This window comes from Lynx rufus, unplaced genomic scaffold (assembly GCF_022079265.1).
Source record: "Lynx rufus isolate CCGP_SWC_20201006 ecotype Redwood Valley unplaced genomic scaffold, mLynRuf1.p SCAF_2, whole genome shotgun sequence".
NCBI lineage: Eukaryota > Metazoa > Chordata > Mammalia > Carnivora > Felidae > Lynx > Lynx rufus.
Genome location: NW_025814834.1, coordinates 34,676,930 through 34,785,909, shown reverse-complemented (window position 1 = coordinate 34,785,909; position 108,980 = coordinate 34,676,930). Strand labels below are relative to the sequence as shown.

Below are 108,980 nucleotides of genomic sequence, written 5' to 3'. Positions count from 1 at the left end.
TTTATTGAATCACGTGGCGGAAGTATCTAAAGGACAGAAGTCCGGAACAATTTCCTTGGAGGAAGAGATGTTTAGACTGAGGGTTAAGTAGTTTTAGGCCAGGGAAAGAGGAGGGGCAAAATTTTACAGCTAGAAAGCCCAAGTCAATATAGCAGGTACCTAAAGGGGTAAGAGGCAAGCACCAAAGTTGGGTCTGTTGTTTTGCGCGCTAGTTTGGCTCTTGGTACACTAGTCAGAGTTGTACTGAAAGATCACTGGGTAAGGAGTAAGAGTGGGAGCAGAAAGAAGGGATGGAGTCACACCTTTTGGAAGCTGTTTAAGAAATCCATGTGAGAAAGAAATGATGGTAGCCTGGATACCTTAATATTCCATTTTGGTTGGCAAAGTTTAAGAAAACAAAGGATAAAGGCAATTTTCTCTATATTGGAAATTAAAAAGGAGTCTGGGGAAGGGTGAGTAGGGAGGAGAGGAAAGAACATAGCTGACAATTAATGAAGTGATTGAAAAATTCATAAAAATATGAGGAATACTAAGTAGACATTCAATGTTCTAATATGTTCTTTACGTTTCTATGATGTAAACTCTCTTCCATCTCTTCTTCAAATCTACACTAAAGTCTAGACTCAGAGGCCTTGGTTTGAGTGGTGGGTTTTGATTGTTTTTGTGGTGTATTTGTGGAAAAGAGGGAAGGAGCTGAGTGTCCTTCATTTCTCTCAGTCTTTTTCTTTGAATAGTTCAGTTTGTTCAGTTAACTTTGAGCACCTACCTATACCAGGGACACAGTGCCCAGATATGTCCCTTACCATTAAGGAACTTAAGATTCTTACTGGGTAGAAAGAATCAGGTAATTTCAATGCAATAATGTGTAAGTGCAAGGATAGAATTTGCTGAGAACTACCAGGACAACTACCACTTAGCTTAGGTAAACAGAGGAAAAGTAGCAGAGGAAAGGCCTATCCAACCACAGATGATAGAGAATCAGGATGGAAAAGGGATTTCAGGAGGAGCGTATGCTATTAAAAAATGGGTGTGGTAGGGGTGTTTAGGTAGTGCAGTCGGTTAAGCGTCTGACTCTTGGTTTCAACTCAGGTCATGATCTCACAGTTTGTGAGTTCCAGCCCCACACTGGGGTCTGCACTGACAGCACAAAGCCTGCTTGGGATTCTCTCTCTCCCTCTCTCTCTGCCTTTCCCCCACTCGCACTGTCTGTCTCTCAAAAATAAATAAAAAAATGGGTGTGGTAGTACAAAGCAGTTTGGTGTTAAACCTTAAGTAAAAGTATGAATGATAGGAGATGGAGTGGGAGAAATCTCAGGCTAAAGAACAGAATTTATCCTCTATGATGGAACCATTGAATAACTGTAATCAGGGGACTGATAGGTGTTTTTTATTAATCACTAATGAAGTTAAATTTGAGAGGGGCAGGGGACTAGTTAAGAGGTTATCAAAGCAGTCTAGATATGAAGATGAACACAGAAGTTTGAACTGTAGTAGTAAAACTGGAAAGGAAAGAATGAATTTGAAAAAAAAAAAAAGGCAAAGTCAGCAGGATTTGGAAACTGGATATAGAAGTGAGGGAGAAGGAAGACATAATTCCCAGGTTTCTGGCATTGTTGCCTGGGTATTAGTTCCCAGTGTGCTGTGTAAGATTACAGGTAAGAGGGAAAGAGTTTAGCTTGAGGAATCTTGACTGTGAAACTACTTTGAAAGACGGATATCCAATTATCCTGCAAACAGTGGATATAAGAGTTTGAAAATCGGTCAAGAGATCAAGAGAGAGATCTAGGGGTCATCAGTGTATAGATTAGAGCCAAAGGGAGAAAAAAAGAATTGCCTTAGGATGCTGAGTAAAATAAGAAATGAAGTGAGTACCTCATCTGAGACAGGCAGCATGGAGATGAGGATAGCTGTAGATAGCATTGTTCTTTGAAGTGGTGGCCTCCATTTGAAGAAGAGTTGAGGCTCCTGAGAAAGTGGTACTTCAAAGTGATGAAGCTTTGGAACATAAATTGAAGGGCATGAAAAAGTGGGCAGGCCCAAGAAGTACAAGAACCTCAAAGTGTCAGGGGCTTAAGGTTAGGGCCAATGAAATTGTATTCATGCCTATAGCGTCCAGTGGTCTGAGTAAAGGAAGAGAAAAGGCAGAGTGTAGCATTGATGAGTCTACACACACACACACACACACACACACACACACAGTGGATTAATCTCTTAAATTGGTATTTACTGTTTTATATATTTCTCTAGGAAAAAAAAATCTTGAGTCAGTGGTTCTGGGTGAAAGAAGGAAAGCTTAGCTATGAATGCCAAAGATTGTTATAAGATTAAAGAGAGTTTTCAATGTTGATTGCACATGAGAATTACCTGGGAAGCTGTTAAAATTACTAATGCTAGATCCCAATCCCAGAGAGTCTGAATGTGGCCTGGTAATCAAAATTTAAGAAAAATTTTCCCCAGATGATTTTAACATAAAGCTGGTGTTGAGAACCACTGAGTTAGGGAGTATGAAAATTTTTATCATATGAAATGATCTAGATGCTATGCATTAAACACACACTTTCTAAGGGTATAATAGGACTAGAGTGTCAGTGACAGATGCCTCAGCACATAATTTCTACCCAGTTTTTAAATTATTTTTAACGTTTATTTTTCAACGTTTATTTATTTTTGGGACAGAGAGAGACAGAGCATGAACGGGGGAGGGGCAGAGAGAGAGGGAGACACAGAATCGGAAACAGGCTCCAGGCTCTGAGCCATCAGCCCAGAGCCTGACGCGGGGCTCGAACTCATGGACTGCGAGATCGTGACCTGGCTGAAGTCGGACGCTCAACCGACTGCGCCACCCAGGCGCCCCTAACGTTTATTTTTGAGAGACAGAGACAGAGCGTGAGCGGGGTGGGACAGAGAGAGAGGTAGACATGGAATTTGAAGCAGGCTCCAGGCTCTGAGCTGTCAGCACAGAGCCTGATGCAGGGCTCAAACCCACAAACCATGAGATCATGACCTCAGCTGAAGTTGGACGCTTAACCGACTGAGCCACTTACTCAAGTTAAAAAAATTTTTTTTGTTAACGTTTATTTATTATTGAGAGACAGAGAGAGGCAGAGCGTGAGCATGGGACGGACAGAGAGGAGGAGACACAGAATCTGAAGCAGGCTCCAGGCTCCGAGCGGTCAGCACAGAGCCCGACGCGGGGCTGGAACTCACAAATTGAGAGATCATGACATAAGCCAAGTCGGATGCTCAACTGACTGAGCCACCCAGGCGCCTCTCAAGATTTTTTTTTTTTTTTTAAGATATCAGTTTGATTTAGGGGCGCCTGGGTGGCGCAGTCGGTTAATCGTCCGACTTCAGCCAGGTCATGATCTCGCGGTCCGTGAGTTCGAGCCCCGCGTCAGGCTCTGGGCTGATGGCTCAGAGCCTGGAGCCTGTTTCCAATTCTGTGTCTCCCTCTCTCTCTGCCCCTCGCCCGTTCATGCTCTGTCTCTCTCTGTCCCAAAAATAAATAAACGTTGAAAAAAAAATTTAATAAAAAAAAAAAGATATCAGTTTGATTTCAGTCCTGCTCAGGAGAACATCATTACTTCTATCTGAACATCTAGGAATAAAAAAATTCTCACTAGGAATACAGTAGTGAGATCCTATTTTGTCTCCAGGATTTTTTTTTAATTTTTAAAAATTAAAAAAAACATTTTTTAATGTTTATTTTTGAGAGAAAGAGAGAGCATGAGGAGGGAAAGGGCGGGGCAGAGAGAGAGGGAGACCCAGAATCTGAAGCAGGCTCCAGGCTCTGAGTTGGCAACACAAAGCCCAACCTGGGGCTTGAACCCACAAACCATGAAATCATGACCTGGGCCCAAGTGGGATGCTCAACCAACTGAGCCACCCAAACGCCCCTATCTCCAAGGTTTTTTTACACCAGGGATGATAAAACCCTCATAAAGCACAAATTGGTAATGAAAGATTTGGCAGATTAATCCTTAAAAAATATGCACATAATTATTCAGACTCTGGGAAATGAGTTTTAGAATAAAGAGTTTTACAGTGTACATAACAGAGTTTTATAATGTGCATAAAGCCATTATTTATAAGTTGTTTATAAGTATCTATAGAATTTAAAATTCTGATTATTTTCTTTGAGGAAATGGGGATATTTCTCACTGAGTGTTGATTGGAGAGAATAAAAAATATTTTTGAATTGTGTTTAAATTATACAATGATTCAGATTTTAAGTTTGTATTGGTCAGCATGACCTGGCCAGAAAAAATGTTTTCATTCCTATGCATTAAACATTGTTCCCTAAGTGCCAAAAGTGACTGGTCCTTCAAATGAGTTTTAGAAGCAGTCAGTCCCACCCGTTTCTCATATAACATCTTGAGGAAAACCAGAGTTGTTATTACGGATTATATTGATCCTATTTGGATGAGGACCCAGGGGTCAGATTTAGAGCTTTAGAAACTCTAAACGTAAAACTTTATTTGTACCCTTTCTGATGGTGTTTAAAACATTAAATCCTGGGGCGCCTGGGTGGCTCAGTCGGTTAAGTGTCTGACTTCAGCTCAGGTCACGATCTCGCGGTCCGTGAGTTCGAGCCCCGCATCGGGCTCTGGGCTGATGGCTCAGAGCCTGGAGCCTGCTTCCGATTCTGTGTCTCCCTCTCTCTCTGCCCCTCCCCCGTTCATGCTCTGTCTCTCTCTGTCTCAAAAATAAATAAAACGTTAAAAACAAACAAACATTAAATCCTAAAATAATTGTAAGTCAGTCCAAAAAAGTTCTAATTTCTTCTTAAGCTACCTGGCAGGTTTTTTTGTTTTTTTGCAGGGGAGGGATGAGGATAAAAACAGATAAAATATTTCTAAGTTTTTTGAGAGCTTCCTCTGCTTCATTATACTCTTAAGTCAGCTTTTCTCAACTTAGGCCCCTCACACAAACCACACAAAGACTACTTTCTCCTCTCTAGAATGGTACACAATTATGGATGGTACATAATTGGAACCACGCATAGGACAGAATTTATAATTATGTATGCCTAGGGTTTTAGGGCTTGATTCTTTCCTGGACTTAGTTTGCCTATTAGTAATCTAGCTCTACTAAGATCCAATCCCCCCCCCCCCCCCCCGCTTAGGGGTCTTGACTTTGTGGGGGATAGGACAAGTATACTAATAATTGAGAATAATCAATACTGTATGAAGCAGCATCTTATGTTAAGTGCACAAGTCCATGAGCCTGAGTGTCTAGTTCAATTCCAGCTGTACCACTTACTAGCTCTGTGACCTTGGACAGATGAACGTTCCTTTTCTTACAAAAGGAGAATAACAGTACTTATCAGACACTGTTGTATTATTGAATTTTTAAAGTTGTTAAAGTTGTTAGAATGGTGCTTGGGATGTCCTAGAGCCCAATGAATGTTGTGATTGTTTAATTCACATGGGAAGAATCTCTGGAATGTAAATTATTGTGATGTGGACCACAGTTGTATATGTATTAGGGCAGTGTTGCTGCTATCTTGTTAATATTCACTATTTTATTACAGTAACTTAGTTTTTCCCTTTGTATTTTCTCAAGTTTTCAACATGAGCAAATAGGACATTTTTAATAAAAGGAAAAAATTGAAACTGTCAAACTGGTGAATCTCACCCACCCTAACTACTGCAGATGCAGAATCAAGGCAAAAACAACAAACCAGACTTTGTGAGTTGCCTTAAACCATTCTCTTCTGAAACTGATCATCTGTATCAGCAAATTTGAATTAAGGCATAATAAACAAGGTATTTTTAAAAAGTATTTTATATTGCTTGGATCTGAAGTAAAAGAATAAAGCCTTGGTCCATAAGCAAGGAACAGTAGCTATGAGGAAAGAGGGGGGTTGGAAAAAAAGGCCCGAGACCTTTCTAGAAAATGCATATATAAAAAAAGGAAAAGAGGGCCTGGAGCTCAGCCCTTCATTCAACCCATGTACCAAGAGAAGGCTAAAGTATATCTTTAGAAAACACAATGTGGGAAAGACCAAAAAGTTGAGTGACTAGAAAACTAATTACTGATAAGTGTACAGGGAAACAGGCACTTTCACACCTTGCTGAAGAGAATGTAAATGACTAGTAATGTTGGATCTTCTTTATAAGGACCTTAGGAGAAAATTTTCAGTTTTTTCATCTCAGTTCTAGAAACAATTGTGCTTTACCTAAGAAACTGATTTGTCTTATCTTAAGGATCTCTAAAATTCATAGAATTAATCTCTCTTTACATGTGGCTGTTTTAAAGTTCAGATAGATAAATTTGTATCTCAACAATAACATAAATGTACGGCATGTATTTTATGTATTAAGTTCATTCCTGCCTTCATGTTATTTATTTTATGGTGCTGTATGTAACTTTATTTATTGCCTTAATTAGTTTTATAAATTGCCTTAATAGTGTGTCATATAAATAAAAAGTTCAGACATACATGAATAAAATGGCATGCTTTGAAAAAAATACAATGAAGGACCATTTTAGGGTGTAAAATTTAGGTAAGATATAAAATTAACTCAGGGGAATCCAGTCAAAAGCCAAATAAAGCTGTATTTTTATACTGTACAAAAGAAAATTTACAGTCTTAATGTAACTAGATACATCTAGGGGAAAATTACACATCTCTCAAGAAACACAATATTTAACATCTTAGATATGTTTCTGCATTGCAGACTGATAATGAATTTTATACATCTTTATTTACAATAACTTAAAATATTTTTTCATCTCTGGCAGATATTTACAAGGTCAACAGTGACTATGTTTCACATTTCAACAATCAACAGCATTAACCAATTCAGTAAGACAGTTAAGATAATGGCTTACATGCACCAATAAATGATTTTAAATGTGCGTTTTTTTTCTTCAGCTCTGAAAAAATGAAAGTTTTCACTAGTCCTAGGTTGAAAGGACATCAGTCAATAGAAATCATATTTTCTTCATGCCTATCCTATTTAAATTTTCACCGGCACGAGTCTCTGAATACTTGGGAAATTTATACCAAGCTGTAGGTTGATGCTGGTTTAAAAAAAAACAAGAAGAGCTGATCTATACATTCCATATCATTTTATGAAGCAAACATGTGGGATATCTGTTTACTTGTCCATTGTGACAGAGACCAGACTATACATTACTATAATAAAACTCTTGAGAAATTGTAGCTCAGGAGAGCTCAGGAGACAAAATAGTGCGAAAATAATTTTTGCACCATAAAAACGGTTTCTCTTAACCAGTTAAAATGAATGTAAAGTCAGCATAATTTTTAGAATGAGAATCAAAAAGATTCACTGGAAAGCAGTTAAGCTTATTACAAATATTTATTTATCCATTTTTTCATAGACTTTAATAACCTGTATACCCAACGTGGGGCTTGAACTTACAACCTTGAGATCAAGAGTCACATGCTCGACTGAGCCAACCAGGCACCCCACAAATATTTTAAAACAATACATGGAGCATTGAACTTATCTCTCAATTCATTGTGGATGATAAAGCTTAAAAAAAAAATCCAAAACCTACATTAGGAATTATTGGAAAGCCAATCTTCTGTTTCCAAGATAGTCTATCAATACGTTACTTTTAAACTACCACCTGATATGAAAAAAAACCACATATATAGAATCTGTTTGCAACATTAGTTAATATATAATTACATTTTGTGTCCCGCCCCCCCGAAAATCATTACTTAATAGTTTAAGTAAATCCATTAGTTCTTATTGGTCCATGCATTTAAAAAATGAGTATTTTAGCTTTTATTAATGATGTTTTCTGCAAAGGAAAAAAAAAAAACACCCAGAGTGATCATGTACATAAATTATGTAAAAACATACCATTTTGGCCAGTATCATACTTACTGGAAATAACTGCCATTACCCATTTTAAAAGATGCATTTCCATAACTCCCCCCTCAATTTTATTATTAAAAAGCCATCATATCATACAATATACCAATTTTAGGAATTTCAATACTGATGAGCAGAATCCTTAATTTAAGGAGACATGAAAATGTGCCATAATGAATAATATTTGGACTTCTTAACTGGTACTTTTGCTGGAAGTGTAAAACGTTGACATAAGAAAGCCTGAAATGGAATCTTGTAGGTACTGTATACCTATGTTGCAGATCAAAGAATCATTTAGTATTTATTTCCCCCAGGGCTAGAGAGTAATCCTTTATGTTAAAGGGGCCTCATTCCTTAACAGTTAGGTACTTTAAAAAAATTATATTTGGTTGATACATTTTCTTTGGTAAATTTTGTGATCAATGAAGAATTTCCTCTGATACAATTAACACTGAGCTGTTGACACATAAATACAGCAAACCAGTTTGATACCAATTCTGCAGTTGGGGATGGATGGTCCAATTAAGTTCCTTTCTCTTTGAAAATAAAAGGATTTCCTTATTGAGCCTACCTCCAGATACACAAAGACTCATATATACTGTAAGCTATACTTAATTCTGATTTTTTGTAAAATCTATATTAAGCCTAGTATCATAAAATCAGTCATCTGAATGTGCCTTAATTTGTAAACATTTTCTCAAAATCCAAAGTAAAACATAGAACCTACATTTCTGTACTGTGCTGCCAGTTATTTCACATCATTTCCAGCTTTCGGCTAACTTCTATTCTGAACTGTTTGCTCTCATGTATATTACTCATGTGACTAATAGTTAAGAGTACAAAAATACTGAAGCAATTGAAGTTACCAAAAGTTTATGATTGTGTGGTCAGGTTTAGAAGGAATGTGTCTATGGAATAGGGGAAGGCTGGGTGATGAGGACTCCTCTAATTCTAATGGCAGGATCACCATACAAATTTCTGGCAATGCCAAAAACCTAATATAATTTAAGTGCACATTGGTTGACTTTATGAATATTATTTCCTATGTATATTCAGTGCCAATATGATATACCCATTAGGTACACAATGCAGATAATACTAAAATTTATGCCTTATATTATCAACATGACCACCCTGGAAATGGAAAATTGTACCAATCTGGTGACTCATGATTTTATTAGCACTGTTTACAATTTCACACTGCATTCCATCTTATAATCTGGCAAATATTCTAATTTTTGAGAATTTAAGTTTTCAATAATTTCTAGTTGGTTTTCAAATAACTTGTTTCTAGAAAGCACTTTAAAAAAATTAAAGTATTACAAATAAGTGTCTCAACCGACTTAGTGGTTTGAAACATGACAATAATCATTCAACTTGAAAGGTAAAAAGTCTTATATTCAGACTGTTTAACATAGCCATAGTATAGAAAAGTTGCTCTAAAATTCTTACAGATTTTCTGACCACTGGCATGACCTATTAAACATTTTTAACTTGAAAAACAAATACATAACTGAAATACTGATTAAAAAAAACCCAAAAACTTAGTTTGTAATCCAAGATTAGAAATGGAGAGCTCTTCCTTGCCAGTGTTTATATAAATAGCATACTACCCCCTAAAGACAGATACTAGTTTTTTAAATTTATAAATGAACATGCAGAGAATTAAATGAGACAACTGATTGTTATTAACTAAAGTATTCAAAAATGGACCCATACAAACCTCACAAAGTGAGGTAGCAGAAACACCCCACTTCATTAAAATATTCACAAAAATAGTGCAAACAAAAAAATCTGAAAAGTTATTCTCAGTATTCCAGTGTCTAATAAATAGTTTAATTTAAAGCTACTAAGTGGAATTTGAGAATATACATTGGAAATATTGAGCTTATATAGCTGAGACTACTGCATTTAAGACATTTTATATGGTATATACATTTTAAATGACATTATGGTCACCATTCCATTATGGAATCATAAACTTCACACTATAAACCTTTTTCAATTACATAAGGAAATATTGCTTGTATCTATTCTAAAGCACATGTAAGGTTCTATTTTTTCAACATTAGAAATTAATGGAATGAAATTTATTTAATCTTTTCTTTGCAATACTCCATTGTGCAATACAATTAATTTGCCACCTAGGTGACTGTGAAAGCTGGCTGGCTGATTCAAAAGTTATTTTAAAATAGCTAGAAACACTGATTAAAGCCATTTCTTTGGGTTTATTTTTGCATTTAAATAAATCCCCAGAAATATAATCAACTATAAAATGGCAGCATACAACTGGCATGGGGCAGAAAATAGTAAGGCATAAATTAGAATTAAAAAAATGTATCTATCCTTACATCTGTGGTATAGATACCTACATTTCCAACACTTCCCATCTAGGTTTATTACTCTGCATATTTTCTGGATTTCATACTTTTCTTAATGTGCTATATTCACTAACTACTAGACCAGAAATATAAAGAAACTGCAAAAATGGAGACAGTTACATACCACATTTACCATAGTAGGAGTACAGGGAGGCAGTGGGTGTTAATATGCATTTGATGGGAGACAGGAGTTATATTCTGGCTCTGCTTCTTAGTTATGTGAACTTAATCATGTCACAACCGTTTTGAGTCTCAGTTTCCTGAGGATGATATTTGGGGAGCTGGGCTACTAGCTAGATTATTTCTAGGGTCTCGTCTAGCACAAAAATTCTGACTATAATAAACAGGCACAGAAGAGTAACTGGGAGCATAAGAGTGGTGGTAGGGGTCAGTACTTCAAACTATAACCATTTTCCCCCTTCCAGCTTCTCTAACCTGACACAGATGGCATCAATCAGATTGTTTTATTATAGAAAACAAGTATTTTCTCTGTAATGAGCTTTTCCATAGAGAGAAGGACTTTTTCTTATGAAAGGTAAGAAGTATAAAACAACAGGCTGTTAAATAATAAAGTATGCATATTGCTGGTATATATTTGTAACAGCTGTTGTATATCTGAAAACTATTTTGAATTAAATGCCAATAAATAATGCAAATGAATATAAAAAATCTCTTAGAAAATTTGACTTATGGTTTATTAAAACTCATTCCATTTTAGTTATATCTTGCACAGGAAATCTGTTCTAAGACCCTGAATGCACAGTTTGAACTAAATGAAATGTTTCTTCATTAAAGCCAAATCACATAACTTAAAAGAATGGAAAAAATGTTACAGGGTCATGAAACATTAATGGGTATATATACATACAAAATATGCATGTATATGCATACAGATAAATGAATTCTTAGAAGTTGAAAGTTTTTCAAAACCAACTTTTCAAGTATAAGATTTTTAACAAAATAAAAGCAAGATTTATATGTATTACAGCTTTTGCTGTAATTTGTTATTGTTTTGTGTGTGTGTGTGTGTGTGTGTGCGCGCGCGCGCGTGCACGCGCTTTAACTAAACCATGCTAGATTTAGATGCCAACATATGTACAACTTGTTGAAATCAAAACAACCCATCAGCCTCCTAAATCAACCGCTGATGGCCAAGATCTTACCCCTTGGTAAGAACAATGCTCTTTTCCTTTCATACCTGAAACTTTGCTTTCCTCAGGATGTTACAGATCTTTACACCTCATTTTTTTTGGCTGCTTTCAAACTCACTTATCTGACATCCCTTAAATTAAAAAAGAGGGACATCTAAAATATGTCTTTGTGATACATACACATACACACACACACACACACACTCACTCACTCACTCATACACACATCAATACATTTCTATTTATAAACTTTTAACTTTATCTCAGACTTTGGCAATGTTGTAGTAGTAGTATTGGTTGTGTTAGTTCAGTTCAGGTTTTAGGTTTCCATTTTCATATGAGCTGAAAAATGTTACAGACCACCAAATTCAAACAAGCATCTCATCGTTCTTATAAAGACTCTAACAAAGTCCCCTATAAAACAAAACAAACCCTCTTAAAATAAGAAGAGGAGAGGGGAGATTTTCAGATGTGGAAAAAAACAAGAGGCATTTTTCTGATTATTTTATCAAAATCTACTGTAATTTTAATTGGTAGAGATAAAAATTAAACTTTGTTAATTAAATACTTGCTTTCTATAAATTCAGTATATTTTTCTTTCACAATAAAATAAAAATGTCTAAATGTATAAAGCACTAATAGCTCTGATGTATTTTGTGGAAGGATAATGTATATCAGTTCAAGTCCCAATACACTGATTTTTAAAAAACCAATATATTCTCTTCTTTTTCAATCAAGCATTAGAGCCTGAGACCCAAAAGAACTTATCCTGAAATCTTACCCAACCAAATCAGAACTAAAAACATTTTTTTTTCACTAATAATGTTTTTTGTAGCCTCTTAGCACAATTACCAAAATGATACTTACATACATTCAACATCTAGCTTACTGGCATGATTTCCAAGTTTTATAAAAATGAGAAACTTTTGCAGATATATGATCAGAAGGTACACAAATTGCATTACACTAAACACAAAGGCAGTGTGGTCCTTGTTGGAGAAATCAAGTCAGTACCCCCTGGTAGAAATGTTCTATAAAAATGTGTCACGTTGAAGCATCAGTGTTTTCAGCCAATTATCTGTCCCTGATGTATTTCCTTAAAGTATATGATCTATCAGGACTTCAGGTTTCTTAATCCAAAATATCTGACTGAATTTAGGTACATCTAGAAAGCAGCTGAAAGGGCTTCTCCAATAGTCTGACATCACAGAAAGCAAGTTGAGAAATCCCTCTCTTTACCTGAAGACGTACTTGTTCTACTTCAGTCATCATCAGCTCACAAAGGAAAAGAAAAAAAACCTATCAAAACTTCCCCTCACACACACAGCCCCACACGAGCTAAACAAAAACCACCCCTCCCCCTCCCCCAACAAACCCCAGCACCAAAGTGTCAATCATTCCTGGGAAATAGAACATGCCCCTTGGATTCTCTGATTTGTTAGTTGTTCAAACTTTAAGGACAGAAATGACCTATGTCCTTGTGGGGAGGAGGGAAGACATGTTAATAATGACTATAGAGCCATTGAGAAAGTGCATTATCAATTAAACAAACAATTTTGAGCCCTGCCCTCCAAAGGAGGGGGCCATAACTTGATTTAAATGCCTCAGTAACTGAACATTGTGTCCTGGAGATAAAGGAGATGGGGGGAAAAAGAGCCACCCACATTTTAATGAAAAAGTGCAGCAGTCTACCACCTTTCCCCATGCTTCTCAAGAAAATGATTGCACAGACTCAGAGAAGTCCAAAGTCATAGCAGAATCTCTGAGGCACTCCTGGTTAAAAGAGAAAAAATATGATCCAGTAATCTCCACAGTTCTATAAATTATGAGAACAAACCCGTTTTGTTTTTTTTTTAAACAAAAGCCAAAGAATCAATTCATAGGGATCATATACACCATTTCCTCTAACGTACCCTCAGTCTCACAGTGCTGAAATGGGACCGATCAGCCTACGATGGATTGCACATCACCCACAGAGAAAGGAAGGTATGGAAGATGCATACATTTTATACTGCTTCACAAACACATTTACAAGGAATAAGGTGAAGAGAAGATATAGGAAGGAGGAAAAAAGAAAACCTTATTGCTGTTTCCATACAAAATACAGTATGAAGATACCTAAACTAAATCAAATCTGATTACGATGACCAATTTTTTCACAATGTGGGATGAAGTGTCTTCATGTACAATGAAATGTTCAGTTTAAAAGGTAAGCAAAAAGATGAGAGAGGATGTCAGAACTACACCTGGGATATTAGCTGCATATTGAAACTTGGGGATCGAGACTGCTTGGTTAAGGGAGCTCCTGGGCTAAGGAGCTCTTTACCTTCTCCAGCTTGACCTAGCCGGTCTTCCTGTAGACTGATAGTTGAGTATCGATTAACATTGTTAGCTGCTAGATTAGTAACTCCCTCAGTGCCAACCCCAATGCTGGTACTTGCTTGACTGCCATTTACATAGTCAAATGATTTACTTGAGGAAGCACTGGCTGTCCGGATTAGACTTAAACTATTGGCTTTTGGCACCACCTGGCCAGCAGGCAGGCTCAGGTGTTTCTTCATCGGTGTCAGCTCGATTGAATCTACACTAAGATCAGTTGGTTGCTGTACATACTGCCTGCGAATGACTGAATCTCGAGGGCTCTCACTGGATTTGATGACAGAAGCTGTTTCTTTATCCTTAGCTGAACGCCCAGCTGCTACTTTCCTTAAGCTTCCCCTCTGAGAAGAGGAGGATGGTTTGGTCCCAATTGGCTGACTGCTGAGGGAGGCCCCTGATGAAAAGCCTTCATCTGCATCATTTAGGTTTACCGACTCTTCTCCTCCATTTACACCCTCAGCACCTAAAAAACAAATCAGACAGACTCAGCAATAGCTAAGTTAAAAAAGAAGGAATTGTGAATAAAAACTCAACTGACCTTATCTCTTGGGTAATGTTTGCTATAGGTTGGAAATGACCCTGTTATCAAATCAACACTTACCCTAAATAATTTAGGGGAAGAAATCTTAATCTGCACAGAATTCTAATATGCTATCCATTGTGTTTATTCAGTTTTAATTAGTCCAGCTTTAGTAAGACTATCCACAAACTTAGTATCTCAGTATTTAGGCATATAAAACAACTTCAGGTGAAATACATTTTGTTACTAATTTTTATAATACACCCTTGTCAATTTGAGGTGATGATATCTATCTGGTTTAAAAAAATCAAAAGGTTTTCTTCATATCTTCCTTAACCCACCATAAAACAGACCATTCAAGAGTCACCCTTCTAATTTCAGTCACCCAGAATAATGTCAAACTCATTATTCCTACAGGCAAACCCTTTTTAAAAAGGGCAGTAAGATTTTACATTTACTCAACAACTAAGTGCTTCTACATGGCTTTAAAGCTTTTAACATGGAACTAGTAGATTTTCTAACTCTAAAAAACTGTATATTGTTTCCAGTAACATCGTAATTATATTTTGTCTTATGGGCATATCTACTCACTGGTTTCCATATTTTCTTGACAAATTAATGTGAAGGAAATATTTGATTATCAGTAACTAGCAGAGATAGCTATAAGGATTTTTACTTTCTATAGTATGTACATCTGTAATAATTTAGATTTTTAGTCTTGAGATGTATTATTGTTATAATCACAAGATAATGTGTGTCCCATTATGTTTCGTGCAGAAACTGCAGTTAACAAAAGAATCCTTACCTTGGGATTTTGTTAGAAGGGAAGAAGCGTATCTAATATATTTAATTTGGGTTTTCCAGAAAGCCCAATTCTCTTACTGAAAGTATGATCAACAATCTCTTAACGGATAGCAGTTTGCTACATCATTACATATGTTTGCCAGACTGCAAGAAAGGTTTAATCTGAATCCACATATAGATATAAATATTACAGTTAAGGTATTAGGAAAAAATTCTAAACAAATACTACTTTGAGATATAGGTTATCTAAGTAAAATACACATAAAATATTTAAACACAATCTTTATTTAACATAGTACCTGGAAAAATAAAAAATAGTTTCTTAAATATATTTTCTTATATGGATTAGTTATTTCCTTCCTTCAAAAGAAGAACAAAATAGACTATCCTTAAAGCAGAAGGCATGTTGTTATTATATCCAGCAGTTTAATAATTAACCATCATGCAAAGCCATATGAAAATGCAGCTGACACCACTTCTCTCAACCCCTTCTTCAAAAGAGTATATAATGTACCTCAAAATGAAACTTTATATTATATTCACATGGTATCATCTTAACAATTTACTTACAGTTAGTATAAAGAAATCCAAAATACCCAAGAAAAGGTATTTACTGGTTCACAATTGATATCAGTAACATAAAACTGTAGTGAACAAAAATGTATCATCAGATATATATCTATTTATACTGAGGAAAGGAGACTGAGAGACTTAGTGGTAGCATCTAAATTTTGCCTCATGCAGATCTGATGCCCAAGCAATATGGCCATAAAAGAGATGATGATAACATAAAAGCCACCATGCAAGAGAATCTACAGATATTGCATATACCAAGAAATGCTGTTTCAATACAATTGAATACTAATATACTTTAATTATAGGCATTGTCCTCAGTTTAGTAAGAATTTTAAATCCAACTTTAATTTTTTATTAATGTTTATTTGTTTTTGAGAGAGATAGAGCACAAGCAGGGCAGGGGCAGAGAGAGTGGGACAGAGGATCCAAAGTGGGCTGTGCGCTGACAGCAGAGAGCTCAATGTGGGAATGGAACTCACAAACTGTGAGATCATGACCTAAGCCAAAGTTGGATGCTGAACCGACTAAGCCACCCAGGCGCCCCTAAATCCAACTTTAAAAGTTACAAATAAAATGTTACTTGACAATCAGGGTAAGGGAAGGCGATGGGTTTATAGTCTCCCTTCAATTTCAATACATAACAAATATAATTTTTTTTTTTTAATTTTTTTTTTTTCAACGTTTATTTATTTTTGGGACAGAGAGAGACAGAGCATGAACGGGGGAGGGGCAGAGAGAGAGGGAGACACAGAATCAGAAACAGGCTCCAGGCTCCGAGCCATCAGCCCAGAGCCCGACGCGGGGCTCGAACTCACGGACCGTGAGATCGTGACCTGGCTGAAGTCGGACGCTTAACCGACTGCGCCACCCAGGTGCCCCAACAAATATAATTTTAATTGTAAAATGATTTAAAACCATCATACTAGAAAATTCTTTTAAAAGGCCAAATATTGATGTTAATACAAAAGCTCCAGCAGACTTCAGAATTACCAAAACTTTACATAGGTTTTAGTAATTTCCTTCCTTCTATTTAAAAAACCTCAAGGAATAAAAAGGCAGTTATGTCTCACAACTTTTTTTCCTTTCTATTTTTTTCCCTGGATGATGATAACTCTACTCATGATCTGCAGGGAAGATAACCAAAAAGGATCTTTAATGAAATTTTCCATTCATGTCTGCCTTTTCTTATAAATTTACCTCCTTCTGAAATTGATGTAAAGATATAATTAATCTAGATTAAAAGGCAAAATAATTTTTGAGAAATTTCAAACACATTGAAGGAACTTATTCCTCTTTCCTTGTGGCAATACCCCACTCTCACAAACTTAAATTTTACCAGTGATAGTAAATATTAAAAGAGGCCATTTTAAAAGAACTACTATTTCGGTTCCTTTTTCAAAGTATATGACTTTTGATGAACTGGAAGAAATGTTCCAACCTAATCCCACACTCTCTAGAATTTCATCAAGCATTAATTAACATAGTACTACATTTAGCACAAATAATCAACATTCTAAGAATGGTAGTATATATATCAAGTGGCTCATTTAGTCATCAGGAATGTTGAGAAACAGGCTGTTCAATTTAGGCCTACTATGGGTTCAACATCAATTCATATACTTATTTTTATGCCTTTTTTACTATCTCAGGGATAACAGAGATACAGAGAAACTGAAAAGGGAAGGCTGCATCTTTCACAGGATCTCTGTGAAACAGCACCAACTTTTTGGGGTCCTTAGATCATGCACATGCAACACTGTTAAATGAAGTCAGGTCAATGTGGGCAAATGGGCAAAGGAACAGAGGACAGATTTAAATTCTTACTGAGCATGCTCAAACGCTAATGCACCAAAGAGCAAGAGACTTCCCTAAGGTGGAAGGTAACTGCTCCATATATGTTTGGTCTTAAGTAAAAATATATAACTTATTTTAAAACTATTTGCTATATTTTATTAATTAGTGTAAAGGTTCCAGAGTAGCAATACATTAAATAATGAAAAACTTAGGCTACAGTTCCCTCTTTCACAAAGCCAACTCCTATGAGCATCACATGTAAAACGGCAAATAAATAGTTTCCTATTGGAGAAAAGTGTTCTTTTACAGATGGTGGCGGTGGCGGTGGTGGTGGTGGTGGGTGGTGATGGTGGTGGTGGTGGTGGTGGTGGTGGTGGTGGTGGTGGTGGTGGTGATTTGGGGGTAAAAATAAATTCTCATTTTGAGATACCGACATTGTGGAAACAAGATCTACTAGGATACCTGAACTCTAAATAACACATTTGAATTCTGTTTGGAAGCTATCCAAGACAACCATCAATATTTACAATAAATGATAAAATGCAGTGTCCACCAGGATAGCACATTTATAGAGGAAAGAGGCCAGTAGTTTACTAGTTAGACCCAGGTGACTTGACCCACAGACTGTAAAAAGTGATCAATACTGGTTTACTCTGTCAAAGAGATAAGAAATTCTTGTTAACTGACCAACCTGGACTTAGAGATAAATCGGCCAGCTCCACTTTAGTCCAATTTCCCAAAGATAATGTATGAATGTTTTAAAACTCTCTTCATATATTAAGGAATAAATTATTATATACAGGAAATCAATTCATATTGTCATGTCCATTGGGTGCATTTTTCCTTTCCCAATGTTAGAATAAACATGCTCAGTAATAAAAAAATCCCAAGCATTTTGGAGATAGGCCTCTGCCTTGTTAGTAGCCATGCCAAGCTGTTCTTTGATTACACAGAATGCAGATTCCAGGCCAGCACAAATGGTAACTAAAGATTGTACCTGACCTGGTGCTAGGCATATGGGGAGGTGTGCTTTGCAAGGAGGAGCTAATACACCCTGGGATAGTGGAAACACACACTAGAATGGAAAGATGTTCTGCTTGGGGATAGAGAGCCAGGATCCTTCTCCAGCAACTGCCTCACTGACTTCTGCCTCCTCATCTCTGTCCTACCCTCTGTTGTGGCTGCTGCTGAGTTGGGCTCCGGTGAGCCGTGCTCAGGGGTCCTGCGCACCAGCACCTCCCCCTCTTGCACACGTTTGATCCCTAGGTCAGTGGAGCCGTGTTGGACCGGGGAGCCAGGAATACTCGAGTCAGCCTCGTTTGAGAAGTCAAAGCCATCTGGGATTCAACATATAAAATTTTAGTGCTTTTGTGCTGTTCTATTCTTTTCTGAGCATTTTGCCCCAGGCAGATAAGAGAATGTATATATGGATATGATAAAAACACAAACGCTATTTATATAGTTACATGTGTGTGCACAGCATGCACACACATAAGGAGGCAGATGAACAATATGAGGTTTGCAAATGAATAGGACAGGAAAATAGGGATCATTAAAATGGCAATTAATATCTCTTAGGCAAGACAGCTGGACCATTTAAGTACCATATGCCTATGAAATACTGCTGGATTCAGCACTTACAAAAAAAGGAAAAGCAAAGATAAAAATCTAAAATACAATAACCAACTCTCTATAGATAGCTTGTATTTCACCATTGGTTTGGTCAGTTACACAATTTTCTCCCACAATGCTCATACATGCACCTTTTTTCCCATTATAACAGGTTTAAAGTAACTTCTTTCCAATTGTTATTACTAGTTCAAAAATAAGACAAAAATTAACTTGATCTTATTTTCTGTTTTAATGTTCAAAGAGCAGTCTAAATAACATCTTTCTAAAAAATATATATCTATATCAAAATAAATTCAGGCACTTAAACTGCATTTCCAGTGCTATATTAAAAAACAAAACAATTTTACTTTAATTATATACAGTACTATAATATCATGTGTTAACCTAGTCTATAAAAAGTGATAAATTTGCTACAATCCATGAATGGGCTACAGGAATTTTGTACTCACCTTCTCTTCTCCATCTATGACGACGGATTGAAGCTGTTGTAATTGCAGTCCGAGAAATCCTCGGCACTGTTGGAGTGACTTCCACTTTAAGTACTTTCTGGCCTTCTTGTGAAGAATCAGGAGCATCAAATGGTAATGAGTTTTTCATGGCATTGGCAACCTAAAATGATAATATAAAGCCTATGTATATTTACACTCAATATATAATTTATGATTATTTTTTACTTCATGTTTCCATAATTTTATTATGTTTCCATAATTTTTTAAAATTTATTTTATTTAGGGGTGCCTGGGTGGCTCAGTCGGTTGAGTGTCCAACTTTGGCTCAGGTCATGATCTCGCAGTTCATGAGTTCGAGCCCCACATCGGGCTCTGTGCTGACAGCTCAGAGCCTGGAGCCTGCTTCAGATTCTGTGTCCCCTTTTCTCTCCGCCCCACCCCTGCTTGTGCTCTGTCTCTCTCTGTCTTTCAAAAATTAATAAAATTTATTTTATTTAAAAAATGTTTTTAAGTAGGCTCCATGCCCGGCGTGGAGCTCAATGCAGGGCTTGAACTCAATAACCCTGAGATTAAGACATTAGCTGAGATCTAGAGTTGGAAACTTAACCAACTGAGCCACACAGGCACCCCTCTATAATTTTTTGAATATGTATTTAAAACTGGTACTATAAAATATAAAAGTACAATATGTCAAAAGAGTTTGTACCTCCATTGTTCTGTATTGTTTTAGGGAAGCTTTTAAAATGAGAATTTATTTTTAAAAATGTGAGTCATACACTCCACAGATTCCTTAAAGTTGTTCACTTGCAAAGAGAAAAGGCATTCCAAAGAAAGAAAATTGTTTAACATTTGAACCCTGATAAAGAAAATTTAGAGTAGGTTTTTGATTATTCAGATGATAAATAACATGCAAAATTTAATCTCTGATAAAAAAAAAATTAGCCTTTTCTCCACTCTATTTCCATAAGGAGAAATTTTGCCTAAACATGGCTGGCATTTTGTTTCACCACTGTGTGTGTGTGTGTGTGTGTGTGTGTGTGTGTGTGTGTGTGTGTGAGAGAGAGAGAGAGAGAGAGAGAGAGAGAGACAGAGACAGAGAGAGACAGAGACAGAGAGGGAGAGGGACAAAGGAGCGAAAGCGAGTGCAAGCAAGAGGAGGGGCAGATAGGAGACAGAGAATGACAGCGCGGAGCCTGACACACGTGGCTTGAACCCACGAACCGTAACATCATGCCCTGAGCCAAAATCAAGAGTCAGGTGATTAACCAAATGAGTCCCCAGGCTGCCCCAACTGGTGCATGTTTCTTAACTGGGAAGTACTAATTTAGCAAAGATCTTGAGCTAGAGAATTGTTTTTCTCCCTTCCTCTATACTTGGAAAGGACAAGTAAAATGCAGCCTCCTGGACAAGTGTGACAGTTCTGCTAATTCAAACTTCTCCAGGAGGCTATTCCAACATCCAGACTGAGGGGTGGGGAGTTAAGTCTTTAAATTTAGCTTTTATCAGGAATAAAGATGAGGCTTGTTTCTCTGCCAACTATTTTACCTATCTGGCTCTAAATTTTAATAGAGAAAAGGAGTGCTGTTTGTTGGGTCCCTCAAAGGTCCCCCACAACAAAGGATTGCTCTAAGATTAGAGATTACTAATCTCTTTACTTATATTGCCTTGGAAATGCCACCTCTACTTAATTTATAAGACTGATACAAGGAGAAAAGTATGAATTTAAAGAGTATCACAAATGCAGGGTATTATTATTATGAAGTAATTATTTTATCTTCTTATCCATTTATTTTAATGTGACCCTTAGGGTAAAATTAGGCATGTTGACCTGAGAGAAAAAAAATAAATTCAAATAGTAAATAATTATTATAAATGCTACCTCAATAAATTTATATTTGTATTAAGATATTAAAAAATGGTACAAAGAAAACAGCTTTAGAAATTGTGCTCTTGGGGCACCTGGGTGGCTCAGTCGGTTAAGCGTCCGACTTCGGTTTAGGTCATGATCTGTGAGTCAATCCCCGCGTCAGGCTCTGTGCTGACAGCTCAGAGCCTGGAGCCTGTTTCAGATTCTGTGACTCCCTCTCTCTCTGACCCTACCCCGCTCGTGCTCTGTCTCTCTTGCTCTCAAAAATAAATAAAACATAAAAAAAATTTTTAATTGTGCTCTTAAAGTGTTACAAGTAAAAAACCACAAATAATACTTTAAAAAAATTTTTTTTAACATTTATTTTATTTTTGAGAGGCAGAGAGAGAGCATGAGCATGGGAGAAGCAGAGAGAGAGGAAGATACAGAATCCCAAGCAGGCCTCAGGCCCTGAGCTGTCAGCACAGACGCAGGGCTCAAACTCATGAACCACAAGACCATGACCTGAGCCAAAGTCGGACGCTTAACTGACTGAGCCACCAAGGCGCCTCCACAAGTAATATTCTTAAAATACCATCATAATACTACAAAAAGCCCAGAAAACACAGAAATTTGCAAAGAAAAACCATCCACAGTTGAATCACGTGATGACCATTAGATTTGTATGTTGCCTCTGTCTTGTCTAGATTTAAAAAACAGTTGTACACTGCCTGACTGACCACTTACACAAGCTAGCATTTTCTTTAGCATAAATTTTTGAATATAAAATTTTTTTTTCAGTGTTTATTTTTGAGAGAGGGGAAACAGCACGAGCAGGGGAGGGGCAGAGAGAGAGGGAGACAGAAAATCCCAAGCAGGCTCTGTGCTATCAGTGCAAAGCCCGATGTTGGGCTCGAACCTATGAAATGTGAGATCAAGACCTGAGCCAAAGTCGGATGCTCAACTGACTGAGCCACCCAGGTGCCCCTTGCATATATAAAAACTTAATCATACTCTGCTGTGAAACATCTTTTTTAATTAAGAATTTTTTAAGTTTATTTAATTTGAAAGAGAGAGCAAGCATGCACACACATGTACATGTACAAGCAGGGAGTGGCAGAGAGAGAACCCCAAGCAGCCTCCGCATTTTCAGCACAGAGTCCAAAGCAGGGCTCGATCTCACAACCATGAGATCATGACCTGAGCCGAAATCAAGAATCAGACGCTTATTAACCGACTGAGCCACCCAGGTGCCCCAAAACATTTATTGTTTTGATTCCTCTGAGATTAAAAATAACACTAATGTTTGGATATTATACATTTTATAATACATTAAAAAAATTCAAAGTAGTTCTGGGATGTTTTGCTAAATATGAGGTAGTGGGTTAAAGAAAACACACGTGACTGAACTACTTCTATAAAGGGAGGTTCGGAATTGCGTTATACTGCTACTGGTAAAGGGAAGAATGCCTTCCTTACTCCACTACTACATGTTCACATTTGCTTTTTGATAGACCATTTACCTTTTGGAAATATATTTATTTTGTGGGAGAGTATGAAATCTTTTTATAGAGAACAAAATATTAATTGGCTTTCTTGTCATGCTTGTTGAGAATCTTTTTCTCAGTTTGTACAATACATATTAACTTTGTTTTTAAAAAACTGGTGGTTTAGAATTTAGATGCTTATGTGGTCAAAAACTAAAACAAAACCCAACCTATTTTGAGTGACTTGTCCCATCTCTTAAGCTTAGAAAATCCTTCTAACTCTAGAAATTTTAGTATTTCTAACCTTTTCCTCTTTCTTTTCTTAAAGGATTTCAAAACATTTGATTCTTAATTTATCTGAACTTTATTTTGATATGTGGTAGAAGAGGATCCAAATAAATTTTGTTTTCTCTCCAAAAGTTAACCAAATGTTACAGAATAAACCTTTTCCCCTCTATGATTTAGATTGCCTCATATCTTATATACTGAATATCTTTATTCACTAGTGCCCCTTTCAGGCATAGGTATGTTTAATAAAAAGTAAATATAATAACTTACCAATAGTGGTTGAGAAAAAAGTTCTAGCTGAGCTCTATAAATGATGTCATCAAGGACTTCTTGGCCAAGGTCCCACTGCCCATTATACCTGTGGAGAAGCAGATTGTTTACTATCTTCAGCAAGTATCTCTAATCTTCAACAACATTTTTATTGTTCCAAGTCCTACTATTTTGGTTCTAACACAAGTTTTCACATTAATATTTGTATCATCTCATTTCCAAACTGTCTTACTTTTGGTTACAAGTACAAAATGAAGATTTTTGAAATCTAATGTTTATCTACTAATGTTTAAAATAGTTTACAGATGTCTTTTCACATAATTGGCTTTTATCATGCGTTGATATTTAGGGTAATCTACTGAAATGCATTTATGAAAACTTAGGTTATGAACTATGTAGATAGACATAGTTTTCCAGAAAGAAAGCCTGACCTACTTCCAGACTCTAATTTAATGACTAGTTATATTTTGGCTATTTAAAAAGTACTAAAAGGACTACTATGAACAATTATACACCAACAAACTGGACAACCTAGAAGAAGGATAAATTCCTAAAAACACACAGACTACAAGGACTGAATCATGAAGAAACAGAAAATTTGAACAGACCAATTACTGGTAAGGAAATCGAAGCACTAATCAAAACCCTGCTAACAAACAGAAGTCCAGGACCAGGTGGCTTCACAGGTGAATTCTACCAAACATTTAAAGAAAAATTAATACCAATTCTTCTCAAACTCTTCTGAACAACAGGAGAGAATACTTCCATATTCATTTTAGAAGGCCAGCATTACTCTAATACCAAAACCAGACAAGAACACTACCAGAAAAGAAAATTACAGGCCAATATCCCTGATGAACATAGATGAACAAAAAAATTCTCAACAAAATATTAGCAAACCAAATTCAACAATATATTAAAAGGATCATATATCATGATCAAGTGGGATTCATCCCTTGGTGCAAATATGGCTCAAAATCTGCAATTCAATCAATATGATACACCATACTAACAAAATGAAGGATAAAAATCATATGATCATTTCAATAGGTGCAAAAAAAAACATTTGACAAAATTCAACATCCATTCATGATAAAAACTCAACAACGTGAGTGTACAGGGGACACACCTTGACAATAACAAAAGGCATATATGACAAGCCTACAGCTAACATCATACTCAATGGTGAAAAACTCAAGGCTTTTTCTCTAAGATCAGGAACAAGACAAGGATCCTACTCTTGCCACTTTTATTCAACATAGTACTAGAAATTCTAGCCATAGCAATTGGGCAAGAAAAAGAAATTAAAGGATCCAAACTCAGAAAAGAGTAAAACTGTCTCTATTTGCAGATAACATGGTATTTATACAAAACTCTAACAATGTCACTAAAAACATTATTAGAATAAGTGAATTCAATAAAGTTGTAGGATACAAAAATCAGTATTTAAAATCTGTTGCACTTATATTCACTAATAATGGACTATCAGAACGTGAAATTGAGAAAAAAATTCCATTTATAATTGCATTAAAATAGTACCTAGGAATAAATTTAACAAGAAAATGAAAGACCTATATACTGTACACTTAAATTTTTATATAAGACACAGATGAAAGAAATAGAAAAACACAAATGGAAAGATATTGTATGCTCATGGATTAGAAGAATTAATATTGTTAAAATGTCCATACAATCCAAAGCAATCTACAGATTCAGGGTAATCCCCATCAAAACTTCAATGATATTTTTCACAGAAATAGAAATAATCCTAAAATTTGTATGGAAACACAAAAGACCCCGAATAGCCAAAACAATCTTGAAAGAAAAAAAAGACCACAGCTGGAGGCATCACACTTCCTGATTTCTAACTAGACTGCAAAACTACAGTAATTATAACAGTGTGGGTACTGGCATATATAACATACATAGATCAATGGAAACAGAAGAGAGCCACGAAATAAACTTGGGCATGTGTTGTCAATTAATTTATAACAAAGAGCCAAGATTATACAACAGGGAAAGGAAAGTCTCTTCAATAAATGGTGTTGGCAAAACTGAGCAATGACATGCAAAACAATGAAACTGGACCCCCATCTTACATCAACACAAAAATCAAATCAAAATGGATTAAAACCTAAATGTGAGACCTGAAACCATAAAAACTCCTAGAAGAAAACATAGGCAGCAATTTCTTTGACATCTGCCTTGGCAACATTTTTTTTCTTTAGATATGTCCACATAGGCAAGGGAGACAAAAGCAAAAACAAACTATTGAAACTACACCAAAATAAAAAGCTTTTGCAAAGGAAACCACCAAGAAAATGAAAAGGCAATCTACTAAATGGGAAAAGGTATTTGCAATGATATATCCAATAATGGGTTAATATCCAAACTATATAAAGAACTTAACAATTCACCATTAAAAAAAACAAATAATCTGGTTAAAAAATGGGCAGAGGAAGCAGTCAGTTAAGCATCTGACTTCAGCTCCGGTCATGATCTTGCAGTCTGTGAGTTCGAGCCCCGCGTCGGGCTCTGTGTTGACAGCTAAGTGCCTGGAGCCTGCCTGCTTCGGATTCTTTGTCTCCCTCTCTCTCCACCCGTCCCCCACTCATGCTTTGTCCCTCCATGAAAAATGAATAAACCTTAAAAAAAAATTTTTTTTTTAAATGGGCAGAGGACCTGAATAGATATTTTTCCAAAGAACATATACAGATGGCCAACAGGTACATGAAAAGTACTTAACATCACCAATCATCAGGGAAATGCAAATCAAAACCATTAGATATCACCTTGTACCTGCAAGAATGGCTATTACCAAAAAGACAATATTGAAATAAGTGTTGCCAAGGATGTGGAGAGAGGAAATCCTGTGCATTATTGATGAAAATGTAAACTGGTGCAGCAACAGTATGGCAATCAGTATGGAGGTTCATCAAAAAATTAAAAATAAGGGGCGCCTGGGTGGCGCAGTCGGTTAAGCGTCCGACTTCAGCCAGGTCACGATCTCGTGGTCCGTGAGTTCGAGCCCCGCGTCAGGCTCTGGGCTGATGGCTCGGAGCCTGGAGCCTGTTTCCAAATCTGTGTCTCCCTCTCTCTCTGCCCCTCCCCCGTTCATGCTCATGCTCTGTCTCTCTCTGTCCCAAAAATAAATAAACGTTGAAAAAAAAAAAAATTAAAAAAAAAAAATTAAAAATAAAACTACCATATGATCTAGCAGTTCCACTTCTGGTACATATCTAAAGGAAACAAAATCACTGAACTCGAAAAGACATCTCCACTCCCATTCACTGCAGCATTATTTACAAAAGCAAGACATGGAAACAATCTAGTGTTCACTGACAGATGAGTGGGTAAAGAAAATAGAAAATATGGTGTACACACACACACATGGGGCGGGGGCAATAAATATTATTCAACCATAAAAAAGCAAAAAAATCCTGCTATTTGCAACAACATGGACAGATCTTGAGGGCAAATCTGTAACTAGGTGTAGTGACGGATGTTAACTAAACTTACTGAGGTAATCATTTCACAATATAAAATATATTGAATCATTGGGTTGTGCATCTAAAATTAATAAATCTTATATTTCAATCGCATCTCAATTAAAAATTGTCTTTGATCATTATTATTAATCATTGTTATTTAAATAACAAGTGTACAATTCATTTTTAAAAAGTACTATAGGGGCGCCTGGGTGGCGCAGTCGGTTAAGCGTCCGACTTCAGCCAGGTCACGATCTCGCGGTCCGTGAGTTCGAGCCCCGCGTCAGGCTCTGGGCTGATGGCTCAGAGCCTGGAGCCTGTTTCCGATTCTGTGTCTCCCTCTCTCTCTGCCCCTCCCCCGTTCATGCTCTGTCTCTCTCTGTCAAAAATAAATAAACATTGAAAAAAAAATATATAAAAAAAAAAATAAAAAGTACTATAAGGAATTCATATTAGAAAGAGAAGATAATGGGTCCTTCATGGAATAAGAGGCAGTGTTGTACAACTGATAAGGACAAAAGAGAAATATTAAGCTTCCAAACATTAGGAACAATTCACTGAGTTTTATAGTCTATCTACTTACATGGCATAATAAACCCCTGTGAGGAGTTGCACCATGAATTCGGGATCCAATACTATTCGACCACAGAGTTCTTTCCAGTGTTTTTCATGTTGCCGTGGAAACCCACTCACACAAACCCTAGGAAAAGATGGAATTTGCCATGTATGATTTCCTGATTCATTAAACATTTTTCCTTCCATAAATTCACTTATTCAATTATTCATCCCTCTTATATTTACTGAGTACCTGCTATGTGCCAGTCACTGTCCTGGGCCTACGCATACAGTTATGAAAAGACAAAAAGATAAAAACAAAATCTGTGCCCTCATGAAACATACATTCTAGAGAACCTTCTCAATAAAAGCAACAAGTTTTCTCAAATAGCTAACTATCTCTGTCGTCCTTCTCCTTCTTTACAAAACAAATGTATAATTCTTACATGTCCCAAATTGTATCAGGATGAATTAGTGGGAGATACAGAAATTTCAAAACAAATTAAGGGACATTTCAAAATACTGATGTTTGTGAGGGCTTTTTATTTTTTGTTTTTACATAATCTCTACACCCAACATGGGGCTAGAACTCACAACCCTGAGATCAAGAGTCGCACGCTGTACCCACTACGTCAGCCAGGTGCTCTATGAGGCCATTTTTTAATTAAAGTGCCATAAATAAGCTTCTGTCTTCATCTCATTAAGAAATGCTTCCAGAAAAGTTATGCTGAATAATTATCAAAGTTGTAATGTACTTATATTATTTTAATCAATTAGTTTGTTAGAATAATTGTAATGGTGAGTCCAGAAGAAATTTTTCAGTGTTTAGTGCATTACAGTCTCGGGAAATTTTTTTTAAATCTCAATTTACACATATATTTTTGTAGCAGAGATATACAATTAAGAGATCAATTAAAGACTTATAAGCATAGGGATGCCTGGCTGGCTCAGCTGGTGGAGCATGTGACTCTTGATCTTAGGGTTCTGAGTTCAAACCCCATGCTGGGTGTGGAGCCTGCTTAAAAAAAAAAGTACAAAACAAAACCTACAATGGTTAAATTAAAAAAAAAAAAAAAAGACTTGTAAACATAGTATGGCATTATATTAGTATAAAATTATGTGGGCAAAGTAGTAGGGAAGATCAATTTCAAGGAGGAAAAGAAATAATGTTAGATTATTAAAAGCTTGTTCATCTATTCCTCAAACGGATTATGGTGGGTATTTACACTATAAACATTTAAAATACTGACCTAACAATTATTTGGTTTATTTTGTGAATATGTACATGCCAGAAATCATACCATTTGCAACTATTTAAGATAAAATGAAAAATTTTAATGTTAACTTAAAACGTGTAACAGCTACACAGTGTGTCAAAATTTTTTAGGGGATATATGAGCAAAAGTGTGAGGACCACTAAATTCCGCCATCATTTTTGCTCTTAAGAAACTCTGTTAATAAAGTGCCACAAAAATTACAGATTTGGCAGAATTGTTTTCATGAATCAATGTTAGGTCGCTTATAAATATTTTAAAAAATGTTTTTTTAATGTTTATTTATTTTTGAGAGAGAGAGAGAGAGAGAGACAGAGCACGAGTGGGGGAGAAGAAGACAGAGAGGGAGACACAGGATCCGAAGCAGGCTCCAGGCTCTGAGCTGTCAGCACAGAGCCCGACGTGGGGCTCAAGCCCACAAACCACAAAATCATGACCAGAGCCAAAGTCAGATGCTTAACCGACTGAGCCACCTAGGCACCCCTATAAATAAATTTATCTGTAGATAGGCAATAAGTACTTAAACAGTATACTCTCTTGATAACAGTATCTAGGTTAGAGACAAGAATTTTGTTAGTCATTAATCATATTACAGGCAAGTGAAAATAATACAGCTATTTTAAGAGAATCTATAAAATCAAACTTGTAGCTAATTAGATTGACTTTTCCCCAATTAGCAAAACAATTTTGTTGTAAATAGGACCACACTCTCTTCCCACTAACACAACAGTATGAACTTGAGCAAAACATTTGGGAGTGGACAGTCTCTTGTAGGGCCATGAATCCCTGTATGATCCCTCCCTTGCTGGTATTCACACCCTATATATCACCTACTATTGAGTGTGGGTGGGATCTGTGATTTGCTTCCAACCAATAGGATATGGCAAAGGTGATGGGATTTCTGTAACTACATGTATGTGATTATTTTATATAACAAGGCTGCAGTGTAGGTCTCGCTGGAGTCTCTCTCCACTTTGAAGAAGCAAGCTACCATTTTGTAGGCTGCCTATGTAGAGAAGACTACATGGCAAAGAACTAGGCTGGCCTTTAGCAGTCAGCCAACAAGAAGCTGAAGCCCTCAGTCCTACAACTATAAGAACAGAATTCTGCCAATAAAAGTGTACAATACCTCAGTTGAGCCTCAGATAAAACTGTACCTTCAGCTGACATATTAAACACAGCTTTCTAAGACCCTAAGCAGAGGACCCAGCTAATGCATGCCTAGACTCCTGACTTACAGAAACTGTGAAATAATAAATGTGTGCTATTTTAGCTGTTACGTTCATAGTACATGGCAATTTGTTACGAGGCAATAGAAAACCAATAGAGTAAAACCTTGGATTGCGAGTAACATGTTCTGCAAGTGTTCCACAAGACAAGCAAACATTTCTAATAAAATCTTAACTTGAGAAATGAGTGATGTCTTGCAATACGAGTAGTACGTGATACCAGATGTCACATGATCACAACTGAGCCAAGGGTTCTTCTCTCTCTCTTGCTGTGGAATCGTGGGCGGGTGACTGTCTTGATGCTCAGATGCTTGGTCTCAGGCTGCAGTGTTTGGCAGAAATTAGTGATTTTTCAGAACGCTGGAAGGTGCCCACAACTGGCACTAGTGTGTTTTTTGTCACTTCAAAACACCTGTGGACAGTCCTTTGCTTTTCCACACAAGAGTAAGCTTACGAATGCTTTGCTTCCTTCTAGGTCAGGCCGTCTATAGATATAGACCCTCTCCTCTGCTGCCCTACTGCCAGTTACATTAAATACAGTATATGACAAGAGTTTATTAATACTGTACTGTAGTCAACATGTATACAACACAACATGTAGAAAAAGATTCCACTGAGTCAATAGACAGCAGCGATTCCATTAGTGATAGTGAAAGTCATCCTCTCTTCTCTTGTCTCACTCACATCAGCCACAAAGGTTTTCAAAGGTAAGTGCAGGTTAATTTACTTTTCTTTATATTTTGTATTTTCTTTATTATTTTGTATTATATTACAGTACTGTAATCACTTTTATCTGAATATTTTTGGGTTGTGGAATGAATCATCTGAGTTTTCATTATTTCTCATGGGGAAATTTGCTTTGATATGCAAGTGCTTTGGATTACAAGCATGTTTCTGGAATGAATTATGCTCCCAAACCAAGGTTTTACTGTAGAGCATTTAACCTTTTTCAGGGGACTCAGTTTCCTCAAGTAAAAATCAGTTGGACAGAGAGATACCTGGGTGGCTCAGTTGGCTGAGTGTCTGACTTCAGCTCAGGTCATGATCTCACAGTTTGTGGGTTCAGGCCCCACATGAGGCTCTGTGCTGACAGCTCAGAGCCTAGAGGCTACCTTGGATTCTGCGTCTCCCTCCCCTATTCTCTGCCCTCCCCTATTCTCTGCCCCTCCCCTATTCACATTCTCTCAAAAATAAATAAACATTTTTTAAAAATTTAAAAAATCAGTTGGACAGAATGAACTCAGGGTTCTTTTTATAATTGAAATTCTGTGACTCAAAAGGTACTCTGACTCTAAACTAACTTATATTAAATTTTTTTTTCTATACTGGACATTTAAATTTCAGCTCAGCTGAACTCAAATTATTAGAAATTCTGAATTAGTGAAGACTGGAGCACACAAATACAAATGAGACATATAAATGATTAATGCTATTGCTAATTTTATTCAAAGCACAGTTATTGTGAAATATATAAATGAAAAACTTCACATTCCTTCAGACTTTCTCCACATATAGGACTATTATTTAAAGCTCTCAAAGGGATTTATAAAACTGGGCATCCAGGCAGTGATTAGGTGTATTACTAAGCCAAACTAAATTTAAGACATCTTGGCTTGACTTGATGTTCAGCTAGAAACTACTTCTTTAATGCTAAAATACTTTTAAGAAGTCATGATACGTGAGGGATGATAAGAATTCCTACAGGAATGTAAGCTCCTTGAGTTTTGTTTACTGCTGTATTACCAAAAATTAGAACAGCACCTACTACAGAAAATGCGCTCAATAAATATTTGTCAAATAAATGAATATGAAGGCTAATGATAACTATTCTTCTCACCTGGAGCCCATCCGACAAAGAGACTGGTAAGATGAAGCAGGCATATACACAATAGCAGAATTATAACACAACATGAGAAAACTCAGGACTTCAAACCTAGAAAAAATAAACAAAGGAAAAGGATTACAAACAATTATTTCTACCAGAGACTACAGTAAGTCATTTCTTTGGTGGGTGTTTATAACAAGAATGTGTTAATATTGACCGTCATGATTTTTCAATCAGATTGCTGTGATATCCTCCTCAATGATTTCCCTGTTTTCATCTTCCTTATTAATTGCTACCATCTATATTTTCCTCCTCCAAAAATAAGCCATCATGCTTAAACAGATGACTCCCCTATCACATTAACCCACTGTTCCTATTGACTGCATGATAAAATCCAAACCAATCATGACATAAAAGGCCTTTATTTTTTTTTTAATTTTTTTTTAACGTTTATTTATTTTTGAGACAGAGAGAGACAGAGCATGAATGGGGGAGGGTCAGAGAGAGAGGGAGACACAGAATCCGAAACAGGCTCCAGGCTCTGTGCGGTCAGCACAGAGCCTGACGTGGGGCTTGAACTCACGGACCGCGAGATCATGACCTGAGCCGAAGTCGGACGCTTAACCGACTGAGCCACCCAGGCGCCCCCATAAAAGGCCTTTAAAATCCACCCTCAAAACCTACCTCTCCAACCTTACTTCCCTCCACTGCTTACTTCGTATACCACACTACATCAATCTTCTTACCACTCCATGAATACATCATAACTTTTTGTAACTCCATGCTTTTCTAGAGGTTGCTCTTTCTTACTAGAACATACTTTTTCACTGGGGTAATTACTGCTTAAGTTTCAAATGTTGGTTCAAATTTTTACCTTAGATATAAAGCCATTCTTAATTCTCCCAGCTAAAGGAAACAGTTCTCTTTGTTTTGTAGCTCTAATACAGCACAGTGAATCTTAATTGCTGGTGTTTAGCTACGTAGTACCTATTTACTAATAAGCAACTTTAGTTTACTCATTTAGTTTATCATTCCTAGGTCTAGTATCCAACATTGTCTAATATGTTATAATTGCTCAAAAACGTTTATTTTAAATTTATAAAGAATTTTATTGAATGAATAAATATTTCTTAATTTTTAAAGTCTCTAAGAAAGTGGCTCCTTAATCTGGATGCACACTACTGTTATTTAAGGACATTCTGGAATGATATATTCTGGTGCCTCAACCCAGACTGACCCAATTAGAATCTATGAGGGCATGATCCAAGAAAGTTGTACTTCTAAAAAGCTTCTTATAGGTGGTAAAGAGTATATAGAAACTCTTTGTACTATTTTTGAGATATTTTCTGTAAAAAAAAAAAAAGTCTGAAATTATTTCAAAAGAAAAAGTTAAAAACTGAGTTGAAAGTCTGACTTGGAAGCAGTCATATCTTCAGATTCCTTCTCCATCTCAATACTGTTAGGCTTATTGAAGACTTACTTTTTTAAAGGATTAAAGAAAATTCTATGTGGGCGCCACATGGGTGGTTCAGTGGGTTAGGCATCTCACTCTTGATTTCAGCTCAAGTCATGACCTCACGGGTGGGATTGAGCCCTGCAACGGGCTCTATGCTGACAGTGCAGAGCCTGCTTGGGATTCTCTTTCTCCCTCTCTCTCTCAAAATAAATAAATAAACTTAAAAAAAAAAAGAAAAGAAAAAAAGAAGAGAGGGAAGGAAGGAAGGAAGGAAGGAAGGAAGGGAAAGAGAGAAAGAGAGAAAGAGAGAAAGAGAGAAAGAGAGAAAGAAAGAAAGAAAGAAAGAAAGAAAGAAAGAAAGAAAAAGAAATTTCTACCTGGGAACCACCAAGCAATTAATAATTGTGGTTTGGAGTGGGCATTGGAGTGGGGCAGATACCATACTGAAAAAAGGAAAATAAAATATTTCATACTGGATACTGAAACCTCAAGTTCTCCTTCCCTCCTTGGTCACTAGAATGCTAGCAACCAGCCCTCTAGTGAAGAGACTGAAAGAGTTTCTCTAGGGAATTAGACCACTCTAAGAGGAAAGACATAGAGGTATATAGACTTGGGAAGTTATCCAACTGAATGGCTCAGTGAAGTTCACAATCAACTAGCCCTATTCACAAAGTCAGAGCTGCTCATTTTTTATTTCCTTTCCTTAGTCTTCCATAGTATAAGGAGTGGGGAGGATTACCAGACATCTGAAGAACTCCACTAACATGAAATGAAATCAAAATAAAGAAATACAAAAAGGATAGGGGCATAATTTGGAGGAAACATAGAATATACAAGGAGAAAAAAAAAACTTTGAATAAATACATTATCATTAATATTCCCCCAAATTAAGAGAAGATGTTGTTTCTAGGAAAAATTAAGGATCTCTTTAAAAAGACTACTTAGAAAACTAACTGCCAAAATTAAGAACTCAAGAAAAAGACTGGTGGATGAAGTTGAGGAAATATCACAGAAAGTAAAGCTAAAGGAAAAAGATATGGCAGATGGCAGGGAAAAGAGGACCATTCCAATAGTTGCAACATCCAAATAATAAAACCACCAAAGTGGTTTTATTGACCTCGGCCACAGCAACATCTTACTAGATACGTCGCCAAAGGCAACGGAAACAAAAGCAAACATACACTATTGAGAATTCAACAAGATAAAAAGTTTCTGCCCAGCAGAGGAAACAATAAAACTAAAAGGCAACCTTCGCAATGGAGAAGATATTTTCAAATGACATATCTGATAAAGGGTTAGTATGTAAAATCTATAAAGAACTTATCAAATTCAACACCCAAAAAACAAATAATCCACTGAAGAAATGAATAGACAGAATTTATGAATAGACACTTTTCCAAAGACATCCATCCAGATGGCTAACAGATACGTGAAAAGATGCTCAATATCACTCATCATCAAGGGAAATAGAAATCAAAACCACAAGGTATCACCTCACACCTGTCAGAAGGGCTAAAATTAACAACACAAGAAACAACAGGTGTTGGTGAGGATGCAGAGTAAGGGAACCCTCTTGCACTGTTGGTGGGAATGCAAACTTGCACAGACACTCTGGAGAACAGTATAAAGGTTCCTCAAAAAACTAAAAACAGAACTACCCTGTGATCCAGCAATTGCACTATTAGGTATTTACCCAAACGATACAAAAATGCAGATTCAAAGGGATACATGCACCCTCATGTTTATAGCAACATTATCAACAATAGTCAAACTATGGAGAAAGCCTAAATGTCCACTGACTAATGAACGGCTAAGAAGGTGTGGTATACATATATATAATTGAATATTAACTCAGCCATCAAAAAGAATGGAATTTTGCCATTTGCAACCATGTGGATGGAGCTAAGCAAAATAAGTAAATCAGAGAAAGAAAAATACCATATGATTTCACTCCTATACGGAATCCAAGTCAGACTTTCAACTCAGTTTTTAACTTTTTCTTTTGAAATAATTTCAGACTTTTTTTTTTTTACAGAAAATATCTCAAAAATAGTACAAAGAGTTTCTATATACTCTTTACCACCTATAAGAAGCTTTTTAGAAGTACAACTTTCTTGGATCATGCCCTCATAGATTCTAATTGGGTCAGTCTGGGTTGAGGCACCAGAATATATCATTCCAGAATGTCCTTAAATAACAGTAGTGTGCATCCAGATACGGAATTTGTTTCCTAAGAAACAAAACAGATAAACACATGGGAAGGGGAGGGAGGGAGAGAAGAGAGGAAAACAAACCACAAGAGACTCTTTTTTTTTTTTTATATTTATTTATTTTTGAGAGAGACAGAGACAGGATGCAAGTGGGTTAGGGGCAGAGAGAGAGGGAGACACAGAATCTGAAGCAGGCTCCAGGCTCCGAGGTGTCAGCCCAGAACCCGACGTGGGGCTCAAACTCATGAGCTGTGAGATCATGACCTGAGCCGAAGTCGGATGCTCAACCAACTGAGCCACCCAGGCGCCCCACAAGAGATTCTTGGCGACAGAGAACAAACTGAGGGTTGATGGAGGGAGGTGGGTGGGAGATGGGCTAGATGGGTGATGGGTATTAAAAAGGGAACTTGTGATGAGCAGTGTTATATGTAAGTGATGAATCACTGAATTCTACTCCAGAAATCAATATTGCACTGTATGTTAACTAAAATTAAAAAAAAAAAAAAAAAGAGTGAAGGGAGATCCCAAGATAATAAATGTATACCAGGCAGAGAGGGCAACACAGCCCAGATTAAAGTAAGTGAAAGGCTCCAGGAACCCCTTTCACAGGAAAATGAAATTGGGAGAATAATTGATATGAATGAAAATTTAAAAGGAGATTTAGACAACTGATAGAGAATTTATAGGAGCTGAATTATAAAGCAGATAATAAAGAAAAAAAGGACAATTATGAACTCCAAGTAAAACAAAAAGGTCCACAGGAAAGGAAAAGTAATCAATTAATTACAAACCTCAGTCATACAAAGCAAGGAAGCTTAAAATGAACCGTGGTCACTGATAATAATAAATTTGAAAAATGAGTTCCCCACAGTTAAACAGAACTATATCAAGAGGACAGGAGGAAGAGAGAGAAAATGAGTTAAATCTTTATCTTTCATAGAGATAGTTATTAGATAATATCCCAAACTCAAAAATTAAGAAGCAGCAAGTTACTTAAAGAGTAAGTATTAAGAAAATCAGTTAAAAGCAAGATTTCTCAAGCTTTGCACCACTGGCATTTTGGGCTAGATAAGTGTTTGTTGTGGGAGGCTGGCCCAAGCATCACAGGATGGTTGAGCAGCAACATCTACACATCAGATGCCTACAGCAGCCCTCCCTCCTACCTAGCTGTGACAATCAAACAAATATCCAGGTATTACCGTATGTTTGCTGGGAGGCAGAAATGCTCTGGTTGAGAACCACTGGTTAAAAGTTGTTATAATACCTCGGAAAGGAGAAGTGGAAGAGGGGGTAGGGAGGAGCTGGAGACTGTAGTTTTTCTTCATAAACTGTATAGAGTGAATGCATGTTTAAATATGAAAAAAATACGTATCTGCATGTGTATATGTGAGTATTCTTGATATAGTAGACTGTACAAAAACTAAATAACAAAAAACTAAAACCTACAGCAAAAAACAAAGAAAACAGTAGCACAAGTGAGATAACAGATTTCATAACCACTTCAATGGCTACACTTCAAGAGATGGATGCTTGCTTGTGGGAATATAAAATGGTTCACTTACTCTAGAAAACATCATGAGAGTTTCTTAAAAAGTTAAGCATTAAATTATCATATGACCTAACCATCTGCTCTTAGGTATATACCCAAAAGAAATGAAAATGTATGTTCATATAAAAACTTATAAACAAATGTTCATAGCAGTATTATTCAGAAATAGCCCCAAAGTGGAAATAACCCAAATGTCCATCAACTGATGAATGGATAAATAAAATGTATATCAAAATGATGGAAAATTATGCAGTTACACAAAGGAAGGTAGTACTAAATACACAATACCACATAAATGAATCTTAAAAACATGCTACAAAGTCAGACACAAAAGGCCACATATTGCATAATTCCATTTACACTAAATGTCTAGAATAGACAGAAATCTACAGATAGAAAAGTAAGTTTTGTGGTGGCCAGGGACTGGAGGGAAGGAAAGGGGAATTTCTTTTTGGTGTGATAAAAATGTCCTGGAATTATTAATTTATTTCTTTTTAAATATTTTATTATTTATTTTTGAGAGAGAGACAAAGCATGAGCAGGGGAGGGGCAGAGAGAGAGGGAGACACAGAATCCAAAGCAGGCTCCAGGCCCAGGCTCTGAGGTATCAGCACAGAGCCTGACGTGGGGCTCGAACTCACAAACTGTGAGATAATGACCTAAGCCCAAGTCGGATGCCCAACAGACTGAGCCACCCAGGTGCCCCAAAATGTCCTGGAATTAAACAGTGTTAGTAGTTACACAATCTTGTAAATATACTAAAAATCAATGAATTGTACACTTTTAAGGGGGTGAATTTAATGTATATGAAGTATACCTTAATTAAAAATAATGTAAAAATTAATAATTAACTGAAAATGTGCAAGGTGTAAAACAGTGCAGTTTTCTCAATATTAAAAAAACTCTTTCAAATCACTAGGGGAAAAAATATCCAGTTCAATATGAAAAATGGAGACAGAACATGAATAGGCATTTCATAAGTCAGGAAAAATAATTGATGAATATATTAAAAGTGTTTATGCCCAGTCATAATTAAGGGAATGACAAATAAAACAATGTAACATCAATTTTTAATGATCAATTGGCAAAGATTAAAAATTTTTTAAATACCCACTATTGGGGGTCAGTATGAGGAAATAGGCCTTCTCAAACTACTGGTAGGATATTGCTGGTGTAGTTGTTCAGGGGGAGGGTAATTTGGAAATACCTACTCAAAGTGAAAAAGGAGACAATCTTTAGCTTAGCAATTTCATCACTAGGAATTTATCTTACAGATAACTTTGGTGCTCCTATGCACCAAATATATATATATACAAAAAACAAAACAAAACTAGGTTCCCTGCAATATTGTTTACAGTAGCAAAAAAGTAAAACAACCTAAATTTTAGTCAATGTAAGACTGGCTAAAAAACCGACAGGGTATGTACATATGTGTGTGTGTGTGTGTGTGTGTGTGTGTGTGTGTGTGTATGTATATATGTATGTGTATATATATATGTGTGTGTGTATATATATATATGAATGTATATACATATATATATATATAATGAAATACTAAGTAGTCATTAAAAAAGAATATGGAGATCTCTATATGCTGTTATAGAAGTAAGTCTAAGATTTATTCCCCCTTGCCCCCCGCCTTTTTTTAAAGGAGGCTCCAGGCACAGCACGGAGCCCAATTCAGGGCTTGAACTCACGACCCTGAGATCAAGACCTGAGCTGAGATCAAGAGTTGAACACTTAACCGACTTAGCTACCCAGGCACCCCTAAGATTTATTCTTATGGAAAAAAGTTGCAGAACAATATGTATAATGGAGCCCAGTGTGTATGGGCCTGCATGTGTTTAAAGTTGAATATGTGCTTTTGCATGCATTAAAATATTCTGAAAGGACACACAACAAAATGACTAACATTTTAACTACTGAGGGTAGAAATGGAGGGAAGAGGGAAGAGGACACATACTATTCTCTTTGTATTCCCATTTATTCTCATCTATTTATATTCTCTTCTATTTAAAATTTACCACAAGTATATAATGTTATACTTTTAAAAATTAGAGTTAGAAAACAAAAAAGGAACCAGGTAACCAGATGATTTTTATGCAAATCAATCTGCAGACTACACTATGAACCACTCTTTTAATGTAAATTTAATATTGTGAAATTATTTAAGTAAACCAATATAACTAGAAAAAAAAAATTAAGCTGTTACTTTAAGTTGGGATAAAGCCTTCCCCAAGTGTTATACAGCACTCTGCTGGCTAATAAAGGATGATCACTAAAGCTGAATTCCAAAACAATGTGTTAGGATGCAAGGAAAGCCAACGCATTTTCTATCATATATGTAATATTGGAAAGACCCAAAGGAAGAACCAGAATTCCAGACTGAAGCACCAATCAGAGGTAAATGACTGTGGAAATTTGTCTAATTTTACATTCCTTCCATAACTCAAATGTTATAACCAACAAGAGTACTGTTTTACTACAAACATAAAATATTATACAACAAATGACAGTATGACTAACATTCACTATGTGCCAGGCACATGTGGTAAGCATGCCAGGCACTATGCCAAGCATCAGCTCACTTATTCCTCACAACAATCATGTATGTTAATATGAGGTTAAGGATGTGGAAAGCAGTGGGTAGGATAATGCTGGTAAGACTACATACTTCTTCAGAACATGGTGGTATAACTATACTTCTTTCTTCCCCACATCACTTCAACTTTTCTTTTTTCTACCTAAAGCATTGGTCTAAGAGCAGGGCTGCAAGTGCAGGTGCCAGAAGCAGAGGATTTCTAAGCAAGAAACTATAACTGTATCTTCAAAATTCCCAAGAGCCTGATGGGGTGGGTTGTGCCATCATCTCATCTGGCAAAACTGGGCTGACACTGAGTACAGATGTATCACCTAGTGTCAAGAGCCCACTAGGTCTGTACCTAGGTAAATCTACCTATAGGGATGGGAGTGGACTGAGGGGAGGCACATGCTAGGCTAATATTGCTGCCAGCAATCTGGACCAGCACAGTGGCCAAACTTAACATCCCTTCTAAAGTAGAAAAGTTTGGGTACAAATGGAGACAGGTCAGAGTGTTTAGTTGAGATAAAGGAATTAATAAATGGATTATGCAATGAGAGAAATTCAATATTACACTGCCACCATGAGAGGTTAAAAGCAAGAGACGACACTGTCTCTTGGTACATCAGATTCTTGAAAGAGTGAAACCATATGTTGGTGAGACCACTCCTGATTTTAGAACCTGATAAAGTCAAACAGAAGCCTGCAAATCTAAGTGGCATTGTTCTGGGAGACATCTTGGTAATATATGAGGATGAACTGCAGTAATAGTTAACTAAGACTCTAGTAATATGCCAGTATCTCTGCCTCTTATTTTTCAGGTCACACCTACTGTCATTCTGTGATATGGTGTAACACTGGCATGGTTGGTAAGGTTATAATACTAATATTGATGTATTGGTAAATTGAGTTAAAGCCTCTATAGGATGAATGTGAATAAAAAATGACTGGCCTGAGGGAAAAACTGGACTTAGCTAATCATCAACTAATTTCTATGATCAATATTTCTGCTCAAGTTTATCATAAGGTACAAATAGCAGCAGATGGAGTAGAGCAGGATAGAAAATATTCAAACTGGTACAAAAATATGAGTATGTATGTAGTGGCTTTACAGAATAAATCAGTTGTTTCTTCAAATCTATCCCTAATTTACACTGGCTCCTCAAATGTTGGGCTTATTCATAATGATCACATTGCTATCTGTGTCTGTCATATAAATGTGTCTGTCATATTTATGCCCAGATAAACATGATTGTTTTTGTTTAAAAGACTTGGCCGATGGCCAAGGCATAGTCTGTATAGTAAAGAATTTGGCCTTGCCCAAAGAAGTCTAGCCTCCCCGCTAGGAAGCAACCTATGTCATACCTGACAGGAGTGTTTTTGTTTAAGGTGGGGACTGGCCACACTAGAAACAACCACCACCATGTGATTTAGGGTGGGGCTTTGGGTCACAAGCCTCAACCAACCTTGAGGCGGAGATCAACCATGTGAGCAAATAAATCTAATGAGTCATATCTACAATAATGGAGCCCAGTGAAAAGTCTGGACATTGAACTTGACTCTATCCTGTCACACACTGATGCTGGGAGAGGAGGAATGCATCCTTTTTTTTTTAGGAGGAAGCATCTTGACTCCATGGATGAAGACAATAGAAACTTTGCATTTGGAACCCTCCTGATTCTATTTTATGCATCTTTCCCTTTGGCTGATTTTCATCTGTTTCCTTTTCTTGTAATAAACCTTAACTGTGAATAAAACAGCTCTCATTCAGTGAGCTCTGAGTCCTTCTAGTGAGTTATCAAACCTAAGAGAGGTTATGGGAACCCTCCCAAACTTGCAATTAGTGTCAGAAGTAAGGGAAGTCTTGGGGACTATGCATTCAGTTTGCCTAACTTCAGGAAGGTAGGTACTCTATTAACCCATTCTGCATTGAAGAAAGCAAGGTATAGAGAATAAATAAACTGCGTTGAGAGGAAGACCTTTTAACATATAGTGCTAGAACACAAACCTTGGTTTGGCTGACTTTATGCCCACACTTTTAGTTTTTATTTTGCTTTACACAAGATGACTACACACAGTACCATGCATTAGACGGATAGGTATTTCACTACTATAATGTATTTCACTAGTATGACATTTTAAACCTTTTGCTTCTTCTCTCACCAAACTTGAACCAAAGTAATTAGAGTTAACTATTAAGCATAAATTAATAATTATTACTATCTACAGTTTTGACCATTACCGGTTTTGTGCAGTGAATGTTTCCCTCTGAGGATGAAGATCACTATAAACAACCCTGATGAGATCATGCTGACACAATGCCCCTTCTGTCAAAGCCATGGATCCAATTGTTGAGGGCTACAAAAATAAGGTAAAGTATGAGACTGTGTCTTTAAAATGAAGTAAAAATCTGTATCATACAAGGACATTTAGCTTTGTTTTAGCAGAAGGCAGTTTAAGACCATTTCTCTTATTTAAAACATTTTGCATTTTTCAATTACATATATTCTACAGCTCTTTTTGGAAATTATATATAATACATAAAACTAAAAATATACTGCTTTGTTTTTGGAAGATTATGGAATGAATCTATATTTAGAACACAGAATAAGAAAAGTTGCCAGAGGGGTGCCTGGAGCTCAGTCAGTTAAGTGTCTGACTCTGCTCATGCTCGCCCCCTCGCTCTCTCTCTCTCTCTCTCTCAAAAGAAAAAAAAAAAGTTGCTGGAAAGACTAAAGGTTATAAAAACATCAATTTTATTTTTAAAATTAAAATTTTTTTTTTCAGATTCATCAATTTTAACTTATTTGTATTCCAGAACATGAAACAGGCTTGAGACTTCACCGTACATTTAAATTCTGCAGTTTGTCTGATTTCAGGTAGGTAGATACTTTCACTAATCCCATTCTACAATGAAGAAAACAAGGTGCATGGGTTAAATAGGTGATGGGGATGAAGGAGTACACTTGTCATGATGAGCACTAGATGAAGTAAGGGAATTGTTGAAATCACTATAGTGTATACCTGAAACTAATATAACACTGTATGTTAACTGGAATTAAAATAAAAACTTAAAGCAAGGTACAGAGAGTTATAAACAGTATTTAAGACTATAATCAAATGTCTCTTTACTAGTGACACGATTGATTAGATGTTCCTAAAGTTAGAAGCATCCATTCATAAATGTTTCACTATCCTCTGTTTTAGTTCGTAACATGATACACAGAACTTAATTAAAATCTAATTAAGATTATATTCTCAGAAATATTTTATGCTAAAACAAGTCTTGGCTAAATAGGAGGCATTCTATTTCCAATACACAATGAAGTCCCACGGGAATTAATTAAGAAAATAAATAGCAGCATGGAGTTGTGAAGCAAGAGGATACTGTTTACTGATAAGAAAATGGAATATAATTTTTGGACTACTGGTAAAGTTTCTTTAAGTGCTTTCCTTATAACTTTATACACCAAAGGCCACTATAGACCTGAAGCTTGATTCATAGAATATATCCTTAAATAAAGCAGGCAGAAGGATTTCAGCTTAACAGCAGCCTTCTACCTATTATGATTATCAGGGTTCTCACATTGTTCAAATAAATATAAGCAAAACTCAAAAGTGTGCTGTTAATGAATAGACACAGTGCATCAGTTATAGACTCCTTTAAATGGAAATAATTGGTATTAATATCCTTTTAAGTAGACAGTTTCCTAAAAAATAATAAAAAAATCAATCTAACACAGATTTCTAATGAATATGGAAGACTTCAAAAAATTAAAGAATATTTTTAAAAATTCATAAAAGACTAATAAAAAAGTGAAAATGATAGTGGTATAAGAATGAAAAAGAAATAAATAAGAACTAGAGGAAATTTTCCATTAATTACTTTCTGCCTCTCTTCATAACAGCATAGCTTTACATCACTAACAGGCACCTACTGTTAAGAAGTAAATCAATAAAGATGTGTTAGTGTTTATCTCTGGTGAAAAATTGACTTTGATCTCTTATTCAATATAATTTTTTATAAAAATTTTTTTCATGTTTATTTTGAGAGGAAGAGAAAGAGAAAGCGTGAGCGGGAGAGGGGCAGAGAGAAGAGAGAGAATCCCCAGCAGGCTCTGTGCAGTGCAGAGCCTGACGAGGGGCTCTATCTCACAGACCATGAGATCACGATCTGAGCGAAAATCAAGAGTTGGACACTTAACTGACTGAGCCATCCAGGCACCCCATCTTACTCAGAGTAATTTTAAATAATTCTACCTTTCCAATTTTACTTACCTCATGGTATATTGAAGGCTTGGATAAGGAAGGGATAGTAAAAGACAGAACTTTATTGTTTCCATCTTTATCAGCAATTTCCTACAGTTAAAAAATACATACAAAGATAAATAATCACAGGGCTATAAGAAAAAAATTCTTAATTTACCAATGTATCATTGACAACTGAGGAAGAGTTTTAGAAATAGCAATATACAAAAAATATTACTATCCTAGTGTATCTTTTCTAACCTATTAGCAAATTACACAGTTTAGTAGTTGAGTTACCCTCTGAGAGATATGCAGCACAATACTATAACTAAATCAAATGCAATGTGACAGCAAAGACATAAAGCAGGCACACAAATCATCTTTCATGTTAAATTTACAGATAGGACAGGGAGATTATAAGCAATTAGATCTGAGTCAAACAGATTATATGTTTTAGCCAAGAAATACACTTATTAAATTAGAAAAAACACATTATTCTAACACAGAATGAATCCTGACTAAAAAAAACTGTTACAATTATTCAGCAAAAGACTAATGACCCAATTTAAGCTACATATTAACATAATGAATATTAGTCCAAGTGATTAAAAATAGATTCATATTTAGGTAATTTTTACTGAATTGCAAGAAAATTGTTTTCTTTTAAAAGCACTTTATCTTTCAATGAAAAGGACAATGGTGTCCTTCATTTCTAGTCTCTGGTACCTCTGGTGGTCTACAGGTATCAATAAAAATCTGCCTATAGCCACTAGCATATAGAGGGGTGAAATGCTCCTCCATTATCACTCCTTTCCTCTACTGCCTCATTTGGTCTATGTTTCTTTTACATATCAATTAATTTTAATTTATTTTACATATTAATCCACATTAATATATTCATAATTAGCATAAAATCCAGAGAGAGAAGGCTGCCCCCTTAGTAGACCTAGAAGAAAGGTCAGAGACAGACTGAGAGTTACACAGCACAAATGGAAGATACAACAACAATAACTATCATCAACAAAACAAAAACCCAAAAGAACTTCTCTGTAGGGCTCATTTCTGTTTAATATGTCACAGGAGAGTACCAATTATATGTGAACATTGGCCTTACCTCTAATTTTGGCAGGAAAATGGGTTTAAAAATTCCTTGGAGAGATCATTTAACTATTTTGTAGTCAAACTAGTTATTACCACATTCAGGCCAGTATGCCTCAGAGAAAGTCTACGGTAAGACGGATGGACCTAATTTAAGTTAGGCAATACGACTTTAATTTTTATTCCTAAATTTCAAATTAAGCCAAATAACTTTTATTTATATTTGTGTGTTCTTGAAGAAGGATGTTCTACAGTTTGTTTAAGCTGAGGGCAATATAAAACTCCCTCTGAGGCTATGTGAAACAAGACAGAAGTTCTCGAGAGGGAAAGTGAAAAAAAGAAAATAAATATATAAAAGAAACCCTAGGTGGTAAGAAAAATTGAGAGCCACAGAGAAGGAAGAACACAGACAGTAAATGAATTAGAAGACAGAAGCCTGGGTTACATTCTGATATATAACTGACCATTTACTTTGTAAGTACACTATTTTTAAGATGCTAAAAGATATTTAAACCATAGCACCAATAAGCACTGTTAAGAACTTGTCAGCATCCTGCTTAAAAATACTTTGCTTCATTTGTCCCACTACTGGATTTTATTACGTTAAAAAAATGAGTAAAAAGACAGCTTAATTTTCAACATAATTGAAAACACCAAATTCAATTATTAAATCAACATACATCTACTAAGTGCCTGTGCTAAGTACTAGAGGAGAGAGTAATATATGAAACAAATTTCCTGCTTTAAAAGAAAAAACAATCAGGCAAGTTGGCAAATTAGAGAATTTTATACCTAGACCAGCTTTTCATGTAAAAAAACCTCTCCCTTAATACTACTTGATACTGCTACTACTATTAATGACATTTATTAAACACCTCAGGTAGTATGTGGATTCTCCTAATTGTTTTTTTGTTTTTAAGATTTTATTTTTAAGCAATCTCTAAACCCAATGTGGGGCTCAAACCCACAACCCCAAGATCAAGAGTTGTATGCTGTACCAACTGAAACAGCCAGGCACGCCTCTCCTAATTGTTTTTAATCCTGTTAATGTTTTATTTCTGTTTTACAGATGAAGCAACTGAAGTCAAGATATTAAGTAACCTGACCAAATTTAAAACAGCAAACAAATGGCATGGCCTAGTTTTAAATAAAATACAAATGATTTCAAAGGCCATACTCCTTTCTTCAGATATACATTCCAGGGATAGAAATGTTTTCTAATGATCTTTTAAGGGATAAAACTTTGAGGGTTGAACATTGGTATAGAAAAATATTTATTTACAGTGAAACTCAATGTTTTGTGAGGTACTTTACCCTTGCTGGGATGACCACTGGGTGTTATATGTAAGTGATGAATCACTAAAGTCTACTCCTGATATCATTATTACACTATATATTAACTAACTTGGATTTAAATTTGAAAAATTAATATGGAAAAAAAATTTTATTATGTGGAGTGCTTGTTTACAATGAATACTAAATACAAAGGATATCTTCAAAGAGCAAGAATTTCAATACCAAAGTCCTAACTGGACACTGTGGGAAAAAAAAACCCAGAATAATGTTTAAGATACTTAAGAATTTCTTAGAAGAATTTCAAACAATACAGTGTCAAGTATATAATATTTTATCAAATGATTATTCAAAATAAATTTCAAAAATTTTAAATGGAGCACATTCATAAACATTGGTCAAATAAAGTAATTTAAAGATAAGTCACAAAATATTAACAATGCTATCAATTATAATATTTTCACCTATTTTATAAAATGCATTATTGGCAATTATTTATGAAGCCTCTCATAAATTCAAATAAATTACTCAGTAGACCTTTCAATTTATTTTTTTAATAAATATTCTTTAAGTATTACTTCAGAAGATTTTTACAAAATACTGAAAGTTTCCCAAACTATCTTTTTTCAACTTACCAAATTGTAAATTCCTAACAGAAGTGCTTCAATGCAGCCATTACTCTGTCTGTCTCGGCTAACTGTAAGCCGTAAATAAACCCACATCAATTCCGGCAAGAACTGCAGTGTGAACCTCTTAAGTCGAACTTCAGAGCTACGATAGAGCTCAAACAGCTGGTGGCAGACAGGCTCCAGAAGCTAAAAGGAAAATAAAGTACATTAGCTATTTCTATTCATTTGCTGTAACTGTGTTTTTTTTAAAGCACATATACTTGTGTAATATTTAAAAAATAAATTTTCAGTATTAATTTTTGCATATTTTGAATCAATGTGTCCCAAACCTTAATCTCTACTTATGCACAGAGACTATATATTAAACTGACCAATTTACTAACTTTAAGTATTTTGTGCCCATATAATATCAACTTATTTTTCAATACACTAATCTGTTAACTTTGTTAGATAATTATTTAACCAATGTACTACATTTATATTGTTTCCTTTTCTATTATTATCAGCCCTTACTATCCTCCACTTTAAAAAGTTTCTACTGAAAGAAAATAACTTCAAATGCTCTTGTTGGAAATAAACTTTAAATCTCAACTTAGATTATGATTTAAATAAAATTATATACTACTCAGTAGACAAAGGGATTTTGCAATATATAATAATTGGATATCAAAATGTTAGCTAATATTTTACATACATACAAGTAAAACAAATGAATTACTTTTATGTTTTAAGACTGACTTAAATTCTACTAATTATATTTAAAGATTTTGAAAATATAGGAACAGCTTTTTTAGTGTTAAATTTTTCATACGATATCACACAATAGGACTTATGAAGATCTTTATCACCTTGAAAACTAAAGAAAATGAGCAGGTTAAATAAACCTCTCCCTTTTTCCTAATCACGTACTGCCAATCTAAAACGGTTTTGTTCAAATAACTATAGACCACACAAAACTGGGTATGATTTTAAAATGCAAATAACACATTGACAAGAAACTATAAAAAATGTCTAAATTAAAATTTAATACTAGCTTTAAAATGAATCATTCAGTATTTATATGCTACCTTCTTTTCTGAATGATTAAATAATGCATATACATTTGGAAATCTGTTTGAATGAAGTTATATAGGTCTGTAATAACCTAACCGTCTAGAATAAGTCACTACTTTCAGGATTGCAAATCAAAAATCAACAAACCCAATGTTAACTGTACAGTTAATATATTTAGATGAGCTAAGCTTAGCTCTTAGGGAATGACTTTAAAGCTAAAAAAGTTCACACACATGTACACCCTCGTATCTAGTAACTACTAGGCCCATTATGTGAAATCACTGTCATAATATTTACAATCTTCAAAAAATTTCAATTCTCCCCTTAAACAGAAGTCTAGACTAGTCAGACAATTTGCTCAAAGTCACAGAAGTTAGTGGTGGAGGAAGACACTTAAAATTCAGGTCTTCGAACACCAAGTTGATGCTTCCACTATCCCACATTTCTTATACTAGAATGAAGGTTGAGAGTAGGAGGTGAGGATTATTTAACTACAAATAGTATATTCTGTGTAATGTCAATAATGAAGTAATAAATTTCTGAAAATAGTCAACTGCTGGTATCTTTTTAAAGTACTGACAAAAAAGCTCTTTTGGGGAATTAAAGATTGCTGCTCTCATAAGTGTATTTATTAAAAATATATATCTGTTTTAAATCTGTTTTCCTCTTTAGTCAAAGACTCCAGAATTGCTGTCTCTCAATTTTATTTGCCATGGTACAATTATGATTCGTTTCTGTTATAAAGACCTTAACTTCCCTTCCTCAGTAGCAAGAACCACAATGGCATGAAAGAGACTACATTTTAACTAAGCATAGCAAAGAAATACAGAGTTGTCAAAATTTTTACTCTGCTTTTTTTAAAAATGGGGAGGAGGAGGAGTTTGGTCAGAAATCAATGATGAAGGAATGAGGAGGGATAACTGCAGGAGCAATCTTTGAGGTGGCCAGAGAATGTGATCCAGGCCTAAGTACAAGAGACACTTTGATACCACCTGAGACACTTCATCTACTGAACAGCAGAAAAGGCAAAAGAATGCAGGTGGAAAAGCTGGTAGAGTGGTAGATAGGAAGGGGAAAATATGAGAGTTCCCAATTATCTTCTTTTTTAAGGACACAGAAAGCAAGCTGGAGATGAGGAAAAGGAGGGCAAGAGTATGAGGAAAGAGAAGGTGTAAAATGCAGTGGGACAGTGTACCAAGAAAGTAAAGCAAGAATGCAAGGCAGTATTATGTGACCTTGAGCCTTTTAGTCCTGCATTTAAAGTGGAGAAAGTCAACAAAACTGTGTTCTGCAAGTATGTTCTGCTGCTCAGGTACAGGCCTGAAGAAGATGGATGGCTGGATTTTTTCCAGTGTTGAGATTTTCCCCCAAAGAAAAAGAACTAATGAATGGAATGAGAAGCAAAGGAGCTAAGAATGTTTGCAAGGAAATGACCTATGAAAATTTAGCTGGGTAAAGAGAGAAGTGAGCCATGTGAAGGAAGAAGGAAAGGGAATCAAATCATGAAAAAGTGATAGGGTTAACATAACGATTAGATGGAGGTCTTCCTGAAGGGGAAGAACTGCAAGAGTGACTACAGGATCTGGAACAAAGGAAATGAGGAAAATTAAGCAATATGTTTGGTGTAGAAACCTCTAGAACAAAGGAAATGAGAAATAAAGCAATATGTTTGGTGTAGAGATTAAAATTTCAGCTGCAGTACAGGTTGGCCATGATATGTAATACTAAACTAGGAAATACACTTTCTTAAGAACTTTTAAGGTCTTTAAAGCAAAACTGTAAGATCACCATAAGCTTCAATTAATATTATATGTGGCATGTGACGATTTTCTGAAATAATTTCCCGTTAACTAAGTAAAACAGTTATGTTTCAGAATACAATAAAATCAGGACTAAAAGGGGCCTCCTTCTATAACTGAAATCCAGAATTAGTTTGAGATCCTATGGAGCTCTACATTCTGCTTTTCTGAAATATGACCACATGGTTAGAACCTTACAACCTGACAGGAGAAAAGATGGAAAGACAGCTCTGCTCTGGCAACTGGTTGATTATAATGATTATTGTTGAGCTTTTATCTCTCAAGCTGTAATTTCCCAATTCTACCTATGATAAGGTCTCATACATTATTATGAAGTATTACAATATAAAGTAATGTGAATAGCTTTTTTTAATGTCAGAGCTTCTAAAGTATAAAAAAGGAAACCAATCCTTTTTATATACTTGTGAGTGTTAATGAAAATGATAGCATTTTAGAATCTCATTTTGTGTTTCACTATTCTTCTAATCAATATTTACTAAGTGTTCATTATGTACATGATAATATACTAGATTCTAGGGAAGTAACAAATACAGACTATATGACCACTGCTCATGAAGAGCTTACAATGTAAAGAGAAAGCATAAAACAAATTTTAATAAGCAAAGCTTAAATGTTAAGACAGTGCAAAACAAGGGGTAGGAAATAACACACATTCATTATTCAAACAGAATTTTGAAAACTCCTAACCAAAAAGGATATGAATATATATACATTACTACACCTAAAGTTATAAAACATAAATACACAGCAAGAGAAAAAGAAGCAAATGAATCCTGCAATTGCTGCTATAAACAGCAACAGATGCAAGCCTAACTGAGAGCCAATCCAAGTTTAGGAGATAGTAAAGAAAGAGGTCAATAAAGCAAGCTTTTAGTGGTAGGACAAAAATTAAGATGCACTTTAAATTAAGCTGCTGGTTAGGAGATGATTACCTGAACTTCTTCAAACTCACTCCAGTACACAGCAGAGGCACTCTTGGAGGCTGTATCTGGGAAGATAAGAAGCTACTTTCCTGTGTGTTCCTTTCATTTTCATTTTAAAGCATACATGAATCCAGTGGTGATAAAACTATATGTCATACTATTGTGTTAATGGAAAGATAATGTGTGTATTTTGCATAAATTAACATATAGATTCAACAGCTGAATTTTTTTTTTCCTTCTTCTATCACAAAGCTGAATAACAGGAAACTCTAAGTTTATTGATCTTAACTATTTAGGCTAAATAGTGCTTTCTCCAATCATTTTCAAGCTAAATTTACTAGCAGCATCATTTCATGTTACCAGTTTGAGTTCACTGATCAGAGTAATATATACACTTCCACACTGTCAATAAAATAACAGCAAACATACTTAAAATAAAAAAAAACTGAATCAGTGTAAGGCTAACATTTGGATTCTAGAAAAGGAAACATCCCAAACAGAAACAGAGAAAAGTTTCAAATTAATAAGTAATCTACTGAGATGATGGTCACTCAGATCAAGACTCAAAACATACAGTCCTCAACAGGAACAAATCTGTCAAAACATTTAAAAATATAAAGAGGGAAGGAAAGGGAAAGCCAAAGCAACTATCAGAATGAAAAACAGTAGAAAGAAAGTTTTCCAGTTCCATAAGAAGGATTTTTAAAAAGAGGAGGGAAAACTACAAAACTTACATATGTGTTTTAGTACACATATTTCACTTTACTATGTTGAAATTATTTTTCTTATAAGCTTTCCTACCTCATTATTCGAATCTTGAATAACTTTATAGAGGGCTGGGACCAGTGTTTTTTTCCGGTGTAAAGTTGCTGCATAATTGGTGATCTGAGTGTCAGGTAACGCCTAAACGAAACATCAAAGGAAATCAAAAGCAAACTTAGTATTTGGGAAGTCAGGAAATATATTTTACCTCAGTTTCTCTTGAAAAGATTTATGATAGAGTCAACTAAGAAAAGTAAAGATAATTAATACAAGAAATATCATTAGAGTTAATAAGACAAATTAAGTTAGGATGTTATAGTGTACAGTTCTTCTAACTAGTCAACCATGAAAAATTATTAGAAATCACATGTACCAAGATTTGCTGAAAAGGGTCACTTTAAACTAACCTACTCTAGGGGCGCTTGGGTGGCTCAGTCAGTTAAGCATCCGACTTCAGCTCAGATCATGATCTCACAGTCTGGGAGTTCGAGCCCCGTGTCGGGCTCTGTGCTGACAGCTCAGAGACTGGAGCCTGCTTTGGATTCTGTGTCTCCCTCTCTCTCTGCCCCTCCCCTACTCATGCTGTCTCTCTCTGTCTCAAAAATAAATAAAAACACTAAAACAACAACAAAAAAACTAACCTAGTCTAAAAAAAAATAAGTATAGAATACACACACACACACACACACATATAATTTAATAAGTTTTATTTATTTTGGGGGAGGGAAAGAGGGCAGGGAGAGGGGGAGAGAGAATCCGAGTAGGCTCTGCGCCCTCAGTGCAGAGCCTGATGTGGGGCTCAAACTCACGAACTGTGAGATCATGACCTGAGCTGAAATAAAGAGTTGGATGCTTAACCGACTGAGCCACACAGGCGCCCCTAGAATATATTTTTATTCTTGCATTTTATACTTATGAAACATGTATTTCTATTAGTGTTCAGAAGTTATATAGTTTTAAATAAAATCAATGAATGATTTTTAATTACAGGAAATAAAAATATAAGACACAAATCCTATGTCTGTGCCTTATTAAAGCTTGGAAGCTTCCCCTTTTTTATTAAATATATTTAAAAATGGATATATCCCCTCATCAATCCTAACAACTATTTTTATTTTTCCATATTACCTTCTAGCCATTATTCACCTTAGTGCCTTTTTAAAGAGTTACAATTACAGAAACACATTATTTCATATTTTGCCATTTCCACTTCATATCATAACATTTGTTTCAGTTTCTCCAGAGCACATATTCACTGTTTGAATTATGGACATATAGAATCATATGATACATTCTTATCACCAATCCAATTTACCTTGAATTCTGATAACCATTCTTCCACAACACCACGTTCAGATCCCAGCATCTTCTTCTAACTTCTAGTCCTTTTTTTTATCTCTGAAAGAAAAAAAGCACCAAACTTGAAGATGGCATCATGTACTTAAAGAAACTACCAAAGGTAAAGGATGTGCACCTTTCACTAACAGAAAAACTAACCTTGTATATATTTTAGATAAGAAGGCTCACTTCTAGACTAGAGCTCAATTAAAACAAAACTTATTTTTAAGAAATAAATTCTATTTTCAGGGATATATTTGAAACTTCTTTTCCTAATACTTTTATATTTTCCCCAAGAAATATATTTCAAAGTGGCAAAAACAAGTTTATACTTCCTCACAAGAACATGCCCCTTGTGAAGGACCTCCTCCACCTGTCCTGGAAGAGAAGAGGAAGTACAAGAAGAAACACCTGGTGCAGAGCCCCAACTCCTACTTCATGGACGTGAAGTGCCCAGGATGCTACAAAATCACCACCATCTTTAGCCACGCACAAATGGTTGTTTTGTGTGTTGGCTGTTCCACTGTCCTCTGCCAGCCTACAGGAGGAAAAGCAAGGCTTATAGAAGGATGCTCCTTCAGACAGAAGCCCTTAAAGCACCCGGACTCAAGATGAGTACGAAACTATTCCAATAAACAGATTTGTGATAAAACAAAACCAAAACCAAAAATAAGTTTACTGAGTAAAATCAAACTGCACATTACCCAAGACAAATGAATAGTCTATGCTTAGAGCTTCTGCCAAATATACAATTGGAATTAAGTTACATTTCATACAACAAACCATGTGACAGATTATAAATGACAGATATAGAAAAGCTAGAAATCAAGGGTCATATATTCAGCACACTGATTATAAATGTTTATACAAATAAGGGCTTTAAAGAAGGTAGATTTATATTTTTTCTATAATGGAAAAATATCCAAGTAGAAAAAGCAAGTTGTACAATTACGTGAACTATAATTCCATTAAAAAACTAAATAAAATGTGAAAAAAGCCTGGACGAATATATCCACTAAACTCTTTTAAGTGTTTACCTGTGAGGTAAGGAATACTGAGGATATTCTAATTATGTGTAACTCTTGAGTTACAGAAAAAAATTAAAACAGCCTATATTATTTTTAAAGTGAGAAAGACAATGAAAAGGTCTTGGATTTTAATTTAATTTAAAGGCTCAAAAAGTAAGAGCTAGGGGCACCTGGGTGGCTTAGTAGGTTAAGCGTCCAACTTCGGGAGAGGTCATGGTCTCACAGTTTGTTAGTTCAAGCCCTGCATAGGGCTCTTTGTTGTCTGCCCAGAGCCTGCTTTGGATCTTCTGTCTCCGCCTCTCTGCCCCTTCCCTGCTCACACTCTGTCTCTCTTTCAAAACTAAATAAGTACTGAAAAAAAGAAAAAAGTTAAGAACTAGAAAAAATAAAGAACTTCTTTGAGGGGAGAATAATGTCTTCAAAGCAACTGAAATAAGTTTCTTTTTTTTTTTAACGTTTATTTATTTTTGAGACAGAGAGAGACAAAGCATGAACGGGAGAGGGTCAGAGAGAGGGAGACACAGAATCTGAAACAGGCTCCAGGCTCTGAGCTGTCAGCACAGAGCCCGACGCGGGGCTCGAACTCACGGACCGCGAGATCACGACCTGAGCCGAAGATGGCCGCTTAACTGACTGAGCCACCCAGGCGCCCCTGAAATAAGTTTCTTTATTAAAAGATAGTATTTCCTGGGGCGCCTGGGTGGCGCAGTCGGTTAAGCGTCCGACTTCAGCCAGGTCACGATCTCGCGGTCCGGGAGTTCGAATCCCACGTCGGGCTCTGGGCTGATGGCTCAGAGCCTGGAGCCTGTTTCCGATTCTGTGTCTCCCTCTCTCTCTGCCCCTCCCCCATTCATGCTCTGTCTCTCTCTGTCCCAAAAATAAATAAACGTTGAAAAAAAAATTTTTAAATAAAAAAAAAATAGTATTTCCTAAAAGTGTGTCAAATTTCACATTAAATTTGTCCCTATAAAAAGGAATCAGATTTTCTAATTCTCCCCCTTCAATTCCAAAAGGACTTTTTAATGTCTCTCTATAATGCACTATATCAAGTACGATGTAAGGAAGGAGTATGAAGAGGAGTAAGACATTCCCCTTATTTTCAAATAGCAAATGCTGTTAGGAGTAAGACATTTCCTTTACTTTCAAATACCAAATGCTGTTAAGATAGACTGATGAATTTAGTCAAATAAATTTCTAGGGAAAAAAGATAGTAGGAAAACCTAACAGATTAAAAAAAATCAATAACCAACATATGAATCTTTCTTGGACTCTGATTCAAACAATTAAAAAGTGTATGATACAACTGGAGAAAGCAGAACATGACTGGTTATTTGATGATATAAAATTAAGGAATTATCATAGGTTATTTTTATATTTGGTAACTATTATAGTTAGGTTGGTTTTTTTTTTTGTTTTTTGTTTTAATACTGCTTGTTTCTTAAAGTTACATACTGAAATATTTACTGGTGAAATGTGTCAGAGACTTGCTTTAAAATAATCAGGGCAGGGGCGCCTGGGTGGCTCAGTCAGTTGAGTGCCCAACTCTTGATTTCAGTTCAGTCATGGTCCCAGGGTCGTGGGATTGAGCGCCACGTCAGGCTCGGTGCTGAGTATGGAGTCTGCTTGGGATCTTTCTCTCTCCCTCTGCCCCTCTCCCCCTGCTTGCGCTAGCGCTCTATCTCTCAAAAATAAAAATAAATAAATAAATAATCAATCAATCAATCAGGACAGGAGCAGGAGCAGGAGGAGTCAAAGAAGGAAAGCTAATTAGGTATAGATGAAATATGACTGGCTATGAATTAATAACCATTCAAGCTGAATAACTGGTATATATGTTTTATTACACTAATATCATTACTTTATTATAAGTTTGAAATGTTCCATAATAAAATTTCAGAAAAAAAGGATTAATAAACACTACATAAAAAGATAAACACAATACCCATACATACACAATTTTGCAAATAATTTCTGGGAGTTCAGATCAACTAAAGCTCATTAATAGACAGGGACACTCAAGTTACAAACTCTTGCTGAAGAAATAAGACTCTTAAAACATAACTTCACAGGGGGCCTGGGTGGCTCAGTCGGCTAAGCATCCGACTCTTGGTTTCAGCTCAGGTCATGATCGCCAGTCTGTGAGCTTGAGCCTCACAGTGGGATCTGTGCTGCTTGGAACTCTTGGTCTCTCGCTCTCTGTCCGTCCCCCATTTTTGCTGCCCCCCCCCCCGCTTGCTCTTTCTCAAAATAAATAAAAATTACACTATCAACAATAGCCAAAGTATGGAAAGAGCCCAAATGTCCATTGATGGATGAATGGATAAAGAAGATGTGGTGTATATATATAATGGAGTATTACTCGACAATCAAAAAGAATGAAATCTTACCATTTGCAACTACGTGGATGGAACTGGAGGGTATTTTGCTAAGTGAAATTAGTCAGAGAAAGCCAAAAATCATACGACTTCACTCATATGAGGACTTTAAGAAACAAAACAGATGAACATAAGGGAAGGGGAACAAAATAATATAAAAACAGGGAGGGGGACAAAACCGAAGAGACTCATAAATATGGAAAACAAAATGAGGGTTACTGGAGGGGTTGTGGGAGAGGGATGGGCTAAATGGGTAAGGGGCACTAAGGAATCTACTCCTAAAATCATCATTGCACTATATGCTAATTTGGATGTAAATTAAAATAAAAAACTAAAATAAATGAGGTCTAAATAATTAATTAAAAAAAAAAAACCTTCACAAAATATAGCACAGCCATACATCCAAATGACAATGGCCTTCAAAGAAGTAATTTTGTGAGGTTCCCACATTTATTATGATGATTGCTCAAATCAATGTCAGAATTCCCTTTTTTCCTTTTAAACAACAGTTAAGTGGTACTACCTTTTGAAACCTCGTTCTTCACCTAAAAATGGATTCCATGACAGAACTATGATTAATGTACCTCTGACTCTACATAAATTATACCTCAATAAAAAATGTTTATGAACAATTGTCTAAATACCCTAAGGTAGTTGCCTCTGAAAGCTGCTCAGAACTCCAGGAGACAACTTTAAAGCAAAGGCAAGACTTAGTCAGAAATTCATTGATCCATTCCGTAAGTATTTCTTAAACACCAACAATGACAGCCATTATGCTAGGAGCTGGTAATACAATGATAAAACCAGATGGAAAGTCACTATAATGAAGCATTTATCTAGTACAGAAAACTAAATGCATTTTTGCAAAGAGATGAAGAATAAGAAGTCATGACACACAAAAGCATAATAAAAGGAACCTAACATTGATGAGGGAATCAAAGAAGACTTCTCTAAGGCAACAGTTAAGGTGAGATAACAAAGATCAGTAGAATTAAAGAATTAGGAAAAGAGCATTCTCGAAAGAGGGAACAGCGTATATAATGGCCCTGTGGCAAGAAGAAAACACAAGAAATCTGAAAGAAGATCCAATTGACCAAAAAGCAAGGGACAAACGTTGAGGGTGTAGAAAGGTAGGCATGGCCCAGATGGTATAAACAGGAATTTACAGTCTGCCTTAAGCATAGAAAGTGACTAAGGATTTTAGGCAGATGGATTATAAGATTCAAGGTTTGAAAAGCTCACCTGGCTACAATGCAGAGAGAGGACTAGTATCCTTTTCACATCTAGCTACAAATTTCCCAATAGTATGAAGACTAAAGAAATTTCAGTCTTGCCACAGCATTTGCTCTGAGAATTCCTACCAAGTCTCTGGAAACTAAAATACCTGAACAGCTACTGAGAATAAAAATGTTTTTGGGGAGCCTGGGTGGCTCAGTCAGTTGAGTGACCAACTTCAGCTCAGGTCATGATCTCACGGTTTGTGAGTTCGAGCCCCACGTCAGGCTCTGTGCTGACAGGTCAGAGCCTGGAGCCTGCTTCTGATTCTGTGTCTCCCTCTCTCTCTGCCCCTCCCCCACTCATGCTCTGTCTCTCTCTCTCAGAAATAAACATTAAAAAAAAAATTAAAGAAATGTTTTTGACTTACAAAGTACCTGAAAAATAAGTAAGCTAGGTTACATTTTTTTTTTTTTTTTTTTTAAATAGGCTTCACGCCCAGCCTGGAGCCCAACACAGGGCTTGAGCTCACAATCCTGAAATCAAGACCTGAACTGAGATTAAGTCAGACGCTTAACCAACTGAGCCACCCAGGTGCCCCAGGTTACATTTTTATTAAGCATCAAATTTAGTATATTAAAACAAAACCTACATTAGTTTCTTAGGAAATAATTTAAGTATAAATTCTAATATCTTCATCTCCCTTTAGTATTTCCTTTCCTCAAGTCTCTTATGAAGATATAAACAAAAGGGGCTGCTTTGTTAATATAATTTATAGCATCTTCTTCCTACCACTTTATCATTTCTAATGAGCTCAGTGGACCACAAGATTAAGAAGAAAAAGAGAATTTTACATCCTCTTTGAAGAGTACTCCAGAAAAGAAGGTAAATACTTCTGATATATTTATTACCATGTAAGGAAGAAAAGCATAATTTCATTGTAGTGGTGACACCAAGGACTGATTTCCAATAAACCAATTGTAACTTAAAAAAACTCCTGTATCTCTATGGCCGGATTTCAACTGATTTTAATTTTTTATTTCCTGGAAAATTAAAAAGCGATTTCTGCCCTGCATATCAACTGTTATCTTTATAATTTTATAAATATATTTAGCTACAAATATGAATTAATGGTTGATAGTCAATTATTAAATAATGTTCAAATATTATAAATAGTATATGTATGTTAAAAAAAAAAAAGGAAATCCCAACTATCTATCCCACCCATGAAGATTAAACAGAGTCAACCATCTGGTATTTATTTTTCTTTCAAATATATATTTATGTATATGCATGTTTATATATAAGCGCATGTATATAGTTTATAGTCACATGTCCATCAGATATAGCTTTCTACAATATGCTTTTTTCAGTTGCTAGAAATATGGAAGACCTATAGATCTCATTCTTTTTAACAGCCACAGAGCAATTAAGCCCAAAACTTACCATTTAATAGTTTCCTGATAAACACATAGGTTGTTTTCAATTTTCCTATACTACAAAAAAAAAAAAAAAATATGCTGCAATGAACATCTTCATACTTATTTATGTATTTTCTGTTCTTTTCTGTAGTATCACTTGTAAAAACTGGATTTGAAATTTTAAGGTCACAGGATATAAATATTATTGATAGTATAGCCAAATATAAATAAACTCTCAAAACCATACTTCATCTTTTTTTTTAAGGTTTATTTTTGAGAAAGAGACAGGGCTCAAGGAGGAGAAGGGCAGAGAGAGAAGGAGATACAGAATCCAAAGCAGGTTCCAGGCTCTGAGCTGTCAGAGCATAGCCCAATGCAGGGCTCAAACTCACATATTGTGAGATCATGACCTGAGCCAAAGTCAGACGTTTAACCAACTGAACCACCCAGGTGCCCCCAATCATGTATTTTTAAAGCACATGACTGTCACATGTACAGAATAATTTCTCCCTACTCTACTTATAAAGCTAATACCTCAGCATGAAAATATCTAAATAAATCTAAATATAAAAGCTTTAATTTTCCTGCATTTATTAATATGATATACATGACTTTTAAAACTAAGATAATAAAAATTAGTATCAACATTCATACCTATTGCCAAAACATTAAAGATTTTATACACAAAATGCTGTGATGTATAAGATACCACGATATATGTTATTATATTTTAAAAATCGCTCTGCTTGTTTAGTTAAGTGTGAATCTTCTAAAATTAGAAATGACATTTATAGTTTAAACAATCTGGAAGTTACTTTAGAATGTGATATGAGATTAAGATCTAACAAATGTTCTTCTCCTGACAGCTCTAAATTGTTCTAATATATTTTATGTCCAGTTTTTCCTCACTTACTTGAAATGCTATTTTTGTCACATACAAAAAGTCTTACACACATTTGGAACTATTTCTGAGCTACTTTCCCATTAATTTTGCACCAGGACTATAATGTTTTAATTACTGTAGCTTAGTAAAAAATATTCCAAGTCCCTTCTTGTATAGAGATTCTTTTTCCTAAAAATGTGTTTATTATTGCCTGCTTCTTTCTTCCAGAGGAATATTAGAATTATATTGATAAGTTTCTTTCCTACACTCCATTCTCATAGGAGTTTACAAATTAATTCCATATCACATCTCCACAACATTGAGTTAACCCATACAGAAGCATGGCATTGCTCGTTATTAAAAATCCTCTTCTATACATCTTAATACAAATTTTATTTTTTCTTCACGTAGGTCAACACATTTCCAATTAAGTTGATTCCTGTATGGTTTATATTATCTTGTGACTGTGGTTATTTTTCATTATTTTTTTTTTAAGTTTATTTATTTAGAGAGAGCTAGGGATGGGCAGAGAGAGAGAGAGAGAGAGAGAGAGAGAGAATCCCAAGCAGTCTCTGCAATGTCAGCGCAGAACCCAATGCAGGGCTCAATCCTAAGAACCATGAGATTGTGATCTGCACCGAAATCAAGAGTTGGATCCTTGACTGACTGAGTCACCCAGCAGCCCCTTCACTGTGTTTTCTAACTAGCTATTGTTACACAAAAACTTTAAAAAGTCAAAATGAGCAACTTAAAAAAAATTTTTTTAACGTTTATTCATTTTTGAGAGGCAGAGAGAGACACGGCATGAGCCGGGAAGGGGCAGAGAGAGAGGGAGACACAGAATCTGAAGCCGCCTCCAGGCTCTGAGTTGTCAACACAGATCCTGATATGGGGCTCAAAACCACGAACCTTGAGATCATAACCTGAGCTGAAGTCAGACACTCAACTGACTGAGCCACTCAGGTGCCCCCAAAATGAAAAAGTTTTTAACATAAATATTTAAAATATAAAAATGGTTTAAACCCAGGTTTCTATGTTTTAGGAAAAATTTATAAACTAGTAAGTTATGTTTTTGCTAACTACAAGGTTTAGAAGATTTTTAAAATGTATGCTACTGCTTTATAGAAAAGGGCAAGGAAAAGCAACTAAAATTAATATTTTTTTCCAATTCTCTACAAAGAACATCAACTGCTTTTAAAATAAAAAAGAAACCCAAATATTATTTTCAAAAAAACCCCACAAATCTTTTTATCTGATATATATTGCTTCAGAATCCCTATTTGATATAGAGCCTGGAATACATATTTTAAAAAGCTCCCCAAGTAATCCTTCAGAAAAAAAAAAAGAGAAAGTCTCACATTCAGGTTAAACTCATTATTTTAAATTCCTATCTAATCTCCTCTATAAAAACAAATTTGTTTATCAAATCACTTTAGTTTCTACCAATACTATTTTTTTTTCTACCAATACTATTTTTAAAATGACTGCAAGGTAATACTTTTTTTTTTAACTTTTTTTTTTTCTTAGTGTTTACTTATATTTAAGACAGAGAGAGACAGAGCATGAATGGGGGAGGGGCAGAGAGAGAGGGAGACACAGAATAAGAAGCAGGCTCCAGGCTCTGAGCTGTCAGTACAGAACCCGACATGGGGCTTGAACTCACGAACCCGCAAAATCATGACCGGAGCCAAAGTCGGACGCCTAACCCATTGAGCCACCCAAGAGTCCACGTAATACTTTTAAATACAGAAATACAGTGGTATTAATAATTAAAACCAAATACCACCATATTTCTTCAACTCTACAATACTACTAATTTTAAGACTGTAATTTGTTCAGTAACAAATTTAAGTAGAAAATAAGAAACAAACCTTTATTAAAATGAAAAAATGTTTAAAGGACAAGAACATAAGCTTATCCATATAATCACATATGACTTTTAAAATTATCCTTTATGCTGGGGTGCCTGGGTGGCTCAGTCGGTTGAGCATCTGACTTCGGCTCAGGTCATGATCTCTTAGTTGATGAGTTTGAGCCCCGCATCAGGCTCTGTGCTGACAGCTCAGAGCCTGGACCCTGCTTCAGATTCTATGTCTCCCTCTCTCTCTGCCCCTCCCCTGCTCATTCTCTGTCTCTCTCTGTCTCAAAAATAAATAAACATTAAAAAAAAATTTACATTATGCTTTATGCTTCTGGACATCTTTGTTCTACTAGCCATAAGGCACACTCTCCCAGCCCTCTCTTTATGTCTGGATTAGACTCAGTTCAAATGTCACTTCCTCAGAGAAGCTCCCTCTACTTACTATATTTAAATTGGCTCCCCAAGTTCCTCTTCCTTCCATCCCCTATCATTCTGTCCGTTTCCTTCACAGCAGTTAGCAAAATCATAATTATCTTATTTGTTTACTTATTATTGTCTGTCTTTCCCACTAGAATCCGTACTTCACAGAGAAGGTTCTATATCTCAAGTGTGAGGCACATAACAGGTACTCAAACATCTATTGATTTAGTTACTTATCTCATGAACTCAATTATTTAGCACCTGCAGTAATGACAGTTTTATTTTTGGCCATAATAAAACCTGAGATTTCTGCCTCCTTTTTCCATGTGATTAAGCTTAATAATTTTATTTTTCCAAATTAAATATGGTTGGAAGTTGATAGCTTCTTTAAAAAGCACCCAGAAACGTTTGACAGGTAGATAGTCTCCCAAATGCATCAAACAGGAATATCAACCTTGTCCGGGTTTGAAATTAGAGACTGAGGGATCTGGCAAATTTTCTCTGAATTAATTGGCACATGTCAGGCAATCTTCGGCTGAGACCATTATTCACTGCAAAGCTATATTATACTGTGATATTTTATAGACATTTTAAGCAACAATTTACAGATGGAAACTCAATTAAAAACGTAACACAAAAATAACAAACATTAAAAAAAATTTTAATAAAAAAATTTACCTCAATATGGTGCTACTAGTATTAATTGAAATGATAAATGAATAAATGAATTCACAAAGCTAAATTCTCAAAATACCAAATAAGGATGACTGTTGCTATTTCACAATTTACTTGCCTGGTAGCTGAAGTTTATTCAGTCAAGACATATCCTGATTTCAAAAATGTTAAAATGTAAAGAAAATTATCTTAAAAGTAAGGAAAAAGTAGGGGCGCCTGGGTGGCTCAGCCAAATGTCTGACTTCGGCTCAGGTCATGATCTCGCGGTTCATGGGTTCAAGCCCCGCTTCGGGCTCTGTGCTGACAGCATAGAGCCTGGAGCCTGCTTTGGATTCTGTGTCTCCCTCTCTCTCTCTGCCCCTTCCCCGCTCATGCTCTTTCTCTCTCTCTCTTTCTCAAAAATAAGTAAACGTTAAAACAAATTAAAAAAAAAAAAGAAAAAGTAAATTACTAGTGAGCCTATCAAGTATGAACATTGTATCAGTTGTTTTCTATAATTTATCTGATTAATAAAGCAGTAGAATCTAGTGGGTTAGAGCAGCAAATCAACTTTTTGCCTCAGAACCCCCTTTCACTCCTACATTTAAAAAGTTTATTAACTCATTAAAAAAAATAAGCCCATTACATGTTAACACAGTGGGGTTTTTTTGACATGTTTTAAAGTGAAATTTTATTTTTCCCAAACAAAAGCAAATTTGGTGAGAAGAGTAGTATTTGTTGTTTTACTTTTTTTTTTTTTTTGCAAATCTCATAATTACTTCCACATTCAATCTGTTGCTGAAAAACTTCACTGTGTATTCATCAGAGAATGACAATGAAGGCAGCAAATACTGTCTTAGTATTAATATAAAAAACAATTTTGACCTCACAAACCCACTTAAGGGATTACCAGGACCCACTCTGAGCATGGACTCTGGAGCCAGACTGTCTAAGTTTAAGGGTACTCACTTGCTACAGTGACCCCCTTACTAGCTATACTTAAACCCTCTGTGCCTCATTTCTCTGGTTTCAAAAAGAAGGATAACAGCAGCACAGTACTTATTTCATATAATTATTGTGTACTTAGAATAGTTCTTATCAGGGCACCTGCTGGCTTGATCTCATGGTTCATGAGTTTGAGCTCCACACTGGGCTCTGCACTAACAGCGTGGAGCCTGCTTGGGATTTCCTCTCTCTCCCCTCTCTCATCCCCTCCTCCACTTGCTCTCTATCTCTCTCTCAGAATAAATAAAAATAAACTTAAAAAAAAAAGAATAATTCTTATCACAAGTAAACACTATAAATGTTTGCTACAAGTATTATATACTTAATTTTCCTGACACTATATATGGTACTATAAAATAATCTCTGTTATTCTCAACTAATAGATAAGAAAATTAATGTGTAAATTAGGTCAAATGACCCACACAAGGTAACACAGTTGAACTGGTAAAACTAGGATTTTAACTTAATGCCTATTCCAAAACCTACGGTTGAAAAATGTACCTTGTCCCCTTTCTTGTAGCTCATACTACTCCCCACAGCTTTCTATGTCCTGGCCATACTCTTAAGTTTTTCTATAACTTCATGCACCCCTTCACCCCAGGGATTCTTTCCAGCCTAGAATGCTGTCTTACTACTGCTATACAAATAGCTGCCTTCTTCCAATCCTGTTAGTCTCAGCAAGCCTTTCTTGACCACTTCATCTAAATAGCATCCCTTTCTCCCTACTCTACTACTTTCCATTCCAACAAATATGGTTCATTTCCTTCCTAGAGCTTTGGATTTTATACCTGGCTTCTTAGATCTTATTACTTATTATATCTATCTTCCCTATAAGATTATTAAGTTATATGAAAATGGTCCCTTTCTGTTTTGGTCACATTTGGGTATTCACTATATACTCAAAGCTAACAAACATACTATGGTATCTGGACTTAATGGCAGGTACTTCTGTGTATTTGTTGAATCAATGAACCACACTGCTTATATGACCTTGGACAAATCAATTAAATCCTTTGGGCTTTAGTTTTACTTACTATATCTAAAATCCTAAAAATATTCAAGTACCTTCATTTGAAAAACAGAATAGTGCTGGTTACAGAGAAATTTTGTAAATATGGATTTCCTAACTATTCTCAGTACCTTAGTATCTGGAGGTAGCTGTGAACGTAGTTATAAATGTACTAAAAGTTTCCCTTTTATTTAACCAGACAATGTATAATTCTATAGATTTTTTCCCACTGTATATTATACCCATCCCATTATCTGGTATATAGAAAGTATATTTAAAAGCAAAAATCAAGGGATGCCTGCCTGGCTCAGTAGGTAGGCTCAGCAGGAGACTCTTGATCTCGAGATCATGAGTTCAAGCCCCACGTGGGGTCTAGAGATTACTTTAAAAAAATTAAAGTCTTAAAAGTAAAAATCAAGCTGATATTCCAGCATGCAGCTCAATTTGGGCCCATACTGCCTTACTTTCAGACTATCTAACAAAGTAAAAAGACATCACAGGAAATAATTATCTTTTTGATGGCCATGGTAATGGCAACCTTTATTAGCAAGCCCTGAATACAACATAATGAACAAAATAAGAAACTGCTGGAACGTGATCTGAAGGTCAATAACTACTTGCCAGGAAGCAAACTCACTGTACTCATCCAAGTACAATAAGCTTTCCATGGCCTACACAGGCAGAAATTGTGTCTTAGCTGACAGCATGTATCTTTTTCGGAAATTGTCAATTTATAAAGAATCAGATTATAAGAGGCAGTACAGCCTAATGGTTAGAGTATGGGGGTCTGACTCTAGACTGCCTGAGTTCAAATTCCAGTTCCATGACCTACCAGCTATGCATCTGTGGAAAAATTACTCCACTAATTTATGGCCTCAAATTCCTCATTTATTAAAGGGGGATAATGTAAGTACCTATGTCAAAGTTTTGGTTTTTTGTTTTTTTAAGATTAAATAAGTTAACACATCAGTGAGAAAAACTAATTATGGTAACTGCTCTCTAGGGTTTACTGGATAAACAAAGCTATACAATTATCAGGGAAACATATGAAATCATAAAAAATGGTTTTTGCTACTGCAAATTTTCAAACTAGGCCAACAACTATAACAATATTTCAAGGTATAAATCTGAAATTTGAGTACTCAAGATGTGCATTTATTGTAAATATCAACTTCTCTAAAAAAAACCCTAAAGCTGCACCATTCAATATGGTAGCCACTAGCCACATATAGCTATTTAAATTAAATTAAATTAAATTAAATTAAATTAAATTAAATTAAATTAAATTAAAATAAAATAAAATAAACAAAAATAAAATTTAAAGACTCAATTCCTTAGTTGCACTAGCTACATTTCAAGTGCTCAGTAGCTACATGCAGCCATACTGGAGAACACAGATAAAGAACACAGACATCATCACAGAAATTCTATTGGACAGCACTGATCTCAATGTAGTTACATAATACAATTATGATGAGTAAATTCAATTATTCAGTAACTGTAAAGATTTAGGCAACAAGAAGGTTAGAAGACACAACTACTAAAAACTATTAAAAAGTATTTCAAAAGTAAAACTCAAAGGCAGTAATTAAGATGTGATTATTTCAAGTCTCTTAGGTAAAATTGCTAAATAAATAGAAGCTACCCACCAAAGATGACCAAAAATTCCAACATGTCTAATTGTATGGAAAAATTCTTTAACTTTTAAAAAGTTAAATTTCATAATTTTACCTCTGTTCTAAGATCAGTTTTCTAAAGGAGGAGGTGGCATAGGAATGCGGCAGAATTCAAGTGTGGAATTCATTTGTTGAGACTTCAATATTTTCCAGCTCTATAAAAATAAAAATTAAAAAACTGAAATATTAAGTTAATATTCTCATGAAATAAAAAACAATTTTGATAAAACATTTAAAATACAATTTATCTATTTTTAAAAATAATTAGGGATTAAAAAGCTTTCTATAATGACCAGCATACACTTGTATACCATCATTAAACCAAATTTAAAAAATAGCAGGGGCGCCTGGGTGGCTCAGTCGGTTAAGCACCCGACTTCAGCTCAGGTCATGATCTCGCGGTCCGTGAGTTCGAGCCCTGCGTCGGCCTCTGTGCTGACAGCTCAGAGCCTTGAGCCTGTTTTGGATTCTGTGTCTCCCTCTCTCTGACCCTCCCCCATTCATGCTCTGTCTCTCTCTGTCTCCAAAATAAATAAACGTTAAAAAAAAAATTTTTTTTTAAATAGCAGATTTAGAGAAATGAAGTTTGAGTTTTAGTTTCAAATTTCCCATTAATTACCTGTAAGACCTTGAGGAGCTGACTTAAATATTAGGGAGTTTCACTTGAATAATCTATAAAATTCAGTCCTTTTCAGTCAAAAATTCCATTAATCCAACTTTTGGAACACATTACAGTGATATCTCTCTCTCTCTCTCTCTCTCTCTCACACACACACACACACACACACACACACACACACAATCATTAAAATTTCAGTATGCAGTATAACATCAACCTTAAATAATAAGTATCAATGGCTATATCATCATTTTGGATGAGTTTCACAGAACTGAAAATTTTATCATTTTTAAAAAGAACACAGGAAATGCTATTACTTGAAGTTTTGGTACAAAAACATATTACAATTATTTTGATCAGTGAGAAAACTTTTCAAATTGCTAAAAGTATACTTTCCTCTGAAAGTAGAAGCTATTTTTAAGTAGCTGCTGACCACATTATACTCTACCACTTTGATTCAAAATCGTATCACAACTTTAAAATCTAAAACACCAAAAAAAACTTAACATTTTAAAATATGTTCACAAACAAAATATGATTTAAAAAATACAAATAAGACCACAATAAAATTCTCTTGGAGTAAAGTTATATGATCATTGCAAAGTCTCTGATGTTTTTCAAACTAAAGATGTGTCAGAGCCTCCCAATCCAACCACAGCAGCTGACTTTTTATCTCTTATGTATTGACTATCACGTAAGATTTTCATTTCATGAGTTCTGCAGTGGGTGAAAAACCTTGACGAGGACTAAGAGAAAACCTCTGGAAAGATACGCAAGAAATGGTCATACTTTGGGAAGGGTCATTTGATGTCAAGGAAACTCTCTTTTTGTACCTTGGGAATTCTGAGCCACCAAATTTCCACCACAATTGCCAGATTTTGAAGCAGTATAAGCAGGCTGACTCTAGAGCTATACTGGGAATCTCTGTAGAGATGACTCTCCAACAATCTTTCAGGGTTAAGGATACAGGTACTCATTAGGTTATCAATTTAAGGGGCAAAAACAAACAAACAAACAAACAAACAAACAAACCAACAAACCAACATGGCAACGGATAGGAAACCTGAGTTTTATTAAACTTTAGCACAGCTTCAGAACAATTCAACTCCTGATAGATAAATTGGAAGTAATAAGCCTCTCAGCCACTTGAGCAACAGAAAAAAAAAAAAAAGGTGGGGGACCCTGTCAGGGAGGTAACACTGTTTGAAGCCTCTATGGTTCTTTCATATACAAGGTCTAGCACACAATCAAAAATTACTAAATACACTAAGTGACAAAAACATGACCAATAATTAGGAGAAAACTAGATCCACAGATGATCCAACAATAAAGTTCACACACAAGGACAACTATTTAAAATAATTCTGGGGGTGCCTGGGTGGCTTAGTCAGTTGAGCATCTGGCTCTTGGTTTCAGCTCATGTCATGATCTCCTGGTTCATGGATTCTGGCTCATGTCGGGCTCCATGATGACAGTACAGAGTCTGCTTGGGATTCTCTCTCTCTCTCTGCCCCTTCCCCTCTCGCGCATGCTCTCTCTCTCTCTCAAAATAAATAAACTTAAAAAAAGTAGTGTTATAGCAGAATACTATTAAAACATACAATAATTCTGAATAAGGTACTAGAGCAAAAAATCGACAAAACTGATGAGGTAGAAAATTTCACCAATGAATTAGGATATAAAAAAAATGTAAATTCTAAAACTGAAAAATACAATATATATGAAATTAAGAACTCAATATATTAGTTTTATAGCAAACTGGACACAGCAGACCATAGGATTAGAAGGTAAGGGGCGCCTGGGTGGCTCAGTCGGTTAAGTGTCCGACTTCAGCTCAGGTCACGATCTCACGGTCCATGAGTTCGAGCCCTGCGTCGGGCTCTGGGCTGATGGCTCAGAGCCTGGAGCCTGCTTCCGATTCTGTGTCTCCCTCTCTCTCTGCCCCTCCCCCGTTCATGCTCTGTCTCTCTCTGTCTCAAAAATAAATAAACGTTAAAAAAAAAAAAAAAGAAGGTAAGTCAGCAAAAAATACCAAACTATAACATGAGAAAGAAAGTAGGAAAGAAGAAAGAAGACTAGAAGAGAGGGGAAAAGTTGGAGGAAAGGCTTAAGATAAATGGAAGATATGCTCAAAATGTCAATATACATACAATCAAGGTTCCAGACAAGAGCAGAAACAGATATAAGCAATATTCAAAGAATAACAGTTTTACAAAACTGATGAAAGAAATCAATTCAGGGATTCAAGACACTCTGCCAACTCCAAGCAGAATATACTCAAAGAACACCATACCCAGGAAATCATCATCAAACTATAAAATGAATGAGTGAAAAAAGAAAAAATTCATATAAAAAGCATAGAAAACAATTCAGCTGACCTTCAAAGAAACAGTAAGATTGACAGCAAATTTCTCAATGGAAACAAAAGAAACCAGTATATAACAGAATGATAGTTAAAGGACAAAAGAAAATAACTGCCAATCTAGAATATAGTAAATATCCTTTACATAACCAGCAAAAATATCCTTTAAAAATTAAGGTAGAGGCACCTAGGTGGCTCAGTCAGTTAAAGCATCTGACTTTGGCTCAGGTCATGATCTCGCAGTTTCATGAGTTCAAGCCCCCTGACTGGCCTCTGTGCTGACGGTATGGAACCTGCTTGGGATTCTCTGTCTTCCTCTCTCTCTGCTCCTCCCCCACTCATGCTGTCTCTGTCTCTCTCAAAATAAATAAATCAACTTAAAAAAAAAATCAAGCATGATGCTTGTTTTAAAAACTAAGGTGGAGGAGGAACACCTGGGTGGTCAGTTGGGTTAAGCATTCGAGCCTTGGTTTCAGCTCAGATCACAAGCTCTCGGTTCATGTGTTCGATGGAGCCCCATGTTGGGTTCTGGGCTGACAATGCAGAACCTGCTTGGGGTTTTTTTTCTCCCTTTCCCTCTCTCTCTGCCTGCCCCTCCCCGGTACACACGCACATGTACATGGACTCTCTCTCAAAATAAATAAACATTAAAAAAAAAAACAAACTTTAAAGTATTAAGGTGGAGGAGAGGACTCTGGGAAGATGACAGAGTTAAGAGCACCAGGAGTCTATCAGCATCTAGACAACAATCATACTTGCAGAATCTGTTTTGGAACTCTGAAGTCTACTGAATGCTTAAAACTTCCATGGAAAGACCTGTGATTTTTATTTTAATTGTGATTAATTTTGGTCAATTTCAGCTCTCAGCACAGCAATAGCTACCCATCCCCCACCCTGAGCCACATAGCAAGGAGCAAAGCACATGTTTCTATAGCAGCTTGCAGGAGCCAGGATGGGCAAATAGGACTCTGTCCAACAAATATCAAATATTTGTGCTCTGATTGCTGCTTCTGATCATGGAGGTACAGAAAAAGAGCTGGGCAACCATTGTTGTCCCATCTCCCCTCGTTGTAAGCCTCACTCCTCCCACTAAAGTGACTTCCAGGGGACTTAATGGCCTGTTCCCATATTCCCCCCCACCTCCATTTTTCTCTTTTTCCCCTTTTGGGAGCCAGACATTGGAGACCAAGACAAAAACAACTGCATATGAAGGGAAAAATAGAAAGTGATCATGCATGCCCAGAATGTGCACAGAAAAGACATTAAGTTTACATCTTAGGCTGACCCTTGGCACGGAGATAGCTTATAACAAACAACAAAATAAAAACAAAAACAAGGTGGGAGGGACAAAAAAGGATGGAAAACCCTAAGGAAGGACAAAAGTCTGATTTCCAGAGTTTCACATTGTTATATTAAGATGTCTAGCATTCAACAACAACAACAAAAACCACACAAGGTGTGTGAAGAAACAGGGAAGAGTGGCCCATTCAAAGAAAAACTGTTCCTGAAGAAGACCTGATGGCAGATATATTAGACAAAGGCTTTAAAACAACTGTCTTAAAGGTATTTAAGGAACTAAGGAATATGTGGAGAAAGTTAAGAAAATGAGATATGAATAAAATGGAAATATAAAGAGACAGAAAAACTAAAACAAAACCAAAAAAAATTCTGCAGCTGAAAAATACAATAACTGAAATGAAAATTTCACTTCTGGGATACACAGGCACATGTGAGTAGGCAGAAGAAAGAAAGTAAACTTCAAGGTAGGACAATGAAAATTATCCTGTCTGAAAAAACAAAAAGACTGAAGAAAATAAACAGAGGTCAAGGGGACCTATCTACCAACAAGTAGATCAAGATATGCACTGTGTAAGTCCTATAAGGAGAAGAGAGGGAAAGAGGTAGAGAAAATATTTATGTATGTATGTATGTATGTATGTATGTATTCATTCATTGTTTAAAAAAACCTTTAATTTTAGAGAGAGAGAACAGGAGCAAGAGAGAGGGGAGAGGAGGGAGAGAGAGATGGAGGGGGAGAGGGGAGGATAGGGAGAGGAGGGGGGCGGGGAGAGAATCTTAAGCAGAACCAATGTGGGGCTTAATCCCATGACCCTGGGATTGTGACCTGAGCCAAAATCAAGAGTTAGATGCTCAACTGACTGAGCCACCCAGGCACCCCAGTAAAGAAAATATTTAAAGAAATAATGGCTGAAAACATCCCAAATTTGATGAAAGACATGAATATAAACATCCAGGAAGTCCAGTGAACTCCAAGTAAGAGGAACTCAAAGAGACCCACACTGAGACACATTATAATCAAGCTGTTGAAAGACAAAGAGGATCTTGAAAACAGTAAGACAGAAGTGAGCTCAGATACAAAGGAACCCTCAATAAGACTATAAGCAGATTTCTCATACGAAATTTTAAAGCCCAGAAGGCAGTGGGCTGATATAGTCTAAGTGCTAAAAGAAAAAAAACTGGCAACCAAGAATCCTACATCTGACAAAACTATTCTTCAAAAGTGAGACAAGAAATAAGACATTCCCAGATTAAAAAAAAAAAAAAAAAAGCTAAGGGAGAGTTCACTACCACTAGACATGTCTTACAAGAGATGCTCAAGGGAATCCTACAAAATGAAATAAAAAGACACTAGACAATAAACTCAAAGCTGTGTGAAGGAATAAAAATCTCAGCAAAGGCAAATACATGGGCCATTATAAGTTAATATTATTGTAACAATGATTTATAACCATTTTCTAAAAATGTTTATTTACTTATTTTTGAGAGAGAGAGAGAGCGAGGGAGGGACAGAGATAGAGGGAGACACAGAATCCAAAACAGGCTCCAGGCTCTGAGCTGTCAGTACAGAGCCCAATGTGGGGCTCGAACTCACAAACTGTGAGATCATGACCTGAGCTGAAGTTGGATGTTTAACCGACTGAGACACGCCGGTGTCCCTATAACCATTTTTTTACACGATTTAGGAGACTAATACATTAAAAAGAACCAACTATTTGTCTAAAAGCTAGTATTATTGTAACTGGCATATATGTCCACATTTTGTTTTCTACATAACTTAAACTAATACATTTATTTATTTGCAAACACTTCTTAATTTGTAAAAGATGTTTAGGAGGAAAGCTGAATCTGCTCAAGGTACGGGTTTTACACGACTATTTCGTTTAGGTCCCATGCACTTAAGAGGCACTGAGGTTAATTTAATTATGACTGTCCCGTGCTGAGTATCATAAAAAGACTGTCACGACTGCACAGTGAGGTAATGTATAGTTACCAACCTTGACATTTATTTTGCTGTCAACTAGATCAAGACTAATGCATTTAAAAGAATTATTTATGTTTTGGAGCATACAATGTACAAAGATGCAATCAACAACGGAAAGGGGTGGGAAGGGATCTGTAAAGAAGTAGAGACTTATCATGTTATTGAAGTTAAATTAGTGCAAATTCAAATTACAGTGTTACAACTTTAGTTATTAAATTCAATCTCCACAATAACCACATATACACACAAAAACAGCTATAGAATATACACAAAAGGAAATGAGAAATAAATTTAAACATTTCACTAAAACAATCAACTAAATGCAAAAGCAATGCAGAAATATGGAACAACAAAAGATAAAATATGTAGAAAACAAATAGCAAAACTACAGAATTCTTTATCAGTAATTACTATAAATGTGAATGGATTAAACTCTTCAAAAGAGTTTGGCAAAACAGATAAAAAGGCATGATCCAAATATATGCTGTCTATAAAAGACTCACTTGAAATCCAAAGACACAGAGAGTAAAAGAATGGAAAAAGATAGTCCATGCAAATGGTAACTTAAAAGAGATTAAAGATGGCTATACTAATATCTGAAAAACAAACTTTAATTCAAAAAAGAGACAAAGGACATTATATGTAATAAAAGGTTCAATACAGCAAGAAGATGTAACAATTATAAACATTTATGCACCTAATGACAGACCATCAAATTATTTGAAGCAAAACTGACAGAACTGAAGGGAGAAACAGTTTTATAACATTTGGAGACTTCAATACCCCATCACAATAATGGATAGAACAAGCAGACAAAAGGAAATTAGAGAAACAGAGGATGTAAGCAACACAATAATCCAACCAGATCTAACACGCATATACAGAACACTCTACCCAACAAAAGCTGATATAGTCTTCAAGTACAACTGGGCCTTTCCAACACAGATCATATGTTAGGACACAAATTAAATATCAATAGACTTAAGAAAAACAGATATCACACATAGTGTCTTCTGGGATCATAACAGGAGTAAGTCAGAAGTGAACAGAAGAAAAATGGGAATATCCATAAAATTGTAAAAATTAAACAAAAGATTTTAAAATAACCAAAAGGCCAAAGAAGAAATCACAAAATAAATTACAAAATACTTAAGAGACAAAGGAAAGTAAACACACAATATACCAAAACTTATATGAGATGTAGCAATAGTGATGCTAAGGAGGAAATTTAGAATTATAAATGCTTATATTAAAAAACAAAAAAAGCTCTCAAATCAAAACAACCTAACTTTACAACTTAAAGAACTAGAAAAGGGGGCGCCTGAGTGGCTCAGTAGGTTGAGCATCAGACATAAGATTGAGCCCCATTGAGCTTATACCATGGAGCCTTGCTTGGGACTTTCCCCCTCTCTCTCTGCTCCTCCCCCACACGTGCATGCGTGCAAGCTCGGGCTCCCTCTGTCTCAAATAAACAAGAAAACTTAAAAAAAGAAAGAAAGAAACTAGAAGAAGGAGGAAAAAATAAGCCCAAAGCTAGCAAAAGGATGAAAATAACAAAAATTGGGGTGCATGGGTGGCTCAGTCGGTTAAGCGTCTGACTTCAGCACAGGTCAGGATTTCACAGTTTGTGGATTCGAGCCCTGTGTCAGGCTCTGTGCTGACAGCTTGGAGCCTGGAGCCTGCTTTGGATTCTCTCTCTCTCTCTCTCTCTCTCTCTCTCTTTCTCGCTCTCTCTCTCTCAAAAATGAATAAACATTTAAAAAAATTAAAATCTTAAATAAATAAATAAAAATCCATTGATGATAGAAGTCTGAGTTTACTTAAAAAAAAGAAAATAAAGATTAACAGAGATAAATGAAATAAAGAACAGAAAAACAATATAGAAAAGCAATAAAACCAAAAGTTGGTCCTTTGAAAAGATTAAGAAAATTGACAAGGTTTAGTGAGATGGACTAAGAAAAAAAGAGAGAACACAAAATACTAAAACTGGAAATGAAAAGGGGAAGATTACTACTGATTCTATAGAAATAAAAAGAGTTATAGGAGAATTCTATGAAATATTGTACACCAACAAATTGGAGAACCAAATTTCTGGGAATAAAAAAACTACCAGGTCTAAATCATGAGAAACAGAAAATATGAATAGATCTATAACTAGTAAAGTGATTTAATCAGTAGTTAAATATCTTCTGATAAAGAAAAGCCCTGGACCTGATGGCTTCACTGATGAATTCCACCAAACATTTAAAGAACTAATACCAGGGGCGCCTAGGTGGCTCAGTCGGTTGGGCATCCGACTTTGGCTCAGGTCATGATCTCATGGTCCGTGAGTTCGAGCCCCGCGTTGCGCTCCGTGCTGACAGCTCAGAGCCCGGAGCCTGTTTCGGATTCTGTGTCTCCCTCTCTCTCTGGCCCTCCCCCATTCATGCTGTCTCTCCCTGTCTCAAAAATAAATAAACGTTAAAAAAAAAAATTTTAAAGAACTAATACCAATCCTCCCAAACTTCTGAAAAAACAGAAGCAGGAATACTTCATAATTCATTCTATGAGGACAATATTACCCTGATACCAAAGCCAGACAAAGACACAACAAAACAAGAGATCCGTAAATCTTTTATAAACATCAATGCAAAAATCCTCAACAAAATACTTGCAAACAGAATTCAGCAGCATATTAAAAGGATTATACACTATAACCAAGTAGAACTTTTTTCCTGGAATGCAAGGATGAGTCAAACATAAAAAAATGTAATATACCCAATTACTAGAATGAAGGGAAAATGCCACATGATAATCTCAATTCATGCAAGAAAATCATGTAACAAAATTCAACACCTTTTTCAATAAAAAATGTAAAAAAAAAAAAAAATAGAAAGAATCTATCCTAACATAATCAAGGCCGTACATGAAAATCCCAGAAAACATCATACACAAGGTTGAAAGACTGAAAGTTTTTTCTCTAAGATCAGGAACAAGGCAAAGATGTCTGTTTTCACCACTTTTATTCAACATAGTACTGGAAGTTCTAGCCAGGGTAAATATACAAGAAAAAGAAATAAGAGGCATCCAAATTGGAAAGGAAAAAGCAAAAACCATGTTTGTATATATAATGTATAAAACCCTAAAGACTCCACCAAAAGAACTATAAACATATCCAAAAGTAGCAGAATCAAAGTTAACTCACAAATATCAGTTGCATTTCTGTACACTAAGAATGGACAGTCTGAAAAGGAAAAATTCCATTTACCAAAAAATTCTATTACAATAGTATCCAGAGGAATAAAATACTTATAAATTAACTTAACCAATGAGGCTAAAGACTTGTACAATGAAAGCTACAAGACATTGGTTAAAGAAACTAGAGACATAAATAAAGGAAAACTCATCCCATGGTCATGGAAGGCTTAATATTGTTAAGACGTCAATACCGTTGACTCCTGAGCTACATGGATTTGAAATGCACAGGTCTACTTCCATACAGATTTTGTGGATAAATACTGTAAAATGTATTTTCTATTCCTTGTTTTCTCAAAATTTTCTTTTCTCTAGCTTACTTTACTATAATACAGTATATAATACCTATAATATACAAAATCTATGTTAATCAACTATATTATTGGTAAGGCTCCTGGTCAACAGGAGACTATTAGTAAAGTTTTGAGGAATTCACAAGTTATACACAAATTTTTGAATGTGCAGGGTGTCAGTGCCCCTAACTCCAAATTGTCAATTGTATATCTATGTCTGTCTGTATCTATATCTATATCATATCTATATCTATATCCACATCCATATGTGTATCTATACCTATCTATCTATCTACCTCATGTTCTTTATCCATGCATCCATTGACAGTAGGTTGTTTCCATATCTTGGTATTATAAATAAAGTTGTAATGAACATGGGGGCGCAGGTATCTTTTTAGGTTCTTGTTGTGTTTTCTTTGAATAAGTACCCAGAAGTGGAATTGTTGGATCATATGGTAGTTCAATTTTTTTTATTTTTTGAGGAAACTCCATACCTGTTTCCACAGTGGTTGTGCCAATTTACATTCCCACCAACAGTCCAAATCCTTGCCAACACTTGTTACTTCTTATCTTTCTGATAACAGCCATTCAAACAGGTGTGAGAATACCTCACTGTAGTTTTGATTTGCATTTCCCTGATAACTAGTGAAGGTGGGCATCTTTGCATGCACCCACTGGCTGTCTGTAAGTAAGTCTTCTTTGGGAAAATGTCTATTCAGATCCTCTGCCCCAAAAGACAGTCTTTTAAATAAAAGATGCTAGGTCAACTGGATATCACATCACTATGGAAAATAATGTACCATGATCTCTAAACTTACACAGTTCACAAAATTACGTCCCAAGTAGAACACAGATCTAAATGTATACGAAGTATATGAAACAAAACAAACAAAAAAAAAACCATAGCAAACCATCTTTGTGTCTTTGAAGCAGCCAAACTAGCAATAAAAAAAAGCACTATAGGGGCGCCTGGGTGGCGCAGTCGGTTAAGCGTCCGACTTCAGCCAGGTCACGATCTCGCGGTCCGTGAGTTCGAGCCCCGCGTCAGGCTCTGGGCTGATGGCTCAGAGCCTGGAGCCTGTTTCCGATTCTGTGTCTCCCTCTCTCTGCTGCTCCCCCGTTCATGCTCTGTCTCTCTCTGTCCCAAAAATAAATAAACTTTGCAAAAAAATTTAAAAAAAAAAAAAAAGCACTATAACAACAATGAAAAATACATTAATTGTACTGTATTATATCTGTCATGAAAAGACAGAAAGTGACAAGTCAAGCCAAAGGCTAGAAAAAGATATCAGCAATACATATGCCCAATACCTAGGGACAGGTCTATGACTGTTTGGGGGTAAGGGTTGGGGCAAGAAAACTGTGAGTTCCTAAACAACAGGCAAGCCTAAGACTGAGGTTAGACTAGGATGAGAGACAATATACTTACCCTCAGTCATGATCCTCGTAATGAGGGAAAAAAGAAAAGTGAAGAGAGAAAGGCTATTTCTAGAGAAGACAGTGATAGGAACTGAATTTACTCTCTTGCCTGACATAATCAAAAGGTGGGGAGGATTATAAACATCATTTTTCAAGGCACTGGGCACACAGAATGAAGAACAATGAAGTTGTCCATTTTCCTTCCTTGGGAGAGTTTCCAGGCTGCATTGTAAGGAAGGAAAAAGCAGGTGGAACCTGGCTGACTTCCTGAGTTAAGGAGGTAGAGCTGAGAGTCCAGGCTGATCAAGGTATTAGAGTTTGCAGGATAGAGTAAGGAAAGAGCAGCACAGAGAAAGAACTCTAGCTATCTGTAGAAGGTTCTCTTCTCGTAGTCAGATGAGAATTGATCGGCACATAAGTGTGTGAGCCAGGGAAAGGGAAGAAGTCAGGGAAAGAAATGCCTAAAGAATTAGAAGTAGCAATGCCCAGAATTCATGCAGAGCCAGCAATAGAACCTACTCTCACCAACCAGGTTGAAAATCGGGTAAAGTACATGAGAGTCCTTTGTAAATAATGGAGAATAATTAGCCTTTTACTGAACAAAGCTCTAGTAGTGCTTAATAAATCTTATTATCAAAACCTGGAAGAATCACTGTTTGCCAATACTTTTATATCCCAGGGAAGTTCTAAAAAATATTTATAGCAATACAAAAATATCCAGAACACCCCAAGGTAAAACTCACAGTCTCAAACATCCAATAAAAAAAACTACCAAGAATGCAAAGAATCAGAAAAACGAGATCCAAAATGAAGAGAAAAACTGATCAAAACTCACCCAAAATTAAGTAATGTTACAATAAGCAAAAACTTTAAAACAATAAATATTCAAACCATTAAGTAGAGTCATAGATTTTTTTTAAAAGGCCTAACTCAAAGTTCTAAAAATAAAAGCCATAACAAGGTAAAAATTACACTGAATAGGAAAAATGGCACAGTAGACATTGCAGAAAAAAAAAATTAGTGACTTGAAGACACAGCAACAGAAACTAGTCAAAATGAAACAGAGAAAAGAGAATTAAAACAAAGCACTAGTGAGCTGTGGGACAATTTTCAAGCAGCCTACAATACTTGTAACTGGATTCCCCAAAGGAGAAAAGAGAGAAGAAAGGGGATAAAAAAAACTTATTTTTGAAAGAAGCAATGATGAAAAAAATTTCTAAATTTTTCTAAATTGGATAAAAACTATTAACCTACAGTTCCAAGAAGTTCAATGAAACCCAAGACAAGACATATGAAGAAAACCACACCAAAGCACATTATAATTAAATTGCTCAAAACTACTGATAAAGAGAACATCTTAAAACAACTGAAGGGGGGAAAGAGACACATTATGCACAGAGACTCAAAGATAAGCATGACAGAAAAGATGAAGACAGAAGACAATGAAGCATTATCTTTAAAATGCCAAAAGAAAAAAAAAAATCTGTCAACCAAGAATTCTATAAACCAAAAATATCTCTCAAAAACAAAGGCAAAAAAAAAAAAAAAAGACTTTTTCAGTTTTATAAAAGCACTATAAGAAATGCCCTTTGAAGAGAAGGAAAGAAAACCAGATAGAAATAGGGATTTATACAAAGGATTGAAGAATATCATAAATGGCAATTACAAAGATAAATACGTGATTGTTTTCTCATTAATTTCTTATTGTTATTTTCTACAGATATTAAGAAAAAATAAAAGAATCCTTATAAACTTTATGCCAATACACTGAACTTAGTTGACATGGACAAATTTCTTACAAGAAACATATCACCAAAACTCACTGAAGAAAGAGATAATATGAATACTCCTGTATCCATTTTAAAAATAGAATTTGCAGTTAAAAAAATCTCCCTATCACCCAAATGTGAAAGGCCAGCCCCCTCTGTGTTACAGGTGGACGGGCATGGCTGAAAGTTGAGGGGGAAGTATGAATACTGAAGAAAACCCTCTGAGAACTAAGTCCACACGTTAACACAAACCAATACCACCATACCATCAGAAAACTTTGAAGCACTGAAGGTAATGACGGTAGCAACAGACCCAAACCCAGCTCAACTCCTGAGCAGGTTGACTAAACCTACCCACACACACTAATGACCATATAGAAAAGTGCTCATTTTGGGGGCATAAATACAAGTTAACTGTCTCTACTATTCTACACAAAGTATCTGGCATTCAAGAAAAAATTTCAAGACACAAAAACAACCACCTATACTCAAGATAGAAAGCAATCAACAGGACCAGGCTAAGAAATAACCCACAGTTTAGAACTACCAGACAGGCACTCCAGCATGACTAGAATATATTAAGGGGTCTATTAAAAAGTTGGACAATATGCATGAGTAGATAGGTAATTACAATAGAGTAATGGGAGCTGTAAGAAAAAATCAAATGGAAATGGTAGGGGGAGAAAAAACCAACAACAATGATTCAAAGATAAAAAATCCCTTTTCTAGGCTTATCAGGAGATTCCAATACAGTTCAGGAAGGAATTAATAAACTTAAAAATAAGTCCAAAAAATTATTAAACATGAAACACACAAAGAAATAACAGAGTAAGGAAAAATTTACAGGTCATCCAAGAACTGTGGGACAGTATCAAATTGCCTAACATAGTTTTATTTGAAGTCCCAGAAAGAGAAAAGAGAGAATAGGATAAAAGAAACATGAGGGAATATGGCTGGGAATTTTCTAAAATACAATGAAAAACATCAAACCACAGATCCAAGAAGCTCAGAGAATCCTAAGCAGGATGAATATCCTCCCATCAAAACAAATCACCACCTAGATACATTATAATAAAACTTCTAAAAACTAAAGATGAGGGGTTGTGAGAGAATCAATGTAGTGTTTGCAAGGGAGAGGATTTCAATCCATTTCCATACATCTTAATCCTTAAGCCAAAATACGAAAGTTTTTAGAAGTTCCTGGAGAACTATACTGGAGAGTACTTTTTGGAAAGGGTTACTGAAATGCCATGTGTCTCATCCTTCCCCAAGGAGTAGATACCAATAGTATTACCTCTTGAACCCATGTCCAAAAAGAAGGAACTTCAGGGCTATTACTCAGAGATCTTGACGTATGTTACCAGCAGCTTGAAGAATACATTAGACTGGTGTGATTCACATTTAAGAAACCTAAAGGGCAAGAGATGGGCTAGCTAATGACTCCAGGATGTCAGAGTGAAAAAGGCTTATTGATATGTTGGAATGAGCACTTCGATACTGTGTCAGTGAAGATCATGCAAATGCTCACTATGGATCAGAGATGCATCACATGGAAGAGAGAGAGAACACTGTCAGAGACACTGACCACAGAAAGCTGGAGGCTCCTTTGAATACACAGGAGCCAAGAAAAGAGTAAGCAAGCATCAACTGAAGAAGAGATGTATTTGCTTCCCACAAGGAAGCTACAGGACAGAGAACTCTAGCAATCAGGAAGAATTTCTGAATTATCAACAAAATTACTTATATAAGAAGTGTGGATCCTGCTTGGGATTCTCTCTCCCTCTCTCTCTGCCTCTCCCCCCCTCAAAATAAACAAACATTTTAAAAAAATGGAAAAGCCATGTGGAAAAAAAGCAGTAAATAGAACTATCCCTGAGTAAGCTCAAATGTTAGACTTACTAAACAAAAACTTTAAATCACTTCTTTCAAATACGTTCAAAGATAAAAGAACCACATGTAAAGAACTAAATGAGAATAAGAGAATGACATCTCTCAAATTAGAGAATATAGAGATAAGCTTTTGAAGTACCAGAAATTTGGAGTTGAAAAGTATAATAGCTGAAATAAATAACTCTCGAGAGAGGCACATCATATTTGAGCTTGCAGAAGGAAGAATCAGTAAACTTGAAAATAAATCAATTGGGATTATCTGGTTTGAGGAACATAATGAAAAAAGAATGGAGAAAAATGAACAGAGTCTTAGACTTGTGGGATAGCATTAAACATATCAACATAAGCACAAGGGGACCCAAATGGAGGAGAAAGAAAGGCGAAAATAGTATTTGAATAATTAATGGCCTACGATTTCCCAAATTTAATGAAGAGCATTATCTACACATCCAAGAATCTCAACAAACTCCAGCTTGGATGAACTCAAGAATATTCATACCTAGACACACAATAAATGGCTGAAAACCATTTAAGTATGTGATGTGTAACTTGAATGCATAGTTGAAGATCTTAAAAAAATTTTTTTTTAATCTTTATTTTTGAGAGACAGAGACAGAGTGCAAGGGGGGGAGCAACAGAGAGAGGAGACACAGGATCTGAAGCAGGCTCCAGGCTCTGAGCCGTCAGCACAGAGCCTGATGCGGGGCTGGAACTCACAATCCGTGAGTTCACGACCCGAGCCAAAGTCGGACGCTCAACTGACTGAGCCACCCAGGTGCCCCCCCCCCATTTTTTTTTAATGTTTATTTATTTTTGAGAGAGAGATAGAGCACAAGCAGGGGCAGAGAGAGAGGGAGACACAGAATCTGAAGCAGGCTTTAGGCTCTGAGCTGTCAGCACAGAGCCCGACGCATGGCTCAAACCCACAAACTGAGATCATGACCTGAGTCGAAGTCAGATGCTTAACTGACTGAGCCACCCAGGTGCCCCAATGATTTTTTAGATTATATCTTACTGAATGGCTCCAGGAAACAACTTCAAATTTCATGAAAAGAGATGTTTTTCTTGAGATTAATTAAATGAGATCTGGTCTCAAAAATGAGAGGCAAAAGTGCACAGAATATAGCAGAGAAAGAATATGAAAACTGAAATTGATAACTTTATATTCTGGGGGTTATTTGGGCAAAGCATTATCAAGATAATGTACAGGTAACTAATCTCTGTTCACCTCAAACCTCTTTCCCAGGCTCATTACTTTTCCACTCCCAGAAAACGGCAAGTAACTTATTCCAAAGGAGAATGAACAAATCATTAAATCCTTCAGAAAAATACAGTTTGATGTAATTTCATCATCTAGGAATTTTCCCTATGTTTTTCTATTGACTTCTCAACTATAGCAGCTTGGGAATATGTCCCTTTTTAATTAATAGAGAAAATTTTAAACATATGCATAAGTAGGGAAATTAGCATAATGAACCCCCAGGTAGCCATTATTGAGCTTCAATAATTATGAAGTCATGGCCAATCTTTTTTCATTACACTCCCCCAGTGTCTCCTCCACTTATTTTGAAGCAAATTCAGGCTATCATTTTAACTGTAAATATTTTAGTATATATTGCTAAAAGATAAGAGCTTTTTAAAACACATAACCACAATATCATAACATCTAAGAAATTTTAAAGTAATTCCTAAATGTAATCAAATATCCAGTTGGTATTCAAATTTACAATTATGTCAATTTTTTGAAACACTGAATCAGTATCCAAATGAAGTCTACATACCAGGATTGGATAATGTGTCTCTTAAATCTCTTTTAAGCTATAGGGGTGTATCTTGTAATTTATCTGTTGAAGAAACAGTTATTTATCATCTTCCACATGCCTGGATTTCGCTGATTGTACCCTAATAATATAATATATTCCTCTATCTTCTGTAGTTCTTATAAAATTGTGGTTGGATATAGCAGTTTGACCAGGGTAGATTCATTTTTGCTGGGGGAAGACTGTTGATGCTGTGTTCTCTTGTCTAAAGGTTCATAATGTCTGATTGTCATGTTCTGTGATGTTAGCCGCTGTTGGTGATTAATGCTTAGGGATCTTTAGGGGTTACCCAATGGTTATAATTACCTAATCCTATTATTCTTTCTTCATTTAATTAGAATACTTCTATAAAGAGAAACTTCTCTTTATCTAGTATTTGGTTACTTTGTAGTAGCATTTTTCTAAGATAAGATAAATGCTGAACTTTTTTCCCTTTAGTTACCAATTTCCAAAATGAGTTGGTTAACTAGCATCATCTACTGGTAGCTAATTAGTTTTGCTTTAAATATCATTATAAACTCATGGGCTCAATATACTTGATATGTTTCAACCCACAGTAGTTATTATTCTAATACTCAAATTGTTCCATCTTTGCCCTGTGGAAACTTTTTCATGCTTGGCTCCTGTGAACGCATCAGTTAACTCAGCAAGCCTGGGTTGGTCAAACACTGCACATTCTCAAGAAGGGTCTGTTTTTGTGGCCACTGGCTAGAGTATTACTTTCCTAGGGCTGCCATAACAAATTACCACAAACTGCATGGCTTAAAACAGTAGATATTTATTGTCTCCCAATCCTGATGGAGGCCAGAAATGTAAAATCAAGACGTTGGCAGGGCCACACTTCCTCTGAAATGGGGAGAATCTTTTCTTGCCTTTTCAGGTTCTGGAGTTGCCAGCAATCCTTGGTTTTTCTTGGCTTGTAGATATAGCACTCCAACCACTGCCTCTGTTGTCACATGGCTATCTTCTTACTGTGTCTCTTTTCTTATAAGGACACCAGTCATACTGGATTAAAGGTCAACCCTCCTCCGGTATTACTTCATCTTAACTGATTACATTTGCAATGACCCTATTTCCAAATAAGGTCAAATACTGAGGTAATGGGGGTTAGGACTTCAACGTAACTTTTTGATCGATAGGACTCAACCTGTAACAGCTGGCTCCTGGAAAACGAACTCTTGAAATGCACTGATTAAAAAAAAATAAGTTCTGGGGCGCCTGGGTGGCTCAGTTGGTTGAGTGTCTGACTTTGGCTCAGGCCATGATCTCATGGTTTGTGAGTTCAAGCCCCACGTCGGGCTCTGTGCTGACAGCATAGAGCCTGGAGCCTGCTTTGAATTCTGTGTCTCCCTCTCTCACTGCTCCTCCCCCGCTCATGCTCGCTCTCTCTCTCTCTCTCTCCTTCAAAAATAAAAAAAAAATTAAAAAAAGTTCTGATAAAAGTGTTTTGCATGCTTGGAGTTTTGAATCCAACTGTACTGGTTTGTCTAGGTAGTTTGACCAAACAAACGTGATTATGGTAAAATCAACTTTCCTTTAGGAGATCTGAAACTTCAGAAACTATAGCCTGTATGATTGACCCCCCCCCCAATAAAAACCCTGAACATCTAGGCTCAAGGTATCTTCCCTAGTAGATAACATGATGCACATGTTGTCACAACTCATTACTGGAGGGATTAGCACATCCTGTTCAACTCCACTGGGAGGATTCTTGCAAGCTTGCACCTGGTATCCTCCAAATTTCACCTTATGTGCCTTTTGTTTTGCTGATTTTTATCACTGAACTGTAATAAAGTATAACTGAATATAATGACTTGTGAGTCATTCTAACAAATCATGAAATTTGGGAGTGGTCATAGGAACCCCCAACACTGCTCCAAAGCCCTTTTGACATAAACCTAGTAAATGATGATAGTCTTCTAACTTCCTAAAGGGACAAGAAGTTCCAGGGTGATCAAACATTTCTCCAAGGAATCCTGGCTCCTTTCAATGGGAAATAATAACTCAAAGACTGTATTCTGTATGCTAAAGATGGGCATACCTTGGGGTACCTGGGTGGCTCACTTGGTTAAGCATCTGACTTTGGCTCAGGTCATGATCTCATGGTTTGTGGGTTCGAGCCCTGCATCAAGTTCTGCGCTGACAGCTCAGAGCCTGGATCCTACTTCAGATTCTGTGTCTCCCTCTCTCTCTGCCCCTTCTGCACTCATTCTTTCTCTCTCAAAAATAAATAAAACATTACAAAAAAATTTAAAGATGGGCATACCTTAAATACAACTTATTCCAGGAAATTACACTGAATTTTAGAATAAATCTTTCAAATGCCAAATAAATGTTTAAAGTAGTTGGTATTTAAAGACTCAAGGAAGGCAGAAGTATCTGGATTTGATGACATTCTTACCTCTAAACAATTCTCTTCCTTACCTAGTTAACTGACAAAGTTCAGGAAAAGCTCTTCTGAAGGCAAAAAATATTTGAGTTAATCATTTTAAACTATAATCCAGAACTACAATCAGTAAAAAGCAAAAACAGAAAATTGGATAAAGGGGAATAGAGCAGGGGCAGGCATCTAAGTGCCTAAATATTTCTTCCTTTCTAATCATGACCAATATTCCTTTTTGAATAGTACTAGAAAACAGATGTACTGTTTCTAATTTTAATTACAATTAAAGGTATACAAAGGAGGTTATCCTTAAAATTTTTTTAATGTTTATTTGTTTATTTTGAGACAGATGGAGAATGTAAGCAGGGGAGGGGCAGAGAGAGGGAGAGAGAATCCCAAGCAGGCTCCCCAGTGTCAGTGCAGAGGCTGACATGGGGCTCAAAACCATAAACCTTGATATCATGACCTGAGCCAAAACCAAGAGTCGGACACTTAACTGACTGAGCCACCCAGGCACCCCACTTATCTTTACAATTTATATTTAAAAATTAACAAAACAGCTAGTCCTATCTGTCACTCTTCTTTTCTTTATAGTATTATGCTTTTTGTTTTTTAATAAACTCCTTCCCTATGCTAAAGTTAAAAACATAGCCAATCTATATTTTCTCCATAAGGATTTTGTATTACCAGTATTATTTTTTTTAGCTCATACTTATATAGAATTCATTATATGCCAGGCACTATTCTAAGCATTTTTATTTTAAGATTTTGTTTTATATCTTATTTTAAGAGAAAGAGAGGGGGAGAGGGGCAGAGGGAGAGAGAGAGAGAGAGAGAAAGAGAGAGAGAGAGAATCTCAAGCAGGCTCCATGGTCGGCACAGAGCCTGATGCAGGGCGTGACCCCACAACCCTGGGATCATGACCTGAGCTGAAACCAAGAGTAGACTGAGCCACCCAGATGCCCCCAAATTTTATTGTTAAGTAATTTCTACACCCAACATGAGGCTCAAACTCACAACCCCAAGATCAAGAGTCACATGCCCTGCCAACTGAACCAGTTAGGCATCCCTTAAGCATTTAAAAAAATTCATCTACTATTTATAAAAACCCTATGTGGTCAGTGCTGTTCTTATCACCATCTCATAGATGAAGAAGCAGTCACTGACAGGTTACATCACTTGGTCACAAGGTCACATGGCTAGTAAGTGGTGAAGCCATATATCATCAATCTAGACTACCAGAACTTTGAACACCTCACCAACCCACAGGATTTCACTTGTTCATTACACTGAGAACATCATGCTTATTTTACCTGGTAAGATACCTTGGAAAAATACAGGCATGCCAGAGGGTGGAAGAATCACACAAAAATTTAGGAACCTGAGACCTCGATGAAGTCCCTAGAGGTGTAGTACTAGAGTATGCCAAGATATTCTCTTCAAAATGAAGGACAGGCTGCCATGGATCAGCCCACCACCACCACTTAGAAAGAAACATGGTCCTATATGGACCTCTTTAAAGTCTGGAAACAAAATAAACCATATTTTAAAGTGCTGTTTTGCCCCACTTCCTGAATAGCCCATAAAGCTGCCAGTTTTAAATGGGGCCCAGGACAGAAAAGGCAGTGTAGCAGGCCAGTGTGGCAGTGCAAGATACTTTGTTATTTGGATTGAAAGATCTAGCAAACTCAGTGGTGTTTGAAGTATCGGTGGTGGATGATAAAGCAGCTGTATAAAGTTACCAGTAGGCTCTGACAAGATAATCACACTACAACTAGAGCCCCACACAGAGCAGGGTTTTTCAACCTCAGCACAATTAGCACGTTGGTCACTCCTAATGCCACAAGGAGCTGTCTTGTACATGGTAGGATGTTTAGCAGTATCCCTGGCCTCTCCCCACTAGATACCAGTAGCACTCCCCTCCAAATTATGATAAACAAAATGTCTTCAAACATTGCCAAATATCCCCTAGGAGGCAATACTGCCCCGGGTTGAGAATCACTGCTTTAGAATAAAGCTATGTCCTCTGCTGTAGATGATTATGCTACTTTTGAGAAACAGCTCCTTGCTTGGTTTTTGGGTCCTGCTTAAAGAATGACCATGGGGCACAAGTGACCATGTGACCTGATCTACCCTTAAGAACTGGGTGTTCTAACCCACCAGTTGAATGTACTAGCAGCAATCCATCATTAAGTGGAAGTGATACTGTATCAGACAGCTATTCCTATCCTTCAGTGCACAAGATGATATTTCTCTACCTTATTTAAGTCAAATGTGACCTCATAACTTGCTTTGAACAACAAGCAGAAATGACTCCTCTGGAAGCATTTAATTGCCAATATGCACTCTCCAACGTGTTCTTCACTTGCCACTATGATTACAGAGCAGAAATAAATATAAAGACGCAATGGTGATCTATCATATAGATAATAGCTGTCCTATAGTCACCCAGGCTTGCAGAATTTTACATGAGAATAAACAAATCTTTTTTTTTTAATTTTAAGCCATTATTTGAAGATTGGTTATTACCACTACATAAGAAGCTGATCCTGACTTTAAAAAAAAAGAAAGAAAGAAAAAAAAAAAAGAAACTGATCCTATGACTACAAAATGTTATATATACGATGAGGTTAGCACAGGCCCCCAAAGCACAAATGAGCCTTAAAAAACAAATGGCTCAAACATCCATGGCATACACTTCACTAAATCTATGAACCTGCAGAGTTCCCTATGATAAAAAAAGAAAGAAGTCAGGCCTGGTTTAAACATGGTTCCATATGACATTGGCATTACCCCTAACAGAGGTGGCCTTGAAACACAGCAGAAAAGGGAAATCCTCCCAGGAGGTAGATATACAAGTAGTTGTATCACAAGGTGGTTGCTCCCTATGCCTGAAGAGAAAGATGACCAGAGGTACATATCTAAGGTTTGGCTACATGGGCTCTACCATCAGTACTTGCTCAATATGCTCATGAACAAAATGGTCTTGTCAGCAGGAATAGAAATTACCTTGGCTCAACACAGATGCCCCTCACCAATGTTTACCTGCAACTCCATGACATGCCAGGCTACCTTACACTTCCATGTATTTACTAGCTACCCTCCTCCTCTCTTGAATGCCTTTCAACTACCCTCTAGCATAACCACCTTACTCTTTCAAGACTCAGATCAGCAGTCACTTCCTCTTTATTCTTTTTTTTTAATTTCTAATGTTTATTTTTGAGAGAGAGTGAGAATGAGTGGGGGAAGCAGCAGAGAGAGAGGGAGACACAGAATCAGAAGTAGGCTCCAGGCTCTGAGCCGTCAGCACAGACAGAGCCTAATGTGGGCCCCAACTCACGAACCCGTGAGATTATGACCTGAGCCGACTGCTCAACTGACTGAGCCACTAAGGCGCCCCAGTCACTTCTTCTTTAAAGTCCTTCTTAGCATACAACCCTGTATCCATTCAGAGCCCCTTCTTTCCCCCTAACTCACAAATCCTCAATCTAGAGTCCACAGACTGCCAGGAATCTGTAAACAAAACTCATAAACTTTGATAGGAAAAGAATTATATCATTCTTTTTATTAATCTCTACCTAACATTTATCATTTCATTTGATTTTAAATGTAGGCAAAACAAAAACAAAACAAAAAAAATCCATAGTATTTTCTGTGTCTTGGTCACCAACAGATATCACAGGTAGTTTCATATCAAATTACAGTTATTGCAGACATCAAAATATCATTTATACTCATCATTACTTCATGCCATGTTTTTCTGGTTAAAGAGCTTCTGCTCTACACTGGGGGGGAAAAAGCTATTTGCAACAACAGTCTCTCTTCTTAAAAGCACACAAAACATCAAGAGTGATTCTTTTAGGACCTCTTTCTCTAGCCTTTAGGGAAGGGAAACGGCCTTCATTCCTTCTTCTTAGGAAGCAGAGAACAACTGATTTATTCCCATTAATATTGCTCTTTGAAAGGAGTCATCTCTCCCTCTCCATCTTAAGGCTCTTGGAAATTGATATGGTACATAGAATGACGGTGGTAACTAGTCCTAATAGCACACAGTACTTAGTACTTTCCATTCCCAGAAACCTGTATACAAGTTTATTAGTCCTATTATTAAACTCTTGGCTTCTCTAGGACAGGGAACATTCCTCAGCTGTGTTTGTATTTCCAGTTCTAACAAGGCCAGAGCACAGTTAGCACTTAATTCACGTCTAGTGGATGGATGACTTAACAGCAACAAATGGGCAGTCAGCAGCAGAATCAGCAGAGAAGACAGGAAGCAAATATGGCAGAGACTATTAGTTCCCACCCAATATAGATACTTACCCCTATTCCCATTGATTTGGTCTACATGTTCAGCTAAAAGCCATTTCAGAACCTCACTTATAGCCAAATGACTAAGTTCTGGTAAATGAGATCAGAAGAAATAGTGTGTGGGTAATTCTAGAAAGATTTCTTTCTTTTTTTTTTTCAATATTTATTTTGGGGAGAGAAAGCATGAGTGGGGGGTGGGGCAGAGACAGAGGGAGAGAGAGAATCTGAAGCAGGCTCCATGCTGTCAGCACAGAGCCCGACGTGACCTGAGCCAAAGTCGGATGCTCAACTGACTGAGCCACTCAGGTACCCCTAGAAAGATTTCTTAGAAGATGAGCCGTGTGCCCCCTTTGTTCTCCGCCTTTCTTTCTTCAAGTTTCTGATTTTTTTCCACAAGACAAAGAGATGAACTACTATCCTGTTTAAGCAATGGTTATTTCTTGTTTCTAGCAGCCAAACACAATTGCTTACTGATAAGGTAAAAAAGAGACTCCAAGCAACAAATCTGTGATCTAAGATGCCAACAGCCATCTTAGCTATGCTTCAATTTAATGATGATAAAACATAAAATATTTCCACTGAAATAGGGGGTAGAGTAGGAAGGAAGACTAAACAAAGAGCCTGTACTCTGTGAAGGTACAGCACTATTATAGTTCAGCTGGAGGGGTGTTTATAGTAGTGTGATACAGTGACAAGATTTCATAATACTGTACTATAACTTCTTGCCAACATTTGGGAGTTATGTTCTAGAACAGTACTGTGGCTTATAAAACTGTGACTGGCAAGACCAAATTATATGAAAATAAGAAGTTAGAAAAAATAAACATTTTGATGAAAGATGTTAAATTAGCTGTTTAAAAGCTGTTTGAATAGGGGTGCCTGGGTGGCTCAGTCAGTTAAGCATCCGACTTTGGCTCAGGTCATGATCTCACAGTTGGTGAATTCAAGCCCCGCATCATGCTCTCTGCTGTCAGTGCGGAGCCTGCTTTGGATCCTATCTCCCTCCTCTGTCTGCCCCCCCTCTGTTGGTTCTCTCCTTCTCTCACTCTCTCTCAAAATAAACAAACTTTAAAAGACAATAATAAGGGGCGCCTGGGTGGATCAGTCAGTTAAGCGTCTGACTTCGGCTCAGGTCATGATCTCACGGTCCGTGAGTTCAAGCCCCGCGTTGGGCTCTGTGCTGACAGCTCAGAGCCTGGAGCCTGTTTCAGATTCTGTGTCTCCCTCTCTCTCTGACCCTCCCCTGTTCATGCTCTGTCTCTCTCTGTCTCAAAAATACACGTTAAAAAAATTTTTTTAATTAAAAAAAAAAGACAATAATAAAACCTGTTCGTATAAAAAATGTATCAGTGACCTTTCTACAGATTAACCTCCTTCAAGTTCCCAAGTAATGCTGCTGTTGTAAGCATAACAATCAAATAAGGTTGATTTCCTCACATATTATGCAAACTATTCTATTTCACAAAGATTTTGAACCTGCCTTACCTGGATTGCCATTTAACATCTTTTGTACTTGTATTTTTATTTTTACTTGTTAAGTCTCAGCAAAACTTTTCACAGTTCTTAGCAAATATGTCATTTTGGGGGAGTGTTTTTTATCCTTACATTAAGAAAATGGAAAATAATCTGATCTCTCTGTAGATTACTGTTAATAGACTGAATATGTCTCCCCAAAATTCATATAATGAAATACTAACCCCTAATGTAACAGTATCAGAAGGTGGGGCCTTTGGGAAGTGATTAAGTCATGAAGGTAGAGCCCTCGTAAGTGGGATAAATACACTTATACAAGAGACCCCAGACAGCTCTCTCCCACTTTTGCCATGTGATAACACAATAAGAGGACAGCCATTTCTGAACCAGGAAGTGTGCTGTCAGTAGAAACACAACTTGCTGGTACATTGACCTTGTACTTCCCAGCTTCCAGAATTGGGAGAAATAAATGTTTGTTGTTTAGGCCACCTAGTTTATGGTATTTGGTTATAGCAGCTCAAACTGACTGTGACAGAGGTCTTCTTGTATTTCTCCATTCCCCTGAATTTAGGCTAGCTTGGTGAGTTGCTTTTGGAAGGAACATTATGAAAGTTGTGAAGCCTAAGCCCCAAAGAGGGCTTGCAGCCCTGCAGCTTCCACCTTCACTTTTTTAGAATGCTGCCCTGAAAATGCCATGTAAGGATGCCAGACTAGCCTACTAGAGAATGAGAAGCCATACTGAGAAGACTGAAGGACTTTAATGGACAGCCAGCACCAAGTGCAAACATGCGAGTGAGGACACCTTGGACCTTCCAACTCAGTCAATTCTCCAGGCAGTTTCAACTACATGAGAGTCCAGTGAAACCAACAGAGGTACTGCTCAGTAAACCTACAGAATGATGAAAAATTATCAATCTCTTTGCCCTCAGTCATTAGGTTTTGGCACAGTGTGTTAGGCACCAATATAAAAACAAAACTTTAAAGTAACAATACTTAAAATAGTACCTTAAAGATGAGAAAAATCACTCAAGATTTTTGTTTTTATCTTTAATTCACCTATTGTAGTATTCTGAAGGTCATGCTGACTCCAATGCTCCATTCCACTATGATTTAAAAAAAATAAAATTACGGTGCCTGGATGGCTCAGTCTGTTAAGCATCCAACTTCAGCTCAGGTCATGATCTGTGGTTCACAAGTTCGAGCCCCACGTCAGACTATGCTGAGAGCTCAGAGCCTGAAGCCTGCTTCAGATTCTGTCTCCCCCTCTCTCTCTGCCCCTCCCCCACTCATGCTCTCTCTCAAAAATAAATAAACATTAAAAAAATGAAATTAATGTATGAAAGTACAACAGGGAACCATTAAAGGATTATGCATGTGGTAAGTAATATGTGATGGGCACTTCAGAAAGAGTACTCTGGTTGCACTGTAGAATGGACTGGAGCGAGAAAAGACTGAAGCCAGGGTGACCCATAAGACTGTTGGAATAGTCCTAGTGAAAGGCCTAGAAAGAGGTGAGAGGCCTGAACTATCATTACTGCTGCTGCTACTACTATTATATTTATTGTGTATTTATGATGCACCAAGTACTGTAATAAGAACCTTACTTATATTTTCTCATTTAATCTTTGTAATTACCCTTCAAAATTTTTTTATTTTGAAATAGACTCACAGGAAGTTCCCAAAATATGTGCCAGGAGGTCCCAGGTACCCTTGGTCTACTTTCCCCCAATGGTAACATCTTGCATAACTATGATAAAATATCAAGACCAGGAAATTCACATTGGTACAGTCTACAGAGGTTATTCAGGTTATCACCAGTTATATAAGCACTCATTTGTGTGTGTATGTGTGTGTGTGTAGTTTTGTACAATTTTATAACATATGTATATTTGTGTACCGACTGCCACAATCAAGATACAGAACTATTCTATCAAGAGGCTCCCCTCTCCCTGGTTCCTAACCCCTGGTAATGATTAATCTGCCCTTCATCACTACAATTTTGTTATTTAAAGAACATTATATACATAGAATCATACAGTATGTAACCTTTTGAGAGTGGCTTTTTTCACTTGAGAGTCTTCCAAGATGTTGTATGTATCAGTAGCTCGTTCTTTTTTATTGCTCGTTCTAGTGGTCCATGGTATAAATGTGCCAGTTTGTGTAACCATTCACTTGTTGAAGAACATTTGAATTGTTTCCAGTTTGGAGCTATTTGTAATAAAGTTGCTATGAACATTTATGTACAGGTTTTGTATGAATATAAGTTTCAATTTCTCTGGAATAAATGCCTAAGAATGCAATTGGACAGTTGTACAACTCTGTTTTTAAACAAAGAAATTGAGACTACAAATGTAGATCTCAAATTCTAATCTAGATAGTACACCTCTAAGTCCTAACTCTTCATACTTTTTTTAAAGGTTATAGAAATTGAGAGAAGTAAATGGGATTTAAAAAGTAATAAGAAGGTAGAGTCCACAGAACCTAACATTATTGACATGAGGGGTATATGAATAAAAAGTGTCAAAGATAATACAAGGTTCCAGCTTTACCACATAGATGATAAAAGAATAAAACATGAATTCACTTTTAGACATACTTTATTTGAGGGACCTGCAGGTCATTCTCATCTAGAAGGCAATTAGGTTTATAGGATAGGAACCAGAAATCAAGAAAAAGCTCTGGATTAAAGACTCAGATTTAAGAATCATCACATTTAGATGCTAACTGAGCAAACAAAATCAAAAGAACAAGGTACAGAATGACAAGAGATCTGACCACAGAACTCTGAACAGAAACATTCACTCCTAGTGTTTTCCCACCAACAATAAAGCAGTAGGTACTATGATAGACTGCAAATTCATATTAACTTTAGATTTTACAATTATCAAGTAGAAAGAACCACAGTATACTCTCCACTCCCATTTTCATTTAGACAGAAGTAACTACAAAAGGAATACATTCTGATTAAAAAGCTTTATTACTACTGTTTAATACCATAATGGTAGATACATGTCATTTTGCATTTGTCCAATGTACAATACCAAGACTGAACCCTAATGTAAGGTATGGACTTTGGTCCAATTCTAGTTTGGTTCTAAAACTAGATAGCTTTCAGAGACATTAAAAGAACAAGACATGACTAAATATCTGTGCAAATCAGCACAGGTCTGAATCGTGGAAGAAATTAGCTTGGTTTATGGAAAGCAGCTAACTGCCAAGTAAAAACTAATCCAAACCAAAACATTCAGCACAATTTTTATTTCTGGAAATTTTAGCTCCTGGCTAGAAAATCTACCCCAAATATGACATTAAATGGTGAAATTTTATTGAGCTATAAAAATATTGGTTGATTTGGCAGCCCTTTCTTTTCAAGTGAAAACTACTATTGCTATTTTACACAAGTATGAGAGCCGTGAATTAGATGAATAATTCTAAAATGGAAGCCAGTGATGAACCATATCATCTAGGAGGGTCTTTTTTTCTTCAAAATACATCTACCTCCCTTCATTTTCCCCCTATCTGAAGCGAAGTGGAGGTGATATAATGGATATGTGCATATGATTTTTTTTTTTTTTAGCTCCTAGATTATTCTGATACATATGTAACTCACCACCTTCATGGAGAATTTCTGAATTAGGTCCAACTCTATTTTTAAACACTGTATCAACAGCAGGCAAAGGACCAGAGCTACAAAGAGAAAAGAGCTCAGTAGAAGGCTCAGCAGGTAAGGGCTGTACTCACGCCAGTTGTAAGCCACCTTCAGAGCTTTCTATGCCTGCTCCCTCCAGAATTCATTATGTTACATTTCAGACAATGACAAATACTCCGGTCATCATCCTGAGAAAGCACATAGTCTACTAGCAGGATAAAAATATAAAAAGAAGCTATTTTAAACATGAGAAAAACTAAGAAGCCACAAAGAATGAAAGACAGAAATTCCTCTGTTCTTGCATTAAAAGAACAACAACAAAGTACTTTTTTGTGTGCAGCTAGTAACTTGTTTGGAGACTTTCTGTCCACATTTTATTATTTTAGTGTTTTATTATGTAGCATTGTTGTTTTTTTTTTTTTTTTCAACGTTTATTTATTTTTGGGACAGAGAGAGACAGAGCATGAACGGGGGAGGGGCAGAGAGAGAGGGAGACACAGAATCGGAAACAGGCTCCAGGCTCCGAGCCATCAGCCCAGAGCCTGACGCGGGGCTCGAACTCACGGACCGCGAGATCGTGACCTGGCTGAAGTCGGACGCTTAACGACTGCGCCACCCAGGCGCCCCTAGCATTGGTTTTTCTATTATAAAGCTCAGTCAAGCTGAAAATCTTAATCATTATAGAACTTAATAAAACACTATTAAATGCCAAAACTGTGAATTAAAAACATTCAAACAAACCCAAATCCATATTGCATATCAAGATGGCTTAACAGTTGGGTTAAAAAAGCTTTGAAGGTCTATTTTAGAGCAAAAAATTTTATTTCTTTACACCCAGTGTTTCAAATTCCTTATAAACAGCTCCAATACTGAAATGTGTCAGAAAACGGGGCTTCTAATGATGTGGAAATAATAAGCCAATTATTATTATATTCTAATTCTGACTAGTGTTTTTTAAATCACTTGGTAATTTCCTACCCAATGTTCAACTCTGTTGCATTCTACAATGACACCTACTGGCCATTCAACATCAGCCATTAGTTCTCTAAGACAGCTCTAGCAGGCTGGTTACATAAGAAGAAGAAACACATACATACACACAGAAACACACAGACACGCACACCATCCTGCAAAAAAGCAGAGATTTGTTCACAGGTACTCACACTACAGAAATGCACCCAAAATAGAAGCAGAAGTATTCCTTGTGACTGAGATAGAATTACTCTTGCAAAAAGGTAAAAAGACAATGAGTGAAACACCAAGTATCAAAATTTTTATCTTAAGTACTGATAAATATCTCAGTACTCTAAACATTTCAGAACAAACTCCAATGATCCACCTCTCTTTACCAAATGATATTTAGAGAAAAAAGCAAGTCTTTTAATTTAGGTTCTGGGATATACTAATATAAATTATCATTAATCCAAAAAGGAAAATTATACACTTGCTCATACTACATTAGTCTTTACCTTCTCAGCTACAGGCTACATTTCAATCAGCTTAAATTTTAGCAATTTATAATGCTTCTTTTAAAACACATCTCCAGTGGGCTATAAAATCAAATTTTATAGCAAAATGTAGTTCGACCTTTGGTAACACCCACGGAATGGAATTCCTATTTTATTCTACATTGCACTGTGCAAACAATTATAAAAACTCAAAAAATGTTAATTTACAGTTAATTATGTCTGTAAATACATTTTACTTCAGTAGGAAAGGTTCAAAGAGCATACTTATTAAACCTAAGAAACAATTCGTAACTAGTTCATCAGACTTAAAAAGCAAATTACTTAAAAGATGACTTCCCCGCCCTACCTCCTTCAAACCACCACCTTATTTTCATAGTCCCTAACATTCACAATTCGGGGGGGGGGGGGGGGGGCGGAAATCTAGCAACTAATTTTCTAGTCATTTTCCAACTCGCACTTACCTCCTACTATAGATTTTTGCGGCTCTCCACTTTCCTGAAGATTAAAAAAAAAAAAGTATTTGTAATCAACCTTGACCCTCAAAACAAATAAATTCATGAACTATACAAACACGAACCTAGCCGCTCGTCTCAAACTAACATTATCTCTCAACCCAAATCCGTATTTGGGATAAGCTCTTCCTGATTACTCTATCCTTCATGCTTCTTTACCTACAGAGACTGCCAAGGTAGAAACCACTCAAACCAACGAAAAAAGTATTCTGACACATCAATAGGTTGCAAGACCTCTTCCAAGAGCGACAACCTAGTTATTTGGGTAAATGATAGCCAACGATTACATAATGTATAGCTATAAAGAGTTTGAAGGATCTGACCGCCAGTAAATGTTTCTTCTCCACACACCCTTCCCACCCCGGGAAATGGCCATAAGAAGCAATTCCTAGGATTTCTCTCAGGTGCCTGCAATGCCGCGTCCTTTTCTCTCTTGGAGCTTCATGCAAGGAAGTCGTCCAGACCTCATGATACCGTCTTGCTCCTGCCTCTCTCCTCTCTCTGCCAGCGCCACCGCATCCCCCCACGCCCTAGGCCCCCTCGTTGCCCCGCAAGGTTCAGCCTCCACCCGCCTCAGCTGCCTTCTCCTCACGACCCTCCCAAGCTACCTTGTCTACGCGAGGTTCCGGAACCACCAACACTCCAGCTGCCCCCTCCCCAGACCCCGCTCGTCAGTTCCTGCAGCCGAGAGAAGAAAAACCGTCCTGACCTGGCACTCTGCGTCCCCCAAAGACAGCGCCGCCGCCTACCTGTCACCCCGCTGCCTCCGGCTTCTTACCGCTACCGCCTCCCGCAGCAGCCTGCCAACTGCAGCGCAACAACCAGCCTTCCCATTGGGTGAGTCCGCGCTCAACAACTGCCTCACTTATTGGCTGGAGTATGTCTGCGGTCCTCCCCTCTGTGCAGTGTCTAAGGATTCCGGTCTCCAAGCAAGGAAAACATCACTCTTTCCCTGCCATTCTGTCCTCTACAATTACTCTTACCTCAGTCAGACCACTGATGCACAGGTGTGCGGAAAAAAAATGCCGGCTTCCAGCATTCTCCATGTACCCTCCACTGAGTCCAGGAATCCGTGACCTAGTGCGGAACGTTAAATGGCCTCTCTGCTTTCCTGCGGTAAGTCACTCAGGCGACAATTTCCGTTTCCGCTTGGCTCCGGCTGGAGGGTTAATTGAGTGTCGTGAGAGGTCAGATTGCTGTCAGGTAAATTAGAGTTGGTGGGAGACTTCTTGATCAGGAATAAGAGTGAGACTGTATTCTGGGGATTGTAAAAAAGGGAGAGAATAAACGGGGAAAGATCCTGAGAGTATGTACCTCGAGGGAAGAAGATGGAAGAACTAGCAAGAGAGAACAATGAAGTCCTGGGGTAATTAGGGGTAGTTTGTAGAAGAAAGTGGTGAGAGTTACTGTGCTTATACTTTTTTCCTCCTTTCCCACCCGCAAACCCCCGCCGCATGTTTTCTGGTTTACCTTTGAACTGAATAAAATCAGAACAGCCTCAAATCTAGAAATTGTAAAATAAGAATAATTGCAATATCTGCCTCACAACAAGCATGTATGGTTTTAGGCAAGGCTTTTCTGGTGTGAATGTTTATGAAGAAAGCAGTGTACGAAAATCACATTCAATTTTATAGAGTGGTTACTATTTTTAAATTACACATAAGTAGGCGCAGGGACTGGAGGGGACACTAAAAGTTCACTTGTCTTTTATTTTCTAATGTTCTTATTCACAAGTTTAAAAATGAGGGGTAGCTGGGATATGTACTTGAAAGTCGTTGGAAAACCATAAAATTACATGTACTGTAAGTGGCATTATCCTCATTTTTTTAAATTGTTTTTAAACTTTCGTTTTTTAATGTTTATTTATTTTAGAGAGAGCATGAGTGGAGTAGGGGCAGAGAGAGAGAGAAAGAATAGGAGACACAGAATCCGAAGCAGGTTCCAGGCTGTGAGCTGTCAGCACAGAGCCGGATGGGGGTCTCAAATTCAGGAGCTGTGAGATCATGACCTGAGCTGAATGAAGCTGGATGCTCAACCAACTGAGCCACCTAGGCGCCCCTATTATCCTCTTATTTCATAGTTAGGGAAAATATGCCAGCCCAGGTTAGTGGAGGTTGGTCACCAAATTACAGGTTCACTCCAAACACAAGAAGATAGCTTTTTTAAAATTTCATGATCACATGTTCTTTCTTTGTAGCACTAATGACCTTGCTGGATTTTTTTGTATGAACGGTTCTGAAACTGAAATAATTATCCGTTGTTGAGTCCTTGGCATAATTTGTTATTTTATCTAATTTTAGTTTTTATTGTGAAGTTTACATAACAGAAGGGTGTATAAAACATAAATACATTTAAATAATTATAATTAAGCAAACCCTGTGTAACCACCCCTCAGGTTAGAAAATAAAGCATTGCCAATAACTTAGAACTTGCATTTTTAGCAGAGGTGATTGCCCTTCAAGGAGGTGAAAATTTGTTCTTGGAGGAGAGGTGAAAAAAAAAAATCTTAAAGACAAAACAAATAACAAAGACTACAATGGTTTGTGGCCCTCCAAAGAGCCATGGAACGTAAGCAGATATACAGTATATCTGTGGTATTAAAATTTCATTGGAGGGGGAGGAATGAAAACATCATAAGGGAAAAAAAATATCCAAAAATGCTCCTTTGGGGTGCAAGAATTAAAAACTAGATTGAAAAACACTGCCTTAGAAGCTCCCTGTCTGAGCTTCTGTGATTCTACCTCCTTCACCAAGATGTACTACTGTCCTGACTTGTCATAAACATTCACTTTTTTTACTTTACTTTTTTTTTTTACTTTAATTTTTCCATCTATGATGCATTTCTAAAAAATGAATTGTTTGGCTTTTCAATTTATATAAATGGGATCAAAGTGTATTTATCTTTTTTTTTACTCTCCCTTCTTTATTTGTGAGATTTGTTCATACTTTTGCATGTAGTTTTTCATTAGGTATTCTGTAATGTGTCTATTCCATAATTAATCCATTAATGTGGGATGTTAGGGTCATTTACAGTTTGGGGCTAGCCACATAAACAATGTGGCTAAAAAGATTTTTATAAAATACATATATTGTTAAAAATATATGTATATTTCTATTGTTACATATAAAAAAACATGAGTTAATAACAGTGCTATCCAAATATAAGGCAAGGGCTCATATAATTTACAGTTTTCTAGTAACCATATTAAAAAGGTAAAAAGAAACAATTAATTATATATTTTATCTAACCCAGTATATTCAAATATTATTTCAGGATATAATCAGTATTAAAAGCTATTAATGAAATATTTTACATTTTCTTTATATCATCTCAAAACCAATGTATTTTACACTTGCAGAATATTTTTGTTTTGTAAGTTTTCATAAATATAAACACTTGATCCAGTGTTTATATTTTGTAACGTTTACAGTTGAAAAAACAGATTTGTTCACCTGAATTGTTCCAAACACACTTTAAAAATTTTTCAGTAACTGTGGCATCTGGGTTGCTCTGTTGGTTGAGCGATCGGCTTTGGCTCAGATCATGATATCACGGTGCATGCATTTGAGCCCTGCATCAGGTGTCTGTCCCCCCCTTCTCTGCCCCTTCCCCCTTGCACACTTTCTCTCAAAAATAAATAAACCTTAAAAACAAATTTTGTAGGGCACCTGGGTAGCTCCGGCAGTTAAGTATGTGTCTGACTTCAGCTCAGATCATGATCTTGTGGTTTGTGGGTTCGAGCCCTGTGTTGGGTTCTGTGCTGACGGCTCAGAGCTTGGAGCCTGCTTCAGATTCTGTCTCTCTCTCTCTCTCTCTCTCTCTCTCTCTCTGCCCCGCTCATTCTCCTCTCTCTCTCTCAAAAATAATAAGTAAACATAAAAAAAAATTTCCAATAACTGACTTGAGGATCCGATTTTAAATTTAAATTAAAATGACATAAAAATTCTAGCCACACTTTAAGTCCTAGTGGCTATGATACTGAATAGTGCAGATCTAGACCTTAAGGTATTCAGATGTTCAACATTTCTAGGTCAGGCCAGTTTTTCACAATGGTTGTGCTAAGTCACATTTTTACCACCTGGGTACGAAAGAGGAAAGCACATCACGATGTGTTTTCCCCAAATCTCACAATCTTGCAAGGTAGGTTTTATGCTCATGTTATATGAGGAAACAAGTTCAGAGAGATTAAATGATAGGCCCAGGAGTTTATAGTTATTAATGGTGCATCCAGGACTTGATGTCAGATCTATATAGCACTAAAGTCTGCACTTAAGCAGAATTCTGAACTTCCTTCAAGTGATCAGGATATCATTGTTTGATTTATGACTATTGGAAGTGGAAATAATTTTTTTTCCTGTGTTTGTATTCTTTTTTTTAAATTATATTTTTTATTTTTTTTAATTTACATCCAAATTAGTTAGCATATAGTGAAACAATGATTTCAGGAGTAGATTCCTTGGTGCCCCTTACCCATTTAGCCCATCTGCCCTCCCACAACCCCTCCAGCAACCCTCAGTTTGTTCTCCATATTTATGAGTCTTTTCTGTTTTGTCCCCCTCCCTGTTTTTATATTATTTTTGTTTCCTTTCCCGTATGTTCATCTGTTTTGTCTCTTAAAGTCCTCATATGAGTGAAGTCATTTCTTTCTCTGACTAATTTCACTTAGCATAATACCCTCCAGTTCCATCCACAAGCTGCAAATGGCAAGATTTCATTCTTTCTGATTATTGAGTAATACTCCATTGTATGAATATAAGTGGAAATAATTTTTAAAAGAAAACAAAAGTTTCCCCAGAAATTGTGTTCAACTTTTTGAAAAGTCGTTGAAATATTTGATTTAGTAAGGGACTCTTTCTGAAATATTTTAATGAGGTAAAAGAGAAAACACATTGAATTTATTAAAAGAAATTAGGAGAAATGAGTGTATGTATACTTTCATGTTTTCTTTCAAAGATTTATCTCCCACATTACTTAGTATTTTGAACATAGTAATATTGTAACTTTGAAATAGGCTTCATGCATGGTAATGCTTCCATTTTCATTTTCCCAAGTCAAGCTATTTTATCAAAAATGTTGATGTTTTGTATTCTTTTCCAAGTATATCGATGGTCAATTAGAGTTAATATTCTAGAATTGATATTTGCCAAAATGAGGGTTTGTCTTGTAATCTCTTTAAAGATTTTTGAATGAAACATCAAACAAAAAAAGTTTTTTTAAAACATGGTTTGAAGAAGCCAAGACATCATTCTAATTAAATACTTCTAAAATTATTTCTTTTATAATAATGTATTGAATCTCAAAAGTTAGCCTGAAATCTGAAACTGTAATTTTTTTCCCTTTATATTATTGAATCCACCAAATAATAATAATAATGAAATAATGGATCAAATGTTTTCACTTGAAATTGTGAATGTTGTTCTAGCTTGTGTTTGGTAGCTTGTTTTTTATTCTTTTTTAAATGTAAAAATCATCAAACTAATGTTTTGTGATTAGCTTAATATGTCTAAATATAAAGGTTGGTTAATTTGTCAGAATTACTATGTATAATTCCCACCCTCCCCCCATATTCTGAGAACTATTTTTTAATGGTATGAGCATTTCACATAATGTGTCTTTAGTATACACTATGTAATAATTACCTCTGTCTTCTAAAATGCAGTGTAAGAGCCCTGCCTTATTATTTGGCCTGTTCATAGTTATAAATGCAGAAATAATGGTAGTGATTATTTGGTTTGGTTTTATTTCTGGAGAGTGGTGATTATAGAATTGCTACTGGTAACCTTAAGGAAAAGGGGGTATTAATTCATACCCCCTTAATTTGAAATTCATAGCAATTTAACTGGGGACTGACCTGAAGTTTATTTTTACATTATCTATAACAGTAACACTAGTGGGTGGGGCTCCTGCCTGGCTCAGTCAGTAGAGCATGTGACTCTTGATCTGGGGGTGTCAAGCCCCACCTTGAGTGTAGAGATTATAAATAAATAAACAAACAAAAAACACTAGTAAATTTGGTCTTTATTATAACCATTACAGGCATATTTTATTTAAGGAGCCTTTGGAGTCCTAAGGTCTCCATTGATCTAATTCAGTAGTCAGCGAACCAAAGCCTGCTGGGCAAATCCAGCCCATTGCCTGTTTGTGTACTGCCCGTGAGCTGAGACTGGTTTTTACAGATGAACGTTTGGAATGAATTTGATAACTAAGGAACACTAACTTTATGCCCCAGTTAAGCAAAATATACTATCCCTAAAAAAAAGGGAATTTCATTTTTTTCATCAGACCTGTTTTACAAAAAATTGTACTCAGTTATTCTTGTATTTTGAAAAAAATTTTTTCTCTCATTATGTAACTACTTACAAAACACCCTTTTTAAAAAATGTTTATTTATTTATTGTTTGAGAGAGAGAGAGAGAGAGAGCAAGCCAGGGAGGAGCAAAGAGAGACAGGGAGAGAGAAATTCTTTTTTTTTTTAAAGGGATTTCTTTTTTTTTTTTCCAACGTTTATTTATTTTTGGGACAGAGAGAGACAGAGCATGAATGGGGGAGGGGCAGAGAGAGAGGGAGACACAGAATCGGAAACAGGCTCCAGGCTCTGAGCCATCAGCCCAGAGCCTGACGCGGGGCTCGAACTCATGGACTGCGAGATCGTGACCTGGCTGAAGTCGGACGCTTAACCGACTGCGCCACCCAGGCGCCCCCAGGGAGAGAGAAATTCTAAGCAGACTCTGCACTGAAGGTGGGGCTCCAGCTCACAAACACATCATGACTTGAGCTGAAACCAAGATTCAGACGCTTAACTGACTGAGCCACCCAGGCGCCCCACCTACAAAATATCCTTGATTTTACCTTTTGTTTCACAAAGGCCAAGATATTTACTATCTGGCTCTTTACAGAAAAAGTGCATATGATCTTAAATACTTAAACACAGTAACACTGCATTTTAAAAGAATCATCTAAACAAAGCAGGTAACAAAACAGTATGTACAACATTGTCGCTATGCACATTATAAAAGGACTAGAAAGAAGGAACAGTATTATTGCTTGGAAGTTAGAGGCCAGGGCTGTGAAACCAAACTGCAAGGTTCAAAACCAGTTGGACCATTTACCACTTTTGTTACCTTCAGAAAGTTGCCTTATTGGAGCTTCATTGTCTCCATCTGTAAAATGGAGTGACAGTTACTGGAATTTAAGTTCAAAGAGTTGTTTTAGGAGTAATGGAGTTAATACATGTTAAAGCACTTTGGTGCTCCTGGCAGAGAGCACAATAAATGTTTGCTGTTCTTAAAATGAAAGGAACAAAAGTAAATGGCTATCTCTGAATGGTGGGAATATTGACTTTTTCTTTTTAAAATTTGTACATGTGTATTTCCTAAGTGAACATAAACTAGTTATGTAATAAGATGCTGTTTGTAAAACCTATTAACTCAGAATTTTCAAGTATTTATTTGACTCTTCTTTTAAAATATTAACAAATGTTTAGGTATTTTATATCTACAATCTGCATAGTAAACTTGGGTGCTTGATATCTACCATCTGCATATTTCTCTTTTATGTTAATCTTATCGTTTAGACATGGCCCATGGACATGGACATGAACATGGTCATGGTAAACTAAAACTTCCAGATTATAAACAATGGAAGATAGAAGGGACACCATTAGAAACTGTCCAGGAGAAGCTGGCTGCACGAGGGCTAAGGGATCCATGGGGCCGGTAAGAATAATTAAATAATTCAGATAGAATTTATTCTAGAGGATCAGTATCTAAGTTCCTTTTCTTTCTTTTTTTTAATTGTTTTAGCTATTCTAGGTTCTTTGTATTTACACTTAAATTTTAAAACGAGCTTTTCAGTTTCTACTAAGGCTGCTTGAATTTTAATTGAGATCACATTAACTCATAGCTCAATTAGGGATAATTGATGTCTTAACAAGTTGAATCACTATATAGTATACCTGAAACTAATACTACACTGTCTGTTAACTAACTGGAATTTAAATAAGAACTAAAAAAAAGAAACTTGGTGTCTTAACACTATTGAGTCTTGAAGTCTATGGACAGTTTAGATTCTGTTTAATTTTCTCAGCAGTGTTTTATTTTATATACAAGTCTTATGTAGATTTTGTTAATTTTATCTTGAATTCCATATTTTTGTGCTATTGTAAATGGTATTGTTAAACATAAATTTTCAGTTTTCTTTGCTAATATGTGAAAACACAATTGAGTTTTATAGATTGACTTTGTATCTTGTTACTTTGCTAAATTCATATTTTCCTTCTAACAGATTTTTTTTACAGATTTCTAAGAATTTACTTAATGATCCTTTTGTCTAAAATCAGTGTTACTTCCTCCTTTTCAATTTGTAAACTTTTTATTTCTTGTATTATTACTCTGGCTAACACTGCTAGTATAATGTTGAATAAAATTGGTGTAAGCAGACATCCTTGCCTTGTTGCTAATTGGGGGAAAGCATTCAGTCTTTCACCACTAAATATATTAGTTGGAGGGTGGTCATAGATGCCCTTCATCAAGTTGTGGAGTTCTCTTTAGTGGTAAATGCTTTTTCTGCAGCTACTGAGATGCTCACATTGTTTTTTTGTTCTGTTAATATGATGAATTACTCTTACTGATTTTATTTTATTTTTTTTTCCAACGTTTATTTATTTTTGGGACAGAGAGAGACAGAGCATGAATGGGGGAGGGGCAGAGAGAGAGGGAGACACAGAATCGGAAACAGGCTCCAGGCTCTGAGCCATCAGCCCAGAGCCTGATGCGGGGCTCGAACTCACGGACCGCGAGATCGTGACCTGGCTGAAGTCGGACGCTTAACCGACTGCGCCACCCAGGCGCCCCTCTTATTGATTTTAAAATCTCAAACCAAATCTTGCATTCCTGAACTATAAACCTTTCATCATGATGTTAGTATCCTTTCATATATTACTGGATTCAGTTTTCCAAAATTCTGTGGAGAATATTTGCATCTATGTTCATGATGGATATTATTCTATAGTTTTCTTCTGATATCTTTGTCTGGATTTGGTATCTGAATTAGATGTGATTAGCTGTCATGTATTCTAGTAAGTCAGATTTTTTAGAGTTTAAGTGTATTTTGTTTTTTATAACATGATTTTTTCCACTTATTCATCCCTATCTGTGAGAGACTTTTTTTCACTAAGGGCTTTGACTTCTGTTTACTTCTCTGTTCAGGATACTCTGAAGAATGATTGCCAGAGCAGGAAGTCAGTCTTCTAAAGCTCAGTCTGCTATGACAGGGAAAAGCTGTGAGCCTCTGGAATAGTAATAATAATGTTGAGTGTTACATACCCTCTGTGCCAGAATATATCATACTTTACCCTGTTTAATCTTTATAATAACACTATAAGGTAGATAGTAATCATCATTGAGTAAAAGTGGAAGCGAGCCCTGACAGGTTAAGTAACTTGTGCAGCCTAAGAGGCTGTGAAGAATCTAAGTGGCAGAGCAAAGTTTAATACCCAAGTTTCTAACTTCTCTTTATATGATGCTGTAATGACTGTTATGGGCAAAGCCACACAGGTGACCGGTAATGAATAGGCTGAAGTGAGTCTTACATTTGGGAATTCTATAAAATCCTGATTGATTATTAATGGCTGTGAAGTGTGAAATCATCAAGTCTTTTTTCTTCTGTTTTATATGTGAAACGTGGGTATATAGACCTAATTATCTTATGTCACAAAAGACTCCTATTGTGATCCACTTAGATTATCTTATATAGGGTTGCATTTAAGTCTGTTAGATGAAAATTAAGTCTGTTTTACTCAGTGAATGTACATAAGTTATGTGTGATTATAATTTTCCCTTTTTTTTCCTCTAGCAATGAAGCTTGGAGATACATGGGTGGCTTTGCAAACAATGTTTCCTTTGTTGGTGCATTATTAAAAGGATTCAAATGGGGATTTGCTGCATTTGTGGTAGCTGTAGGGGCTGAATATTACCTGGAGTCCCAGAAAAAAGAGAAGAAGCATCATTGAAGATAATACCTGAAAGTATCTTAAAGGCTTCTTAACTCTCCTATAAAAATAAGATTTCTTCAATGTAGCCTACTCATCTGTGTGTTTTTCCCTAAAAATACTATTAAGATTTAATAAAGTATGAATACATTTGCTTGTCTTTTTTGTCATTAAAAAAAAAAAAATGTCTTGCGGCATGTGGGTGGCTCAGTTGGTAGAGCATGGGACTCTAGATCTTGGGGTCATGGGTTCAAGCCCCACATTTGGTGTAGAGATTATTTAAAGTCTCAAGCCATATCAGATTTGGTTTGAAATATGTGGGGGATTGAGTACCAGCAGTTGTACATTCTGCACAATCAGAACATTAGCATATATCTGACCAAATGGATATGTTTTAATAGGTTTTGTTTTCTGTTTTTTCAGGTTTTTTTAGTTGTCATAATGTTTGCCATCTAACTACTTTTAAGTGTGCCGTCTGTAGTACTAAATACATTTAAAATGTGTAACCATAACCACCATCCATCCCCATAACTTTTCATCTTTTAAAATGAAAGTCTACACCTATTAAATAAGTCCCCATTTCCCCATCTCCCAGCCCTTGGCAACCACTGTTCCACTTTCTGTCTCTATAATTTTGACTACTCAAAAGTACCTGCTAAATGGAACCATAAAGTATTTGTCTCTTTGTAACTGGCTTATTTCACTTAGCATAATGTCCTCAAGTTTCATCCATATTGTAGCATGGGTCAGAATTTCCTTTCTTTTTAAATCTGAATAGTATTCTATTGTATGTGTATGCTAAATTTTGCTTATCCATTCAACCATTGATGGACACATGGTTTGCTTCTACATTTTATCTATTGTGAATAATGCTACTATGAACATGAGTGCACTCCAGTATGTTTTTAGATGGGAATTGGCCTTGCTGTTTTTACCATCCTCCGCAGGTGGTATAGATTATACTATAAAACAATTTACAGCCCAGTTCTGGTTGACATATCCATGTACTGTGTTCATTTTTCTTTATTGTGATGTTATCTACTCTTGCCTTAGTTCTCATTATCCTCATGATGTGAAAAGTTTGACATTTTTCCCCTGTATATCTAACAATAAACCACATTTTTCCTACATTGAATTTTTAAATTTTAATTAAATTTCTAAGTAAAGTTGAGACTTAAAACTGAGCTTGTTGAAGAGAGGTAATATTTTTTCTTGAATAACAAAGTTAATATAAAACTCCAGGATATTTTTTTCCTTTGTTAATTTCTTCTTTATAAACCTAAACTTGAGAAATCAGTAAATACATGAGGTAAGAATTCCTAATAAGCTGATAGTAGTAAATGGAATGTGGTTAAATGAAATAATAAAAAAAGACTGCAAAAGATAAGGAAAGTGTTTAAAAAGGAACAAAGAGCAAGAGGAAAAATAAAAATAGCAAGATGGTAGATTTAAACTTAATCATATGAATAATTACATTAAATGTTAGTGGTCTAAAATTGAAACTCTAAAACTTTCCAATTAAAACACAGCTTGTTAGGGGCACCTGACTGCCTCAGTTGGTGGAGCATATGACTCTTGATCTTGGGGGTGTGAATTTGAGCCCCACATTGAGTGTAGAGATTAAAATCTTATGGGTACCCTCTGTCTCTCTCTCGCTCTCAAAAATAAATAAACATAAAAAGACAAAACTATCAAAGCTTACTTAAGAAGTAGGTAACCTGGGGTGCCTGGCTTGCTCAATCAATATAGTGTGTGACTCTTGATCTCAGGGTTATAAGTTCAAGCCCCACGTTGGGTGTAGAACTTACTTAAAAAAAAAAAAAAAAAAAAGTAGATACCCTGAATAGCTATGAGTAAACTCATTTGCTGGGTTAGGTGCAGAAAAGATGGAAAGTGCAGTGCTTGACACATTTATGATAGAGAAAAACTAATTTTTTTCTCCTATTTTTGAGTTTTATCTATCACAATTTTTTCTGGAAGCAAGGAGTGAAGTTTTCCTTATATTCTATTAATATGAAAACTATTGCTTTAATTCCTTGGGAGCTGCAAAGCACACAAATCACTGTCATCTTAGCTACTGCCATTGCTTGGACTAGAACCAGTTAAATGTGATACTCATTCTTAAAATGTATGATCAAAGGACAATTGGAAATAATGTTAATTAAGTATTAGCCTCATAAATAAGCACTGTAGATGATTA

General features: G+C 36.2%; 2 protein-coding genes and 1 pseudogene across 6 annotated transcripts; 2 read left to right on the top strand and 1 right to left on the bottom strand.

The window, feature by feature from the left end:
* Positions 1-8,756: 8,756 nt before the first annotated feature.
* HYCC2 (hyccin PI4KA lipid kinase complex subunit 2) lies at positions 8,757-97,597 on the bottom strand. Of its 4 annotated transcripts, XM_047083838.1 has the most exons (15): positions 97,541-97,597; positions 96,741-96,774; positions 66,364-66,463; positions 58,826-58,875; positions 52,739-52,821; positions 51,463-51,564; positions 46,872-47,051; positions 43,876-43,956; positions 41,840-41,955; positions 31,814-31,909; positions 27,502-27,618; positions 23,431-23,518; positions 19,540-19,699; positions 18,628-18,795; positions 8,757-14,227 (listed from the first exon to the last, which is right to left on the bottom strand). In XM_047083838.1, exons 5-15 carry the CDS (start codon positions 52,787-52,789, stop codon positions 13,626-13,628), a joined length of 1,761 nt encoding a protein of 586 aa, XP_046939794.1. In that variant the 5' UTR covers positions 52,790-52,821; positions 58,826-58,875; positions 66,364-66,463; positions 96,741-96,774; positions 97,541-97,597; the 3' UTR covers positions 8,757-13,625. The 4 variants fall into 4 exon arrangements, with proteins under 4 accessions (XP_046939794.1, XP_046939792.1, XP_046939795.1 ...); XM_047083836.1 differs by lacking the exon at positions 58,826-58,875; XM_047083839.1 differs by lacking the exons at positions 18,628-18,795; positions 58,826-58,875.
* LOC124514162 (40S ribosomal protein S27-like) lies at positions 53,108-53,376 on the top strand (annotated as a pseudogene).
* Positions 97,598-97,750: 153 nt separating the features above from the next.
* NDUFB3 (NADH:ubiquinone oxidoreductase subunit B3) lies at positions 97,751-106,930 on the top strand. 2 transcript variants are annotated; one of them, XM_047085576.1, is made up of 3 exons: positions 97,751-97,907; positions 104,366-104,507; positions 106,645-106,930. In XM_047085576.1, exons 1-3 carry the CDS (start codon positions 97,886-97,888, stop codon positions 106,799-106,801), a joined length of 321 nt encoding a protein of 106 aa, XP_046941532.1. In that variant the 5' UTR covers positions 97,751-97,885; the 3' UTR covers positions 106,802-106,930. The 2 variants fall into 2 exon arrangements, with proteins under 2 accessions (XP_046941532.1, XP_046941533.1); XM_047085577.1 differs by lacking the exon at positions 97,751-97,907 and adding an exon at positions 97,940-97,994.
* The last annotated feature ends 2,050 nt before the right edge of the window (positions 106,931-108,980 follow it).

Coding starts and splice junctions, on each gene's coding strand:
- HYCC2 (XM_047083838.1), bottom strand. CDS start 52,789: ATGCTGGGATCTGAACGTGGTGTTGTGGAAGAATGGTTATCAGAATTC. Junction 51,565..52,738: donor AATGGTTATCAGAATTCAAG/GTAAATTGGATT, acceptor TGTTTCGTTTAG/GCGTTACCTGACACTCAGAT. Junction 27,619..31,813: donor CTTTGTCGGATGGGCTCCAG/GTGAGAAGAATA, acceptor ATCTTTTCCTAG/GGTTTGTGTGAGTGGGTTTC.
- NDUFB3 (XM_047085576.1), top strand. CDS start 97,886: ATGGCCTCTCTGCTTTCCTGCG. Junction 97,908..104,365: donor GGCCTCTCTGCTTTCCTGCG/GTAAGTCACTCA, acceptor CTTATCGTTTAG/ACATGGCCCATGGACATGGA. Junction 104,508..106,644: donor CTAAGGGATCCATGGGGCCG/GTAAGAATAATT, acceptor TTTTTCCTCTAG/CAATGAAGCTTGGAGATACA.